General features: G+C 55.0%; 13 protein-coding genes and 1 long non-coding RNA gene across 35 annotated transcripts in view; 7 read left to right on the top strand and 7 right to left on the bottom strand.

The window, feature by feature from the left end:
* The window catches only part of TMEM221 (transmembrane protein 221), a 6,646-nt gene extending 6,023 nt beyond the window's left edge, over positions 1-623 (top strand). The window contains exon 3 of the mRNA XM_059160449.1: positions 1-623. This exon is cut by the window's left edge and continues 791 nt beyond it. The gene's annotated coding sequence lies outside the window, so the exon portion shown is untranslated.
* An 8,283-nt stretch (positions 624-8,906) lies between these two features.
* MVB12A (multivesicular body subunit 12A) lies at positions 8,907-12,570 on the bottom strand. 2 transcript variants are annotated; one of them, XM_059160447.1, is made up of 9 exons: positions 12,392-12,569; positions 12,203-12,301; positions 11,976-12,072; positions 10,796-10,922; positions 10,343-10,462; positions 10,161-10,267; positions 9,871-9,932; positions 9,480-9,536; positions 8,907-9,280 (listed from the first exon to the last, which is right to left on the bottom strand). In XM_059160447.1, exons 1-9 carry the CDS (start codon positions 12,479-12,481, stop codon positions 9,218-9,220), a joined length of 822 nt encoding a protein of 273 aa, XP_059016430.1. In that variant the 5' UTR covers positions 12,482-12,569; the 3' UTR covers positions 8,907-9,217. The 2 variants fall into 2 exon arrangements, with proteins under 2 accessions (XP_059016430.1, XP_059016431.1); XM_059160448.1 differs by lacking the exon at positions 9,871-9,932 and having other exon boundaries at positions 12,392-12,570.
* A 10,890-nt stretch (positions 12,571-23,460) lies between these two features.
* On the top strand, positions 23,461-32,638 carry BST2 (bone marrow stromal cell antigen 2). Of its 4 annotated transcripts, none has more exons than XM_059160444.1 (5): positions 23,472-23,883; positions 24,670-24,745; positions 25,074-25,134; positions 25,407-25,536; positions 31,441-31,588. In XM_059160444.1, the coding sequence occupies exons 1-4, from the start codon at positions 23,584-23,586 to the stop codon at positions 25,525-25,527; spliced, it is 558 nt and encodes a 185-aa protein (XP_059016427.1). In that variant the 5' UTR covers positions 23,472-23,583; the 3' UTR covers positions 25,528-25,536; positions 31,441-31,588. The 4 variants fall into 4 exon arrangements, with proteins under 4 accessions (XP_059016426.1, XP_059016427.1, XP_059016429.1 ...); XM_059160446.1 differs by lacking the exon at positions 31,441-31,588 and adding an exon at positions 28,400-30,296; XM_059160445.1 differs by having other exon boundaries at positions 23,478-23,883; positions 31,481-31,588.
* Positions 32,639-33,089: 451 nt separating this feature from the next.
* On the bottom strand, positions 33,090-35,358 carry LOC131823729 (uncharacterized). The gene is made up of 3 exons (XR_009350651.1): positions 34,991-35,358; positions 34,545-34,661; positions 33,090-33,785 (listed from the first exon to the last, which is right to left on the bottom strand). It is a non-coding gene; the product is annotated as an uncharacterized LOC131823729 (long non-coding RNA).
* A 182-nt stretch (positions 35,359-35,540) lies between these two features.
* CCDC194 (coiled-coil domain containing 194) lies at positions 35,541-42,474 on the top strand. Of its 3 annotated transcripts, none has more exons than XM_059160441.1 (4): positions 35,541-36,390; positions 37,462-37,558; positions 37,966-38,098; positions 38,673-42,474. In XM_059160441.1, the coding sequence occupies exons 1-4, from the start codon at positions 36,067-36,069 to the stop codon at positions 38,746-38,748; spliced, it is 630 nt and encodes a 209-aa protein (XP_059016424.1). In that variant the 5' UTR covers positions 35,541-36,066; the 3' UTR covers positions 38,749-42,474. The 3 variants fall into 3 exon arrangements, with proteins under 3 accessions (XP_059016424.1, XP_059016422.1, XP_059016423.1); XM_059160439.1 differs by having other exon boundaries at positions 38,574-42,474; XM_059160440.1 differs by having other exon boundaries at positions 35,552-36,390; positions 38,569-42,471.
* Positions 42,475-48,516: 6,042 nt separating this feature from the next.
* Positions 48,517-64,313, top strand: PLVAP (plasmalemma vesicle associated protein). Of its 3 annotated transcripts, none has more exons than XM_059160438.1 (6): positions 48,517-48,983; positions 55,488-55,584; positions 55,704-56,389; positions 57,980-58,037; positions 58,188-58,266; positions 63,532-64,313. In XM_059160438.1, exons 1-6 carry the CDS (start codon positions 48,615-48,617, stop codon positions 63,536-63,538), a joined length of 1,296 nt encoding a protein of 431 aa, XP_059016421.1. In that variant the 5' UTR covers positions 48,517-48,614; the 3' UTR covers positions 63,539-64,313. The 3 variants fall into 3 exon arrangements, with proteins under 3 accessions (XP_059016421.1, XP_059016419.1, XP_059016420.1); XM_059160436.1 differs by having other exon boundaries at positions 55,653-56,389; XM_059160437.1 differs by having other exon boundaries at positions 48,518-48,983; positions 55,677-56,389.
* Positions 64,314-68,939: 4,626 nt separating this feature from the next.
* GTPBP3 (GTP binding protein 3, mitochondrial) lies at positions 68,940-73,314 on the bottom strand. 4 transcript variants are annotated; one of them, XM_059160427.1, is made up of 9 exons: positions 72,515-73,314; positions 71,747-72,000; positions 71,544-71,630; positions 71,252-71,450; positions 70,997-71,069; positions 70,796-70,912; positions 70,456-70,621; positions 69,854-70,132; positions 68,940-69,649 (listed from the first exon to the last, which is right to left on the bottom strand). In XM_059160427.1, the coding sequence occupies exons 1-9, from the start codon at positions 72,731-72,733 to the stop codon at positions 69,424-69,426; spliced, it is 1,620 nt and encodes a 539-aa protein (XP_059016410.1). In that variant the 5' UTR covers positions 72,734-73,314; the 3' UTR covers positions 68,940-69,423. The 4 variants fall into 4 exon arrangements, with proteins under 4 accessions (XP_059016410.1, XP_059016408.1, XP_059016409.1 ...); XM_059160425.1 differs by having other exon boundaries at positions 70,769-70,912; positions 72,515-73,311; XM_059160426.1 differs by having other exon boundaries at positions 70,769-70,912; positions 71,252-71,454; positions 71,569-71,630; positions 72,515-73,311.
* Positions 73,315-74,149: 835 nt separating this feature from the next.
* Positions 74,150-84,409, top strand: ANO8 (anoctamin 8). 2 transcript variants are annotated; one of them, XM_059160413.1, is made up of 18 exons: positions 74,150-74,559; positions 75,340-75,450; positions 75,579-75,711; positions 75,891-76,029; positions 76,133-76,229; positions 77,105-77,221; positions 77,304-77,431; positions 77,526-77,687; positions 78,008-78,160; positions 78,264-78,390; positions 78,510-78,565; positions 78,673-78,747; positions 79,558-80,361; positions 80,614-80,805; positions 80,949-81,080; positions 81,162-81,272; positions 82,208-82,886; positions 83,735-84,409. In XM_059160413.1, exons 1-18 carry the CDS (start codon positions 74,454-74,456, stop codon positions 84,097-84,099), a joined length of 3,687 nt encoding a protein of 1,228 aa, XP_059016396.1. In that variant the 5' UTR covers positions 74,150-74,453; the 3' UTR covers positions 84,100-84,409. The 2 variants fall into 2 exon arrangements, with proteins under 2 accessions (XP_059016396.1, XP_059016397.1); XM_059160414.1 differs by lacking the exon at positions 74,150-74,559 and adding an exon at positions 74,947-74,970.
* A 2,044-nt stretch (positions 84,410-86,453) lies between these two features.
* DDA1 (DET1 and DDB1 associated 1) lies at positions 86,454-93,917 on the bottom strand. The gene is made up of 5 exons (XM_059160434.1): positions 93,769-93,917; positions 89,427-89,507; positions 89,162-89,213; positions 88,319-88,380; positions 86,454-87,123 (listed from the first exon to the last, which is right to left on the bottom strand). Exons 1-5 carry the CDS (start codon positions 93,769-93,771, stop codon positions 87,013-87,015), a joined length of 309 nt encoding a protein of 102 aa, XP_059016417.1. The 5' UTR covers positions 93,772-93,917; the 3' UTR covers positions 86,454-87,012.
* A 977-nt stretch (positions 93,918-94,894) lies between these two features.
* MRPL34 (mitochondrial ribosomal protein L34) lies at positions 94,895-96,231 on the bottom strand. Its single transcript, XM_059160435.1, has 2 exons — positions 95,816-96,231; positions 94,895-95,577 (listed from the first exon to the last, which is right to left on the bottom strand). Exons 1-2 carry the CDS (start codon positions 95,860-95,862, stop codon positions 95,364-95,366), a joined length of 261 nt encoding a protein of 86 aa, XP_059016418.1. The 5' UTR covers positions 95,863-96,231; the 3' UTR covers positions 94,895-95,363.
* A 1,621-nt stretch (positions 96,232-97,852) lies between these two features.
* ABHD8 (abhydrolase domain containing 8) lies at positions 97,853-103,910 on the top strand. 2 transcript variants are annotated; one of them, XM_059160431.1, is made up of 5 exons: positions 97,853-98,066; positions 99,206-99,953; positions 101,752-101,922; positions 102,067-102,233; positions 103,247-103,427. In XM_059160431.1, exons 2-5 carry the CDS (start codon positions 99,214-99,216, stop codon positions 103,279-103,281), a joined length of 1,113 nt encoding a protein of 370 aa, XP_059016414.1. In that variant the 5' UTR covers positions 97,853-98,066; positions 99,206-99,213; the 3' UTR covers positions 103,282-103,427. The 2 variants fall into 2 exon arrangements, with proteins under 2 accessions (XP_059016414.1, XP_059016413.1); XM_059160430.1 differs by having other exon boundaries at positions 97,854-98,066; positions 102,067-102,283; positions 103,247-103,910.
* Positions 103,911-105,969: 2,059 nt separating this feature from the next.
* ANKLE1 (ankyrin repeat and LEM domain containing 1) lies at positions 105,970-111,021 on the bottom strand. Of its 3 annotated transcripts, none has more exons than XM_059160417.1 (9): positions 110,084-111,021; positions 109,659-109,811; positions 109,220-109,325; positions 108,964-109,108; positions 107,963-108,739; positions 107,631-107,802; positions 107,182-107,545; positions 106,945-107,074; positions 105,970-106,686 (listed from the first exon to the last, which is right to left on the bottom strand). In XM_059160417.1, the coding sequence occupies exons 1-9, from the start codon at positions 110,104-110,106 to the stop codon at positions 106,514-106,516; spliced, it is 2,043 nt and encodes a 680-aa protein (XP_059016400.1). In that variant the 5' UTR covers positions 110,107-111,021; the 3' UTR covers positions 105,970-106,513. The 3 variants fall into 3 exon arrangements, with proteins under 3 accessions (XP_059016400.1, XP_059016399.1, XP_059016401.1); XM_059160416.1 differs by lacking the exon at positions 110,084-111,021 and adding an exon at positions 109,883-110,083; XM_059160418.1 differs by lacking the exon at positions 110,084-111,021 and adding an exon at positions 109,883-110,081 and having other exon boundaries at positions 107,182-107,341.
* A 115-nt stretch (positions 111,022-111,136) lies between these two features.
* On the bottom strand, positions 111,137-119,507 carry BABAM1 (BRISC and BRCA1 A complex member 1). Its single transcript, XM_059160433.1, has 10 exons — positions 119,363-119,507; positions 118,385-118,430; positions 117,652-118,008; positions 116,119-116,177; positions 115,276-115,396; positions 115,115-115,193; positions 114,314-114,338; positions 112,509-112,638; positions 112,226-112,312; positions 111,137-111,574 (listed from the first exon to the last, which is right to left on the bottom strand). The coding sequence occupies exons 3-10, from the start codon at positions 117,955-117,957 to the stop codon at positions 111,371-111,373; spliced, it is 1,011 nt and encodes a 336-aa protein (XP_059016416.1). The 5' UTR covers positions 117,958-118,008; positions 118,385-118,430; positions 119,363-119,507; the 3' UTR covers positions 111,137-111,370.
* Positions 119,508-119,645: 138 nt separating this feature from the next.
* On the top strand, positions 119,646-129,654 carry USHBP1 (USH1 protein network component harmonin binding protein 1). Of its 7 annotated transcripts, none has more exons than XM_059160421.1 (13): positions 119,646-119,775; positions 121,631-121,718; positions 121,809-121,942; positions 122,158-122,596; positions 125,043-125,168; positions 125,341-125,477; positions 125,613-125,753; positions 126,249-126,422; positions 126,945-127,194; positions 127,751-127,972; positions 128,728-128,834; positions 129,021-129,143; positions 129,388-129,654. In XM_059160421.1, exons 2-13 carry the CDS (start codon positions 121,665-121,667, stop codon positions 129,575-129,577), a joined length of 2,097 nt encoding a protein of 698 aa, XP_059016404.1. In that variant the 5' UTR covers positions 119,646-119,775; positions 121,631-121,664; the 3' UTR covers positions 129,578-129,654. The 7 variants fall into 7 exon arrangements, 6 of the variants coding, with proteins under 6 accessions (XP_059016404.1, XP_059016405.1, XP_059016407.1 ...); XM_059160420.1 differs by lacking the exon at positions 119,646-119,775 and adding an exon at positions 119,843-121,257; XM_059160419.1 differs by lacking the exon at positions 119,646-119,775 and adding an exon at positions 119,843-121,400.
* The last annotated feature ends 2,359 nt before the right edge of the window (positions 129,655-132,013 follow it).

Below are 132,013 nucleotides of genomic sequence, written 5' to 3'. Positions count from 1 at the left end.
TCCAGATGTTAGATGCAGGAGGGGAGGGTTGGGCTTAAACAGTGGTTCTCTAAATGTCTCCATCCATTTTACAGATGAAACCGAGGTCCAAAGAAGGGCAGTGACTCACCAGGAGTCCCATGGCCAGTACTGAGCTTCAGAGTCAGGATTCGAACCGGGTTTCTGTAACTCCCATGCTGCTGACAGTGCAAGTCTCAGACTCTGCGACTTCTTCCAGGCTGTGAGCATTTGAAATCTGTGTGTGCTGAGCTCAGAGCACCCTAGGGCCCCAGGTGCACATGGACGGCTGGACCCAGCCTTCTGGCTGTGGGTTTCGCTGCTCTGTGTCTCAGTTTCCTTGTTTATAAAATGTGGCCAGAAGCAGTTCCCCCTCCTAGGGCTCCTGTGAGACTTGGTGTAAGCCAGTCCAGGTGCCTGTGCACAGTAGATCCTCAGTGCATGTCAACCTGTGTCGTCATCAGTCGGGTGCCCTGGTGGCAGGAGAAGGTGGGTTGATGGCCACTTTCTTGGGCTCACAAAACTGCCAAGGCTTAGAGTGGATGACTCAGAGCCCCAGGGATCTCCAGAGGCCCTGGCCCCATTCCCATCTCATGCAGCCCTCAAATAAACTCTGACCCTCGCTATCGCCTTTGTCACTCGAGTCACATCCAAACATGTGCGGTCCAGCCCAGGCCTGGGGTAATGGGTGGGATGACAGGAGTAGGGTGGGGAGGCAGAAGTGGGGGGCAAGGGTCTATTCCTTGTAGACCCTAGTTGGGGAGCCATGTCCCACAAATCTTCATGCACATAAATTGCACTGGGAGTGGGGATGCCTGGCCTCCACTCACCCCAAACGGACAGATGTCCCCAGAATTCTCCTACTGCATCCCTTCCTGAGCCACACAGGCACTCTGAGTCCCAGGGAGAAAGGAGACGGCTCAGCCACAAAGTGATTTCAAGTTCCCCTAGGACCCTTTCCAACAGACAGACAGGTGACAGCACTCGGGGGCGGGGGGGAGCTGGTCCCTCAAGCCTGACCCTAGCAGGAATCCTGCTGATCTGATACACCCAGACCTGAGTGGCCCACCAACTCCAGCTCCAGCTGCCTCCTCCCAGAGTGGCTGGTAAGATGCATAGACGACCTTGCTGGTGGAATGGAGCGAGGACAGAGCACACATGAATGTCCCACGTGGCGCCTGACACGTGGGAGCACCCAGTAAGCATGGGTTCTCGGGGACCACAATAAATATCAATGAAAAAGTTCAAATAAGAATAAATGTCAGGGGACCTGGCTGGCTCAGTCAGTAGAGCGTGTGACTCTTGACCTCAGGGCCATGAGTTCAAGCCCCATGTTGGGTGTAGAACTTACTTTTAGAAATAAATAAGTAAATAAGTGTTACATCATTATAACATGCCTGGTTCTGCAGATGCATGCCAGGCACTTTCCTGGCTTCGATTTATCTTTGGGACAGCCCCATGTACAGATGGGGAAACTGAGACCCAGGAAATAAGGCCATATGGTGGCCATGGCTGGAACCTCATTACCCCATCACAGAGGGTTCCAGAACACAGCAGGTGCCTGAGAAACACTGGGAATTGTTGTTTCTGAGACTCCCCTGGACTGGGGCAGTCCCCTGGGACTCTGGGGTGTGGAACAAGAGAACGAGGAGGAAGGACCATGGCTGTCTGCCAGCGAGCAGCACCTCATCTCCTGGACTGGGCAGGGGAACCAGAAGCTGGACCCCTCAGCCTCATCTCCAGGGCCAGGCCTAGGGTGCAGGTGCAAAACTGGAGACCTAGAAGAATTGAAAACAGGTCTTCAAACAAATTCTTCTACAAGCATATTCGTAGCAGCACTAGTCACACCTGCCAAAAGGTGGAAACAGCCCAAATGGCCATCAACAGGTAAGCGGGTAAAAAATGTGATGAATCCATCCAGCGGGAATATTAACTCAGCCATGAGAAGGAACAAAGCACTGACCTATGCTACATATGGATGAAGCTCAGAAACATCGTGCCAAGTGAAAGAAGTCACACGCAAATGGCCACATAGTGTGTGATCCCACATATATGAAACATCCAGAACAGGTCGATCCATAGAGATGAGGCAGATCAGTGGCTTTCAGGGGGTGGGGGTGGGGGGGCATGGGGAGTGACTGCTCATGAGGACAGGCTTTCCTTTCTGGGTGATAGAAATGTTCTGGAATTAGACAGGAGTAATGTTTGCACCACATTGTCAGTGCACTAAATGCTAACTGAATTGTGCACTTTATAGATTTTATTTATTTATTTGACAGACAGAGATCACAAGTAGGCAGAGAGGCAGGCAGAGAGAGAGGAGGAAGCAGGCTCCCTGCTGAGCAGAGAGCCCCGAGAATTGTGCACTTTCAAGTGGTGAATCCTGTGTTATGTGAATTTCACCTAAATCAAGACAAATTTAAGGAGGCACTTGTTCTCAGGCTCCTGCAGGTACAGATGGGGTCCTGAACTAGAATGAGCTCCTTAAATGTTGTACCTCTTGAGCTCACTAGCCTCACTCTCGTCTGACCCTTGCACATCCTCACGGGACCCAGGACAGGAGCCCTGAAAACTATGCAAGGTTTCAGCTTGGAAGGCCGGCTGGGAGTGCTGCCCATAGCCCAGTGAAACCTGCCCCACCTTGCCAGCTGTTCCCTGGAAGGGACTCCGAGCATCCTCATATCTCGGCCAGAATCAGGTGAGAGGGGATAAGGCTGATTCTGGGGCTGGAGCCAAAGGCTCAGGTCGCTCTGTGTCCTCCAGGAGCTGGGACAGACCTGGCTCTGGAAACAGTCATGCGACCTGCCACTTTAGTTTCCCTTACAAAATAAGGTAACCTCCTCCACTCTACCAAACACAGCTATGAGGACCAAATCAGAAAGGATATTGATGTCTCCATTAATTCCACGGGCCATGCAAAACCAGCAGCTATCAGCATCCTGTGTGATTAGAAAGTGGACAACATCTCTCAAAGATGTTGCCTTGGATTGGGATCATCAGAACTAGACCTTGAGGGGCGCCTGGGTGGCTCAGTGGGTTCGGCTTCTGCTTTGGCTCTGGTCATGATCTCAGGGTCCTGGGATCAAGCCCCACCTCTGGCTCTCTGCTTGGGTGGGGAGCCTGCTCCCCCCCCCTCCCTCTGTCTGCCTCTTGTGATCTTTCTCGCTGTCAAAGAAATAAATAAAATCTTAAAAAATAATAAAAATAAAAGAGAGAACTAGACCTTGAGAGGATTTGAGGGATGTGGTTTGTCTATATGGGAGATTACCCCAGGAATCCCCAGAGGCCTTCGGGGACGCCAGTGAGCAGATAGTACTGTGGGCAACTGAGGCGCCATGCTGTTGGGGACCCCTGGGAAACAGTATAGAGCACACACAGCAGAGTGGTCCCCACACAGGGGCTTGGGCCTGGGGTGTTTATCCACTGAACCCCATCAGGTATTGGCTGAGAGCTGCTTCTAGAGAGATTAACCCCTCACACTTCTGGTCTTCCCTGTGCACAAGCTGGACACACTCTTGTGGCCAAAGGAGGGCCCAAGAAAGGTTGGAGGTATTTTCTGTGAATGACATTCATCAGGAAGAGATAAACATGAAGAGGGTGAAAGGGAGGTGGGGGCAGAGAGTGTCTGTTCCAGCTTTGTTGCATTTTTGCAACAGCAGGCATACTGGGGGATACTGAAAACACTTAACCACACTATTCCTGGTTGAGAAGAACTATTGAGTTTTGGCTGCCCACCATGGCTTGGATACCCTGAGTAATTCACACAAGCATCACCGTTGTTGTCCCCTGGATCCAACTGGTCTCTCTTTAGTTCTGCACATGCAATCTACTGAAAGTGGCAGGACAGAGCTGGGGTCCTCTGTGCTTGTGATATTTAGAATGGAAAGCCAGATGCCACCTTGAAGGAAATTGCTCTGCATGACAAGGGGCATATTCCCCCCCACACACGCACTCTCCAGAGAACACTTTATGAACACACTTTAAAACATATTTTGGGTGAAATAAGAGTTTTGGAAAAGGCCTCATGAACCCTCCATTTCAGGACTGTTCTAGGTACAGTGCAAATTGGACCTTAGGCTCAGAAGTGTTCAGAAGGCTCAGAAGACCACCCAAGATGCAAAACTGAGCAATAATCACAAAATGGAGCAATAATCACAAAAATACTATCTGAAAATCCAGCACTCTTGCTTTCCAACTTCAATATCCTTTGAGTTTGTATCTGTTAGCTCTTGCTGCAAATCATCCTCCCAAGTTAGCCGCTCAGAAGGACACGCATTTAGGGGCGCCTGGGTGGCTCAGTGGGTTAAAGCCTCTGCCTTTGGCTCGGGTCATGATCCTGGGGTCCTGGGATTGAGCCCTGCATCAGGCTCTCTGCTCAGCGGGGAGCCTGCTTCCTCCTCTCTCTCTGCCTACTTGTGATCTCTGTCTGCCCAATGAATAAATAAAATCTTAAAAAAAAAAAAAAAAAACGACACGCATTTATTATCTGACAGTTTCTGGAGATTAGGAATCTGGGGTATGGCTCAACTGAGACCTCCCCTTCAGACTGCAATCTGGGTTCAACAGGGGTGGGATCTGCTTCCAAGCTCACTTTGGGGTTGTTGGCAGGGGTCCATCCATTCCCTCCAAGCTGCGGAACTAAGGGTCTTGGTTCCTTTCTGGCTGTTGATAAGAGGCTGCCCTCAGTCCCATCATACATCTTTATATCTTTATAAGCCAGTCTGCTTTAGCAAACCCAGCAAGAGAGTCTCCAACCAGATGGAAGCCACTGGCTTAGAACCTAATCATGGAAGTGACACCCATCCACCTTGCTATGTTCGGTTGGTTAGAAGTGAGTTGCTAGGTCCAGCCCTACCCAAGGGAGGGGATTATAAGGGTCTGAACACCGGGACACCATGGTCTTTGGGAACCATCTCAGAAACTACCTAATGTCTCGTAAATTCTCGTCAGGCTCTGCCCGAAGACAATTAAAAATGGCAGGGGTCTGAGCAAGATGAGAAAGGGGTGTTTTCCATACAGCACAAATCAGCTGTTTTCAGTTAGGATCTCTAAGCCGCCAAGACTGCAGAACAGCTAAGGAACTCAAACTCTGGCGAGACCAACGGCCAAAATTAACGCAATTGCGATGCCAAGTGTTGGTGAAGACACAGAGTCGCTGAAACTCATTCACTGGGGGCAGGAGCGTAAACTGATACAACAGCCTTGGGAGTCTGCGTGGCTACAACTCTGAGAGCAGAACACAGGCCTCGCCTACCACCCATGATCGCCACTCGGGGCATTTACACAACAGGAGCGGGTGCGCGTTCCTCAAAAGACATGGGCAACAGTACCCAGGGTGGTTTTGTTCAGTGGTCGCAGATGGAAGACAATCCAGGTGTTTATCAGCAGGGGAGCAGGGGAACAGAATGGCACATCCATGCAATGGACTCAGCAATGAAGAAAAAGGAATGACTCATACAGGCGACACCCTAGATAAATGTCAGAGAGGGAATACTGAACAGAATTAGCCAGACTCAGAAGAGAACTCAGGAGGGCATTACACTTCTATCAAGTTCAAGAGCCGGTAGGATGACTGATGAGGTAGAACCCTGTAGCTTTAGGGGGCTTGAAGGCGGGTGGCAAAGGGATGTTTGAATCTGTCCCAGGTGGGTGCTCTGATGGGGTGGAGAGAGCAGTAGGGGCCACAGCTGGGCTCAGCAACATTTGAATACAGGAAGCACGGGTTTTGCACTAGCAGAGGCCGCTGGGGTTGCATCCCTCCTGCACCTGCTTGGACTTTGCACTCCAGAAACCATTCAGCTGGGCAGAACTTTTGGAGCTGGGAAGTGTTTCTGCATGTCAGTAGAGCCGTGGAGGGATGAGTGCATTCTCCCTCAGAGCTGCACTGAGGTAAGGCCCATTGAGATTCCCATTATAAAGATGAAGAAACTGAGGTATGGAGAGGCTAAGCCACAGCTCAGCGTCACCAGCAAGTGAGCAGGGGAGGTGGGACCTCATCTCGCCCTATGTCACCTGTCTCAGGTGGGAGCAAGCCAAAGGCAGGAGGGATAAAGCTTTGGCCCCCTCCTCTGTAGCCCAAGCTGGTGTAAACTCAGCCACAGGAGTCAGGGTTGATGTGGCCCAAGATAGAAGTGCACGAGTAGGCTCCAAGGTGACCCTCACGCACTTCCCAATGCTGTCCTCGGGCCCCAGGGGGCTCAGAGGGTTGGGATTTTGCTGGGTCATCGGCCTAGCAATACCAGCAAGTCCAGTCAGATCCAGGGCCAGGACGGCTCATCTGGGGGCCCCTGGTCACCCACGGATGCCCTGGAAAGTGATCCAGAGCTGGTTTCAGGGTGGCCAAGAGGGTGACCAGGGAGAACAAACAGTCTTTGCTTCTCGGCCAGATCAGATTCCAGGGCCGGCGCCAGAGCTGCCTGGGCGGGACCAACAGGCGCCCAGAGAGCGGAGAGGTGGGGAGATGTCTCAGCACCGAAGGCCTAGTTTTCCCGAGGCAGCTGAGCTATACGGGGGAGGGAGCATATTTTCAGTTTCCCCTTGCCCCCCTGTCCAGGACAGCTTGCTGTCTCTCCCCTCAGATGTCCAGGACAGAACCATTCTGCTTCCCTCCGACTCCAGACCAGGACAGGACACAAGTGGCTGAGTGGATGGTACACCCCTGCGGGGGACCAAGTGGGGCGAGTTCTGGCCGGTGATCTGTGACCAGAGCTCTGACGAGGCACTTCTAATCCAGGGTATCTCACTGACAGGGCAAGAGCTTCCTGAGTCTGGCCATGCTGTCACAGCAGAGAAGGGGCAGCCCCTTTGGGCGGGTCTCAGAGCCTGTGACCAGCAGTCTGTTGCTGCCTCACCATCGGCACACAGTACAAAAGAGAAAGAAGCCTTAGCCTTTCTAAGCCACAGAGATACGGGGATGTTCCTGACATCAGCAGAACCTGGGCCATTCTGATGCTGCGGGGACCTAGGGCGGACAGAGCGGGAAAGGAAGAAATGCGGGGGTGCGGGAGAAAAGTGGTGTGAGCCCTGGATCATTCATTCACACATTGGCCCACCCCATTATGCGTAGATCCCGGTGTTTGTTGGGTTCCGCGGGCCGAGACTGATTTGCCACCTTCAAGCCAAAGCTTGTAGCCCTTCGTGGTCACTCAGGGACACACTACAGAGCAGGGTTCCGGAAATGTGAATCACCGAGGGACACGGCCCCCGTTGAAGTGTGACGCCATCTCACATCAGCTTGGACTGTGCACAAGCGACCTTTCTATGGTCCATCTAGTGGCATTTTCCACATTTTTGCATGGCAGTTTTGCTATTTAAAAAGGGTTCCGGGGGCACCTAGGTGGCTCAATGGGTTAAGCCTCTGCCTTCCGCTCAGGTCATAATCTCGGGGTCCTGGGATCGAGCCCCGCATCGGGTTCTCTGCTCAGCAGGGAGCCTGCTTCCCCCCCTCTCTCTGCCTGCCTCTCTGCCTACTTGTGACCTCTGTCAAATAAATAAAATCTTTTTTTTAAAAAAAGGTCTCCAGGGGTACCTGGGTGGCTCAGTCAATTGAGCAGCTGCCTTTGGCCTGGGTCATGGTCTCAGGGTCCTGGAATAGAGCACCAAGCTGGGCTCTCCACTCAGCAGGGAGTCTGCTTCTCCATCTCCCTCTGCCCCCCTCCCCCACTGGTACTCTCTCTCTCTCTCTCAAGTAAATAAAATCTAAAAAAAAAAGAAAAGAAGAAAAAAGTCTCCAAGCACAGTGCTTAGTGCTGTCTAGTGTCCCCAAATGCAAGAAGGCGGGAATGTGCCTCCTGGAGAAAATGTGTGTTTGCAGAGCTTTGTTCAGGCTTGAGTTTAGAGCACGGCCGGCTGGAAGTTCAATATTAACCAGTCAGCCGTATGTATTAAATAAGGTGTCTTGAAACACACCAAAGTCACGTACTGATTGTTCAACAAAAAGGTGACTAAAGGCTTGTAGGAACCTACCTCTGTATTCGCTGTGGAATCCAGTATGCCCTAAGTCAGCGTTCACTGCAATGTTTCAGAACGGAACCACCGCGAATAAGAACTGACTGAATGGATCCACCGCAGAGCAGAGCAAAAAGATACACAGAGGAGCCTGAAGACGTAGGCTCTGGGTTCAAATCTCAACTGCCGGGGCGCCTGAGTGACTTGGTTGGTGAAGCGTATGCCTTCGGCTCAGGTCAGGATCTCAGGGTCCTGGGCTGGAGCCCTGCGTCCGGCTCTCTGCTCAGTGGGGAGCCTGCTTGCCCCTTTGCCCCTGCTCCTGCTTGCTCTCTCGCGCTCTCTCTCTTGAATAAAATAGTTTTTTTTTTTTTTTTAAAGATTTTATTTATTTATTTGTCAGAGAGAGATCACAAGTAGGCCAACAGGCAGGCAGAGGGAGCAGGTTCCCTGCTGAGCAAGGAGCCCGATGTGGGACTCGATCCCAGGACACTGGGATCATGACCACAGCTGAAGGCAGCCACTTAACCAACTGAGCCACCCAGGCGCCCCTCGAATAAAATCTTTTAAAAAAAAGAACATCTTAGCTGTGACTTCAGCTGCTCTGGCCTCAGTTTCCCTATCTGTAAGATGCCAAAACTAGGGCTTCCTATCGGGGTGTGGGAACACCAAATGAGACACTGCACATCAGGTGTTGGGGATCTGACCCCCTCCCCATGATCCAAACGCTCCTGCTACGTGCAGTGTCGGAGGGGCAGACCAAGGCTTCTCTGATCTACAGGCCCACTCAGTCGCTTGCTAAGCCTGTTCCCTGCCTCTGCGGAATATTCTGGCCGTGGCAGTGGAGCTGCTGCCTCTCCTCGATTTTGCTTACTGGGTGGGCACCTGCCCTGTCTTGTGCTGGGTGCGCATGGCAAAGACGGTGAGCCACAGAGGACCAGCAGCCAGAATCAGGACTCCAGACGGTGGGCACAGGGTAGTGTTTATTGCCAGGAGGACGCCCGCGTGGCCTCCAGGCACCAGAGAGTTTTGACACAAACGACTTGAAGGCACTGGTTTCCGTCCAGCCCCCACACCTGCCCTGCAGGGCCCAGGGGGCGAGAGACCCCATCACCAAGCAGACCGGTCTTGCTCCTTCTCCAGGGCTGTGGCTCCCCTGGGTGGCTGAGGTCTAGAACGCCTTGCCCTGCCAAGGTTCCCAAGATGCTGTGGGGCAGGATGGCGGCCGGTCCCAGGGTGGCGGGTGAGTGGGCTCTGTCCCGGGGCTGACCGAGAGCTACGAGACGCTGGGGGGCAGGCGTGCGGCTGCAGTCTTCTCTACCACGAAGCCATAGTTATACTGGGGGGCAGCAGAGCAGGGGGAAAGGGAAAACAGAGTGAGTGAGGGGGGCATAGTGGTGCCTGAGGAATGGTGAGGGGGTGAAGACAATTAGGGCTTAGCGAGCTCCAGCTCTCAGGAGATGGGGTGTGGCTGGGGCAAACTGGGGTACCAGGAAGGCAGGGGTCCCCTAGCACCCCATCCTGGGCCCCACACCCACCTCCTCTTCAATATCCGCCAGCGACTTGATTGTCAGATCAGCAAAGGCAGAGAAGGCCTGGTGGGCAGACATGGGTCAGTCTTGCGGGAGGGACCCTAACCTCCTGGAAACCCAATCCCTCATCCTCAAGGAGGGCCGCCCCCCAGTATTTGCCTGAACATCCCCTCATCCTTCCTGCCACAGCCTCCTGCCGCCAGCATCCAGCTGTCCCGCCTGATTCCCCATTCTGGGACTACGACCCTCTGGCTTCCAGCCTCCTCCAACCCAGGAACACGGGCCTCTGTGCTGGGCCACTGGGTACACAGATGACACTCTTTCCCTCCCTGCATCCTGAACCCTTAGGAAGGCAACTGGCAGGCGCAGACCCAGGATCCCCCCAGCAGAGACTCACCAGGGGGCCACAGCTCTTGCCCTCAAACCGGGGGTGCAGGGTGAAGGGAACACCATCCATGGCTGAGGAAGGCAGGTAAGGGTAGGGCTGAGACACAAGGTGGGTGTGGCCTGCCTGCGGTCCACCCCCAGCCAGAGAGGCCCTTTCCTAAGCCCCAGGCTCTCTGCAGTCTGCAAAAAACTGGGGAGGCCCAAGCCGGCTTCCAACCCTGACCCCACCCCCTCCTGGCCAGCCCACCTCGAGCCAGTCTTACCCCGCCCCAGGGCCTCGGTTTCTTGCATGGCGCTCACCTGAGATGCCATAGAGGTTGGAGGCCTCGTAGATGGAGTCGCTCCGCCGCAGTGTAGATGCCCGAGAGCCTAACCTGGACAGGGTCCGCTCTGGAAAGCCATCCTTACTGACGGGGGCAGGACAGCACAGGTCAGCCATAATTCCCCCCATGGCCACCCCATCCCCAAGCCTGAGGACTCACCTGGGTTGGGCAGGTGGGTCCAGGGAGAGGCCCCGCATGTCCTGGCTGAGAGCTCGGGGCTTGGGCACTGGCCTTGGGGCCTTGGCCTTCCTGCACCAAATGGCAAAGCCCCCCATGTCCCTAGAAGGAGAGAGAAGTAGGGAGAGGTCCTGGCCCAAGAGGATGACCCCAGACCTTTGGGGGATTTGCCTTCTGTCTTAGCCCACACCCTGAGCAACATTCCAAATTAATATTGCTGCGTCTGAGCATGTACTGTGAGCTTCAGACTCATCAACGCACCCCTCACAAGAACCCTACAAGACTGATACAAATTAGCCCAGATTTAACCTGTGGAAACTGAGGCACAGGGAAGTGACGGAAGGCACAGGAAGCCTCAGGAGAGTCCCTGAGGGTCAGCAGGGCAGATACGGGAGCTGGAGAGCAAAGGAGGCCAGAGGCTGGGGGTGGCCGTACCCTACTCGCAGGTATCCAGGCACCGTCTTGGTCTTCCCGCTCAGCCGGACATCGAACACAGCCATGTCTGCAGCCCCCAGGGGCACGAGCTTCACACACATGCGTTTCTTCTTGGACACAGAGGCCTCTGGGAGTGGGGGGCGGGTGGCAAGGGTGTGAGAAGAGGGAAGAAGCAGTGAAGGGGGTCCAAAGATGGCTCCAGGATGACGCTTGCCAGGGCACTGTTTAAAGCAGCTCCCTGGAGAGCTTTAGGTCAACGGTTCAATCATGAATGGTATAGCCAAAGGAGGGGTAGCTGGTGACATGGAGAAGCATTCATGGGATGACCATGGGCACCTACAGCAAGGGTGGACAGCTATGAACTCAGACAGAACTGAATGCCTATCCTGGCCTGCAAACCTCACTTTTCCTTCGTCCTCTAATCCAGGGGTCTGCAAACTCCAGCCTATGAGCCAAAAGACGTCCAAAATTTGTTTTCACAGGGCTTATGAGCTAAGAATGGTTTTCATGTTTTTAAAGGATTGTGGGGGGTGGGGGGAGCAGGGAGGCAACAGCACTACCTGGCCTGCAAAGCCTAAAACATCTACTATCTCCATCTGAACAGAAAAACTTTGCCAACTCCAATATCCATAGAAACATCCTGAGAGTTAAATACACGTGACAAGTCACAGCGAGAGGCAGGGGGAGCCAGGTGGTTGGAAAGCAGCAGAGGGTCAGGCCTGGGAGGACAGCTCCGGCTATAGGAGCCAGAGGAGAGGGGTGGGGAGAGGTAACCAAAGACCTGGGGGAGAACCAAGTATTAGCTAGCGGGAAGAGTCCCGGAAGAGCTCCAGGCAGAGGAAACCGTGTGCAAAAGCCTGGAAAGGAAAAGGCTTGGCAATGACCCGTGGTGCGGCTTGGCTACGGTGTAAGATGCAGCAGAAACAGTAATGAAACGGGTCACAACTCTTGGTCTAGGTCAGAGGCTGTGCCAACCACACATTTTTACGCAGGGCAGGGCATGTGGCCCCGCCCCAGAACAGGGCTCAACTCCACAGCCAGCCCTGTCATCACCCAGTGCGCGGTCGTGGCTCGGAAAACAAGCACCTGTCCAGTCGTCCCTCCACCCTTCCCTGGTCCTACCCACGGGGACCCGAACGCGGCCCCCCATCCCACCCCCAGCCTCGGACGCGGGCCTCACTGGAGTCCAGGGGGTCGCAGACCGGGGAAAAGCCCGGTGGGAGGGGGCTCTTGTCCACCAGGACCTGGATATCGGCCACCACATTCTCCTGCGGATTCTGAGGGGGAGGAAGGGGAGGACACAGCGACAGTCACTCTGCAGCGGGGACAGCGCGCCTGGCGTAGGGCCCCGCAAGAGGACGGGGGAGTGGGCGTACCCGGGGGATGCCGAAGGACGGCGCCCCTTACCTCTAGGCTGCCCAAAGAACTGAGGCACAGAAAATAGCCAGATTTCTGCGCGAAGCTCTTGCCGAAGCTGGCGGGCGTCCCTTCTACGGTGCAGGAGATCTACGTCGGGGATCGGAGTCAGCATCAGGCTCCTACCCCGACGCGGCCGCCTCTGCCCCCACTAATCCCCGGGCCCCCGACGTAGCTCACCGCACTGAATCCCCGCGGGGGAGGCGCCGAGGCGGTCGACCAGGCCAGGCCAGTCAGCGGCGCCGTGTCGGTCCCGGGTCCTGAATCCATCCTCTCAGACAAGAGCCGAAGGCCGGGACGGCTTCGCAACTCCGAGCGGCAGAACCGCCGCGGAGTTCGGGTAAGAGTCTAAACTACAAATCCCAGACTACCGTAAGGAAGGCGGGGTCAAAAGAGCCGATTGCGCGTGCCCGGAAGACAGCTGGCCAATCGCATGGGAAAGTGCTGCCACGTCCCCGTGCGTCGCACAGGAGTGCCCGTGAGCGACGTTTACGGAAAATTGCGTTGCTTCCTTCTCTCTCCTAGCGACTTCCGCCAGAAGTATCCCCGCTCTGCGCCAGAAGTCTTGGTTTACCCTAAACCAGAACTACGCTCCCCAGAAACCCTTGCGGCATCACCCTCTCCCGACGCACGCACGGGCTTTTAGCGGAGAAATGTAAAAAAAAAGCAATTCTAGTTCTAGAAAGTCTTCCTAAAGTAAACTTTCATGGGTTATGCAGCGATTAGTTTAAATAACAAAAAATACGGACCACCATGAGCCAATAAATCTTGTGTAACTTGCAGACTTGTTCATGTTACCGGGGGAGGGGGGGGGCGCGTTGTGTGAATGGAGGTCTCGGTTCTTGAATTTCCCACGAAAGATTTATCCGAGGATCTGCGCTGGAGTGAAGACAGCCAAGAGCAAGGTAGCAAGCACAAAGCAGTTTGTTGAGAACCGCACACTCGACGTGGGAGAGCGGGCAGGTTCAGGGATCGCAGCTGACCTGAGGCTAGGGGTGTCTTTTTTCCTTTTATGTTTAGGAGCACAGTTACGGTGGTCTGCCATTGAGGTTTCCAACTAAGGGATTCCTCCTACCGGTTCGGAAGGGGAGTTTTTGACTCTACAGGGTCTTGCCGGAAGTGTCGTGGCCATCTTCCCCCACAGTGGGGTAGGAGGTGGGGGTCAAAGCCACAATGTAAATATATTGTAATGAGCCCAGGCAGTCACCCTGAAGCACAGATTGGATCGGAGACCACAGGTTCTGCACCCGTGGTTCTTGGTCGATTAGCCTGCGCCCACAAAGCCACAAAGACAGCCCCCAGGCTGCTAGTGTGTGACCTATTTGTCGCCACCCTTGCCCCCAGCTCAAGTCTAATAGCTGCCAGTGGTTGAAGGGGGCAGGGAATCAAAAGGGTTCTTAGTGACATGTGAAAAGTATAGGACATTCAAATATCAATGGCTATAAGATGCCCCAGGACACCTGAGTGACTCAGTGGTTAAGTGTCTGCCTTCAGCTCAGGTCCTGATCCCAGGGTCCTGGGATCCAGCGGGTGGGGCTCCCTGCTCCGCAGAGAGCCTGCTTCTCCCTCTGCCTCCTGCGCGCCCTGCTTGTGCTCTCCCTCTCTCTCTCTCTCTCTCTCTCTCTCTCTGACAAATAAATAAAATCTTTAAAAAAGGGGGGGGGGGAGGAAAGAAAGAAAAGAAAAAGAAACAAACATCCTGGAAAAGATGAACCAAAAAGAGAAGGGGGTTTCAGTTAGCATGGAGGTAGCCTGCTTGGTGGCTGTCCGGCTACAATGGAGGCAGATGCCACAGCAGCATTCTAAGCACATGCAAGACAAAACACAAATTGAGGGGTGCCTGGGTGGCTAGGTGGGTTAAGCCTCTGCCTTTGGCTCAGGTCGTGATCCCAGGATCCTGGGATCGAGCCCCACTTCGGACTCTATGCTCAGCAAGGAGCCTGCTTTCTCCTCTCTCTCTGCCTTTCTCTCTGCCCACTTGGGATCTGTCTGTCAAATAAATAAAATCTTAAACACACACACACACACACACACACACACACACACACACAAATTGAAATAATGACTTCCAAAATAAGTAACCGTTTTTTTCCACCAGAACTCCCATGATCCAAACTGCTTATTTATTAAGTCCCTTAGGCCGTGGGTGGGATCTCTCAGGACATTCACTGTGTCCTCCTGTGCTTTAATTAAGATGATACATTAGCAGACTCATCAGGTATGAACTTGGATAATGGGACAGGCGCTTCCATGCAAGGCGGTCATAAATCCGAGTCCATTCTAATTTGGCAGACAGCTTTTCTCATTACAGATATTTCAGGGTTTAGTAGGACAGGTTTTGTTAGTTATCATTTAAGGCTTTACAGAGTGAATTTAGTAAGGGCGTCTCTGCGCACTATAACTTCCTCCAGGCCAATGGAGGGAACAAACATGGTGGCTCAGCGATCATACCAGTGGAAAACGTGCCCATCTGACCTCGAGGAGAGGGAGACGGTCAACTTTTGTTACTACAGAGCAGATTGCTGGGAGAACCCAGAGTTAACTGGCCCAACGACCCAGGTGGAAGCCAAGCCAAAGATTTGAGCCACACCATCATTAGGACCCATTTGGATTTACATTACAGTAACATCCATCCCATATCCCTGGTGTACCTGGGTTGGTTCCATTTAGAGTGTTTTGTTTTGTTTTGTTTTGTTTTCTGTTCCCCACATTGAGGTACATGCGTCCTCTACTATCTGTAATCCAGGGAAAGCCACATGAACCCATCCCAAACCAGAGTGAAGCCACCTATGGCTCTGATAGTGGTATTTTAGGATCCTTTGGATGGGCTGCCTGTTTTATTCAATCAAAAGAAAAAGAATACCCAGTGCCCAATGTTTTGTTTTGTTTTTTAAGATTTTATTTATTTATTTGACAGAGAGAGACATGGCGAGAGAGGGACCACAAGCAGGAGGGAGTGTGAGAGGGAGAAGCAGGCGTCCCACTGAGCAGGGAGCCTGATGTGAGGCTCAATCCTAGGACCCTAGGATCATGACCTGAGCTGAAAGCAGACACCCAACGACTGAGCCATCTGGGTGCCTCCCCCCATGCCCAATGTTATTGAGAGATGTGCCACAGGCCAGATTTCTGGATCAGTATTGGTAACATCCGCTGAATTAGGAGCACCTGTCCTAGCTTATGCTTCCTTAATGTACTGCTTGTGTGCCTTCTGCTCTGCTCCCTGGAGGAGTGGTACCCACAGCAATCCTGACAAGCTAAAGAGGGACAGCTGCCCGAATCCCCACAGGTGTGGACTGACTCCTTTGCCAGGCACACAAGTGGGTCCTCAGTAGAAAGGTAGTTCCCTTGGGTGCCCATCCCATGACTGGACACCCTCTGGGGCAGCTGAAGTCTAAGGCCAAAAAGATAGCTATGTAGTAGAAACTTGTACGGGGAAGTCTTGTTAATGTGGCTGCCACTTTAGGAACCTGGCTGGGCTGTACATACCAGGACTGACCTGTTGGCCGGGGGAGAGGTGAAGAGACAGGACGAGGGGCAGGACAGGCTCAGGATCTGTGTGTTCTCCCCTCTTTCTGGGGTGTGGGGTCCATTCCAGGTTTAGTGGGATTCCACAGATCGGGCTTAATAGCAGGACAACAGGATCCCAGTGGAGACTGAAGATTGAAGTAACTCACGCAGCGCAGGGGGACATCCCATTGTCAGTTCCAGTAGATAACGCCTCTCCCCGGCGGGATGGGGCTTAGTGTCCTCAACAGCACAGCACGCTGGTTGCAGCGAGAATCAGGGCCATCGCTGTCTCCGGAGACTCCCAACAGCTTTGCGGGATTGGGAGCCTTGCCAGGGGACCCCAGGCTGGCAGATGGGGTGGTGGGTTGATCATTCCAATGCCTTAAGCCTGCAACAGTCCCTTTGTCCATCCTGCCAAGCTGGCTTTGGCTTTACCTGTTAGCAATTTAACCTGCTGCTTTAATAGTCCATTCTTCCTTTCTCCCAGATGTGCTGCTCATGGCTGAGTGGGGAGATGGAGCCTCCATTCCCTGTTCTTCTGCCCGGTCTTGCACATTATGACCTTAAAACGTGATCCCAATCACTGTCCACTTGATGAGGATTTCCATACATCATACTCAGCGTCTCTAATCCCTTAATAGAGGCAGCCTGCTTTGCACCTCAGTGACAGGGGAAAGCTTGGGTTGGGCCAGATACATGGACCTCACAAACCAAACCATAGTTAGAGCCCTTGCTCAGGGGTGCCTCAGTGGCTCAGTCAGTACAGCGTGTGACTCTGGATCTCAGGGTCGTGAGTTCAAGTCCCACTCTGGGTGTGGAGATGACTTAATAAATGAACTTAAAAAGTCAGTGGGAAAGGGACAACAAAATAAACTTGGCAATGCCTTACTGGTTGGGAACCCCGACAACTCCTTTGGCAGTTACCTGGGGTGTTGTTCTAGAACATAGAGTACATGGTATTCCATTAACCAAGTCACTGGATTTCAAGGGCAATCTTTGGCAATACACCGTCCCGCCCTGGTGCCACAGCGGCTACTCTTCCTATGTACCCAGTCTGTGGTATCTGCTGAAAGAATGGTGGCCAGGCCTCCTCCCTGGGCTGGGGCATCAGCTCTCTGAATTTTGGGAGCCCGGTGTGGGGGTTTAGCACGTGGAAGATAATGAGGATGCCTCTGTCTCCTGCAGGTGAACGCAGATGTTCTCCCACATACCCCGACCCCACAAAGGCTTGTTCATGATCGCCCACCTCTCAGCTTTCCTTGTCTAAGCCCTGGGGTTCATCCTTTTAAAACAGCCCAACTATCAGTGCAAAGGGTTAACCCGGCTTCTGAGTGATAAGCCAAACCAGCTCTGAGCTGAACCCACTGGAGGCTGTGGTTTGTTCCTTTTTCCGTCCAGATGGTGTCAGTGTGAAACTGCCTAACGATGGTAGCTCACGTGGGTAGGCTACCCCGACTAGAACATTCTGCGCGCCAGGCATCAGCGGAAAAGTGCCCCTCGCTCCCTGTGGGCCACGGAGGCTCCCCACAGGAATAGGGGCAGGGATCTTTGGAGGCTCTAGCTCCTCCGTGGGGCCTACCAGCACCTCCTTTCTAGATGCTGTGGGCTGGTAGGTAGGGTACCCCATTGCTAGAAGTCAGCATGCCTTAGTCAAAGTGGGAGTTCAAACCAGGGCAGAGGTGAGTCAATGGGACAGGCTCTCAACGCACCCCTTGCCCCGGCAGAGAAGTTCTTACCAGGATATGCCCTCCCTTCGTGAGCGGCTCAACCTGCATGGCGGTGCCTGGGTCTTGAGTTTGCCACAGGTTCACCGCACATCCTCTCACCTACAGATGTCCCAGCGAAGTCTGCAGAGCGTCCCTGAACAGAGACCGGTCTTTACGTGTCGGCATCATGTCATTGGTGTAATGGACCCATTTTACGGATGTGGGGAGGGAGGATGGGGGCCAGCCTTGGGCTACCATCCATCCCGTGACATACATTGAGGCTGGCGAGTAGCCTTGGGAAGCAGTTGAGAGGTCCACTGGGGTCCCTCCCACATGAAGGCAAATTGAGCTTGCGTCTAGTGGCCAGGGGTGTATTGGAAAAGGCATTTGCCAAGTCCTGCTCAGCATGATACACTCCTAGGGCCATGGGCAAGGTATGCGAGATGGTGGCAGTGTTGAGCACAGCCCTGTGGTTGGGGGACCACAATTTGTTCAAGTCTCAGCCATCCGCCAGGAGCCATCTGTTTTCTCTACTGGCCATACTGAGCTGTTGAAAGCACCAGAGGCAAGGTGTCCCATACCAACTTGGTGCGGTGCTTGATTCATCCCTTCTCTTTCTTTAGGCCCCTTGGGCAATTATAACACCAGTACCCCTCTTTCATGTCAATGGCTGGCCTCCAGAATTCACCTTTAGAGGTTTGCAGACTTTGGCCTCATAGGATGTCTGTGCCCAGCATGTTCTCTGGTACTGGAGAAGGAAAACCCTCCAATTCTCCATATTCTTGGAGTACCTGGGCAGCTCAGTTGGTTAAGCATCTGCCTTCAGCTCAGGGTATGTCCCCAGGGTCCCGGGATTCGGCCCCATATCAGGGCCCCCTGCTCAGAGCGGAGCCTGCTGCTCCCTCTCCTCCCTGTTCCTGCTCTCTCTCACTCTCTGTCCCTCTCTCTCCAGTAAATAAAATCTTTACAAAGAAGAATTTGCTGTACCTTTTCTATCGATTTCCAGGGCCGCGTCCTCAGGGGGTCCTCCTCATTGGGCCAAGCCTCCCTGCAGGCTGGAAGAATCCGCTCTATAAGGCAGCGAGTACCTTGAGGCCCCTGCAGGTGCTCTCAGAGGCTGGGGTGTGTGCTGGTGCTGCTCATTTTCTTGGCCTCCTGCCCAGGAAGAGAAACTCCATCGTCTGGATCCCATAGGGGCACTGCACTTGCCTGGATAATTTCCCTGGCCTTTCGCTGGGACTTGGCCCCCATATCGATAAGCTCAGTGGGAACAGATTCTCTTATCTTGTGCATTTCCAGAACGGGGGAGCTGCCCCCGTTCTGGAAGGAAATAAAGGAAGGAAGGGGGCGCCTGGGTGGCTCAGTGGGTTAAGCAGCTGCCTTCAGCTCAGGTCATGATCTCAGGGTCCTGGGATCGAGTCCTGCATGAGGCTCTCTGCTCGGCAGGGAACCTGCTTCCTCTTCTCTCTCTCTCTGCCTGCCTCTCTGCCTACTTGTGATCTCTGTCAAATAAATAAATAAAATCTTTAAAAAAAAAAAAAAAAAAAAAAGGAAGGAAGGAAGGAAGCTGTCTCCAGGTATCTCCTGGGGACAGAACCGCCTCTGAGTAAGAACCCTCTCGCCAGCGCCTTCTTACAAGCCTGGAGATGACCTCTGTCACCCACCCAGGGCCATGCACTACTGAAAACATCTCAAGAGTAAGACATTACACAACAAGGCGTTTGGTCAACACAATGAAATGCGTGTGTAGTTTAACAACAAGAAAGAGATAAAAGACCTGAGTGAAGGGAGCAGGATTGTGGGTGACATTTTGAACTTTAAGAAGTTTCTTTGGCATCCCTACATGATCCTCTCAAGATTAACCACAAAAGGAAAAAGAGCGTGTGCTCTTCCGGTCCTGCTCCAGATGTAGGCTGAGGTGTGGCTGTGCCCTCTGACTTCCTTCCCCCGGGGCACCCCACCGACCAGGGGAGGAGAGTGACTTCCGGTGGAGACACCCGATGGAGCCCATCTCAGCCAGCTGATCCAGGTCAACACCACGGTGAAACGCCACGCTGATGGCATGTGCCCTGGACCCCGTGTGCTGGGCAGGCCGCTTCACCTCTGCGGTCCTCCCCCAAAACCTGTCACCCCCAGTCCAACCTTGAAAAAACACCAGACAAGTCACAGCTGGGCAATTTCCCACAACACACCTGACCAGTTCTCCTCAACACTGCCCAGGTTATCAACAGCAAGAAAGTCCAAGAAACTGTCTCAACCCAGAAGGGCCTAAGGAGATGTGACAACCAAAAGTAACGCCGGGTCCTGTGTCATAAAAAGGACATTAAGAGGGACGCCTGGGTGGCTCAGTTGGTTAAGCAGCTGCCTTCGGCTCAGGTCATGATCCCAGTGTCCTGGGATCAAGTCCCACATCGGGCTCCTTGCTTGGCAGGGAGCCTGCTTCTCCCTCTGCCTCTGCCTGCCACTCTGTCTGCCTGTGCTTGTTCTCGCTTCTCTCTCTATGACAAATAAATAAAATAAAAAATCTTAAAAAAAAAAAAAGGGACATTAAGAAAAACTGATGGGGGCGCCTGGGTGGCTCAGTGGCTTAAAGCCTCTGCCTTCAGCTCGGGTCATGGTCTTGGGGTCCTGGGATTGGGCCCCGCATCAGGCTCTCTGTTTAGCAGGAAGCCTGCTTTCCCCTCTCTCTCTGCCTGTCTCTCTGCCTACTTGTGATGTCTCTCTCTCTCTGTCAAATAAATAAATAAATAAATATAATATTTGGAAAAAAAAAAAAGAAAGAAAGAAAAAGAAAAACTGACGTGGGTGCCTGAGTGGCTCAGTGGGTTAAAGCCTCTGCCGTCGGCTCAGGTCATGATCCCAGGGTTCTGGGATCGAATCCCACATGCGGCTGTCTGCACAGCAGGGAGTCTGCGTCTCCCTTTGCCTCTGCCCCACTCCTTGCTTGTGCTCACTCTTGCTCAAATAAATAAGTAAAATCTTACAGAAAAACTTTTTGTTTGCAGGGCTGGGACTAGAGCGAGGTTGAGTAAGGCACTCTCTGCAGTGGCAGAATTTTGGCGCGCACCGGTTTCATTTTTATCATCCCCATTCTACAGCTCCAGAAACCAAGGCTTAGAGGAAACTTCTCATCCAGGTCCTACAAGAGGGAGGGCTATTCGTACACAGCCTTGGCCTCTGACCTGCAACTGCGGGCCCAAACAGACCCCAAAGTTTGAAGGCCAAAGTTTGAAGGGCAAAGTCAGCTTTGCTGACAGTCTTGTGTTTGCCCCTGGGATCCTGGCTAGGGAGGGAGGGCCCTTCTCTAGGGACACACAGTCTCCCCCACCCCCCGCCTCTTCAGCACGGGCATCCCTCATCCCTTGTACTTTGGGGGCTGAGTGGTTTTTGTGGGGACTTCTAGGCGGAGCATGTCCAACTGGGTGCCTAGAGATGCTTCTCCAGGCCTTCTGGGAGGCCTGGGCCTTGGCTATGGCCCTGCCCACCCGAGGTCCAGCTCACCACAAACCCTAGAAATGGCCGACCCAACGGAACCTAGGTTGGAGTCTGGGCTGTGGGGGCCCTGGAGCTGAAGAAGCCACAGGACACATACATGACAACCTTCCAGCTGTCCCAGGCAGCCGGTGGGAGCCTCTGGTCAGACTAATGTCCAGCAGGAAGCTCTGGCTCCCTTGGCCACTGAAATGCCCAAATTCCGGGACCCCCAAAGACGACCACCAGAGTCCAGAGTCAAAGCCAAACAGCAAGGATCGTTTATTACGAGTTCAAACCCGGACCTCCGCGCACTCTTTACCAGTGACACTAAGAGGTCCCGTGCTCAGGATCACAAAACCTTTTATACACTATTTTTGGGGAGGCAGGGACTTAGCATACATCAAAGTATCTTGTAACAAATCGCCACATACCGCGGGAAAATCATAAAGCAACTCTATAATATGACTGGCGCGCTACAGAGCGGGAAAAGGCTGGGAACAGATTATTGGTTAGGTCAAAGGGCTGTCTTTCTTCAAACTGCTTGGTTGGCACGGCTAGGGTATGTGTCACCAACGACGTCTTAAGAATTCTTTCTTTAGTCGTCGGCTCCGAACCTCCTCACCCCACCGAACCTGACTTAGGTTCTGGGACTTCATCATCAGGATTGGCCGGGGTCTCCCTGCCAAGCCGTGGGGTGCCAGATGGTTATGATCTCTTGCACCCAGAGCCGGGTAGAGGGGTCCGGGAGCAGTCATTCTGTCAGGTTCAATTCTGGGTGGAGGATGTGCGGTTAGAGTGTCTAGAAAGTCTGCTGGTATTTTTCCCTCTCCTCATGGGTTAGCAAGCGAAGGTACAGAAGCAGAAATAGCGGTTAGGTGTATAATGGTCATAATTTTATTCCCTAAGCTTCTCAGCCACATGCAGAGGAGGTCAAGGCAGTCTGAGTCCTCTAAGGCTTCCCTCCAGGGTTCAAACCCCTTCTGAGTCCTCTTGTGGGCACTCCCCAGGCTCTTTGGGTCCAGCATATCCCAAATGGACTGGATTGTCTTTCCTCAAAATGAGTTCCTCGCTCCATGACAGTATTTCTGTGTTTTTTGCCTTTCCTCCGTTCTGCCCTGGCCCGCACATCTGTTGAGTGCCTACTGGATGCCAAAGCCCTTTCCTAGAAACTCCTCACCAGAACCCCTTCCCCCATGAGGCTGTGCCTGCTATTGCCCCCACTTTACAGATGGGAAAACTGAGATTCAGGGCGCCTGGGTAGCTCAGTGGGTTAAAGCCTCTGCCTTCGGCTCAGGTCATGATTCCAGGGTCCTGAGATCAAGCCCGCATTGGGCTCTCTGCTCGGCAGGGAGCCTGCTTCCTCCTCTCTCTCTGCCTGCCTCTCTGCCTGCTTGTGATCTCTGTTAAATAAATAAATAAAATCTTAAAAAAAAAAATTGAGGTTCAGAGGGTTTGCTCGGGGTCCTGGTGATGAGGGAGCAGAAAGCTGGCTGAGGACAAAGCAAAATGCTGATACCTCACCATCTTCCCCTCACCCCAGCAAAAGGCTGACACTTTGCAATCTCCCCCCCCCCCACTCCTGGGTGGGACAAATGTGACATTCTTTAGGAATCACCCAGCTATCTTGATGTTAATGGCTTGCCAAAAGGGAAAAGACAACATTGATCAAGCCTCAAGACCTCCGGTATCCCGGCACCTAGTAGGCCCTCTTTAGCATATGAAAACTCCATTGAAACCTCCCTTTCCCTCACCTTCCCCCTCCCCCTCAACCACAGGGTACTTAACCTGCCATCCCCCACAACCCCGGGCAGCAGCTCTTCCTGCCCACGGGTCCTGTCCCCGTGCTTTAATAAACCACCATTTTGCACCAGAGCTGTCTCAAGAATTCTTTCTTGGTCATCGGCTCCGGACCTCACCCCTCCAAACCTCACCTAGGTTCTAGAACTTCATCATTGGGATGGCAGAGGCAGATTCTAGAAGTAAGAGCCTATTCCCTGCGGGAGCCAGGACAGGATCTAGGAGACCGTATTTTGAGGGCTAGGGCGGCCCTGGTGGCCAAGTGGGAAACTGCAGCCTCCGTCCTGGGGTCCCAACCAGAGCTTCTCCAGCCTTCAGTCCCTCCTCAGACACCCTGTGTGGGTGCAGGGGTACTAAGTGACCACCATGGAGAACCTTAAACACAAAAGGTGGCCTCTGGGGTTCGAGCCAGACCCCGCCCCCAGTCCACCCCCCCCCTCAGCCTCAGTTTCCCCAGCTTGGAGCTGAGCCAATGACAGCCACGATCTCTTCGGGTCCTGGGACCCGCGAACACGAGGCTGGCCTGCATGAGACGTTCAGTAACAGCAGTTGTCACCCTCAGTTACGAGCAGGAGAGGGGCGGGAACTTCAGATGGTCAGACTCCGGCTGCTCCAGCTCCCCTCACCAGCCCCCTGCCAAACCGGAAAAGCTCAAGGTTTCAATTCACCGCAAACAACCCACCTTTTTCCTGGGAAATTGAAACTGAAAGCCCAAACTGTTTTTTGCCTCCGGATGCCCCCATTTCAAGCCTCTAGGTCAGAGGATTGTCTCGGAACATGTCATTGGTCAGGACGGCCCCTATGTTAATAAGGGGGTAGCCCCAGCCAGTAGAAGGTCTGAACGTCCTATCTCCTGCCCTAACTCCCTACATCCAGGGGCAGATCAAGATGGCACCAACTTTTTACCATCATTGGCCTGAGCCCGTGACTGAAAAATCAGCGTCCATGGAGCAAAGTCAGTGGTGGGGGTGGAAGTGGCTGAGCATTGGCCTAACCTTGCTGGCACCGGCTCTGTTTGTGGCCCTGATCGTCTTTGCCGTCAGAGCCAACAGCAAAGCTTGCAAAGAGGGCCTCCTAGCAGAGCAGGAGTGTCGCAATGTCACCCGCCTCCTGGAACTCCAGCTAGCCCAAACCCGGCAACACTTACTGGGGGCGAAGGACCAGGCTGCCACCTGCAACCAGACTGTGGTAAGAGACCAGCAACCCCCGGAGAGGGCCGGGTGGTTGCGCGGCCCCCGCAGGTCTAGATGGGGGTGGAGAAACTTCCTCTGGGCCCCCGCATTGGGAGTTGGGTTTTCCCGCTAGGGTTTGGGGGACCTCTAAACTTTCTCAGCGGTGCTGGTCTAGGGCAGGGCTTTAAACGCCCCCAGAGCACCCAAATCCCCACTAGAATGTGGGAAGAGTCTCCAGCCTGTTTTGGGAGAGCTAGCAGCCGCTCTCTGCACCAGAAATCCCATCTAAGGTTTGGGATGGAGACTTCACCTCGTCCAAAAGAAGGGTGGGGCTCCGAATACACCCACCCCATCCCTGGGAGACTATGAAATGTTCACGTGGGTCCTAATATGGGGGGCCTTGAAACTCCCCAAGATATCTAACTTGGGCTCGGAAATCCCTATGTTCTGGGTTTAGAGAAGGACATCTAAGTCTTGGGCAATAGCCCATGAGGTCTGAGAGTTTCCTCGAGGGCTTGGGCATAGGGAGCCTCCAAATACCCATGTGGGGAGCCTCAAATCCCCTATTTCGGGGATCACATCCTTAGTTGTCCTGGGAGGGTGGGAGGTTGTGGCCCGTTCTTAGAGGTGGGAGACCGGGGTGCAGAGAGGGTTGGAGGGAAACCTGAAAGGGCTTTGGACCCGGGCCCCTCCGACCACCGGGCCTGGGGGAGAGATCCAGGGCCCCCAGCAGCAGCTACCTCCACTCCGCAGGCCAGAAGGCCAGTCTCTGATACCCCCCCCCCGCCCCGCCCCGTTCCAGGTGAACCTTTCCGCTTCCCTGGAAATGGAGAAGGCCCAGGGTCTGGAGCAGCTCAGGGGAAGAGAGGAGCTTCAGCGTAAGAAAGCATAAAACCAGGGTTCTGCAGGGGGGGGTGGATTGGGAGGGGTGGGTCAAGCACTGAACTCCCGGGAGGAGGAGGGGCGGGGGGACAAGGTGGGGGGGGGGAAGTCCCAGGGTCGGGGTCACCAGGGAGTGGTCAGAATCCAGTGAAGGGTGGGAAAGGAGGACCCCAGGTTTCCAAGGTGGGGTGGCGTGAGGTTGGGACTGAAGGCGGCGTTGGATCCCAGGGTAGAGCCAGGCAGAGAATGTGGCCACTTGCCACGCCATGTCTGGGCCACCGTGCCACTGTGCTGACAAGGCCCCCTGATTCTCTCCCACCTTAGGAGAGGTTGAGAAATTGAAGAAGCAGCTGCAGGACGCTTCGGAGGAGGTGGAACGACTCAGGTCTGCACCACAGCCCCTGACTGTACCCCTTTCACGACACCTGTCCCCTCCCAAGACCCAGGAAGCCCTTTGCCTGCAAATTTCCCATTGCTCAGGGCACAGAGTTTGAATGCCAACCTTGTCCCTCCGGTCACACCAAGCCTCGAGAGGAAGCGGCCCACTCTCTTCCCCACTGACTTGGTGGGGGAGGAGGGGAGATTCTGAAGGGCGACAAGGCCAGACCCGGTGCAGGCCCTGGCAGCTGCCTCAGCTGTCCCCACATCTTCCCCCAGAAAAGAGAAGGAAGCCTGGAGCAAGGAAGGGGACCCCAGCTTCAGCAGCTCCTCGAAGTCACTCGGCCCCTGGATGGTCCCCATGTGCCTGTCCCTGGGCCTCACTGCTCTGCTGGCCTGAGGCCTGCTGGTAAGAAGGGTGGCCTGGGCTAGAAGAAAGCTGGGGCTGGGAGGGAGGGAAGGAGGGAGGGAGTCTAGGATAGGCCAGGGTCTGGGGAGGTGACCTGTTACAGGGCAGTTGGCAGGGCACAGAGAGGGAGGAGCCAGTGGGGAGCTGGCCCGGAACAGGGCGGGGCCACCTTCTGTCCTCCTCCAAGGCCACCCTAAGTCCCCCTTAGGATGTCTCCTTAGCTCACAGCCTGGACTTTCCCCTTCAAGGCTTCCCTGGCCAGACCAGATCTGAGGGAGCCCCATGGCTGCCTGGTTAGGGGGAGGTGGGCAAGATAGTGGTGGTGGTCGGGGGGAGAACATGGAGCCACTGCTGGGATGGACCAACAGGGCGCTTGGCCCAGGGCTGCCTCCTCCCCCTACCCCCACCCTTGACTTCGCCTGCCCCCAGAGCAGGGCAGGGCATGGGGTGGGGAGTACCTACTTCTTAGTTTCTTGGTTTCCAGAAGCTCACTGACTTCTAAAGTCTTTGAACTCCAAAAAGTAGACACCCCTTGGTGGGGGGGAGACCATACTCTTAAGTTCCTGGAGTGAATGCACCTGGGGCCACCCCTGCAGTGAGGGCAAACCGGCTGACATCTACACCCAAGCTTCCCTGCTCCAGAATGTTCCCAGAGACCCTTGGGGTTTGGGCAGGAGCCATCCCTCTGCCTCCCTGGCCCTCTTCACTGGGCCATTCCTCCCGAGGGAACCCCTCCTCCCAAGAGTCTCTCTGCTTCTTCAAAATTCAGAGCTGCTATCTCGATAGACACTAAGTCGACTTTCACGACTTGCATGGATCTGCCCAGCCTCCATCAATCCTTCCTCCAAGTCTGCCGTGGTTGGGGGCAGCAGGTTCACATCCTGGGAGAACCTCTGCTCTCCAGGCAGAGCTTCCGGGTTTTCCTCACTTTCCCCAGCTTGTGGGAGGGCTCAGGAGTTGTTCTTGGGGCTGCTTTAGGATGACAGAGTCATTTCACCCCCTAGGAACAGCCCCCGCCCCTTCTCCCAGCCCCTCCTCACCAATAGGGAAACTGAAATCCAGAAAAGTTCCTGGACTTAATCAGGGCTTCTGAGCTGCTCAAGGAATTGAAACTTCTGATTCCCAGAAGCAAACCCTTCTCATGTGACCTCCCTCAGTCCTGCCCTGCCCCCACCACCCTGACCCCCCAACCTGTTCTTGAAGCTGGAAAGGCAGGTATTCCAGAGCTGGGTTCTGACTGGAAAGGAACAAGAGCGCAGTTCAGGAGGCTGGCCACCGGGGGAGAAGGCGGACTCTCTTCCAAGAGCCAGCTCCAACGTTTCTGCCCGGCCCAGAGATTTTTCAAGGGATTTAGGGCAGTTAATCAGTTAAGGGAGGCAGTGGCCTGAGATAATTCTTGATTATGTGCAGTTTAGATGGTGCCCACTATGGGCGTAATTACGGCACTCACAGCTCGTGCCTGGGATTCTGGGTCCTTGGTTCCCCCAGGCAGTGCAGACGTGCTGTTCTTTCCAGTAAAGAACGCAGGATCCATAAATACACAAAGGTTTAAACTAAAACTTAGATCGGCTACTAGAGGTCAGAGGGGCCAAAGAGGCTTCACCTCCCCCACCATCCTCAACCCCCACTACCAGACTGTCCCAAACAGGGCTGCCTCCCCACCCCACCCCACCCCCGCCCCGCCAGCCCGTGCCTAGGCTGTCTTCCCATGGTGATGGGGGACAGGTTTGCACAATATGATGGATTCAAACTGTTTAGCTTCTCCTCCCAAGCCCCCACACGTGGCTCAGTAGAAACTTCTCTCCTTTCTAGAAATGCCCCTGTAGGGGCCAAGGATGGGCCGTTTTGGCATGAAGACTATTGAGTAAAAAAGACAGTCAAGGGGCACCTGGGTGGCTCAGTCTGTAGAGCATGTGACTCTTGGTCTCAGAATCATGAGTTCAAGCCCCATTGAGTAGGGCATAGAGCCTACTTTAAAAAATCAAATATTCTGAGTTAAAAAATAAAATAAGGGCGCCGGGCTGGCTCAGTCGGTTAACCATCTGCCTACCTTTGGCTCAAGTCATAATCCCAAAGTCCTGGGATGAGGGCTGCCTGCTCAGCAGGGTGTCTCCCTGTCCCTCTGCCGGTCCCCTCCACTCAGGCTCTCTCTCTCTTTCACAAATAAATAAATATTTTTAAGATTTAAAATCTTAAGTTTTAAAATTTAAGATATTAAAATTAAAGATTTTAATTAAGATTAAGACTAATCTTAATTAAAAATTAAGATCTAAAATTAAAGATCTTAAAGATCTTAAAATTTAAAATCTTCAGAAGATTTTATTTAGGGGTGCCTGGGTGGCTCAGTGGGTTAAAGCCTCTGCCTTAGGCTCAAGTCATGATCCCAGGGTGCTGGGATTGAGCCCCACATCGGGCTCTCTGCTCCACAGGGAGCCTGCTTCCCCCTCTCTCTCTGCCTGCCTCTCTGCCTACTTGTGATCCCTGTCAAATAAATAAAATCTTGAAAAATTTTTATTTATGTATTTATTACAGAGAGAGATAGCAAGAGAGAGAAGACAACCTTGGGCAGCTGGAGAGAAGCAGGCTCCCTGCTGAGCAGGGAGTCCGATATGGGGCTCAATGCCAGGACCCTGGGATCCTGGGATCATGACCTGAGCAAAAGGCAGATGCTTAACAACTGAGCCACCCAGACGACCCAAATAAATAAAATCTTTAAAAAAATAAAATAAGCAATCAAAAATTAGCCTGTCTAAAGACAGAGGGGACACCTAAGGTGAAAGTGTTTTATTCCAAGCACCTCTTCAGCAAGCTCACAGACAGAACTCACAGGCTTCAGACCTTGCCCTGACTCTCCTTTTTCCAGGTCATGGTGCCCCTTGTTCTCAGAAAACAGACCACCAGGGATGCCTGCGTGGCTCAGTCAGTGAGGCGAAGCGTCTGCCATCAGCTCAGGTCATGATCTCGGGGTCCTGGAATCGAGCCCCACCACCAGGCTCTTGCTCAGCAGGAAGCTCGCTTCTCCCTCTCCCTGCTGCTCCCCCTTCTTGTGCTTTCTCTGATAAATAAGTAAATAAAATCTTTAAAAAAGAAAAAAAAAAAAAAAAAAAAGACCGCCACCACGAAACATGTTCTTTTCTAACGACAAAGCACATTCTTTTCTAGTGGGAAACCCACATCCCGGATGAGCCCCAGAAAGAGCCTGACCCTGTAGAAACTTGTCACCTCCTGTTCTACAGGGCCAAGCAAACATCGACTTCCCCCCTCCCCACTCACCCTGCCCTAGAGGCTCAGCTGCAACCCTCTCACACCCTTAAAAGCCTTTATTTTATTTTATTTTAAGATTTTATTATTTATTTGACAGACAGAGATCACAAGTAGGCAGAGAGGCAGGCTGAGCGAGAGGAAGGGAAGCAGGCTCCCTGCTGAGCAGAGAGCCCGATGCGGGGCTCCATCCCAGGACCCTGGGATCATGACCTGAGCCTAAGGCAGAGGCTTTAACCCACTGAGCCACCCAGGTGCCCCCCCCTTAAAAGCCTTTAAAAGGCCCAGCCTTACAGAATCTCACCCAAGAGATTTCTCTCTTGATGTCTGGCCCCTCTTCTCCCTTGGAGAGTAAGTAAATTCTGTCCTGCTTGGGGTTTTAACCTCTGCGTAATTCTTTGCCGCCCAGCCCACCGGCTACCTTAACATCATTTCAAAGCTTTCTTCCAGCTTGGTCATCCTGGGCTTCCCACTATTTGCCCTATACTCCTCTCCCCAAAGACTCCTCTCCCTCTCCCCGGTTCTCCCCACTCAGACTTCAGCTCCGCTGACCGGCCTCTGCCTTTCCACCGACCCGCAGGTGATCCTCCCTTGGCTCTTCCCCAACCCCATCTCCTTCCCCTCAAGACCCTCTGTCACCCCGTCCCCTTCAGCGCTTGCCTCCAGGTCTGGATCCTTCTTCTCCCAACACATGTTCTTCCCAACCTCCCCCCCCCCATTCCCTCTTGGCAAAGTGGCTGGAGCAGAGGGCATGGTTCGGGTCTACCTTCCCTTCTGCTCACCAGATATTTCTCTTATAAGATGTAAGCTTGGCTTTTTTTCCAAATCATCCTGCCAGGTTCACTAAGGAATCTGAGTAATTCACCCTCTCCTCTGGATGTATCATGGAGGGACCTATACAATTAGGAATGGGATAGGGAGGCCACCCAGAGATCAGATAAAAATCCTGCTCTTGTCCTTTTGTTCTCACTGAGGCTCTTCAAAAACTCACCGACCTTGATCCTAACTCTCATGTAGGAAAACTGAACGTAGCTATGCATTTCATCTCCCAGTCGGACCCACATATTAGAAAAACAAAACTAGATAAAGCCCACAAACCCCTCAATCCAAAGTACTAGACCCAGCCTTCAAAGCTTTTAACAGCAGAGAGGAGGAAATCAAAGAGGAAATGAGAAAGGGACATTAAAAAAAAAAAAAAAAAAAAAAAAAAAAAAAGATCTCAGGTTTATCAGCTCCTGCCTTCTGCCGTTACCAGAGCTATTCTAGAAAGGTCTCACCCTGCTGGCTTGACCCAAACATTCAATAAGTCCCCCTGGGTGGCTCAGTGGGTTAAGCCTCTGCCTTTAGCTCAGGTCATGATCCTAAGGTCCTGGGATTGAGTCCCACATCAGGCTCTCTGCTGGGCAGGGAGCCTGCTTCTTCCTCTCTCTCTGCCTGCCTCTCTGCCTACTTGTGATCTCTGTCTGTCAAATAAATAAATAAAAACTAAAAAAAAAAAAGGGGGTTTTAAAAAAAAGACCCCTCCAGGAGCTTGTTACACTTGCAGTAAGCCTGGCCACTGGTTCAAACCATGTCCCAATTAAAAAAAAAACAAAAAAAACAAAAGCAAAAGCAAAACAGGGCCACCCAAAACCTCTTGCCCTGCCTGAAGAGTGATGGGACCCCATCCTCAAAGTAGAGGGCAGACACCTCCCAAAACCTGTCTTCAGATCCCAAACAAGGGGGGAGGGTCAGCCCCATCCCAGGGGATCTCTTGGGGCTTCTTCAGGATAAGGACTGGCACCCCCCCCCCCCGGATCTCCCTGGATTTTCAGGACCCTCTTCTCCCTCCCCCATCTCTGTTGCTGGGGTTCATGGTGTTTTCTCACCCATCAGCTACCCAGCTCTTGTCATGTTCCCTGGGAGATCAAATCTCCCCCAGCATCCAGGATGAGACGTCATGACCAAACTAGAGACTCGCTTTTCTCGGCACCCCGTACACACCCAATCCCAATCCCTGGGACTCCCTACTGAACCTACACATCACTCCCACTTCATTCTCTCCAGTTACGACTCCAGGTCCCACGTCCATAGGGGACACCTCCCAACCTGTCAAGGCCACTCACCTCACCTCCATCACCATACACCTCAAGGAGCCTACTTTTTTCCCTTCCAAACACCAATATGCTCTCAAACCTCAGGCTTGCAGCCCCTCGTTTCCAAATCCCTTTTCTCAAATGTATTTTTTAAACGATTTTATTTATTTATTTATTTATTTGACAGAGACAGCAAGAGAGGGAACACAAGCAGGGGGGAGTGGGAGAGGGAGAAGCAGGCTCCCCGCTGAGCAGGGAACCCAACCCTCAGGGCTCAGATCCCAGGACTCTGGGACCATGACCAGAGCCGAAGGCAGAGATGCCTAAGGACTGAGCCACCCAGTCGCCCGTCTTTCCTCAAATGTACTAAAGCCTACTAACAATCTTTACAATATTCCAATCCCTTCTGACAAAAAACCAGTGCTAGAGACGAGTTCAGGATCTCAGAACGATCATTGAGGCAGTCCTCCCCAAGCCAGAGCCCCCTTCCCCACCATGCCACCCTCCTTTATGTACTTCACTGTCTTAGATCTTAAAGATGTCTTAAATCTTATGTCTTTTGTCTTAGATCTGAAAGACGTGTTTTTCAGTATTTCCCTCTCCCATAGGACCCGGAAACCTTTCCGCCTCAACACGAAACAGTTAACCTGGACGCTTCTCCCACGGGGTCTTCGGGCTAGCCCCCACTTCCGCAGACCAGCTCCGGCATCAGATCTCTGCAACCTCTCCATCCCGATTAGCAGCCTTCTCCCACCTGTGGATGGCCTCCTCTTCAGTCCTGCTGGGCCCACTTCTATCTCTGACACCATCACTGCGCTCGCCTTCCTCAACAACAAAGGTTAAGGAGTCTCCCTTTCCAAAGCCCATTTAATCAACCGTCTGTCCCACACCTAGGATTTTTGCTCACACGGGTACAACCCACCGTATCACCCTGCACAGAGCCTAACTCTCAAACCTACTTACTCTTTGGCAAAGCCCCCACTTGGAAGGGGCACCGCACCATCGTGTACCTAATTCCTGACCAACACCTTCCCAACTCACCAGCCCTCCCACCCCTAACACAGGTGCTCAAGTAGAAACCCAGGCTTGGGGCGCCTGGGTGGCTCAGTGGGTTCAAGCCTCTGCCTTCGGCTCGGGTCATGATCCTGATGAGGCTCGGGCCATGATCCTGATGAGGGAGCAGGAGGCTGGCTGAAGACAAAAGCAAAAGCTGGTGCCTGGCACCCCCCTCTCCATCCGCTCCCCCTCAGTCATATGTGTAGCATCCCTCAGGCAGCCCTGACTGCCATGAACAATAAGCAAATAGTTAACTTGCGGAGATCACAATCCTGCGAGACAGGAATCTCCCTTGCTCTACAAGTGTCCTGGAGATCTACAAACAGGGAATTTACCTTATCAATAGCACAAATTTCCAAAGGCAAATAACTCTCAGTTCCTCAAGCCCTAATGTCTCCCTCCCCACCAGAACTGGAGGGGGCTGAGGTAGAAGGGAATGTAAATGATAGCAGGATCCTAACACCCCACCAAGAATCTCCCAACTATCTTGATGTTACCGGCTGGCCTAAAGACCACATTGATCAAGCCACAAGGGCAAGGCCGCCTCCCGGCACCTTGTAGGCCCTCTTTAGCATATGAAAGCTCCCTTCCCCTCCCCTTCCCCCGACCGCAAGGTACACAACCTGCCATCTCTCACGACCCGGGGCAGCAGCTCTTCCTGCCCCCGGGTCCTGTTCCCGTGCTTTAATAAACCACCATTTTGCACCGAAGATGTCTCAAAAATTCTTTCTTGGTCATCGGCTCCGGACCTCAGCCTACCGAACCTCACCTAGGTTCTAGAACTTCATCAATCCCAGGGTCCTTGGATCGAGCCCCGCATCAGGCTCTCTGCTCAGGGAGCCTGCTTCCTCCCCTCTCTCTGCCTGCCTCTCTGCCTACTTGTGATCTCTGTCGAATAAAATCTTTAAGAAACCCAGGCTTTCTGTGTCCCACCCGCACAGAACTGAGCCAACCTCTACCCTCATCATCCTTGGCATCCTTCCGGGAACTGGGTTAGGCACAGGGAGGAATAACTCATCCTATCCTTACATGGGGACCTTCTCTTCCCTTGAGTCAACAAGTAGCCAATTTCGCTTCCACACTCCCAGCAACACAGAAGCCGACTGATTCCCTGGTGCCGCTTCCAGTCGGCAAACGGGAGAAGAATGAGGCACAAACAAGTCAGCTGCAAGAGATTGGGGAGCAGGGGACAACAGTCGAAAAGACTGCTGCCACGAGCAACTCCACAGTCTCACTTTTATTAGATAGAAACAAGAGCCAACAGAAGGACCGATGATGGTCAAACATCAGTCACGTGTCTTGTGGACAAGCAAGAAGTAGGATAAAGTTTATAGTTCAGCAAGCACATTCAAAGGACTCATCTAACAATGGGCGCTTCTGGGAAGAGAAAGGAGCGATAATGGGAAAGGGAAGCAGGCGGTGTTCCGTTCCACCCTGAGCTGACCGGCGTTCCGGGCTGCCCGCTGCCAGGCTTCTGTGAAGGGGCGGCGTTCCGCCCTGAACCAGCCGAGCATCCCCAGCTGCCCAGCTTCACGGTCATGTATCGTCTTTCTCCCCAAAGACCTGCTGCCAATCTATGTTTTTCTTAAGGCCGTCTCTAAATGTGCTTGGTAACTAGTAAAATCCTCCAGGGGTTATAGTTTAAGTAACAAATAGTTCCGAAGGGCAGGAGCAGAGAAGGTCTTCAAAATCCTCACTTCAGGGTGCCTGGGTGACTCAGGTGGTTCTGCAACTGCCTTCCTTCAGCTCAGGTCATGATCCCGGGGCCCTGGGATCCAGCCCTGCATGAGCTCCCAGCTCAGTGGGGGGCCTGTTCCTCCCTCTCCCTCTGCACCTCTTCCTGCATATACTCTCTCTCTGTGTCAAATAAATAAAAATATATATAAATAAATAAAAATAAAACAAAGTCCTCTGACTTTAGACCAACAGACTGCTTATCAGGGGCATACCGGTGCCTTACTGTGGAAGAATGCTGCTTCTATGTAAACAAGTTGGGTCTGGTCTCAGACAGCCCTGATAAAATTATCAACTCAGCTAGGGACAATGAGGAACAATAGAAAAACTGGGGGCGGGGAGGGGAACTAATTCTCCTGGAAACTAGACATCTGGTCTTGGTTCTCATGGCTCATTCCATTCCCAGGACCTTCGGCGGTTATATGACTGGCCCTTATTTTGGGGATCATGCATTTTAAAATATCAAATCTCTATCCAGGATGGAATCTCAACCCTTCGTAGCTGAGGCCTCAGAAGCTCACACTCAGGCCCCGTGCTCAGAGAGCAAGACCCTACTGATGTCTCTCTTACTCTGGTCCCTCTTGCCTCTGGGTAGGGACAGCTCTGTGCCCCTGCTCAGTGGAAGTAGCTGCAGAAGAATGACCTTCTGGGGGCGCCTAGGTGGCTCAGTGGGTTAAAGCCTCTGCCTTCGACTCAGGTCATGATCCCAGAGTCCTGGAATCAAGCCCCACATCAGGCTCTTTGCTCAGCAGAGAGCCTGCTTCCTCCTCTCTCTCTCTCTCTGCCTGCCTCTCTGCCTACTTGCCTACTACTGTCTGTCAAATAAATAAATAAAATCTTAAAAAAATAATAATAACTTTCTGGGATGCCTGGGTGGCTCACTTGGTTGAATCAGGTCATGATTCCGGGGTCCTGGGATCAAGTCCCATGTTGGGCTTCCCCTGCTTTGCAGGGAGCCTGCTTCTTGTCTCTCTCTGCCTCTCCCCTTGCTTGTGCTCTCTGTCAAATAAACAAATAAAATCATAAAATCTTTAAAAATAAAAGAAGAAGAATGACCTTCCATTTTCCCAAATCAAGAATAATTTCAAATAAAGAGAGGAGGGAATCAAAGTCTTACTCAAAGCCCCCTCCCCAGCCAAGCTTACAGATACAACTCACAGGTGTCTGTAACTGGCCCTGTCTTTCCAGGGGGCCCCTCATTCCCGGAAAACAAACCACCACTACATCACCCAAACACATTCTCCTCTAGCAAGACCAAACCCACATCCCAGACAAGCCTGCCCAGAGCCCGGCCCCCTCCACACACACAGCCCCCAGAAACTTGTCACCTTCTGCTCTATGGGTCCAAGCGTCGACACCCTCCTCACACACCCCCAAGGGCACAGCTGCAACCCTCTCACGTCCTCAAAAGCCCCTAAAAGGCCCAGTTTGACAGAAATTTGGGAGGACATCTCTCTTAATGTCGGGCTCCTCTCCCACCTTGGAGCATGAATGAACTCTGTCCTGCTTGTTGCTCTACTCTTTGTGCAATTCTTTGCGGCCAGCAAGGAGTCACCCTAACGCAAGGGAAAGAGGAAGAGGAAGGGGAAGTAGGGGGAGAGGGGACAGAAGGGAAGGAAAAGAAGAGGGAAGAAGTAGGAAGAAGGAAGAGGGGAAGAAGGGGAGAAGGAAATGGAGGAGGGCCCGGAGAAGACGAAAAGAGGAGGATGAGGAAGGGAAGGGGGAAAGGAAGGGGGAGGGGAAGGGAGAGGAAGGGGAGGGTGGGAGGAGGAAGCGCAGGAGGAGGAGGAGGGGGGAGGGGGAGATTCATTTCCGAGCTGCGGGAAATCGCGCGCTGGAGACTGACCTGGATCTGATTCGCGATGTAAGCTCGCCCCCTGGCGGCCTAGTGGAGAACGGGCAGGGAGACGGGACCGATTCCCTCCCGCGTCTGCCCCCCTGACCCTCACAGCCAGTCACAGGAAGCGGTGACAGCCATAGCCAGGTCGACCTCAGTCGGTCGGTAGCCTCCTGTCTTGTAGCCTCAGTTTTTCCATGAACACAATGGGGAGCCTTGGCGAGTACCCCCAAGGCAGATGGGTGCTTTGCGAAGGTGTGCTCACATGGTTCCCACTCGGCCGACTGGGGCAGGAAATCCGACCAACCCCACTTCACAGTCGGGGAGACCCTGAGGCTAGGAGGACAGCACATGGGGTGCAGAGGCAGGAGTGGAACCAAGGACCTCCCTCCCCCCAAATCCTGTCCTGGCCTCATGTAGCCTAGGCTGGCCTCTGGCGGGGGTCCAGCCCCTCCCAACAGACTCGGGAAGCCACGGTGGGCGGGGCGGAGCCGTGGGTGTCCCTGGCGCCCCAAGGTGCCAATTAAATACTCGTGGCTGTCTGGAGCCAGAGCTGTGGACGGCGGCATGGCCGAGCTGGGGCCAGAGCCGGGACGCGCGTGGAGGGTGCTAGCCCTATGTGGGGCTGCGGTGTTCCTGGCGGCGGCAGCAGCTGGGGCGGCCCTGCTGGCCTGGAACCTGGCCTCCTCGACCTCCCGGGGACCTCGCTGCCCAGAGCCAGGGGCCAATGCCACGGCGCCCTCCGAGGACCTGGCGCCTGAGCTCGAAGAACTGCGGCGACGGCTGGCAGAGGCTACCCAGCACAAGGAGGCTCTGGCCAGACAGCTGGACCAGGCCAACGGAGTCGGACGGGAGCTGGAGGAGGCACTAAGGGCCTGTCAGGGCCGTCAGGTTGGTGGGCAGGATGGTGGGCTGGGGAATCCAGAATTGGGAGAGGGCATGCACTCACATCCCCAGGGCTGCCCAACCCCACCAGTGCATTGGTTTCCCTAATTCTTCAACTGAGGGGGGCAAATGACAATAGCACCATAGTCCCTTCCAAATCCACAATACCAATTCCCCCTGGAGTCTACCTTCTGACCAAGAAGGTCCCCACGGTTCTCTTTGCGTAATAGCTGGTGATTCTTAGGGAAGCCCCAGACCCCTGAACTCACCTGGGGAGGCCCCGTGCTAACCCTCTCCTTAGGGTGCCCACTCAACCTCCCCCAGCCAGTGTCCAGGGGCCCTATTTTGAGAGAGGGACATTCACGTCACCTGTAATTAGGAGGCTAAAGTTGGCCTCTTGGGGGAGGTACTGGCCAGGTCCTCCCTTTTCCTCTGGCCACTCCTTCAAACTCTTTCTTAACCCTTCCCAGCCCTGGGCCTTGCAAAAGAACCATCCTGAAAGTCCCAATCTTTCCTTTAATGACTGTTCTCTATTTCTGTGTACCAGGCCCAGCAGGGACTGAGCGGTGTGAATTCTAGAGCCAAAACAGACCTCTACCCTTTACCTGCCTGCCTAAGAGAAGGGCCTGAGGCCACTGAGGTTAAGAGTAGCCTGCTCTGGGTTCAAATTCTGACTCTGCCCTTCCGTGGGAGATATTCTGAGGCCAGGCCCATTGTTTTGAACCATGTCTCCCATAGCGGAGGGAGCATACTCCAGAAACCCAACCATTGCCAACCACCAAACTGGCCTGTATTGGTCTGAAACCCTAGTCAGTGAGTATAGACGTAGCTGGAATTGGAACCGCAGTCTGACCGCAGAGCTAAACCGTTTCCACATCCGGTGGCTTGGAGTAGGGGGCAGTGGACCTGGACAGAGCAGCAGTCACCGCTGGGTATGGCAGGCCACTTGTGTGTTTTCCAGCCACAGGACTCCCAAAGGACATTTCCAAATAAAGTTAAGGGAAAGAGGGGAGACTTCACTTCTTCTCTCCCCGCCGCTTCCCACCTCTCTACACTCCTCACTTCTCCGCTCCTCAGAGCCGGCTTCAAACCCAACTGATGACCCTGAAGACTGAGATTGAAGAGGCCAAGGCACAGGGGACCCAGATGGGGGCTGAGAACGGGGCACTCACAGGTGCGTTGGGGCATAAGACGGTACCAGACCTGGGGTGGGAGGAGCCTAAAAGGTTCCTGGTTACGCAAATGACACGCATGGGTGCAAAAGTAATGTAAAGGACATGCCAATAAACGCGAAAAGTTATGTAACATACGCACATAACACTCAAAAGACCACGCAAGTGTCACACAAACAACGCAAATACAACAAAATAGGCAAACACCATGAATGACTCCAGAAAGCGATACAAACCTACGAAAATCTCTGCCAATGACACGTAAAGGTCTTGCAAACAGCACACAATTTTAATTCAAATAAGGCAAAGCTGCAAATAGTATGCAGTCTGTAAACTCGAGCGACTGCGTTAGCTGGGCAGGGGCGAGGTCTCGAGGTCTCGGAGCTGACCCCGCTCCCCGCTCCCGCAGAAGCCCTCGCACGCTGGGAGGCGGCAGCCATGGAGTCTGCGCGGAGGCTAGACGAGGCACAGCAACGCGCACGCGCGGCCGAGGCCGAAGCCGAAGCTTGCGCAGCCCGGGAAGCGACGCTGCGCGAACGCGCGTGAGTGAAGGGCGGGGACCGGGGCGGGGCCTGGGGATGGAGAAGGGGTGGGGCAGTGTGGGCGGGGCCTTGGGGAGTTGAGCGATGAGACCGTCAAAGAGGCGATCCTAGAGTTGGAACCTAGGGGTGGAGAAGGATGTAGGTTCTCTGGGGGCGAGGATCTCCTTGTGGGGGCCGGCACTCTGGAGACATTTGTCCCTGGGGTCGGACTTACATGGAGGGCCTTGGGGAAGGGCAAAGAGCGGGAAAGGATGTAAGGAAAAGGTATTGAGAGAGAGGACGGGATCTGGAGGTGGAGCTCCTGGAAAGGCGCTGGGAGTCGCTGGGGAGGGGTCCCAGGAATGGCTGGGGGTAAGAAAGGACAGGGGATCCTGGGGAGTGGGGTTCTCAGGAAAGATGGAAGAGTACTGAGGGGGAGGGGAGAGGGGGATGGAGGAGGGGACTGAGGGGCTTCTCCCCACGTTTGTCAGGAAAGCCCTGGAAGCCGAGTTGGGCCCCCAGCGCAAAGTGCCGCAACCCCGATCCCGCTCCGTGTCACGACCCCGACCCAGCCCCCGTTCGCGCTCTCGCCCAGGACCCTCTGGGGGCTGCCGGAGGCCAGCGCGGCGCGCACGAGGGTGAGTCGGCCCCCAGCAGGAGGAGGGCTCTGAGGCCAGGAGGGTGCACACTGTGGCTGGAACATGTAGAGAGGTGCCCCCGCTGGATAAGATGCTCCGTCGACACCCATCAACGCTCAGCTTTAGATTCAGGAACCACTCTGAACGGAAACTACAGAAAGGAGACTCCACCCTCTCTCTCCAACCATCTAGTGTTTATTTTACAGGCGGGGAACTGAGGCCCATTTGCTAACACAATGAGATAAGTGTTTTGGGACTTAAGCCCCTTCTAACGACAGCATTGATTCATCCCACAGACATGAAGACTTAGGGTCCAGCCCTGGCTCAAGAGTGACCTGGAAGGGTCACGTCTCCCTTGTGGGCCTCAGTTTACCTTGTCTGTAAATTGAGTGTTTGGAATCATGTGTAGCAAGCCAGCCTATCTTTGACAACAAAAACTGACCAAGATGGCATGACGGGAAAACTACAGAGTCCTCTTCCTTTGAGGAGGGTATGAAATTCCCAAATGAAATTTTAGCAAAAAGAATTAAGCAACACATTTTAAAAATACATCACAACAAAGGGGACTTAGGTCTGAGATGCAGGGATTGCTCAAAATTCACAAGTCTGCTAATAAAATTCACCACACTAATGGATCAATAAGAAAAGTTCTGAAAATGGCCCTCTCAAAATGAGGGCCAAGGTACGGATGACCACTGTCAAGTATTTAATATTGTTCTGGAGGTACTAGCCTATGCACTTAGACAAGGAAAGAAAAGAAAGAAGAGGTATGAATATTAGGAAAGCAGTAGGGAATTTATAGTTTGGATCATATGTAAGCATTGTTTATGTAGGTCAAAAATAATAGAAATCCCAACAATTTCATATGGCTCAATTTCACATTGATTTTATCTTTTAACTTATATTTGACATAACTTCAGATTTACAGAAAAGTTGGAAGATTAGTACAAAGAATTCCTGGACACTCTTCCCCCAGAGTCCACAAATGTTACCTCCTTTGCTTTATTCTTTCTCTCTCTCTTTCTCTGAACCTTTTATGAAAAACTTGCTGAAATGATGTCTTGTTACGCATAGCACGTGAGTATGCATTTCCTAAAAACAAGGGCATTCTCCTACATAATCACAGTATAATCATGAACATTGGAAAGTGGACATTGATTGATAAAACACTATTATCTCATCTACAGACTTTATTTTTTTTTAAAGATTTTATTTATTTATTTGACAGAGAGAAATCACAAGTAGATGGAGAGGCAGGCAGAGAGAGAGAGGGAAGCAGGCTCCCTGCTGAGCAGAGAGCCCGATGCGGAACTCGATCCCAGGACCCTGAGATCATGACCTGAGCCGAAGGCAGCGGCTTAACCACTGAGCCACCCAGGCGCCCTCATCTATAGACTTTAATCAGACTTTGCCAACTGTTCTCATGACATCTTTTATAACAAAAGAATATCCCGGCTCACACATTGTATTTGTCAAGTCTTTCATCTTTTTTAATCTGGAACATTTCTCAGGCGGTCTTTGCCTTTCATAACACTGGCATTTTTTAGAGGCCTGGACAGTCATTTTTTGGAATCCAAGTCTGGGTTTGTGTGTTATTCTATAAGATTAGTTTTAAGTTGGCATTTTGTGCAGGAAAGCCTCATAAACAATTCAGCCTAATGTTATGATCTTCTGGTAGTATGATTTTATATACAGAAAACCCAAAAGAATTAACCGAAACTTTCCTAGATTTATTTCATATAGATATTTATACCCAGGAATAAATTAATTTCCTTATTACTAAGGAGTTCTTATAAATTAATTTTTCAAAAATATTAAGGCGAAAAAAATTTTTTGAAAAAAATTTCAAAAAAATTATTACTCAGGCGCGAGGGGCGCCTGAGTGGCTCAGCAGGTTAAGCCTCTGCCTTTGGCTCAGGTCATGATCCCAGGTCCTAGGATCAAGCCCCAAATTGGGCTCTCTGCTTGGCAGGGAGCCTGCTTCCCCTTCTCTCTCTGCCTGCCTCTCTACCTACTTGTGATCTCTCTCTCTCTGTCAAATAAATAAATAAAATCTTTAAAAACAAAAACAGTTTGGTAGAAAAAAATGGGCAATGAATATAGACAGTCAATTCATAGAAATATAAGAAAAAAAATTGCCCAACCTCACTCCTCAAAAAGAAATGCAAATTGAAGCAATGTGGTACTACTTTGTACCCATGAGTCTGGCCAAGATAAAAACAAAGACAAATCACAATGTATGCTGTGCTGGCAATACCGTGGGGAAACAAGTAATCCCACAGGGTGCTGGTGAGACTGCTCCTTGGTACGACCACTTGGAAGGCCAATTTTCTAGAAAATTGAAAGTGCATATATCCTTTGCTTCATCAATTCCCCTTCTAGAATTTTCCTACAACCATATTTACATGTGTACAAAATGATGGACCAGGGATGCCTGGCTGGCTCAGTCCATAGAGCATGCCGCTCTTGATCTCAAGGTGGCAATTTCAAGATCCACTTGCGGGGGGGTGGGGTGAAGCCTACATAAAACTAAATAATTAGAAGTTGGTGGGTGGCTCATTAAGCACCCAACTCTTGATTTCAATTCAGGTCATGATCTCGGGGTCCTGAGATTGAGCCCCACTCAGCACAGTCTGCTTGTCCCTCTCCCTCTGCTCCTCCCCCTGCTCTCTCTCTGAAATAAATAAATAAAATTGTGGGGGGGGGGAAGAGGGGCACCTGGATGGCTCAGTTGGTTAAGCGGCCGCCTTCAGCTGGAATCCAGCTCGCATCCAGGCTCCCTGCTCTGTGGGGAGCTTGCTTCTCTCTCTCCCTCTGCCTGCTTTTGCTCTCTCTTGCACGCTCTCTCTCTCAAATACATTAAAAAAAAAAAAAAAAAAAAAGATGGGGCTCCTGAGTGGCTCAGTTGGTTAAACATCTGCTTTCAGCTCAGGTCATGATCTGAGGGTCCTGGGATGGAGCCTCGCATTGGGCTCCCTGCTCTGCGGGGAGCCTGCTTCTCCCTCTCCCTCTGCTGCTCCCCCTGCTTGTGCTTTCTCTTGCTCTCTGTCAAATAAATAAATAACATATTTTTTAAAAAGAAAGAAAGAAAACAAAAGAAAATAATGGACCAAATGCAATGCAGAACCCTGGGTTGGATCCTGGAACGGAGAACCGCTTAGTAAGAAGATCACGTGCAGTCCAGAGTATAATTAATTTAAGGTACTGCAATTAGTTTCTTAGTTTTGACGAATGAGCCACAGTGGAAAAGAGCTTAACCATGGAAGAAGGCGGATGAGGGCTATTCAGGGCCCCTGTGCTATTTCTGCAACTTTTCTGTAAATCTACAATTGTTCCAAAATAAAAAGTTTACTTCTAAAAAAGAGGCAAAGGGTAAGGGGAGCGGAAAGGATGAGATATATTTTCACATCGCGTTAAGTACAAAAAACTGGAAACCACCTCAGTGTCCTCCACTTGGGGACTGTTTCCGTGAGTGTCCATCTGTCCCCACAGTATCTGTCCCCACGGTGGAAATTCCCATATGACTGTCAAAGGAGCCAAAGCAAACTTCTCTGAGAACATTAATGTAAAAAGCAGAAAAGTGATCATTTGTGCGCATTTTTCAAAATGCAGGGACGGAAGAGACTTTTACCCAAATGTCTCTGAAGGAAACACTGGTCACTGTGGCTTCCGGGGCAGGAACTGGGGGGGGTGGGGTGGAGGTGCTGTCTCATGTTTGTATACCTTTTTGTAAAGTCTGCATTTTAAGTCATGCTTATGTATTACCTTTAAAATAATTAAAATTTGTTTCTAAAAATTCCTAAGAAGCTGGTGTTTGAGGGCGGTGGAAGCCTCCTTGGACCTCTTTCCCCCACCTCATCCAGTCCTGTTCAACATCCCCGCTACCACTACCCGCCCCCCTACACCCCCCCCACCCCCCCACCCCCCACCCCCCGCCTTGGAGGTACCAGATCTGGGCCTTTACCTGGGAGGGACCCACCTGGAGGGGGAACTGGAGGGCCAACTCCCAAGGACTAAGTGAGGCCCAGGGGAGGAATGTCTAACTGCTTAGTTCTCCTGACAGCCACCAGGGGTCGCCCCAACTTGCCCACCCGGTTGCCGCTGGTTAAGGTCTCGCTCAGAGCTGGAAAGGTTAAGGGTTTGTGTGAAACCTCCCCCCACCCCTACCCCCCAACTCTGGCGTCAATCCAGAAGTGAGCAGGAAGTGGCTTCTCCTTGGAGTCGGCCCCAGCTGGAGACCAAAAGACTGACCCTGCTTTGTCTGACTTAAGATCTCTTGGAGGGCGCCTGGGTGGCGCTGTCTTAAGTGTCTGCCTTGGGCTGGATCAATCCCTGCATCAGGCTCTCTGCTCAGTGATGAGTCCGCTTCTCCCTCTCTCACTCCCCCTCTGTGTTCCCTCTCTTCCTGTCTTTCTCTCTGTCAAATAAATAAAATAAAATCTTAAAAACAAAACAAAACAAAAAGACCTCTTGGGGTCCAAGGGTAAAAGGGCTGGGCTCAGGGTTGTAAATGGGATGTCAAACATGTAAAATCCATTTACTCTGGTAGCTTCATCTTGGCCATACCACCGTACCCCTGAAAATCAGTTTTGGGGTTGGAGGGAAATAGGAAGCCAAGGCAGGTGTGTGAGCAGGAAGGGCACCGTTAGATCTGGTGTCAGAAAGAATTAGGACGAGAGGGCTCAGACCGAGGGCTTTGATCCCCCAGGGACACCATAGGACAGGTAGTAAGTAGGTGGGGACAGAGAACAAGCCCAGGCGCCGCCACATCACCCCCCCCTCCCCTCCCCCCTTTGCTCTGAGGCTCCCTGAGCTGCTCATGGAAGTAAATAGCACTCCTTGGTGGGACCACCTCCTGGACTGCCTGCTCCCGCCTCACAGGGCCAGCCGTTGCCCTGTTCTGCCTCCCACTCTCTATTACTCAAAGTCTCTGTCTCTCTCTTAGTCTCCGTCTCTCTTTATCTGTCTCCACCCCAACCCCCGCATACCCTCCTAGGTCCCTGCCCTGGTTTCCCCTACCCTTGTCACCCTGTCGCCCCCACCCCATGGCTGCAGTAACAATAGGAGGGACAGAAATGGGAAGCGTGTGGGGCACCTGGGTGGCTCAGTGGGTTGAGCCTCTGCCTTCATCTTGGGTCATGATCTCAGGGTCCTGGGATCGAGCCCCGCATCAGACTCTCTGCTGGGCAGAGAACCTGCTTCTCCCTCTCGCTCTGCCTGCCTCTCTGCCTACTTGTGATCTCTCTCTCTCTCTGTGAAATGGATGAATAAAATCTTAAAAAAAAGGGGGGGGGGAGGAAGGATGGGAGGGAGGAAGGAAGAAAGAAAGAGAGAGAAAGAAAGAAACAGAGGAAAAAAAGGGGAAGCGTGACGCGGCTGTAGGCAGAGAGCACCTAGGACAGCGGCAGCCTGAGCCCTCCAGCACCCCCAATCCCAAGTAAGGAAAAGGTTTGCCAGGCAGGCACTTGGGTGGCTCAGTCCTTAAGTGTCTGCCTTCAGCTAGGCTGGGGTCCTGATCCCAAGCTTGGCTTTGGGCTACCTGCTGAGCAGGGATCTTCTTCTCCCCCTCCCCCTCCCTCCCTGCCCTGATTGTGCATTCTTTCTCTTTCTCTCGCTCACTCAAATGAATAAATAAAATCTTTTTCTTTTAAGATTTTATTTATTTATTTGACAGAGAGAGAGCACAAGTAGGCAGAGAGGCAGGCAGAGGGGGGGGGGGGAAGCAGGCTCCCTGCTGAGCAGAGAGCCCAATGCGGGACTCGATCCCAAGGACCCTGAGATCATGACCTGAGCCAAAGGCAGTGGCTTAACCCACTGAGCCACCCAGGTGCCCTAAATAAAATCTTTAAAAATAAATAAAATGTTTAAATATTTTATTCACTTATTTTAGATAGAGAGCCAGGGTCAATCCCTGGACCCTGAGATCATGACCTGAGCCAAAGGCAAACACTTAACCGCACTGAGACAGCCAGGCGCCCCTCTGTGAGAGCTTTTAAAAATCTCGTGTCTTCTTGAGAATTTCAGTGTCAGTTTTAGGGAGTGACACAACGTTGACTTCCTCATAATACTTTTCCCTTCTCTGCACAAACAAACAAATAAAACCAAACTGATGGTTTTTAATTTAGAGAACATACCAACAGAAACTGATGGTTTTTAATTTAGAGAACATACCACGAGACGAAAGTTTAAAATCAAAGCCTGATTTGGGGATGACCCTCCAAGGGAATTCAGAGGGGCTCATGTGCAGAATTTCCTGTGACCGTGACAAACTGTTTTCAGGAAAAACCCAAGTGCTCACATCAGGACCAATGCATTTGACCTCATGCGAATCCAAAGACCTGTCATTGGCTTCCTCCCGTGGGGATTTTTGTGGCCAGGGACACAGGCAAAATGTGTTCGGAAAGTCTGTTTTTAGAGATTTTAGACACCGCTGGCAGGAGTGTTGAAGGAAACCACCTCTAGAGGACACAGTGGTGACCAGCTGTCAAAAATCTAAGATAAAAATGCTTTGGAACCCAGCAGTTTCATTTGTGGGGATTTCATATCAACTCTGATTTTGTTGAGCGAAACAAAACATTTAAAAACTGTCTAAATGCCCATTGATAATTATTACGGTAATGTCTGTGGCGAAAACCTCAGCATCAGGCAAAAGGAATCAACAAATCTTAAAAACAGCATGTTAAGCAAAAAGAACAAGTTTCATCGTTACTTTTTCCATTTAAAAAAATATAGCTAATATAACAAAGTATTCAAAAAAGAAACAATGCTAATCGAAGATATGAGATCAAATTACCAAAAAGAGATAGAATGTTGCTTTTGAGCTTGATAGGAACGATGTTAGGGTGTACATTCAAACCCCTGCTTCTAGGGCACCTGTGTGGCTCAGTCCTTTAAATGTCTGACTCTTGATTTCAGCTCAGGTCATGATCTCAGGGTCATGAGATTTAGCCCCACACGTGGAGCCCGTGATTCTCTCTCTGCCCCATCCACCCCTGACCCCCCCACCACTCAGGCAAATAAACTCTCTCTAATTAAGTCATTCATTAAAAAATAAGGAGCACCTGGGTGGCTCAGTCTGTTAAGCTTCTGCCTTTGGCTCAGGTCATGATCTCAGGGTCCTGGAATAGAGCCCCCGCATTGGGCTCCTGGCTCAGCAGGGAGCCTGCTTCCACTGCTCTCTCTGCCTGCCTCTCTGCCTACTTGTGATCTCTACCTGTCAAATGAATAAAATCTTTAAAAAAAAAAAAAAGAAAGAAAGAAAGAAAGAAAGCATATACTTTAATTAAATAAATAAATAAAATAAGACCACACAGGTGGCTCAGTCAGTTGACCATCTGCCTGCGGCTCAGGGCATGATCTCAGGGTGACACACCTCCCATTAGGCTCCCTGCTCAACAGGGAGACTGCTTCTTCCAATCTCTCCGTGTGTGCATGCACTCTCTCTCAAATAAATCTTTTATCAAATAAATAAATCTTTTAAAAATAAGTAATAAATAATAAAATGGTTTCTTACACTGTGACACTCAAAATTTTACTATTGGATCTAGGGTGGCTTTTTAATTTTCTGGGGATTTATGGTTGCCTTTCTTTTTCCTTGACAGCAGATGTCATGCTCATACACACATATATGCAACACCTTCAATATATCGTGAAGAATAGACAGGATCTTAAGTGCAAACCAAGACTGTCACACCTACTGGTGCTGGCCCAGGCACTGGCCCCGGTGTCTGTGGATCTCCACTGGACTCATGTTATCTAGGCTGTAAACCCAACATGCTGTTTTCCTCCCAGTGTTCCCACCGGCCCGAAGCACACTACTTGGAAGGAGCGTCCCTCCCCCATATATCGATTTCTCATCCTGGCATCAGAGGCTACACATGACCCAGCCTCTCTCACCCTAAAAAATTATCCTCCTTTACTAAGGCCGAGTGTGTGCCAGACACCGTGACAAGCGTTTCTTTTTTCTAAAGATTTTAGAAAGAGAGAGATCACAAGTAGGCAGAGAGGCAGGCCGAGAGAGAGAGGAGGAAGCAGGCTCCCCGCTGAGCAGAGAGCCCGATGCGGGACTCGATCCCAGGACCCTGAGATCATGACCCGAGCCGAAGGCAGCGTCTTAACCCACTGAGCCACCCAGGCGCCCCACCGTGACAAGTGTTTCTTAAGTGGCTACGTCGCCTCCACTTTGGACAAAAGAAAACTGTGGCTTGATTAAGGAAGGAAAATCATTTGTCTGAGATCGCACAGGGGTCGGTAACACAGCTCGGAGCTTAAATCCAGAGCCTGCGCTGAAACTATGTATTCACTCTGCCTACATGGTCCCCCGTTAACAAAGATGCAAGATGTCCTCCTCCTACCCTGCTCTGGGGACTCTGGGTGGGCCTGGCCAACCCAGAGAAATAGCTGGTTGGGCACCACTTGCAGCCCCCAACCCTCCTCCCTGCAACAAGCCTCTGGGAAGGGTCCGGAATCAGGAATCAGGCTGGGTAGCTGCAAAGGCCAAAGGTCAGACGGGGGTTTCCTGCCTACCCCTGGGAACTTCCTCCTTCCCAACTCCTGCCCCCGTGATGAACACCATCCTAGAGGACCCCTCCCCGCTGTCAACCCCCCCCCCACTCCATTACCCTGGTTGATGGGGTGGGTAAGTCCCCAAGCAGCACCGTTCACCCTGCTGTGGCCCCCACAAGCAGTGTACAGTAAGGCTGTTCCTGTCCAGCATCCCTTCCATCTGCTGGGCCCTTTCCCCTTAGCCCCCATTCCTCCCAGCCTTGACCTCATGGAGCTAGGGGCTGTGTCCCACTCTGCCTCCCTAAGGCTAAGGGTCCCTTATGGGCAGGTCTGAGGCTGACACCTCATCCAGCATGGGGAGTTTTTCTGGACCTCCTGGTTCTTGGGGGATAGGCAGAAGAGGGCGCACCCAAATTCCTTTGCTCCTTGGTCCCCAAAACCCCTTCACACCCACCTGGGGGTGACCCAATGTGCAGTTCAACCCCACCTATCTAGCACCCATTCACCATCTCACAGAGTCCCGAAATAACACTTCCAGCAGGATATTATAGTAATAACAAAACCACAAACCCTCTCTTATGGGCCCCCTCCCTGGCCCTATCTCAGAACAGCACAGGGAAACCAATCTCACGGAAGGGGAAACTGAGAACAGACAGGAGAAACCCCTCCCTCGAGCTCAGCTGGGTCAAGCCGGCTCGGCCAGCTCCAAGTTCACTGCCGCCTACACTGCTCCCTGAGTACTTATGCAGCACTTGTGTGAGCAGGGCCGCGAGTGACACCTCAGGGAGCCTGGGCCATGGCCATCCACGGGTCAGCCCTCTGGGAAGCCCTGATGAGCTCCTTCTGTTTGCCCAGCTCTGGGCCAAGCACTCCACCTGATTTAGCTCATGAGGCGGATGCATATCCGTAGCCAGTCCTCCGAGAGGGGAGCCCAGCTCTGTGAACTCACAGTGCGAGACCCAGGGACGGTCCCTTTGCTTCCCTGTGCCTCAGTTTCCTCCTCCACTCCACAGGGGTCGATGACAGGAGACAGTATGCAGCCAGTGCTGAGAATAGTGAGGATAGTGCTTGGCACGGAGCAAGGGCAGGTGGGGAAACTGAGGCTCCGAGGAGCCAAAGAAGTCCCCCCACCCCCGTCACCCAGCTGGTGCCCCACCCAGGGACTATCAGAAACCCAGCAGCGCCGCGGCCCCTCCCTTCACAGCCAGGGTGGGAGTGTTGTGATAACCCACAGCCCCCATTTCCTCCTGGTCAGGAAGGAGCCAGGCAGAGGAAGTATTAAGAGGAGTAATATAAACACTCCCCCCGCTCCATGGCAGGGTGAGCACAAGGGGCAGCGGCCGCCACCCAACGCAGGCCAACCAGCAGAACAGCACCGCGGGCCCCAGGCAGAGATGGGCTTGGCAATGGAGCACGGAGGACCCTACTCTCGGGCAGGGGGCAGTCCGAGGGACTGCTGGTACTACCTGCGCTACTTCTTCCTCTTTGTTTCACTCATTCAGTTTCTGATCATCCTGGGCCTCGTCCTCTTCATGGTCTATGGCAACGTGCACGTGAGCACGGAATCTAACCTGCAGGCCACCGAGCGCAGGGCCGAGAGCCTATACAACCAGGTCGTGGAGCTCACGGCCTCCCAGGCCAACCTGTCCAAGGATCTCAACCTCACCTCCCGCGCCAAGGAGACCACCTTGCAGATGCTGCTGGGCGCCCGCCGTGACCTGGACAGGATCAACGCCAGCTTCCGCCAGTGTCAGGCTGACCTGGTAAGGCCACGGGCCAGACGCCTTCCCTGGGCGCTCTGGGTAGGTCCCCCTCCCCAATCTGAGCTCCCATGCCTTTGTCCAGGAGCCAGAGGCAGTCATAGACCCTCTGTGTCATGTGAGGAGCCCATGTGGATAAGCCATGTGTAGTTCGTTAGTACAAGTATGTCCCATACGATATTGGGGATACACTTATCCTAAAAGAATGTAGTTACTGGGGTGCCTGGGTGGCTCAGTGGGTTAAGCCGCTGCCTTCGGCTCAGGTCGTGGTCCCGGGGTCCTGGGATCGAGCCCCGCATCGGGCTCTCTGCTCAGCTGGGAGCCTGCTTCCTCCTCTCTCTCTGCCTGCCTCTCTGCCTGCTTGTGATCTCTCTCTGTCAAATAAATAAATAAAACCTTAAAAAAAAAAAAAGAATGTAGTTACTATCTTGTTTTCTTTTAATGATTTTATTTATTTATTTGATATATATAGAGAGAGAGCACAAGCAGTAGGGAGAGAGAGAAGCAGACTTCCCTCTGAACAGGGAGCCAGATGTGGGGCTTGATCTCAGGATCCTGAGATCATGACCTGAGCTGAAGGCAGACGTTTAACCAGCTGAGCCACCCAGGCACCCCTGTATTCACTATCTAGCTGCACTTTTTTTAAAAAAGATTTTATTTATTTATTTGACAGACAGAGATCACAAGTAGGCAGAGAGGCAGGCAGAGAGAGAGGGAGAAGCAGGCTCCCCGCTGAGCAGAGAGCCCAATGCAGGGCTCAATCCCAGGACCCTGAGTCCATGACCTGAGCTGAAGGCAGAGGTTTAACCCACTGAGCCTCCCAGGCGTCCCTCTATCTGGAACTTAAGTTTCACTGAGCATCCTGGCTGTGGATTGGCAGCAGCCCTGGGCCCATGACCTCCTACACATTCAGAATGTGCCCGCACATACCAGCAAGAGAGAACTAGCTAAACAAAAACCCAGCACTTTCGGTGCTTACTGAGGAAGAAGTATGAACAGTTTCCATTTGCCTTGTGCTGGGGGTCCACTTTAGAAGTATCTCATCATTGAGTCCCTTGAGGTAAGGAGAAGTTCCAAACCCTTTTGAGGAGGGGGAAGTGAAAGCCTGAGTTGGGGAAGGCAGCTTGGGGGCTGGGGGCAGGGCAGAGGCGGGCGGCCCCAGGGAAGGGTCCTGGTGGCACTCCCGAGCATCTAGAGGAGACTGCCACCTTCTTGCTCCCTCAGCTCATGTCCTATGCCCCTGGCAAGACAATCTCCCGCTTTCTCACACATGTGCTTTCTCTGGGAGACCTTGAGGCTGGGGCTGCATTCCTTGGGTCTCAGCAGAATGGGGTGAGCGATGCGAGGGCCAGAGGGGAAGGCTGGATGGAGGCAGCCTCAGTTTCCCCCCACATGCTGGCTGAGGTGGGGGGTAGGGGGAGAATGGAAGGAAGAAAAGGCCTCTGCTGGGGCCTCAGACCACCCAGCCCTCCCTACCGTCCAGGAAAGACGTGCTCGGCCCCCCTCACACCTGCCCTGAGAAGGTCAATGTCTCCCTGTCTCAGATCCCAGAGCAAGGTGGGTCCCCCTCAGGTCCCCAGAATAAGTCAGGTCCCCCCTTGGATCCCAGAACAGGGCTGTGTTTCCCTTTGAACCAGCTTCCAGGCCAGGACGTGCCCCCTCAGACTTCCCAGTTCCCCAGGAATTGGCCCATTTCCATCTTCCAGGAGACACACAGTGGTCTGGTCCAGGGGCTATCAGGAATTCTAAGATCATAAAGTTTTAGATACTCACACACATCCCAGGACCCTAAACTCCTCCCATCGTAGAATTTTAGAAACCCAAGAATCTGCATCTTTACAAATACAGCATTTGAAAATCACAGTTTGTTTGTTTTTTGGTTTTTTGGGTTTTTTTTTCTCCCTCGTGTTGACAAATTTCTCTGGGCTGGAACCTCTTGGGATTTTCTCCAAGGCCACTGGAGGTTCTCTAGTTTCAGGGTGCATGCTCCCCACCCTACCCATGCCACGGCAGCCCCAAGTGTCCAAAGGTAGCCGGTGAATCTTGGTATTCCCTAGTCCTGGCCATGCTAAGAAAAGTGATTTTTCTTTAATTCTCTGCTGGGGCAACTATACTTCTCGCCCTGAGATCCTGGAAGTGAAAAGAGAATTTAACTCAGTGATTTTTTAAAAAAAGATTTTATTTATTTATTTGACAGAGATACAGTGAGAGAGGGAACACAAGCAGAGGGAGTGGGAGAGGGAGAAGCAGGCTCCCCGCTGAGCAGGCAGCCCCATGTGGGGCTTGATCCCAGGACCCTAGGATCATGACCCAATTCAAAGGCAGATGCTTAATGACGGAGCCACCCAGGTGACTCTAACTCAGTGCTATTTTTAGGGTCTGCTCCACCCTGCCTGGGTCAAGCTGCTGGGACCCTCACTTGGCACTTGGGGTCCAGAAGGAGCACCCAGAGACCTCCTCTTTTCGCTTCCTCCACCAGGAAGAAAGCCTCTTTCTCATTTCATTTTTGGATCCGGCGCATGTTATCGAAACCTCCAGATCTTCTTCTTCGGTGGCTTTTTTAAAGCAAAAGTCACTAGAACGTCCAGAGCAATTCCTGCCTTCCCCCTGAGCCCAGGGCATTAGCACACAACCCGCTTCCAAAGGAATAAGGACAAGGAATGACAGGAAGACAAACCCTCCACATTCTGCACTGCTTTACCTGTTATATTTCTGCAGAAGGTTTCTGCTTTTGTTTTTAAGATATTAATTAATGGGGGCTCCTGGGTGGCTCAGTGGGTTAAAGCCTCTGCCTTTGGCTTAGGTAATGATCCCGGGATCATGGGATCGAGCCCTTCCTCGGCTCTCTGCTCAGCAGGAAGCCTGCTTCCTCCTCTCTCTCTGCCTGCCTCTCTGCCTAGTTGTGATCTCTGTCTGTCAAATAAGTAAAATCTTTTTTAAAAAAGATATTAATTAATGAATTAATTAATTTGACAGAGAGAGAGAAAGAAAGAGAGAGCGCACAACCAAGGGGAGCAGCAGACAGAGGGAAAAGCAGGCTCCCAGCTGAACAAGAATCCTGATGTGGGACGCGCGCGATCCCAGGACCCTGGGATCATAACACCTGATTGAGCCACCCAGGTGCCCACTGCAGAGGGTTCTGTTCCAAAGCTTGGAAAGCACACCTTGCAACATTGTAAGAACTTCCTTAAAAAACAGCTTTATTGGGGCACCTGGGTGGCTCAGTGGGTTAAGCCTCTGCCTTCGGCTCAGGTCATGATCTCAGGGTCCTGGGATCGACCCCCACATCGGGCTCTCTGCTCAGCAGGGAGCCTGCTTCCCCCCCCCCCTCTCTCTGCCTCTCTGCCTACTTGTCTCTGTCTGTCAAATGGATAAATAAAATCTTAAAAAAAAACAACAGCTTTATTGAGGGACACCTGAGTGGCTCAGTCAGTCAAGCCCAGGGAAGACACAAGGGTACCTGGGTGGCTCACCAGGTTAAGCGTCTGCCTTTGGCTCGGCTCATGATCCCAGGATCCTGGGGTCGAGCCCCAAGTCGGGTTCCTGCTCAGTGGAGAGTCTGCATCTCCCTCTACCTCTGTTCCTCCCCCAACTCATATTCTCTATCTCACTCACTCTCTCTGTCAAATAGATAAATAAAATCTTTAAAGGAAAAACAGCTTTATGGAAATATAATTCATATGCTCTACAGCTCACCTAATTAAAAGTGTATAGTTCAACAATTTTGAGCACCTTCACAGAATGATTCACAATTGATTTTAGAACATTCCATCACTCTGGAAAAGAAACCCCATCCCCATGAGCAGTCACTCCCCAGCCTCCCCCTCCCCCAGCTCCTGGCAACCACTGCTTTCTGTCTTTATGAATTTGCCTGTTCTGGACGTTTCATATAAATGGGATCCTATAACAGGAGTCATACTAAATGATGTTTTTTGTTTGGTTTGGTTTGGTTTGGTTTGGTTTTTAATTTTTTATTTTTTATTTATGTTAACATATAATGTATTATTAGCTCCAGGGGTACAGGTCTGTAAACTGACAGGCTTACATACTTCACAGCACTCACCATAGCACATACCTTCCCCAATGTCCATCACCCCACCACCCTCTTCCTACGGCCTCCCTCTAGCAACCCTCAGTTTGTTTTGTGAGATTAAGAGTCTCTTACGGTTTGTCCCCCTCCTGATCCCATCTTGTTTCTAAATGACGTTTTGAAGGTTCGCCCACATTGTAGCATGTTTCACGGTTTTGTTCCTTTTTATGGCTGAGTAATATTCCATTCTGTGGATGGACCTCATTTTGTTCATTCACCCATTGATGGACCCTTGGATTGTTCCCATCCCTCAGTGATTGCTATAAACATGTATGTGAAAGTTTGTGTGTTTTTTTAAAGATTTTATTTATTTATTTGTCAGAGAGAGTGAGCACAGGCAGACAGAGTGGCAGGCAGAGGCAGAGGGAGAAGCAGGCTCCCTGCTGAGCAGGGAGCCCCGATGTGGGACTCGATCCCAGGATGCTGGGATCATGACCTGAGCTGAAGGCAGCCACTTAACCAACTGAGCCACCCAGGCGCCCCAAGTTATCTCTCTATATTGATCCATAAGAATTTACTTTTATATATTCCGGATACTAGTCCTATCATCAAATACATTCTTTGCAAATATTTTCTCCCATCTTTGGGTTGTCTTCTCCCTGTAGAGTTGACACATAATGTTATGTCAGTTTCAGCTATATGATATAGTGATTCCATAGTCTTTTCCCTTGATAGAATCCTTTAAAGCCCAGAAATCTTTAATTTTGATGAAGTCCAATTTATCTGTTTTTCTCCTTGTTTGTGCTTCTGGTGTCACATCTAAGAAACCATTGCCGGGGGAGGGGGGAGCAATTGCTCAGCAGGGAGTCTCCTTCTCCCTCTCCCTCTCCCTCTGCCCCTTCCCACTGCTCTGTGCTCTCTCTCTACCAAATAAATGAATAAAATCTTAAAGAGAGAAAGAAAGGTACCATTGCCAAATCCAAAGTCATGCAGAGTTAACACCTCTGTTTTCTTCTAAAGAGTTCTATAGGGGCGCCTGGGTGGCTCAGTGGGTTAAAGCCTCTGCCTTCAGCTCAGGTCATGATTTCAAGGTCCTGGGATCGGGCCCCACATGATCTCAGGGTCCTGGGATTGAGCCTCTCGTCGGACTCTCTGCTCAGCAAGGAGCCTTCTTCCTCTCTCTCTCTGCCTGCCTCTCTGCCTACTTGTGATCTTTCTCTGTGTGTCAAATAAATAAATAAAATCTTTTTAAAAAAAGAGTTCTACAGTTTTAGTTCTTATATTGGGGTCATTGAGCTACTTTGAGTAAATTTTTTGTATATGGTGTGAGGTAGGGGTTCAAATTCATTCCTTAACATGTGGCGATCTAGCTATGCCAGCACTATTTGTTGAAAAGACTCTTTATTTTCCCCATGGAATGATTTTGCAACCTCTGTTAATTTTCTAGGGCTGCCTTACTAACAAAGTACCACAAATTGGGTGGCTTAAACAATGGAAATTTATTTTCGCACATAAACGAGGTCAAGATGTGAATTTCTTTGGAGGGTTAGGAGGGAAGAATTGATTACAGGAGCAGGGCCCACTCCTTGCCTTACAGATGGCCACCTTCTCACTGTGTCTTTATGTCATCTTCCCTCTGTGGATTTCTGGGTGTCCAAATGTCCTCCTATAAGGACACCGGTCATATTGGATAAGGGCCCACCTTAATGACTTTATGTTAACTTAATCACACCGTTAAATATGCTATCTCCAAATACAGTCATATTCTGAGGTACCAGGGGTTAGGACTTCCATTTATGAATGGGGAGATACAATTCAATTCCTAACAGCATCCTTGTCAAAAAGAAGTTGACCAGGGGCACCTGGGTAGCTCAGTTGGTTACACATCTGCCTTCAGTTCAGGTCATGATCCCAGGGTCTTGGGATTGACCCCCGCATCTGTTTCCCTGCTCAACAGAGAGCTGCTTCTCCCTCTCCCTCTGTCCTTCCCCCTGCTTGGGCTCTCTCTCTCTGTCAAATAAATAAATAAATAAATAAAATCTTTAAAAATTAAAAAAAATAAATAAGAAGTATTATTAGCATATAGTATTAACTGTAACAACTTTTAAAGATCCAACCAGCAGGGTGGGTTAGGCCTCTGTCTTCAGCTCAGGTCATGATCTCAGGGTCCTGGGATCGAGTCCCACATCAGGCTCTCTGCTCGGCAGGAAGCCTGCTTTTTCCTCTCTCTCTCTGCTTGCCTCTCTGCCTACTTGTGATCTCTCTGTGTCAAATAAATAAATAAAATCTTTAAAAGAAAAAAAAAAAGATCCAACCAGCATCCCCTATATAGGAGTCATGCCCTTGTAAACTGGACCAACCCAGGCCAACCGTGTGTGGGATCTGGGGCCCCAGCCCAGAGGGTCTGGGCAAACCAGGAGCAAGGGGGACCCACGGGTGCTGGACGGTGAGCTCTGTCTTATGTCCCCTCCCATTAGATGACCTACGTGAGCAACCAACCATACATGGCGGCCATCATCTTGAGTGAGAAGCAATGCCAAGAGCAACTTAAGGAGACCAACAAGAGCTGCAATGGTGAGTGATCTGGTCTGGGTAGTAGGGCGCCAGTGTGCTAAGTCTCCTGGCAACCCCCACCCTTTCAGAGATGTCTTGTCATGTCTCTATAGCTTTGTTCCTCATGCTGAACCATAAAGCCAAGACGCTGGAGGTAGAGTTGGCCAAGGAGAAGGAAGTATGCACCAAAGACAAGCAGGGTCTGATGATGAGCAAGGGAGTGGTGGAGGAGAAGCTGGCTGAGTGTGGCAAGATCCAGAAGCAGCAGCAGCAGGAGCGACAGCTGGCTGAGGACCGCCTGCAGAAGGTGCAGGCCCTCTGCCTCCCACTGGACAAGGACAAGTTTGAGATGGAGCTGCGTAACCTCTGGAGGGACTCCATTATCCCCCGTACCCTGGACTCGATGGGCTATAACCTGTACCATCCCCTTGGCTCAGAAATAGCCTCCGCCCGGAGAAGCTGTGACCAAATGCCCGCCCTCATGAGCACCAAGGTGGAGGAGCTGGCCCGGAGCCTGCGGGCTGGCATAGAGCGTGTGGCCCGCGAGAACTTGGACATCCAGCGCCAGAAGTTGGAGGTCGAGGAGGCCCTGCGGGCCAGTCAGGAGGCCAAGGAGAAGGTGCAGAAGGAGGCCCAGGCCCGGGAGGCCAAGCTCCAGGCCGAATGTGCCCGGCAGACACAGCTCGCCCTGGAGGAGAAGGTGGCACTACGGAAGGAGCGGGACAACATGGCCAAGTTGCTGGAGGAGAAGAGGCAGGAGGCAGAGCAGCTCAAAATGCAGCTGGCCGTCAGCAGCTCCACCCTGGACACCTGCATCAAGGCCAAGGTGGGCTAGAGGGCACCGGACTCAGGTTGCACTGGGGTCAGGTCTGGGGGTTGTGTTGGTGGTGATGTCTTAGGGCGTTGAGGTGAGCTTTGCAGTCTAGGTCTGGTTACTTACCGCACTTGAGAGTGTCAATGACACAGGATTGGGGTTGAGTTTGGAAGAACATGGAGAAAGGATTAAGGGTTGGGATTGAGTTTAGGGTGCCTGGTGGGCCTCCAGATTGGTTCAGGGTAAGGACGGGGGATTCATGGAGGGTTGGTGTCGGGGTGGGGAAGTGTCTGAGTTGACAGATCAGGAGCCATGAAGTGGGGGTTGGCAGTGAGACTGAAAAGTAAGGCTGGTCTAGAGGAAGGCGTGATGCGAAGAAGGGCTTGTGTTTAGGTGAAGGTGAGTTCTTAGTGACCACCGTGTTTAGGGTTGGTTTGAATGAAAGTTAGGGTTTCATTGAAGATCACGTGAGTCTTAGAGTTTGGATTGTGGGGAAAGGTTGAAAGTCAGGCCAGGGGTCACGTGCAGGGCGACCAGTGAGTTTAACATTGGGTGCAGGATCTCAATGGCTTCTGTTCGGTTGAGTGGAGCCCCCAAAGTTGGAGTTGAAGCTCAGCTGAGCAAAGGTGACTGGTGGGGCTAGAGATGATTAGAGGTTTGGGACCAAGGGTGGATTTAGGATTTCGTGGGCATTAGGATTGGGATTGGTGCTGACCATGGGTTAGGAGTTGAAATTGATTGGGGTTTGGGGTTGCTGACTGAGGGTTGAATTGGGCTGGCCTCGGAATATATTTGAAATGAAAGACTGGGTGACCCTGAGTTAGGGTAAGGGGACCTGGGGAGGGGTGAGGGTCAGGGCTGGGTATAGAGTAGAAACTGCACAGGGGCTCATTTTGGAGTGGGGCTGGGTTGAGGTTCCATTTGAGGTAAAGTCTAGGGTCTAAGGTTGAGTTGGAGTGAGTGTGGTATTGGGAAAGTGTTTCTGGGTGGCTGTGGTGGCGTCCAGGGCTGGGCTGGGGGAAGGAGGCTCGGAGTGTTTTTTTCATGGCAGCCAGGTCTAAGGAACGGGTTGGGGTCCGAGTTGGATGTCAAGTTATGACCTTTGATCAGGTTTGTCATGGGGATTGGGTTTAGGTCAGGGTTTGAGTCTAAAGAAAGTGCTGTTTTCATGTTGGATTTGGATTTTAGGTGATTGAGTTTAAAGCTGGCTTTGGATTTCAGGTTCAGGGTCATTGGAGAGAAGGCAGCGAGTTTACAGAGTGAGTCAGCTTCAGCCTAGAGTGGGGCTGGGTCCCGTGTTGGGTGGATGCACTCAGTTGGGGTCATGAATTGGGGTCGGGTTGGAACTAAGATTGTAGGGGAGACCGAGGTAAGCTCCAGCAAGCTCTCAGGAAACCCGGCTTCCAGAGTTCCCAGTCCCTTAAGGGCAGGTGGGTGCACGTACACCCGTTAATACGGGTATCTGTCTCCCGGGTCTGTTTCCCCGCCCTGGAAGGAACTCTGACCCAAGCATCCAAGGGCATAAAGGAGCAGGAGGCTCCATGGGATTCTGGTTCAGGGGTCCCGACTTCTGCCAACCTCCCACCATCTTTCTTCCTACAGTCACAGCCGATGCCTATGCCCAGACCTGTGGCCCCTGTCCCCAACCGCCAGCCCATCGGTGAGTGACAGAAAGCAGGGCCAGGAAGGCATTCGGGGATGGTCCTTTCTGCTTCTTCTCCCATCTCAGCCCTGCTATTGGGGCTGCTGCGCCACCCCTCGCCCAGGGTTGGGGCGGTTGGTTGAACCTGACCCCTCCCTCTCGCCACAGACCCAGCTGTCCTGGAGGAGTTCAAGAGAAGGATCCTGGAATCCCAGAGGCCTGTAGGCAATGCTGTAGCCCCACCCAGGTAAGGCACTGTGCAGACTGAGATAGTTCAGTCTCAGGGCTTCCGGGGAGGCTGGGAAGAGAACTAGGGGTGGAAGGGAGGCTCATCTCGCACTAGGTGCTTCCTTAATTGAGTGCTGGCTGTCTACCAGGCCCTATGCTGGGTCCTGGGAACATAGTCATGACTAAGACCCATGCAGACCCATTCATGGAACTCCCTCATTAAGGGGTGAAAGAAACAGCGAAGGAGCCATGAAAAGAGAGCCCAAGAGCCTACAGTTACGGGCGGCTTACTGTGAGTTCAGCACAGTCGGAAGCACTTCGCCAGCTTAACTCCCTGAACCCTCACAACCCTAATCAGTGGGCAAGCCACTGTCATCACCTCCCACTTTCCAGATGAGGAAAATGAGGCACAGAGAAGGTGTGCGCCGTGGCCCAGGTAACACAGCCGGGGAGTGGCAGAGCTGGGGACTCGAACCCAGGCTCTTGGACTCCAGGCCGGCAAGAGAGGGCTTCGGTGAGGAGGAGGCCTTTGAGCTGGAGGATGGGCCCAAGCTGGTCTGGGTAAGGGCAGAAGATACAGCGCTCTGGATGATGAGAAGAGCCAGGGTAAAGGCTCAGAGGCCAGGCTGGGGGATGGGGGTTGGCTGGAGCTAAGGAAGGGAGGAGGGGGAGCAGCAGCAGCGCAGAGACCCCTCTGAGCCTCTCTTTCTAACCACTACAAAAACAGAGGTCTCTGAAATCAAGGGCATGGAAACTCTTCGCTAACTGTGAAGTGCTGTCCACAGGCATGTAAAGCCAGGGGCTGGGTATTGCAGCAAGGCGCATCGAGGCACATGTGCACAGACTCAGGTCAGGACTCTGTGTCTGTACCCTGCCCCCCCATGCCCCCTCCCAGAGTACAGCCTGTGCATCACAGGGAAGGTGACTCAGGCCACCGCCTCGAGAACATCCTGTTCTTCCCTCCCAGATGGTGGCTACGGTCCCCGCGCAGTACCATATCGCTGGGCAAGGAGTCTGGGAAGGGCACTGCCATTCACAGTTTAGGACCCTGGGCTCCGGGCGACACCGGGGATTTTAAGTCAAATTCTGCCAACCCCAAGCCTGTGCCTCTCCCATAGCTCTGCCAGCAAGGCTGTGGTCAGCCTGGTCTATCTCAGCCTGGGGACAAATTGACTTCCAGAGGGTTGTCTTCAAATCCCGGGGTGGGGGTAGTCCTCCACATCCAGCTCCATTTCCTCTATGGCTCCTCTTACATACGCCCTCTGACGGGGAGCTCACCTCCTCACAACACTTTCCCTTCCGTTCTGGATGGCTCCGTCTGGGAGAAATCCTTCAGCCTCAGGCAGTCCACGGGGAGGGAAGCAGGAGGATGGAGAGAAGACCCTGCTCCAAGCAAACAGTTTTCCTCTCTCCATCTTGGCCCAAAGCCAACATGGCAAGGAAGGAGGTTCTATTCTTATCCCCACTTTTCAGAGGAGGGAACTGTGGCCCCAGGGAAGTGACCAGCCTGGGGTCATGCGTCAGTGAGTCAGGGCCAGAGCCAGGCTCCCAGCCCAGACCAGTCCCAGGTGGAGAAAGGGGAAGCTCTTGACATTGTTTACCCCCAAAGACGTCCCTCCACAGAGAAAACAATAAGTACTTAAAGCAGGGCCCCTCCTGCTTCTCTCTGCCAGGTCTCAGGAAGGGACGTTGGCCCTCTGTGCTCCAGTCTTGATTCACCTTCCCCCTGAGAAAGCGGCCATCGGCTCTGGCTTGGCGTCCCAGTGAGGCCAGCTCCTGGGTGGGCTAGCGTAGGCAAACCACAGGCTGTAGAATCACATCATCGGAATTTTACATGCCTCCGGTCAGGGGCCAGGGCTGAGGTCCAGCACCAATCACTCAGCTCCCCCCACACCCTCTGATCAGGAGAGGGCCTTCCTTTTCCACTCTTACTCCTTCTGACCTTGATGCAGTCAGTCTCTGAGCTGCTAACATGCTCCCACTTACAGCTGTCGCCACGATCCCAAAGCCAGGGCCAACCCAGGACCCTCCCATCAGCTGGACCAGAACACAAAGTCTTGGTTTTCCCGTGGACCCTTTTAAGTCATTCTTTCTTTCTTTTCTTTTTTTTTTTTTAAGATTTTATTTATTTATTTGACAGACAGAGATCACAAGTAGGCAGAGAGGCAGGCAGAGAGAGAGGAGGAAGCAGGCTCCCTGCTGAGCAGAGAGCCCGATGCGGGACTCAATCCCAGGACCCTGAGATCATGACCTGAGCTGAAGGCAGCAGCTTAACCCACTGAGCCACCCAGGCGCCCCTAAGTCATTCTTTCTTGATGGCAAGTGCACTAGATTTCCTTTTTCCCTGACAAGACTGTGTCCTGTGGATATCCATTTATTTAAGTTAAACACACACAAGCAACGTAAAGACAAATAAGTAAATACTGGTTTCGGGGCCCGGGGGCTGGATAAGGCAAGAGTTGTGAGGAGGTTTTAGAATATAGGTGAGGTAGGGGCGCCTGGGTGGCTCAGTGGGTTAAAGCTTCTGCCTCCGGCTCAGGTTGTGATCCCAGGGTCCTGGGATCGAGCCCCGCATCGGGCTCTCTGCTCAGCAGGGAGCCTGCTTCCTCCTCCTCTCTCTCTCTGCCCGCCTCTCTGCCTACTTGTGATCTCTCTCTGTCAAATAAATAAATAAAATCTTAAAAAAAAAAAAAAGAATATAGGTGAGGTTCTTCAGTGGGGTGAGGTCCGGAGCCACCAACCAAGAAATAATTCTTTTTTTTTTTTTTTTTAAGATTTATTTATTTGACAGAAGAGATCACAAGTAGGTAGAGAGGCAGGATGAGGGAGAGGGAAAGCAGGCTCCCCACCAGGCAGAGAACCTGATGCAGGGCTCCATCCCAGGACCCTGGGACCATGACCTGAGCCGAAAGGCAGAGGCTTTAACCCACTGATCCATCCAGGTGCCCCAAAGAAAGAATTCTTGAGATGTCTTTGGTGCAAAATGGTGGTTTTATTAAAACAGGGGGACAGGGGCGCCTGGCTCAGTGGGTTAAAGCCTCTGCCTTCAGCCCGGGTCATGATCCCAGCATCCTGGAATTGAGTCCTGCATCGGGCTGTCCCGCATTGGGCTCTCTGCTCAGCAGGGAGCCTGCTTCCCCCTCTCTCTCTGTCTGCCCCTCTGCCTACTCATAATCTCTGTCTATCAAATAAATTTTAAAAATAAATAGAGACATAATTAAAAAAATTTTTTTAATTAAAACAAAACAAAAACCAGGGGGACAGGAGCCCTGAGCAGAAAGAGCCGCTGTACCAGGATGGGGAGGGGTGGCTGGTTATATACTTGGGAGCTGGGTGAGGTCAGGAAAAGGGAGGTTTCAGGAGGATTTTCGTATGCTAGAGAAGACCCTCAGGATCCCGGAGGCCTGGCCGTTATCAAGCCAAGGTTGGCTTTCCCTCTGGCAAAGCATTCACATTTAGAGAGCTGGGCAGCTTTCTGGAAGAAGGTCCCACAGGCCCCACCCAGGGGCAGGGGCAGTGGCAGGGTGTCCCACTGGTGCTCTGTCCTCGCCTAGCCTTCTCTCCTTCAACAACTGTACTGTGGAAGTTTGCAGATGGGGAGTCCGGCCCTGACTCTGAGCTGGCCACACAGCGAGTGTCACTCAAGTTCATTGCCACCACAATTGTGATTTGGTTCCTTTATTCAGCCCATTTGTGTCTGGAGCAGCTGCTGGGTGCTGAGGACACCAGGAGGAATAGGCAGGGGTCTAGTGGGGCTCCCGGTCCAGCGGGGCAGACGGAGGGTAGACCAGATGCCTGAGCTCTTGTTGTAGGGCCCCTTGCTGGTGGGTGAGGCAGAATTGGGATGAGGCAGTGTGAGGATAGAATTTTCCACAGGAGGCCAGGCAGGCTTCTCTGTCCTGCATGCGGGGTATGCGGGTCGGGTCGGGGCAGAGAACTAGAGGGAGGGGTCATGGGGGATGGGGTGTCCCTGGAAGGGCATACCAGGTGGAGAGCACAGCCCAAGCCAAGGCCCTGAGACAGGGCTGGGCCTGGTGAGGAGGTGGTGTGGCTTGGGCAGAGCAATCGAGGGGGTGAGTAGGAAGTGGGGGGGGTTGCGGGGGGGGGCGGTGTGGGTCACACAGGGCCTGTGGCTGCGGTGACAACTTTGGGAGCTTTGGGACAGCAGTGAGCAGGGAAGGACGTGACTGGACTCAGGGGTCCATAGGCACCCTCTAGTCGCTGTTGGGGGGGGTGAAGGCCACAGCCAAAGACCAGGCCAAGAGCAACTGTGCTGGTCCAGGCAGATGATGATGGGGCCTTAGGAGCCTGGTCTCTGAGAAATGGCCAGGGACCACTCTCTCCCTCGCCGTCTGGCAGGCAAGAGTGGGTGAAGGATGGATATACGACAGGGCAGGAGCCGGGTGAGTCCTGGTCAGGCTGGAGCCAGCAAGGGGGGACCAGAGCCAGCCAAGGAACGTGAGGCCATTTGGCCCCAGGGAAGAGCCGGGGAAGGAAGGGAGGGGGCCAAAGGAAGCAGCGCTTGGCTGAGGCCCCCTCCTCCCCACCAGGAAACAGCGTCTGAGCCAACCCCTGACCCCTCGCGGGAACCTTTGCGAGGCCAAGGAGGGGGAAGGGCATTCCAGACCGCCTGCTGGCTCCTGCGGGGGGGGGGGGGGGTGGCAAGCGAGGCCTCCTGAAGTCTTGGAGGACTCTGGCAGGACTTGAGTTTCGGATGAGGAGGACTGGTAGGGACAGAGTGGGCGGAGCCTTGCATGCCCTGTAGAATGGATCTGGCTTGTCTGCAGGGCACTGGGGAGCCAGGGAGAGTGTGTGAGGAGAGAGAGGCAGGCTCCTTGGAAAAACCCTCCTGGGAATGAGTAAGGGGCTAGCCCTGGGGGGGTGGGGGGTGGGGAGCTAGTTCTGTGGAGACAAAGGAGAGAAACTGAGGCCCTGTCTGGGGGTGGGGTGGGGGGTATGGACAGGGGCTTTGGGGCAAGCTCCCAGGATCTCTGGGGCTTGGGGAAGCAAAGATACAAGTCGGACAGGCTGCAGCCAAGGTCTGGAGCCCAGCAGGTGGCTGCTCTGACCACTGTCGCTTCACCTGTGTACCGAGGAGGCCCACATCTCAGGCCCACCCTCGCAGGGAGGTTTAACAAGGAGGAGTCTGAGGGGAAGGAGGCCCCCAAAAGAGCCAAAGAGTCCTCGGCGGTAACACGGGGCCTGGGGTGGGAGGAAGCAGGCCCGGGCAAGGTTTGTCCTTCTGTCTGTCTCACTGACCTTTACCATCTCCTTCCTGTCCTAGTGGCTGAGGAAGCTCCAGGCCCTGGGCACCGAGGTGTGGCCCTGACCGGCCAGTCTGCGGACACGGCGTGGACGAGACGCCCATGGCGTGGACCAGCAGCCAGGGCCACGGCCACGGCCGGCTGAACTCCCCGCACACTTGCCAAAGTGGGTGCCCTTGGCCTACACCCCACACTCATCCTTCCCCGCACCCCACCACCCCCTCGGATGCTCTCTCACAGGCCCACACCGGCACCACGCAATCCCTCGTCCGCAGACACTGCAGTGGTGTCCCCTGTGGATGCAGTGACGTCACATAGACATAGCCATAATGTCACACACTGATGAGGCGATGGCAGGGAACACGTCGCCCACAGATACAGAGCACTGACATCACGCACACACACGGTCACACCTTCTGCCCAGCCCTCGCCCGAAGTCACAGTCCTCCTGCACCCAGGGGCCCAGGCGCTCACAACAGCCCACCCATCCCCCAACCCATGCCCCTGCCACAGCCGCCCTCCAATCTTCTGGTCTTCTGACTCCTCATCTCCATCTGGGGCCTAGGGAAGTGGAAATGGGAAGACATTAGCCTCCATCCCCCATTCCCCCCCTCCCCCGCCCACAGGAGAGTCTCCAGGCTCCCCTGCCAGACCACACCCAAACCCAGGGCAAATGTCACCCACTGACCCCAGCGTAGCCGGTGAGGGCGGCAGCCCCGTCCCGCTCCCCGCACTACCCAGCCCTGCCTGTGGCCTGTATTAATGTTAGTGGCACTAAATAAATACTGAATCCTTTCAAAGACTCGGGAGTGGTGATTTCTGCTTTGAAAAGACAGGTCCTAGCAGTGCGGGAGAGAAGACCTTGCAAGCTAAAACTCTACCCCCTGCCCCCAGCATGCCCCCGGGGCCAGAAGAGCCTGCAGCCTGGACAGAGCCCTCAGAGACACCAGCTTCCCTCAAAGCTCTGAAACCACTTTTTATATAACTGCTATTTGGGGCACCTGGATGGCTCCTTCAGTTAAAAGGTTACCTTCGGCCCAGGTAGTGATCCCAGGGTCCTGGGATCGAGTCCCGCATCGGGCTTTTTATTCAATGGGGAGCCTGCTTCTCCCTCTGATCCCTCTGTGCTCCCCCTGCTTGTGCTCTCTCTCTCTCAGACAAATAAATAACATCTTAAAAAAAAAAAAAAAAAAAGGCAGTTTCTTAGAAAACAGGTTGTCCATCTGTGGCTTTCATCTTCCTAAGGTTTGCGACGATTTCCCCCAACTGTTGCTGAGGCAAATGAGCCTGTCATGGACTAGAGGAACACCTCCTCTCCAGAACGGCTCCAGGAACAGTGTCACTAAAGGCTCAGGGCATTTGTTTTGTCTTCTTTTGTTTTGTGGTGAGACGAGATGTCAGAAAGGGCACCAGGGTCCAGCTGGGAACTGCTTCAACATACTGATCACTAAATTTGTGGGGGAAAACAGGAAAAAGTGCATTAGAGGAATACAGGAAAATCCCACTGAACCCATTAGACCAGGAAAAAGAAAAAAAAATTTAAAAAGCCATAATACCTACTGCTAGTGAAGATGTAGAGAAAGGGCATTTTCCTACAGGACTGGTAGAAACACAAATCTCATCGTAACCCTTCTGGAAATTAGTTTGGTGATATTTCATTAAAGTAAAAGTGCACAAATCCTTCAACTCAGCAACCCCATTTCTGGGATTTTATTCCTGAGAAGTAAGAACTCCAAGAAATAAAGCAAATACCCATCAGTAGAAAAGCGGCCTAAAAATTATTATCTAGAATCTCAGCTTGTCATTTGCTGTCTCCACCCCAACCCCCCCACCTTCCCCACAGCCCCAGCCTTGATTCCCTCCCAGCCCATCCCCCGGGACCCTAGACAGGGAGGGGATGACTCACAAGGAGCCAGGGCTGGCAACGCCACGCTTAAAGCAGCCTAGTCAGGAGGGACAAAGGAGCGATATTTCCTGGATACGGAAACTCGGGTGAGAGACGCCTGCTGCAGGAAACACTCGGCTGGGGCCCCGCCAAGCCAGGGCAAGGGGGTCAGCCAGGCCAGGCCGCCCAGACAGGCCAGTCTGCAGGCCCCAAGGAAGCAAGGACATCCCTGACCCTCAGCCTACTGGCTGGGCAACTGGAGATTTGGAAAGCAGGATGACACCGGCCAGTCCCAGCAACCACAGGATGTCTGAGTTTTGGGTTCAGGAGACAGACCTCTCTGAATCCAAATCTTGACTCAGTTGGTTTCAGTCTCCATTTTCTCATCCAAGAAATAATCATTCTGAACTTTCTGGACTCGTGGGCACAGGTCTGACTTTTGGTTGGTCTCTTCCTTTCAGAGTGTCCTAGGATATCATCCCTCCAGCTAGCTCCCATGACCAACCCTGCTGGTCCAGAGAGACCTTTCCATCATGGGATCTGACCATGTCCCTCTCTGGTTCACATACCCGCTGTGGCTCCCCATTACCCTGGAAACAAAGTCCAGTTCCTCAGCTCTCTTGTGTCCCCCCGCTGCCACCCCCCACCCTGCTGCCCTCACCTCCAGTGTAGCTCTTGTGTCCAGCTGTCTTGGACCTTTAAATCTCCGGCTAAAAACTCTCCTTAATGTGTGCTTTCAGACTAGAATGGCTTTTTCTTTTTCCTCCAAGGCCCGCCACCAGAGATCCCTCCTCCAGGCAGCCCTCTTGATTGCCCCAGGTACTGTCCTTGCTCCTGCAGGGGGCATCCCCATCTCCATCCCTGACCATGTATCTCTGCCTCCCCCAGGTTGGTGGCTCCCCTGGGGACAAGCAGGGATCTGTCAGGGAGCAATTTACAGACCACCTCCCTGACCTTGTGGCCCAGCCACCGGGTGAGGTTCTGGCTCTTTAGGGATTTCCTGTGACCTCTATAAATAATCCCCATGGCTGCTTCCCACAAACCACCTCACCCTTCTTGGAAAAAAGGGAACGTAGCCAAGGACCTCAGTCCAGCTGTGGGCCAGGGCCTGGGGGAGGCGGTTGGGGCCCAGGCATCCTACCCCAAGAGCGTCTCTCTCCCCACCCAGACGCTGCTCACCCCTCCCCAAAGCCCTCTGGATCCTCCTGATGTGGAGAACAACTGGACAGCCAGCCCTACTAAACCTATGGAATTGTGTCTCTCCTCTGGGCCTGTTTGTATTCCTGAAAAATAGATATAATAACAATGTTCATGGGCTCAGCTCACCGAGTGACCCTTTCCCTCCAGGAGCCCTCCGTGCTGCATCAGCCCCAGCTGCTGAACAAGCAAACAGATCGGTAGTGATTTATTGCAATGAGGTCCTTGAAGACGCAGGCTCAGGAGCCCCCCCACCCTTTGGTTGGAGGGGTGGTATTCTAGATGCCTCCTGAACATTCTCTTCATACCTTTTGTTGGCCCTCGATACCTCCCAGCCTCTGCTCACAGGTGCCCTAAAACCCGAGAGCTTGTATCTTTGATCATTAGAGAGGTAGGACTCTTTTTCTGATTCTGGAAGGGATTCTGACTCTATTTAAGATTGTTTCTGGGGGTGCCTGGGTGGCTCAGTCCGTTAAACATCTGCCTTTGGCTTGGGTCATGATCTTGCCGTCTTGGGATCAAGACCCTCAGAGGCAGGCTCCCTTCTTGGCAGAGGGCCTGCTTCTCTCTCTCTCTACCTCTGTTGCTCCCCCTGCCTGTGCTCTCTCTCTCGGTCAAATAAGTAAAATCTTAAAAAAAAAAAAAAAAAAAAAAAAAGACTGTTTTGCCTGTAGCAAGGGACGTTAACCATTCACCAGCTGCCGGGTGGGTGTGGAAGCCTGGATCCCAGGGTCCACAGGGGGCGGAGCTTTGATGGAAGCTGCCGGGACCTTCGTTCGTTAGAGGAGGGCGCCCTCTGCTGGTTGGTCACCAGCATATCAGGCGCCCGTGAGTCAGAATCCAAGGCTTCAACACTAATTCAAAGAGACACATGCACTCCTGCGTTCACAGCAGTATGCTATACAATAGCCAAATCATGGAAGCAGCCCAAGTGTCCGCCAACAGATGAACGAAGAAGATGTGGCGTATATATACGCAATGGAATATTATTCGACCGTGAAAAAGAATGAAACCTTGCCATTTGCAACGACATGGATGGAGCTAGAGTGTATAAGGCTAAGTGAAATAAGTCAGAGAAAGACCAATACCGCATGATTTCAGTCATATGTGGAATTTAAGAAACAAAACAAATGAGCAAAGGAAAAAAGAAAGAGAGAAATCAAGAAACAGGCTTTTTTTTTTTTTTTTTTTTTTTTTAGATTTTGTCAGAGAGAGAGCGAGCAAGCAAGGGGAGCAGAAGACAGAGAGAGAAGCAGACCCCCTGCTGAGCTAGAAGCCCAATGCAGGATTCGATCCCAGGACCCCGGGATCATGACCTGAGCGGAAGGTAGCTGCTTAACCAACTGAGGCACCCAGGCGTCCCCAAGAAACAGACTTAACTACAGAAAACAAAGGGCTGGTTACTGGAGGGGAGGTGGGTAGGGGGAGGGGTGAAATATGTGATGGGGATTAAAGGGTGCACTTGTCATGATGAGCGCTGAGTAATGTATGGAAATGTTGAAGCACTATATTATACGCCTGAAACTAACATAACATTGTATGTTAACTATACTGGAATTGACATAAAAAAAACTGAATAAAAGAAAGCATCCAAAAAAAAAAAAAAAAAGAATCAAAGTCCTATTAATCAAGATCTTCCCTCTCTTCCTCCACCCATCTCCCTCTTCTCTTCCCTGCACTCACTGCTTCACCCCTACAGGCCACGGGCCACCTCGATATTCCTTGAATACATCATGATGTTCCCACCTCAGGACCTTTGCACATGCAGTGCCCTCTGCCTGGGATATTTTCACCAACCTCCTCCATTTGGCTTCCTTCTCACCATTCGGCTCTCAGTACCAATGTCACCTCTGCAAGGCACCCTGCCCTCACATCCCTGAGCAGGCAGGTCTCCTCTTCATCATAAGCTCACACAACAGCCATTAGACCTCACCATCAGGAACTAGGTCTCTAACACGGGCAGGGGCAGCACTTGTGACGACTGGTCCCCTCTGAGTCCCCAGCATCCTGCACTCGGCCTGTTGCATAGAAGGCCTACGGCAAACTCAGAATGGAAGTCTGAACAAACCTATGTGCAAATCCCAAAGCTGGGGTTGTCCGGCAACTAAATAATTCTCTGAGCCTTAGTTTCCTCATCTGTAAAACTGTAACAAGATACTTACTGAATTGTGCTGTTATGAAAACTCAATAAAATGATGTGTGCGATTCTAGCACATAGCAGGTGCTTGGTAGGTACTGAAAGGACTGCGTAAGCTTGGAGGCCACAGGCGCCCAGGATCTTGCAAGTCTCTTTTCAAACATAAGAGGCAAAGCTTCCAGATGAATACCAAAAAAGGGAACGACAACTTGCAGAGCAATAAACACACACTTTATGGACAAAATACAAGACAAAACATATTTCACAGGTGTATCCACAAATAAACAAAAGAGCAGAGAGAATTCTGAACCAACACAAACTGTGACCCCCAGGGATGGGGGGAGGGGAATTTCCATGTTTAAGCATTTCTGAATCACCTGAATTTTTTTTATATTCCTTTAATATTTGCAAAGTAAATTAAAAAACGCAAAACAAAGATCCCTGAGGCCCTCCCATTCCATCCCAACCGTCCACTCCTACTCCCCCAGCACAGGAAGCCAAAGGGACCTCTGCTGAGCTCCACTCCAGGGCTGGAACCCCCTAGCACGGCTGGCCGTAGCTTAGTCACTGACAGCAACAAGGAGCTCACCACCTCTCAAGGCAGCACTTTGGTTCATGGTTCTGGGGTCAAGTTTTCTCCTGGAGATGAGATTCTCCCTTAGCCTAAGCTATTCCCACATGCCTCAGGGCTTCTCACTTGCCCACGCAGAAGTCCCGAAAGATGATGTCCAAGACCTCCTCGGTGCTGCCTCCGCCGGTGATGCGGCCCAGGTGACCCCGGGCAAGTCGCAGTGCCTCAGCAGCCAGGGCTAGGTCTTTTGTCTGCCTGTAGTGGCCGAGGGCATCCAGGCAGCCCTGGAGATGATGTTGGTGCCTTGCACGCGTCAGAAGCGGTGGGCCTGTGGACGGGTCCCCACACCTGGAAGGGAAAAAGGATGCGGTCTTTCTCAACTTTCTCAACTACCATTGAAGGGGGATCATCACTTGCATTTTGTAGATCCAGAAAACGAGCCTTGGGGGGCGGGTAGGCAGCCCAAGCCAGTGGCTCAGCCCTGACTTGAACTTGGGTTGAGGCAGGCTGAGGGATAGGGACGGGCAGAGGCGGGGCGGGGGAGCCGCTCACACTTCAGCCAGCTCCTTCCTCAGTGCCTCCAGGAGATCATCCAAGCCCTCTCCGGTCAAGCAAGACAGCAGCAGGTGCGGGGGCAGGTTGGGACTGGGGCCTGGGCCCCCTGGAGGCAGTAAGTCCGACTTGTTCAGCACCAACAGGAGGCGCTGGCTGCTCTCATTGGGGCTCCCAGCGCCTGCGGGGGCGACAACGGTATCCAGGAAGTTGCGGCTGGATGGAGAGGCGAGTTCAGAAGCATCCAGCACCGCCAGAATGAGGTCAGCCTGCTCCAGCCTGGGGGAACAGAGAGAACCAACCAAGTGACCCCAGAGTCGAGCAAAGGCATGGGGGTTGGGGGTGACCAGAGGGGCGGGGCGAGGCACGTGGGAGGGGTGGGGAAAGATGGGTGGGGCTTGGCACATGGAGGCGGGGCAAACCAAGAGGGGAGGGGCAGGAACAGGGGCTGAATTTAAACCTCGGCCCTCCCCCCACATCAGAGCCCCCACTCAAGCGGCCTCAGCAGGCTTTCCTGATTCAGGAGGGACACAAAATAATTGCAGCAAGGCGACATGGAAGTGGAAGGGCCGTTTCCCCATCCCACCACCCTATCAGCCTACCTCTCCCTGGCGCGCCGCACGCCCTCCTGCTCCACCGGCCCCACGCCCTCACGCAACCCCGCGGTGTCGCTCAGCAGCGCAGGGAATCCGGCCAGGTCCACGGGGATCTCCAGCACGTCGCGGGTGGTCCCCGGCTCCGGGGATACTATGGACACAGGCTTCCGGCCTGGGACGGGATTGGGGGTGGATATCATCACGAAGAGAGCGGGGTGGAAACCATGGAGCCTCCCAGTTGAGCTAAGTTTTCATCCTCCTCACTCCTCCCGGCCCCGCCCCCGACACTAGGCCCCGCCTCCGCCCGCCTCCCACGCACTGAGTAGGTTCACCAGGCTGCTCTTGCCAGCATTGGGGGGTCCTGCGACCACTACGTGCGCTCCTGAGCGAAGCCTTTGCCCGCGCCTGGCATCTCGAAGATGTGCGCTCAGTGCCAGCTCCAGCTCCCGTACTTGGCTGTCAGCTGTGGATGGAAGAAAGGGAGGGGAAGGAGTGGGGCCTCCGAGGGCTATGATGCCAGGTGTCCCCAACCCCTAGGAGGACCCACCTCGCTCCAGGACGCCCTCCTCCAGATTGTCATCCTCACCAAAGTCGATATAGGCCTCCACATGAGCCAGAGCCTGGGGGGTGGGGGAAGGCGGGTGGAGGTGGTGATGGGGTAACCCAGGAACCCACCCCCCCTGGGCCCAGGTCGAACCTGACCCAAGGGACCAGACTGGAGGCGCATGCATAGGAAGCTCCTATGCACCGAACGGGTAGGTAAGGTCTCTGAGGCAGGGAATGGGCGAAGAGGGGGGCTTGCCTTAGTGAGAGTCTTGGCCCAGCCATGGCAGAGGTGGCCCAGTTCCCCATCCAGCTGCCTCAGTGCCTGCCGCCGCTGCGCCTCGGTTTCTGCGTGAATTAGATCTGCCAGCCCCTCCACCTCGGTCAGGCTCAGCTTCCCGTGAGCGAATGCCCGCCTGGTGAACTCACCAGCCTCAGCCGGCCGCAGCCCTGGCACACTGCCTGCGGGAAGGTACTGGGTCCTGAGCTCCCTGGCCCCCATCCAGGTCCACTGACAGAGCCAGACTTCGAACCCAAGGCTACAGACTCACCCAGGGCCTGCAGGACGCCACTCACCACCGCTGGGCCTCCATGCACGTGGAATTCCGCGCAGTCCTCCCCCGTGAAACTTTGGGGACCTAGTGTGGTGAGATGGGAGTCGAGGAGAGTACGGCTAGGCAAAACGCCTGGGGGGTGGGGGAGAGGAAACTGGGTCATGAGAGCTACAGTAGGTTCGGGATCTGGAACCCCTCACCTGGGAACCAGAGCACCAGCGCGCGGTCCAACGGCTCCCCGGAACGGGGGTGGCTGAGCAGGCGCAGGCAAGCGTTGCGAGCTGGGGGCAAGTCCCGGGGCGCCGTGAGGCTCCGGAGGGCGTGGCCGCTGGCGGGACCGCTGGTCCGGATCACCGCGATGCCGCAGCGGCCTTGGCCGGAGCTCAGCGCGAAGATAGTGGCCCCGGAACCAGGGGCCGGGGCGCCGCTGCCCTGGCGCGTGCACGATCTGGGACTGGAGAGGGGAAGAATCAGTGCCTGTGGGAGGCTCTGTTGCCGAGGGGCACGTGGATAGGGCGCTCGATGTTCGGAAGATGGCCCCGGTGGAGGTTCTTAGCTGGGGGATGGGCAGATTGGAGCGTCTGAAGCCAGACGGTGACCCGATTGAGATCTCCGGGAACAGAAGTTGACCCAGATGTGGGTCTGCGACAGGGGGGTGGATATGTTGTGAGGGTGAGGGCGCTGATGTCGAAGTGTGATCCGAATGGGTACTCTGAGGCCAACAGATGACCCAGATGTGGGCTCTGCGGCAGAGGAATGAACGGATTGGGGCTTGGGAAAATGCGAAAGGTGGCTCTGCCCCAGGGAACTGGGACCCGGATCCCAGGGAGAGGATCTGAAGCCCAAGCAGCACCCCACGCTGTCACACCCGTTTCCCGTATCGCCCCACCTGCGAGGCCCACGTGCGGCCCAGGCTACTAGGGTCCACAACCCCCGCCACATGGATTCACAACCAGCGACCCGCCTACCCGCTCTGCCTGGGTGGCTTCTAGTCCTGACAGGAGGCTCCACCCACTCCGCGGCGAGACTGGTAGAATGCTTAACGACTCTCGATGATCATTGGGCTCCTTAGGAGGCGTACGGCCCACCCTCTGAAGATCTTCGTTTCTATTGGCCAGTGGCAGGGAAAGAGGCGGGGAAAGGGCTGGACGCGGGGGTGCAGCGAAATGGCGTTCCCCCGGCAACATTAGACCGAATTTTTAGGATCCTAGAACCGCGGGTATCCCAGACACCGGAAATGAGGGGTGGGAGGAAGAACCGGGCTTGGTCCAGGGCCGTGGGAATTACACCGAGTTGAGGGTTCCAGCCCGGTATTTTCCATCTGGCCACTTCGTAGCTTTAGGCGAAGCAAGAGCATCTCAGGAGCGAAGGATGAGTTCCGGGACACCCACGCCCTGGCCCTAGTAAAATCTTGTTCAAATTTCTGGGAAGATTCCTACCTGTGTTCCCAGAACTCTCCCTGTTTCTCGGCCCTCCCCCAGCTTTCCCTCCCGCCGCCCCCCCCCCCCCGGATACTCTTCTTCATTTGACAAACTCATCCTCAGGACCTAGCTCCAAGGTCCCCTCCGACAGGACACCTTTCTGGAATCCCCAGCACAGCCCTCTCTGCCCTCTGGCCTTTCCTGGCCCCGGCCTGCTCCTGCAGAGCTGAGTGTCCGGTCTCTCTCTGGCTCCCCGAAAGCCAGAAAGGGGAGTCTCAGGGATTTCTTTCAGGTTAACCCAGGACAGCGCAGAATAGCGGAATAAAGCGCTGATGGTGGAATTCCAGACACTGGCTGGGCGGGGTCTCCGCGGGCGCTTTCGCACGGACAATTCTCTGGTTCTTGGACAGAGCGGGCGGGCGACGCACTTGCGCTTGGGGAAGAATCTGTCGGACCCGCTGGAGTTCTAATCCCTGCCTCGACCCGCTCAACTTTTTCATTTGTCAGAGAGTGACAGACGCGGAAACTCGCCTTCTCCGAATTGTTCCATCTGTCATAAGTATACATCAGGTGCCTACTGTGTGCGCTAAGAACCAGAAGGGGCCCCTGGCCTCTCTGGGCTCTCAGTCTAACAGAAAAGGCTACTCGGGACGGTCAGGGGTCTGGGTGCAGATAAAATACAGAACGCCCAGTTAAATGTGAATTTCGGATACACAGTAAATAAGGTTTTGGTGTAACTATGCCCCATGTAATACTTGGGACATCCTAAAAGTGTATTCGTTTGTCTGAAATTCATTCATACAGTGGGAGGGCTGTACTTTTATTTGCTAAACTTGGAAGCCCTATGGGGTCCTCTCTGAGGAGGTTACATCCTGAGGGGAGCAGCGGTTAACTGGACGGAGAGGGCGTGAGGAGTGCACATGCTAAGGCCCTGAGGCAGGACGTGCTTTATTTATTAATTTGTATTCTAGCTGTGAAGTTATTGCTACCTGGAATCTCCCCCAACCAGGCCCGCCCCCTCCCACGTCCTGCCCTAGTCAAATCACGCCCAACGCAAGATTCCAAGCCGCGCCTTTGTAGATGGAGAAAACTAAGGCTGGAAGGCGGAGAATCCAGTCCCAGGATGGGCGGGGACGAGACCCAGAATTGAACGCGGGCGGGGACACATCCTTGGTGACTGCATCTTCGATGCGGGCGGAGACGAGCAGCAGAAAGCGAAGTGGGCGGGCGAGAACGGAATCTAGAAAACAACACGGGCGGAGTCGAGAACCCAAGAGCGACGTGCGCGGGGACGAGAAGGAGAATCGAGGTTCCGCGCGGGCGGAGACGAGAAGCAGCGCTCGGGCACGCGGGGACGGCGGCCGGCGCGGGCGGGCGCGGCCTTTGTCTCCACCTCCAGCTGGCTCCGCGGCTGCACCGGCCGGATGAGCCCGCGGCCCCCAGGCGCTCGGGCCGCCCGTAGCCCCTGACCTGGCCTGCGCTCGCCATGGCCGAAGCCACCTCCAGCGCCGGGGGCACGTCCCTGGAGGGCGAGCGTGGCAAGAGGCCCCCGCCTGAGGGCGAGCCTGCAGCCCCGGCGTCTGGAGTTCTGGGTATGTGTGCGGCGGCTGGATCTGACAGGGTTGCAGGTGCCTGTGGTGCGCGCGGCGGCTGGACGCGGAGTGGGATTGGGCTCAGCCGTCCCGGGCCCGGAGTCCAGTTGAGGGGCCGGCTTCTCCCGGCACTGCGGCTGCGGCGGGGCCAGCGAGGCTGGGACGGTACAGGGGGCGGGGGTCCCAGCGCAGAGACTTGGACACGCCCCTCGGAGAGCCCCGGCTCGGGGCTGAGCTCAGTCACCCCTTTGGGTTACCGGATCGCAGCCCGGCAGGGATGCGCGTGAGAGAGCCTCTCCGCAGAGGATACGGAATCATACGGTCCCGGGTTCGAATCCCAGCTCGCCTGTGTGACCTTGGGTGCGTGACTTAAACGCCCTGGTTCTCAGTTTCCTCACCTGTGAAATGGGGGTAAGAACCGCGCCCAGCTATGAGGACGCGCTGACATGATGTGGTGAAGCGCTGGCTCGGGGCTGCTAGTGAGCGCCCCATCGATTGTGGGTTTGGAGGCGGAGCTGGGGCCTCAAGAATGAGTAAGATTTGTAAGGGAGGACCTGGGGGAAGGGCATTCCTGGAGGAGGGCCTGGCTGGTGCAAGGACGTGGAGGGAAGGAAACAAGCTGAGGCCAAACCTTGCAGGTCCCTAGATACCAGACTCAGTGCAGAGGAAACGTGGCGAGTGTGCGTGCGAGCAGGGGTTAGGACTGGAGGGACTACACTAGAGGCTGGGGTCTTGGTCTGGGAGCAGCCTGACCTGGGCCCTGCCCTGCCTGCCCCCTAGATAAGCTTTTTGGGAAGCGGCTCCTGCAGGCTGGTCGCTACCTGGTATCTCACAAGGCGTGGATGAAGACAGTGCCTACGGAGAACTGCGACGTGCTGATGACCTTTCCAGGTACCTGTGCCCGCCGCCTGCCCAGTGCCCAGATGGGCTCCCTTGAGCTGGGCTCCCCTGAGTAGGAGTCTGTAAGAGGCCTCGGACCTCTTGTGGCAAGGGCCATCAGTCCCTGTGCCCCTTGGCAGACACGACTGATGACCACACGCTGCTATGGCTGCTGAACCACATCCGCGTGGGCATCCCTGAGCTCATCGTGCAAGTCCGCCACCACCGCCACACGCGTGCCTATGCCTTCTTCGTCACCGCCACGTATGAGAGGCGAGTCTCTGTCCCTGGACTCTCGCTGACCCTGCTACCCAGCTCCCTGCCTTTCCAAGCGTCAACTGTGAGGTGTAGCGCCCTGCATTTGTCCCAGGTGGCCGCCGAGTACACCATCCCTAGCTCCAGGATGGTGAGCCAGGGTCTCCCCATGACCCACCTCCGTGTCTTCCTGGCAGCCTACTTCGAGGAGCCGACGAGCTGGGTTTGCGCAAAGCGGTGAAGGCCGAGTTTGGCGGGGGCACCCGAGGCTTCTCTTGCGAGGAGGACTTCATCTACGAGAATGTGGAGAGTGAGCTGCGCTTCTTCACCTCCCAGGTGCGGCCAGTTCTGGCTCCCAGTCCGCACCCCTAGCGCTTGGGCTGCTGTTCCCTGGGCTCAAGTCCTGCCCTGTCCCCAAGCCCTGCTCTGTCCCCCGCAGGAACGCCAGAGCATCATCCGCTTTTGGCTGCAGAACCTACGCGCGAAGCAGGGTGAGGCACTGCACAATGTGCGCTTCCTGGAGGACCAGCCAATCAGTAAGCAGGCGGGACCAATCTCCAATCACACGTGGGGAGTTGGGTGGGGCTCTTAGAATACAGCCTATCAGTGCGAGAGGGTGGAGCCTAGAGACAACCGACGAAAAAAGCTAGTGAAGAATTGGGTGGGGCCTGGAGACATCAATCAATGTGGTGAGGGGTGTGTGGCCTTAGCCTAGGGGTGAGGCTTACTCCCCGGAAGCCCTTCCGAGAGAAACCATTGTCTGGGTCTGGGATTAGGTAGGGGCAGGACCATGGACAGCACTCCATGCCCTGTGTGGCGAGGCCCTGGGCCTCAGTTTCTTCTCCAAGAGACCAGCTGCTTCAAGTTCACCTTTTGATGCCAGCTTTGCACCATCCCTCAGAGCTTCAGAGCAGTGAACTGAGGCCAAATGGCTTTATTTAAAAATGAGGTTCCTGGGGTGCCTGGGAGGCTTAGTGGATTAAGCCTCTGCCTTCTGCTCAGGTCATGATCTCAGGGTCCTGGGATCCAGCCCCGCATCCGGCTCTCTGCTCAGCAGAGGCCTGCTTCCCCCTCTCTCTCTCTGCCTGCCTCTCTGCCTACTTGTGATCTCTCTCTGTCAAATAAATAAATAAAATCTTAAAAAAAAAAAAAAAAGGTTCCACACTGGGACCCCACCCTCCCAGGTGGATTCCTGCACCCCCTCCTGCCTGCCTCTGCACCTCTGAAGTTCTGAAGAAGAACCAGATATCCTGCCCAATTAGAATTCCTCCCTGGGAAGAGCCTCTGAAGATTGAAAAGCAGGGAAAAACTGTGACTTGGGTTTCGGCTGGAGCGGGGGCTGAGTGTGGGGAACTGGCCAGGCCAGGCCCAGGCAGAAGGGTGGGGCTCAACTGCTCTTGTCCCCCAACAGTCCCTGAGCTGGCGGCCCGTGGGATCATCCAGCAGGTGTTCCCGGTCCATGAGCAGCGTATCCTGAACCGCCTCATGAAGTCATGGGTGCAAGCTGTGTGTGAAAACCAGCCTCTAGGTGCGGCCCCAGGTCGGGGGGTGTGTGGGAGTCTCAGGAAGTGGGCAGGGCTAACCGGGACCCCGCCCTGTGCTCCTGGCAGATGAGATCTGTGACTACTTTGGAGTGAAGATTGCCATGTACTTTGCCTGGCTGGGCTTCTACACATCAGCGATGGTATACCCAGCCGTCTTTGGCTCCGTCCTGTACACATTTACGGAGGCTGACCAGGTGCTGGGGGTGGGCTGGGCTGGGGCCGGAGTGCCTAAGACACCCTCTTCCCTGGGCCAACCCGGCCAACAGCTCAGCCTTCCACCATCCCCAGACAAGCCGGGATGTATCGTGTGTGGTTTTTGCCCTCTTCAACGTGGTCTGGTCAACCCTGTTCTTGGAGGAATGGAAACGGAGGGGGGCAGAGCTGGCCTACAAGTGGGGGACGCTGGACTCACCTGGGGAAGCTGTGGAGGAACCACGACCTCAGTTCAGGGTCAGTTGGGGTGTGTGAGTCCAAGGACTCCAAGAATGAGAGGGGGAGGCAGGGGGTGGGGGGCATTGCAGGGGCAAAGACAAGGTGTAAAATAGGGCTGCAGCATCAGAGAGGGTATGCCGGGTGGGGGGCTCTGCATGCCCCAGAGAAGAGGTGTGGGAAACTGCATTTGAGGGACTGGGGAAGGTGGACTGTGGGGGGCACCCCAAAAGCAGAGGCATGGTGGAGGAAAACAGAACTCAGGGGCCTTGGGAAGGCTGTGTGGGGACAGGGGCAGCCCCTCTGTCCTCACACTGTGCCCCACCCCCACCCTCTGCCAGGGTGTCCGGCGCATTAGCCCCGTGACAAGGGCTGAGGAGTTCTACTACCCGCCCTGGAAGCGGCTGCTCTTCCAGCTGCTCGTGAGCCTCCCCTTGTGCCTCACCTGCCTGGCCTGCGTGTTCCTGCTCATGCTCGGCTGCTTCCAGCTGCAGGTGACCTCCAGTCCCCTTGGCCCTGATCTGGCCGCCGCTGGCCCAGGACCACTCCGGGCTGCGCCCAGATGCTAGGGTGACCGGTGAAACCCTGTTCCTACAGGAGCTGGTGCTGAGCGTGAAAGGGCTGCCCCGTCTTGCCCGCTTCCTGCCCAAGGTTGTGCTGGCCCTGCTGGTCAGCGCCAGTGCTGAAGGCTATAAGAAGCTTGCCATCTGGCTCAACGACATGGGTACGCCCTGCAAGGGGAGGGCCTGCCACTCTGGGGAGGAAGGTCCCTACTGCCCTTCAGGGCCCCCGCTGCCTTCAGGGGGCCTGGGCTGCCTCCTCACTCACCCCCTCGGCCCCCAGAGAATTACCGGCTGGAGAGCGCCTATGAGAAGCACCTCATTATCAAAGTCGTCCTGGTGAGTGGCAGCCAGCAGGCAGGCAGCGAGGGCTCTGCGTGGGGTATAGGAGGGGCTCCTGGGTTTGGGGGTGGCAGAGGGACTGCCCTCCTGCTTCCTTCCCACAGTTCCAATTTGTCAACTCCTACCTGAGCCTCTTCTACATCGGCTTCTACCTCAAGGACATGGAGCGCTTGAAAGAGGTGAGACCCCAGCCCAAGGCAGTGCCCCCCACCACAGTGGCGGCCAAGGGGGGCCGGACTTGTCCACCCAAGGGGTCCACGGGCTCTCCAGCCCCTCCCCCCCCTCCTCCATCCTTCTCTCTCTGTCCGTTCGTCCATGTGTCCTCTCTCTGCCTGTCGTCCCCCATCTGTCTGTCCACCTGTCCGTCGGTCCCTCCACAGCTCCTGCTCGTCCTGTCCCTGTCCCAGAGCCTCGAGCGGCAGCTTCGGGCGGTGCTGGTCCCGCTCGCGGCCCTGCGGTTCCGCCTGCTCCTCCTCTCCCTCCGGGGCCTCCTGCTCGTGGCCCGGGCCAAAGTATGGGCAGATGGCGAGCCCATGGGGCCTCGCCAGGGCGGGCAGTGTGGCTGTGGTTGGGGCCTTGCGCTGCCTGAGCCAAGGGTGCATGTTCCAAGGGGCGGGCTCTGCTGATGGGGTGCGGATGGCAGGGGTCCCTCGAGGCCCTGGGCCCCAGCTGAGCTCCTGGGCAGTGCTCCAAGCAGGGGGACCCTGATCCCCAGCAGGGTGGAAACGTGCATTGCAACCCCAGGAGCTTGGCTTGGAGCACTGCGGCCTGCCAGGCTCCAGTTGGTGGGAGAGGCTGCAGAGGTTGCTGCTGGGGCCACCATGTCCAGGGACCCCATTAAATGGGGTGGAGGCAGCAGTTGGGTTCGGGGCATGTGTCTGGCAACTTGCTCCTGGAGGGCGGCTCCCTAGTCCCCGCAGCCTGCCCCCGGTACCCCGGGCCCTGCCTGCACCCCACGTGGCCTCTCTCCTCCCCCTTCCTGCCCCCAGATGCTGGCCACTCTGCTGATCACCCGCCAGTTCCTCCAGAACGTGCGCGAGGTCCTGCAGCCGCACCTGTACCGGCGGCTGGGCCGCGGCGAGCTTGGCCTGCAGGCAGCCTGGGAGCTGGCCCGTGCCCTGCTCGGCCTGCTGAGCCTCCAGCGCCCCGCACCCCGTCGCCTTGAACCCCAGGCTGAAGAGGGGGGTGGCGGTGGCGGCGGCGGGGGCCGTAGGTGTCTCAGTGGGGGCTGCGGGGCCCCCGAGGAGGAGGAGGAGGCACCAGTGGAGCGGAGGCCCGCAGGGGAAGGGGGGGAGGTGGGGGATGGGTCTCGGGGAGGCAAGGAGGACCAGGACGAGGAGGAGGAGGAAGAGGAGGAGGAGGAAGATGACGAGGAGGAGGGCGAGGAGAGCAGCCTCCTGGACTGCGGGCTCCGGCTGAAGAAGGTCAGCTTTGCTGAACGAGGGGCCGGGCGGCGGCGGCCTGGCCCCGAGGCCATCCTGGAGGAGGGGAGCCCCACCATGGTGGAGAAGGGGCTGGAGCCGGGAGTATTCACGCTGGCCGAAGAAGACGATGAGGCTGAAGGGGCTCCCAGCAGTCCTGAGCGGGAGCCCCCGGCCGTCCTGCTCCGCCGGGCTGGGGGTGAGGGCCGTGACCAGGGGCCAGATGGGGGCCCAGACCCAGAGACTGGCTCGGGTGACTCAGGCAGGAGGCAGCGGCGGCAGAATCGGTCGTCTTGGATTGACCCACCTGAGGAGGAGCACTCACCCCAGCTCACCCAGGCCGAGCTTGAGAGCTGTATGAAGAAGTACGAGGTGAGGAGGGTGCATGGGAGGCCCAAGGTCAGGCCTGTGGCGGGGCAGGGCACGTGGTCTGAGGGGTGACCTAGAGGGCGTGATAAAATGGGCCCTCGATGTGGTTGGGAACTTGCCGGATGGGGAGCTCTGGGTCCCTTCAGGAGAATTGGAGGGCGGGAGGCAGGCTTGAGAGAAGAAGGTAGTGGGAGGTAGGGGGCATCTGGGTCTGAGGGAGGGGGACCAAGGCCACACCCAGGCACCCGCCTGCAGGACACCTTCCAGGACTACCAGGAGATGTTCGTGCAGTTCGGCTACGTTGTCCTCTTCTCATCGGCCTTCCCCCTGGCTGCTCTGTGCGCCCTGGTCAACAACCTCATCGAGATCCGGAGCGACGCCCTCAAGCTGTGCACGGGGCTGCAGCGGCCCTTCGGGCAGCGGGTGGAGAGCATCGGCCAGTGGCAGGTGTGCGGAGTGCCAGAGCCCAGGCCCCGAGGGAGTCCAGGGGTGGGGGGGGCGCTGGGGAGAAGCGGGAGGCCCAGGCAGGGTGGCAGGACCCCACCTGAGCCCCGCCCCCTGCCCCGCCCCACTCCTCTGTGCCCCTGCAGAAGGTGATGGAGGCCATGGGCGTCCTGGCCATCGTGGTCAACTGCTACCTGATTGGCCAGTGTGGGCAGCTGCAGCGCCTCTTCCCCTGGCTCAGCCCGGAGGCGGCCATTGTGTCCGTGGTGGTGCTCGAGGTGGGGCTGGTGGCTGGGTGGAGGAGCTGGGGGGGCAGCAGGGCGTCCCCGAGCCTGCAGCCTCTCCCTTTGTCGCCTCAGCACTTTGCCCTGCTCCTCAAGTATCTCATCCACGTGGCCATCCCCGACATCCCAGGCTGGGTGGCCGAGGAGATGGCCAAGCTTGAGTACCAGCGCCGGGAGGCCTTCAAGGTACACGGGTGTGGGACAGGGCTGGGTTGCTGCCGGCTTGCAGCGGGGCTTCTCAGCCTTGCCGGGCTGGCCTTGCCAGGCTGGCCACCAGCCGCCAGCCACTGAGCTGAAGGGGAAAAGGGGTGGAGCCCCAGGGAATAATGAGCGTGCTGCCGGGGCCGCTCCGTCCCCGGGATCCCTGGTGGCATCCAGCACCGGGCTGGCACTTGTGAACCCTTAGTCATCGCCAGCTCGCCGTCAGTGCCCTGTTTGGGGCCAGGGACAAGGCTGATGCTTCCTAGAAGCCCAGCTTCTGCCACATTCCCCAGAAAGCTGCAGAGTGGGCCAAGGAGCTCACCAGCGCCAGGCGGCGCTCTCCGTGGTCATGGAAACGTTCTGTGTCTGCGCTGTGGCTCCTTGCTCCGGGTGGGCGTTGGCCACTTGAGGTGGGGCTGGTACAACCGAGAGACGGAAGTCTTATTTTATTTCATTTTAATTACTTAAATTGGCATTGACAAAGCCACGTGTGGCTCCTGGACTGGCCAGGGCGGACTCTGGTATGCGTCAGTCATGACTCAATCTGTCACTGGTTCTCCAGAAAGTGGAGAACTGTTGAGGCCCACGATGTGTTTACATTCTCCCAGTTCTTAAAACTGTGCCCTCACACACAGCTGGGGACAGAGTTGGTGGCCGGTAATGTCCCCATTCTCTTCTCGGTTCTCAGAAACCACTGACATGGATCCAGGAATGCAGTTGGTGCCTAATAAGTGGTTAGATGTCTCCATAATTTCTCGGAGAGCCCCCGGGTGGGCCCAGGGGTGCAGCTGGTGCCCAATATGTGTTTGGACCTCTCCCCACTCCTGCAGAGAGCACCCGCGGGGGCCTGGAACCTCAGCTGGCTCCGGCTCACACACCCTCTCTGCCCAATCCCCATAATGGCTCTACTCTGCCCGCAGAGACACGAACGCCAGGCCCAGCACCGCTACCAGCAGCAGCAGCGGCGGAGGAGGGAGGAGGAGGAGCGCCAGCGCCATGCAGAGCACCACGCCCGGCGAGAGCGCGATGCCGGCGGCCGGGAGGAGGCCCGGCCCGAAGGCTCTGGGCTGGACCCCGCTGCCCCTGAGAAGGCCTCCACCAAGGCCAAGGGCAGCGGGGCGGGTGGCCACGGGCAAGAGCGGCCCAAGCGCCCGGGGTCCTTGTTGGCACCCAACAACGTCATGAAGCTGAAGCAGATCATCCCGCTGCAGGGCAAGTTCCTGTCGTCTGGGGCGACATCCTCACTGGCCAGTGCAGGGGCCGGCCCTGCCGCCCGGCCACCCCCTGCCCAGTCACCCACGGGGAGTGACACCCGCCTGCCAGCCTTCCTCAGCTTCAAGTTCCTCAAGTCGCCTGAGACCCGGCGGGACCCAGAACGCAGCCACTCACCGCCCAAGGCCTTCCACGCTGGCAAGCTCTTCCCTTTCGGCGGGGCCCGGGCTGACACCGGGTCCAACGGGGCAGGTGGGCAGGCCCGGCTGGACGGGACCCCCGGCGGCAGCGGTGGCGGCGGCGGAGGCCGAGCCCAGCGGAGTGGGCCGGCAGACGAGGCTGCGGCTGAGGAGCCGGACGCCCCCCGGCCTGAAGAGGAAGGCTCAGGTCACAAGCTTTAACTCGGGGGTGGGGACTCTGGGCCGGGCTTTTCGGGAAGGGATGGGGTGGCCAGGCCTGGGGAGAGGGGCTGAAGGGGACAGAGGAGGCCCGGTCTCTGGTACCGGTTGGGAGCCTGGGTATGTGGTATGTGGAGCCTCTCAAGTCAAAGCTTGCTCAGTGTCTCCAGGTCCCTGACAGCCAAAGCCCCCTGGCCCCATGCCCCTCCCAGGGCACCCTGCCCACCGAGCTCTGGGGCCAGGAGAGGAGATGAAAGGGGCTTCTTCACCACCTGGCCCAGCCTCCTCTCCTGCCCCTATGAGACCCCCATACCCAGCTCACTCTGGGGGGGGACTGGACCCCCCCCCCAGGCCTCTATGCAAGTTCTCACCCTGCAGCCCAGCTGTTCAAGGAGGCCTTTCTTGGAGGTGGGGGCTGGAGCTGCCCCTTTGGGGAGCTCGGGGTGCTCGGCCACAGGCTGCACCCATATCCGTGCTGAGCAGAGGTGCCAGCCTCACGCCCCCCATCCCCACCTTGCGGGGCCCCACCCCAGCCCCACCCAGCCCCAGGCTCCAGCAGCTCATCCCCCAGGGAGCCCAAGAGGTGGCAGCTGCAGTACCAGGGACGCAGGTCAGAAATCAGAGGGACTTCCTCAGACTGTCCTCTCCCCATGATGGGGAGGGGCCCAGTGCCCAGAGGCAGGGGATGCACCCGAAGACGCCCACCCCTTGTCACTGATCAGAAGCAATAAGGCCCTCGATGTGCCTGGAAGCCCGGGAGGGAGCGCGGGTAGGGTCTGAGCGGGGTCCGGCGGCGGGGGCGGCACCCCCCCGGAACGGCCCCTCTCGCCTCCGCAGGGACAGCGCTGGCCCCCGTGGGCGCCCCTGCCCTCCGCACCCGCCGCAGCCGGAGCCCCGCGCCACCGCCAACGCCGCTGCCTCGGCCCCCGACGCCGCCCGCAGGCTGCTGGCAGTGGGACGGGCCATGGGGCTGCGGGGGCGAGGGCGCCGCCCCCCGTCAGGCCCCCGCCCCCGTCGCAGCCGAATGTCCGCCCTGCGCCCTCGCCGGCCCCCCGCCTGCCCCGCAGCCCCTGCCGGGGGACGTCAGCTTCTACAGCCTCCCGCCCCCGCCGCCCACCTCTGAGCCCTCCGAGCCCCCCGCGCCCTCGCCCAGCCCCAGCCCCAGTCCCCAGGCCGTGTGCTGGCCCAGCGGCTGGCATTAGCTCCACCCGCCCGCCCTGCCTTCCTGTTCTCATATGCAATATCAGTCCGTGGACCGGGGCGGCGGCCGCCACCCAGAAAACGCGCTTCGGCCCGACGGCCCCCAGTATTGGCTGCTCTCCTGGGGCAGGGCTGGGGGCCGGGCCCCCCCATCTGCCGTTTTCCTTTCGACCCGGATGGGGAAAACGAAAGGAAACCCCAAAAAACCAACAGAAAACACACAGAATAGGCGATTATTTATTTGTTTTTAATTTATTTTGTCATATTTTTGTAAAACGGCAGAAATGCAATAAAAAGTATATTTCAACAGTGCCCGAGGACAGAGCAGTGGAAGGGGGATCAAGGGGGCCCAGTGACTTGTAGTTGGTGCTGGCTTTTGGGGGACCTAGCAGGCCTAGGGTGGGGGCCCCTCCCATCCTCTGACCCTTAGGGGCCTCCTCCTAAGAACTGGGTCTTGAGGCCACAGATGGAAAACTCCAGAACGCACCAACTCTGAGTCGGCCCAGATTTGGGGGCCAACTACAGGCCTGGGGCCCCTGGGAGGAGCCACAGAGCCTCAGGCCCTGGTGTCAGCCTCCTAGACAAAGGAAGAAATCTCCAAGTGTTTAAAAGATGCAGCAGTTTGGGTGCGGGGCCTGGGTCCTGAATTGGCCTTGGCCCTGCAGGGTGATTGAGGTGACCGTCTTCAATCGGCCTTTCTGGCACAACTGTCCCCCCCCACCCCGCCCAGGCTGCCATCTGAAGAGTCACACGCGGTGGAAAAAACTTGGGGTATGAAAATCAGAAGGCACCTGGCACTGGAGTCTGGATGTTGAGGGGATGGCACTTTCAGGGGTGACACTGGGGAGTGGCTGGGATGCCCCACCGTGGGACCGCTATCAGACCCGAGTTGCTGGGATTCCGCTGGGACTCCTTGTTGTGTGGTCAGGAGTGGGACGCAACCCCCCCCCCCCAAGCACCCACAGCCAAAGGTTCAGAGGCTGATAGGCCCAGCCCCGTGGATGCAGGAGCCCAGGGGAGCCAGTGCAAGGAAGGGGCACTTCAGAGGGCTATGAAAGAGAAACCAGGGTTCACTGGAGGCAGGAGAGCAGCCTGTGCAAAGGCACAGAGGTGTGGGAAGGCTGAGTTTGGTGTCTGAAGGAGCAGAGGAATAAGGGGGCAGGCCTAAAGGCAGGAGAGGTGGGCAGAGGCTGGCTCTCAGGAGACCTCAGTGGGCCCTGGCCATGGGACCCCTGCCTGAGCCATGGATGTCCCTGACAGATAAACTCAGTCCCTCAAGGGGAGACCAGGGCCAGAGAGAAGAGGGCAGGGGTGCCACCTGCTCCCTGCTCCCACTATCCTGCGGCCTTTGAAGCTGACTGTACTGACTAATCATCAGCAACATCACATGCCTGCCGAGGGGCAGACCAGCCTCTGGGACTGAGGATTCCAAGGCATCTGAGAGCCTCTGGGGACTCGGCCCACCACAGCACCATGAGATCAGCTTGTATTTCGTGAGCATCTGCCTTGTGACCACAGGGACTCAAGACAGATGTAAATGCCACCCACAGCTGGGAGGAAAAGCCCCTTGGCCCCACAGCACAGTTAAGTGGTGAATGACAGAACTTTCCACCCTGGGCGGTGCTGGGTGGCCCAGGCCAGTGCAGTCTTGCTCAGGCAGGGAGCTCCACAGTGATAATCTGGGGTTGGCGCCCTTTAAGGCCTGGTGTTCCTTCCAGCTCTATGGCCCAACTTCCCTAGATCCCCCAAAGCCACAGCACTCGGCTCCCAAACCATGGCCCCCACTTGGGGCTGGCACGGGGGTGGGGAGCAGTGTTCCCCCTGACCCCAGGCCCAGTTTCTGAAGGCGCAAACCTTCTGCCTGGAGCCTGAATGCCCCCTACGTCTCCAAACTCGGGCCCAAACCCAGCCTAACTGACAGCCCACAAGTGGCTGTGTAACTCGCTGACCAACAGCCCCTGGGCTGGGTGTTCCTTGCAGCTCCACGTGCCTGTCTCTGAACCAGGGGCACTTGAGGCCGGGCCACCTGGGCTGTCTCCACGGGGGCTGGGGGGCATGCCACCCTGACCCAAGGCATCCAGGGCGTGGGGTTGACCACAGCTATGTCCTTGGCGACATGGACCATCTCTCAGGGGTGTCCTGGTCCTCTGGGACACTTTGACAGGTGAGGCATGGGGGTGGGTCCGGGCAGGTCTTGGCTCTGAGTGAGGTGGCCACAGCAAGCCCAGGAGAGAATCCAGTGGGTCGCAGGGCCCTGGCACGTGGGGGGCCCTTCTTGGCTCCTCTTGGTGATGACAAGACGACTCTCAGTAGCTCCGTCCTCTGGGGCTGAGGCACACGGAGCAAAGACTCGAGGTCGAGTAGGAAAGATCCTTTTATTGGGGTGACACGGAGCGCGCACTAGTCCATGATAAAATGACTTAAGAGAAAGATCCGGAAATGCCGACTTCTCCCCCTGGCACACATTTCAGAGCAAAGCCTGGGCATGGAATAAGTCCCAGCCGAGTCTTCAAGGCCCGGACTGGACAGTAGGAGCGGGGAGAAGGGCTCCCACCCATGCTGCCAGGCTACAGCAGGGCCCCGGCTCTGGTTTTTCCGGAGGAAAATTGGGGTGGAGGGGGTTGGGGGCAGAAAGGGGAATCTGGCGGGGGGTGGGGTTGTGAATAACAATGTTTTTTAAAAAGCATCTACCAACATCACACTACTGGGTCTGACGTCCCCTTTTCCCATCGCTCGGTACATTTTACAGCATAAATAAAAACTCGAGGAAAATAAATACATCGGCTCCTGTGAGGCTGGAAGTGGTGTGGATGGTAGGGTGTCGGTGGGCGGTGGGGGCAGGGTCGGGGCGCTTACACAAGGCGGGCGGGCGAGGAGCAGACAAGACAGGAGGCGCCTGTGGGGGAGTGAGAGTCTTAAGTGTCCTCGTGCATGTCCGGGCTGTCGGTCCGTGCGACCTTGCGGGGGGGCGCCGAGCTCTCACCCTCAAGGTCCACTTGCTCCTGGTCTCTCTTCTTGGCGGCGTTCTGTGAGGAAGGAGAAGGAGAGGGGGTGTCAGTCTTCACTTGGGTGAGCCCCTGAAATCCTGTTGCTGGGCCTGGAGTGGGGCAGTCAACCCGGGGCCCCCCTGCTAGCCACACCTCCTGGGCTCAGCCACAGTCTTTGGGGCCGCCGGTCTGGGACTGCCAGGCATTTCCTGGGCACCATGAGGAGTCCCCACTGCTGGCAACGACCCACACACCATCCAAAATGCCTGGAGAAGAAAGCTGCCCTGCTGGGGCTGGGGGCGGGTGGTAAAAAGCACTCAGGAGCCACCCAGGGGGAACGTGCATTGCCAAAGAAGAGCCTGTGTTGGAAAATGCCCCCCTCCCCCCACCGGTGGGAGGCAAGGTCTGTGGGGGTGGGGCAGGAGGACAAGGAAGGCTCAGCCGTCACTTCATCATGAAGGCCCCCTCCAGCCTGGCCCAAAGCAGGTCACCATCTGACGTTCAATGTTAGGCAAAAAACCCCCAAACTGACTATGATGCGGAACATACGCACATCTCCATTCAAGAAAAAGAAAAAATGGGGGCCCCTGGGTGGCTCAGTCGGTTAAGCATCTGCCTTCGGCTCAGGTCATGATCTCAGGGTCCTGGGATCGAGCCCAGCACCCAACTCTCTGCTCAGCAGGGAGCCTGCTTCTCCTTCTTCCTCTGCCCCTGCCCTGCTCATGCTGTCTCTCACATTCCCTCTCTCTCACATAAATACGTAAAATCTTTAAAAAAGAAAAAATAAACACAATGAAAAAATGTCCTGTGTCAGAAAGGCAGCCTCAGAGAGGGGATGGGGGTACGGCTTCTCACTGCCTCTACCCCCATCTGTATCCCCTAAAACTGTCACCATGTGGACGTTCCAGCACTGAACAAAGACTCTAGGTAACAATGCGCAGGTCCACCCGCCACCAAGGCCGCATGGCAGGCTGTGGGCAGCCAAGCGTCAGTGCTCTCCAGGCCCCAGTGCCGCCGGACAAGCCCTGGTCTGTCCCTGAGCCCCAGAACCCCACAGCCTCTGCTCAGCCACGCACTCCTCTGAAACACTCTTCCCTCCCCTGGGGCCTGGCCAAGTCCAATGCTGCCATCAAACACCTGGTCTTCCAGTCACCTGTGTCCTTCCCCCACTCAGCGCCCCCCTGCTGGTCACCACAGTCCCCACAAGTTCTAGCACCTGACCCCACATGCTTACCTTTTTGTCCCATTGCTGATGTAAATAGCGCAAAAGGATGTTTGTCTTTTCTGTCACAATGACTGAGGAGAAAAGGCAGAGGAAGTTGCAGGCAGAGGCCTCAGGTGACCCAGCCCCCACCCCGGCCTGCACTGCCCCTCTCAGGACAGGTTCTCATCCCTCCCTGGTTTCCTGCCCAACTCTGCCCTGCGTGCCCTGGCTGCGGCTCCAAGTCTGCACCCCAGCACAGAGGATTTGGGAAGCCTAGTGTTTCTGCTCCCAAGTACACAGCTACTACCAGGGGCCCAAGCCAGCTGCTCCACCTGGGCCCCTGCTTTCTTGGGAGAGACAAAGCTTCAGCCCCAGTGGGTGAATGAGCCCCAGCACACGGTCCAGGCAGACCAGGAACACAGATCTCTACAGCTGTGCCCCAGTGACCACTGAACCCGCCATGCAGGGTCCACGTAGCTTCTCCGTCACCATTCAAATAAAAAACCAAAGCTACATAATGCTGGGGTCCTCCTGCTCGGCAGGCTCTGCACCTTTCTTGGCAGACCCCCCCCCCCCCGGATGCACCAACCTCCCTGAGCTGAGCTGCATACCCGAGGCTGGGCAGGATCCCCTCCCACAGTACAGTCGTCTCGGGGTCTGTGACACAGTGCTGGCAGGGGACACCCAAACTTAATGGGAGACAAAGGGGAGAGGGCTGGTGAGCAGCAGCTGAGGGCTACTGCGGACCCCCCTGGGGCTGGATGTGGATGCCAGCATGTGGGCTTCCCACTACCCCACGGCTCACCACCTGCACTGCCCTGCGGTCCTTCCCCTCAGCAGCCAGGTTGAGACAGACTGACAGAGGCCACTTACTCTGTTCAGATGGGTACTCCCGCGTGGGCAGGTAGACTGAGGGACGTCGGTTCTGCAAGAGAGTTGGGAAGACATGGGTGAGGAGAGCCAGTAGGCTAACGGGGGCCCCCCTCACCCCTCACCTGGGCACACACCCTGCAAGGAAGGCAGAACAGCATGCGAAGACCAGCCTCTGTTCCTGGTGAGACCCCAATGGGGCGTACACATCACCCCCTTCCCCCTGGCAGCTCCCCGACCACGTCCAGTACCCGGGGCACATACTCACCGAAGCTTTGCACACAGAGTCCGCGTGAAATCGACTAAAATTGCTTTTGTTGTAGACAGGCAGTCCTTTCAAAAAATCTGCCTAGAAGACAGGGAAGATGGTAAGTGAGACCTGGCAGTAGGCTGGGTCGGCCCTGGAGTTCCTGGGAGACTGGGCCTCCCTGTGACGTCCAGTTTCCATCTTTGTGTTCTTCTGTTTAAGTTTTCCAGAATGTACCTGTAAGCTGGCTACCTGATGTGCACACTGGGATGACCAGGAAAGAGTCACTAGCCCTGGGAGAAGTGAGTGTTCTCAAATGAGGCTCAGTGAGGACAGGCCATTTGGTTAAAGTCAGGAGCAAGCAGCAGGGAGGGAAGTCAGACCCGGGCCCAGACCCGCCCTCTATGCTTGCTGAGTATTAAACTCCTGGCCTCGCTTCCATTTATCCACCCTGAGAGAGACCTGGCATGGGGAAGACTCATCTACCCCAAAAAACCCTGTGAGCTAGAGTGACAAGAAACAGGGGTGAGGGAGCAGGGGCCTGGGTGAAGGGGAGAGGGTGGTCAGGACACAGGCTGCAACTCTATAGAAACCAGAGGCCAGGGGCAACTGCGCTCCCAAGTTCGAAGAAAACTCAGAAATCCAAGTCTTTACACGCCATTGCGAGGTGTTTCAAGTTGGCTGGAATTTTTAGAAAATGCTGTGTGGACCAAAGCAAACAGGTCTGTGAACAGAGGTCCGCTCAGGGGCTGCTCCTGGGGCTCCCTGACGCAGAGGCTGCTCTGCGAAGGAAGAACTTTGCCTGGTGCGGAGCCGGGCCTCTCACGGGGAGGGCCCAATTTTCAGGCCCATGAGGCTGCGGGGAGCCAGCAACAGACCCCTCACAGCCCTAACTCGTCGGAAGTCCTTTTTCCCCTGACAGTCTGGTATGAGCTGGGCAAGAAAGGGAGAGGTTTCTGGAGGGGAAAGGCTCCGACTATGGGGCATCTGAGGTAACTCTCAGCCATAAGATGGGGGCAAGAGAGGCCAATGAGAGCCATGTCCACCTTAGGAAACTGAGGCAGGAGAGCCAGAGAAATGCTCAGGGAGGGATGAGGGCTGCGAACTTGGGGTAAGAAGTGACTCCTCACCAGAAGAAGAGGGCAATGCTGTCATCAGGTCTGGAGTGGGGCAGCTGGGCAGGGGTTCCCCACATGGCCCGCCAGGGGCTGGAATCACCTCATACTAAAGATGAGGAAGTTGAGGCAGAAGGGTCACATGGTACTTGTCTGAGATCACCCAGCCCCAACAAGAAAACAAGGAAGCAGACTGAACCCAAGTTCACCCAACCTCAGAGGCCAAGCTCTTTATGCTACATGCCATGCCAGTGCCTAAGCTTCCCTGCCTGAAAACCAAGGGCTCAGAGCCCCTGCAGGCTAGAGTAACCCTGCTTTGGGAGACCCATACCTGAGCCCAAGCTAAGCAACCTCAGGGAAGCAGCCCTTCAGGTGCTGCCCTACCACTCTCTAGGACAAGTGGGAACAGGTGTCCTCAACACTGCAGGGCCCAGCCCTTCCTCTACCAGGCCCTAGCAAGACCTTGGCCGTATGGACCAGCAAGGGAACCTGGAATGTCCCACTTCCACCCAGGAAGCGGCCGTCACACCTGGGTGCTCTATATCTGCCCTGGAGCCAGCTCAAAGCCCCTCCAACGTGCCTCCTCCAACCCAGGACCCCTACCCCAACTGCACCTGACTATGCGGCCAACTTCACCCACCCAGCTGGCTTTCCTCAGACTCCTACTATGTCATGGGCCCAGCACCAGGGCCCTGGGGTAAGCCACAGTGGAGCGGCTCTTGGCCCCAGGAAGCACCCCGTACACAAAGACACAGGTGTGCATCCAAGAGCTGTGCAGGGAATGCAGAGTGACTCTGAAGACAGGGTGAGACCCAGGACAGCCCTGGGGAAAGACGTGGCTGATTGGGAGGATCAGGAAAAGCTGCCCAGAGGTGGTGATGCAGGCACAGAGACGTGAAGGGTGAGGAGGGGCTCCTGTCCCTCCAAAGGCCCGGCTCGACTTGGCTCATGCTACCCTCCTGCCACAAACCCCGTCCGTCCCAGCTGGTGCTGGACCATCCTCCCAGAATGCCTGTCCTTCTCCTGTGGGAAAAAGCCACCAACCTCTCCATGTAGCTCAAAACCACCCTCGGCCCCTTTCCTCTCTCCACACCTTGAAGACCTCTGCCGGAGCCAAGCTCACACCCCAGCGAGGTCATCTATTTACACGTCCACCTCCCTTGTTGGACTGGCTCCTCTCGGGGTGCAGAGGGCAGGGCAGGGCTGGGTCAATCCTGGACCCCTGGCAGGGCTCACATGGATCCAGGCGGCAGAGCGGTGAAACGTGCGAATGACCCACACCTGCTCTCAATCCTGGCTGGACCCCTCACTGGCTGTGTGACCTGGGGGGGAAGAGACCTCCTAGCCTCGAAGAAGCTTCTCACAGAGCTCCCTGGAAGGCAAGCTATTAGCATCAATGCATTTGTGCTGATAAATGAATGAAGATGGTATGACCAGTACTTCCTGTCAGCTAAGTAGGAAAACAAGGCCTGAGTCACAGGGGAGAAATCCTCCCTCCAGCCAGACAAATCCTAGCCACAGCTGGGCCCAGAAGCTGTCCACTGCCTAAGCAAACAGTCACTGAACAAGTGTATGCCATCCCTGCAGAGACAGCCCACAAGTGATCCATCCAATGGCAGATGAAAAGATAGGGTGTGCCAAGAGAGGAGACACAAAGGCCCTCCTGAAGTCAAGAAGGGCTCTTCTGAGGAGATGATGTTCACAGGAAGAACATTCCAGGCAGAAGGAGCAGCAGGTGCAAAGGCCCTGGGTGGAAGGGACTTAAGAGTGTGAGGGCATGAAAACAAGGCCAGTATGGCTGAAGCTTGCAGAGGGAGGAGTGAAGAGGGTAGAGATGAGGTCACAGAGGTGGACGGGGGCCATGGGGGCTGATGGAGAAGGTGGGGTTTCACTGGGTTACAAAAAGCCCCTAGAGTATCTCATATGCTAGAAAGTGGTCTAATGAGATTTACACTTTAAATTACAAGCTCCCTCTGGTGAATTACAGACTGCCAGCAGGGCAGGAGGGAGGTAAGGAGACCAGGGAGGTGGCTGGGGCAGGCATTCAGGCAGGAGCGAGCAGTGCCTGGACCAAGGTGGGCGAATGCAGATGAATTCACCACGTGTTCTAGAGGCAAAGCCATCAGAACTTCTCATGGACAAGACATGGAAGATGAGAATGCAGCGATGAACCAAAGACAACACCCAGGCTTAGGGACCCACATGCTACGAACCCACTTTCTCATCTCCTTCTTCTTTTGCCTATCCCCCACCACATCTCATGAGCTATGGGCTGTGGTGGGCTGGGACCCTGGGTCCGGCGACAAAGGGGTTTTGACATGCCCTGACAAAAGCTTCCATCAGTTCTGGTTCTTCCATCCTGACCATCAGTTCTGGTCAGGCCAAATAGTGGGGGATGGGGGGGGTGCTGGAGCACAATTCTGATGCCAAGTCACCATCCCACTTTACAGGGTCCGGGAGAGAACCCCAAAGAACCATTATAGTCAAATCCCAGGATGAGCAAATGGCCCAACCAGTTGGCATTATTCCCACTTAAAGCTGAGAAACCAGCTGGGAAAAGATGCCACCAGCCCCAAGTCACCCAGTTCATCTGTTGAGCGTTCACTGTCCTAAGCCCTTCATGACATCAGCTCTCTGAATTGCCACTACCCTATCAGGTCTGGACTGTTGGCACCTTCATTTAACATGGAAGGGGGCCGGGGACAGAAGAGATAAAGTTGCTATGTTCTAGGGCCGGTCGGGGCCAAAATGCTGGGGGTGGGATCAGGGCTCTGGGGGACCGGGGTAGTCTGTGATGTCGCACTTCCTTTGGCGACAAAGCCCCACATGTCACGATGTCAAGCCCCCTCCCCCGCCCCAACGCCCAAGACGCGCTCCCAAACCGTCCTGAACTGGAGAGACCCAGGCCGGACAAACCGAGAACAAGGCCTGAAATGGGGGGTCTCGGGGGACCCCACCCCCGCCCCCGCCCATTTCCGGGGGAGCAGCGACCCGGAAATGAATGAGTTGTCAGGGCCTGGACGCCTAGATAGGGTCAGGGGTCGGAGAGAAAGAGCCGGGGCGGGGTCAGCAGGAAGCTCACAGCAGGGTCCCGAGGTTGAAGGTTATAGGGCAGAGCGAGAGGCGGGGCGGGGCCTGAGGGGGCCGGGCAGGGAGATGAGGGGCTTCAGGGATTACTAGAGGTGGGTGGGCCCGCGGCGCCATTTTGTCGAACGGAGGGGGAGTACGGGCCCGGCAGCCTCTCTCACCATCTTCTGTCTCCTCCGTCGCTGCCTCAGCTACCGCCTCAGCCGCCGCCGCCGCCACCACAGCCGCCTTCTTAGCCGCCGCCGCACAGTAACTTCCAACCACGGCACAGCCCACACTGATGGCGCCGCCGCCCCCTGCTCATTGGCCTGCCCTCTAGCCCCGCCCCTAGAGTAGGGGCCTCTGTGCGCTCCCATTGGCCGGACCTGGCGAAGTCACGCGTCCATTGGCCAACACACCTCCTCCTTTCGTGGTCAAGTTCGGTTGATGAAGCAAAACCCCGCCCGGGAATTGGAAGCAAAGGCAGCAAAATCCGGAAGTGGGCGGAGGCCGTGGCCTCGACGCCTCTTGGGATTTGTAGTCCACAACTCCGGGAGGTTCCGCGGGTCTCTTTTTTTTTCTACTGCTTACTTCACTTTTTAATATGGTGTCTCATGGAGTTTCCACAGCAGCCCCGGAGAGGGACCTGCCGTAACACCCCCAGCATCCTCTCCAGGGTCCTAACCTTAGGTTTCAGCATATCTAAACGGCTCTGCACTTGCTGCTTCCTATCTTTAGATTCTCTTGTTCATATGCCCCCGTCGCTCTCCAGTCCCCTAAGAATCCAGTCCCATCCCTTTGGCCCAGAATTTTGATACCCTCCTGCCTCTCTTATCCACCTTTTATCCTGACCTCTGAGTCTAATCCTTTCTCCCTTTGGGCCCTGCTCCATCTTTCAGTTAGACTCTTCTGACCACATTCTTCCCAAGTCCCAAGCCAGGCGAAACTTCTCCGGGCTCCCACAGCCCTTAGATCCTCCTCTCAGTCCTGACTCTGCTGTCTCCAGACTGCCTGGGTACAAATCAAGTGCCCTTACCCTGCCCACCAGACAAGGACTTGGCACCCAGTACACAGAAATACTCAGTAGTACTAAGGGAAGCTACTGAGTACTATTATTCCAACAATGCAGCAAAGGAGAAATAAGTACCTCATTTCATAGGAGTCAAATGAGCCTCAAAGGGCTAAGGCCTTGCTCAAGGTCACACAGCCCATTCCCACAAACCCATCCTAGGGGTTGAGGATTCAAGCCCTAACTCCCCAGAAACCTTTCCAGACCTGTGAAAAATGATGACATATATAAGACAAATATAAATTTGGACATTTATTAGACAATACTATGGAACTGTTAACCACTTTTTAGGTGTGAAAAGTTCTGTGATTAGGTTTTAAAGAGCCCTTTTCTTGGAGAGATGCATTCTGAAATAAGAAATAACCCAGTGCCCTAGATTTGCTCCCAAATAACACAGGAGGGGTCAGGTGAGTTGTGGGTAATTGGTGGTTAAAGCTGTGTACTGAGTACACAGGTTTCACTGTGGACTATTGTATGTTCGAAATTCTTCCTAGTTCAATAGCGTAGAAAGGGACTGGGCGAGGTCTGACTTCCTACTCCCACTCTCAGTCCAACCGCAGACTTCCCCCCCCCCCTCCGGGGGCCGACTCCACAATTTGAGGAGGGTTTATGTCTGAGTTGTCCCGGCTCCCCATAAAAACAATAGCAGGAGAGGTCCCAGGTCAGAGAAACGCTCTAATGGGGGTCCTGCCGGCAATTTAGCGCTCCTCAATGGCTCAGCGACTTGCGGCCTTTGTGCATGCGGCGAAGGATGACCTGGACGCCGGCCGGTGTGCTCAGGCGCCGGATCCAGCCGTGTTTGTGTTTGCGTTTGATGTTGCTCGGCTGATACTCATTTCCACGCGCCTTTCCTCTGTTCTGCTGTGTGGCGAGAAGTCCCCAGGCATCGGGTAGCCCCAGCCAGGCGCGGGGCTGCAGCCACCTGCGGGAGGGAAAGAGATGGTGAGGAAGGTCAGAGGGGGCGCTCTGTGACTTCGGCGTGACGCTCAACCACTCTGAGCCTCGGCTCCCCTATCCGGGCCGGGCAGCAGCCTAGTTGCAAGAAGCGCTCCATCACAGCGCAAGCCGTTGGCAAGTCGTGTTGTCACCAAAGAGCTGACACCAGCCCCCGACACCGCCCTTATTTCCAGATTTGGGTAAGGGTCCCCGTGAGGACTTACCTGACGCGACCCAACTGGCGACCTACGGATCCGACCAAGAAAGCCATGTCCAGCGGCCGGTCGCGACGTCCCCACGCCGGCTATTCCAAAGCGAATAAGCTCTGCAGCCGCGGTACGAAAACTTCTGGGAAATGTAGTTTCTCCTACCGCGGAGGCCGCGTGGCCTCGGGGTTGTCCTGGAGTAGTATTTCTGCGCCTGCGTCTCCTCCGCGAGAGCGTCCTTACGGGCAAGGGAGTGTAGTTCCTCATAGGGACCAGCAGGTGGCAGGCGAACGGCGCCTCTTTGGCATGCGCCTGCGTACAAGACGTTGTGTCCCCGGGTCCGCTGGGAGCTGTGGTTCCTTCTCTTGTCAAACGGCAGAGGGTGCCCGGTGGTTGCCGTGGCGCAGCTGGTGGCAGCCTCAGGAAACGGCTGGTCCATCATCCTTCCCCCAGCAGGAGGCGGGCAGATGGCACACAGCTGGCTGGCAGCTTTTCTCTGGGCCCAGCCAAGTCTCTCTTCTTTGGCGGGGAGCCCAGGAGACCTAAGTTGGAGTTGCCTGGATGTCCTTGGGGTGGTCCCTGCTCCTCTCGGGGATTCAGTTTCTCAATCTGAAACTCATGTGTTTTAAGCTTGTCCGTGGTGGTACCTCCATTCTGATCCAAGAAAAAATTTTCTATACTTAGATATGACCCTCTTCCCTTCTCTCACAGTCTCTATGGTGCTCGTTGCCCCAGGGAAAATATTCAGCTCCTCTGGCAAGCAAATGAAGCCCTCCAAACACACACACACACACACCCTCTAAATTTCAGCCACACCCACCTATGCCTGATGTTCTATTCATCTCCAACCCCCCCCCCATTAACTCTGAACATTTTCGGATATTTTCCTCTTCCCCAGCCCCATCCCTCCCTTTGGCCCAACCACGTCCCCATATGATTCTCCCCAGACTCTCCCCAAAGCCCAACGGTTCCTCAAGGGCCAGGCTGCTGGCTGAGTCCCTGTGGGCACCCCAGAATCTCCCAGCTTGGAGGCGGGGGGGCGGGGGGGGGGGTCCAGGGTCAGGGAAGGGAACTGTTTACTGCATGAATCGACTGTAGTCTCCCAGGAGCACCCTGAGTGGGCAAGAGTGGGAGGAAGGACCTAATCCAGCTCTGGCAGCAAATTCCAGGAGATGGGAGTGGGCAAGAAATGGTTAACCCCTTGTCCTCTGAAGCCCATCCTACCTGCACCAACACTTAGCAAACCTGTACAGTATTATACTACTAAACCAGTACAATAATAATGTCAATAACGTATTGAACACTTACCGTTCTGGGTGTTTTTACCTGCAGAGCAAACTCATGAGAGGATTAATTTCATAGAAAAATGAGTGGAGTCTCAGAGAAGTGGCTTGCCCAAGGTCACATATCAACAAAGGGCAGAGGCTGGATTTGAACCCTGGGATCTTCGACTCCAGTTGGGACCATGGAGTCACCAGTTAGACTGACCAATGGTTAAACTGGCCTGTCTGTGAAACTCCAATCCCGCAATAACTCATAGCTTTAAGCCGTCTGTTTAAAGGTTTAATGAATAACAATTTCCAGGACTTGAAATCACACAGCCGTGGTTTTAAATACCACCTCTGCCGCGAAGCCCCCATCTTGCTTTGTGACTTTGTGCCATTTATGAGCCTCAGTTTCCCCACCCTGAACTGGAAAGATCTGAGAGTCTCTAGAACGGAAAGGTCAGTACAGAGAGGAGCATGGGGGCCCCATTTGGAGGTTACAAAGCTGTTCGGAGGCAGGGGCTAGACGAGGGGATCCTATTCACAGTTAGAGGCTCCGGAGGCTACCTCCCCAGAATTCCGCAGACACCAGTTCGGGACCCCTTCTGGGCCCTGGGCCAGGCCCAATCCCTCCCTCCCTCCCTCCCTCCTTCCTCGGTAAACTCCTTAAGGGGGTGGGGCTGCTGTTTTCTGAGACCGCCTTCATCCCTAAGATACCGCCTATGATTGGCAGTCTAACTAGGCCAGGTCATTTCCTAGCTCTGATTGGTCTAGACGCCCGTCCGTCGGCATACGGCCCCTCCCTCTGGGGAGAGACTTAAAGGGCCGGCTTTCTCGGCGGCCGCGGGATGCCCCCGCGCTGACCGCCATGGGCCCGAGCCCGCCCGCGTAGACGCGCCTGGGACGACCCCGTGCCACCATGTAAAACGGCGCCGCAGGCGGACGCTGGCTTCTCCGCCTGGGATCCCCTCCGCCCTGCCCCGGGCTGCAGGGCCCTAGATGAGGTGAGCGGGGAGTGGGCTCTGGGAGGGGGACATCGAGGTCCCTGGGGCTTCGACATCGGAAGAGGGTGTGCACAAAGCCAGTACTCGGGCTCTTAGGAAGACTTCGACCCCGCCGTAGTGGCTTCGACCCCGCCGTAGGGCTTACTAGCACCTGAGAGGCAGGGATCTGGCTCTGGGGAGGGGACCTGGCGTGGCGCAACTGCATCCCTCTCCGCAATCCGGGGTTAGGATTCCACTGGAGTGGGGTGGCGCGACCCGCTTCCCCTCTATCAGCAAGTATGGGCCTTCGGAGGCCGTGCCTTCAGCGCGTCTTATCCCCGCGGCGCCCAGGATGGAGACGGGGGAGGGGTTGGTCCCAGCTCTAGGCCCTAGACAATGGGGGTGCGCTGCACGGGTATCCCCCTTGAGTTATGTAACTGACTGTAGTTGCCATGGACACGGAGGGGGTGGCCCAGGGAGCAGCACAGAGGACCGGAGGCCCCCACAGAGGGCTTTACCTTGTCCATCCTCCTCTCCACCTTTGGGGATTGTGTGTCAGACCTCCGGAAGCTAGGGTACTGATGGGGGTACAGACTGTCTGGGCTTCAGCTTGTCCGTCTGCAATACAGACCCAGTCTGGGGCTTGCAGAGCTGGCCAGGGCCTTCTGGAGCTCAGTCCCTAACCCCCTCCCCCAGGGCCTCACCTTTCAGGAGCCAGGTTCAGAGGCCTGGATGGGCGCTCATTGGCATCTGCACCTTTTTAGATGCCTTCAGAGACAGGCAGAATGTGCCCATTTGGTAAAAGTTAGTTAATGAGAATGTGTGCCTGAATGGATGGGTGGATGGATGGATGAATGAATGAATGAATGGGTTATGGAAGCCATAGCTGCTGTGAGCGGGGGTGGAGGGGTGGGGGGGATGGTCCTCATTTGCCACAATGTCCCCCCCCTCCAAGAAGCAGCCCTGGATTATACCACCTTCCCTATGGACACCTCTTGGGGTCAGCCGTAGCCATTTCCTTCTCTCTAGGACAGCCTAGGCTAGCCCAGGAGGGTGGCCAACCCCCAGGCAGGCACTGACTAGACAGACAAAACATCTTGGTGCTTGGCTGGCTCTGGCCATTTAGACAGCCCCTGAGATGACTGTGCCCCCACTTGCAGGACACACCATGCTGACTGGGGTGACGGACGGGATCTTCTGCTGCCTGCTAGGCGCACCGCCCAACGCCGTGGGGCCGCTGGAGAGCGTCGAGTCCAGTGATGGCTACACCTTTGTGGAGGTCAAGCCTGGCCGTGTGCTGCGTGTGAAGCACGCGGGGCCTGCTCCAGTCCCCAACCCGCCTCCACTGCCGCCAGATGCTGCCCAGGGAGACCGATCTGGCTTGGTCCGCTGCCAGCGCCGAATTACCGTTTACCGCAACGGGCGGTTACTGGTGGAGAACCTGGGCCGGGCACCTCAAGCTGACCTCCTGCATGGGCAGAATGGCTCGGGGGAGCCGCCGGCCGCCCTAGAGGTGGAGCTGGCCGACCCAGCAGGCAGTGATGGCCGCTCAGGCTCAGGCAGTGCCGGGAGTGGCAGTGGTGGGCGACGGCGGCGAGCCCGGCGCCCCAAGCGCACCATCCACATTGACTGTGAAAAGCGCATCACGAGCTGCAAAGGTGCTCAGGCCGACGTGGTGCTCTTCTTCATCCACGGTGTGGGCGGCTCCCTGGCCATCTGGAAGGAGCAGCTGGACTTCTTTGTGCGCCTGGGCTATGAGGTGGTGGCACCCGATCTGGCCGGTCATGGGGCCAGCTCGGCACCCCAGGTGGCCGCAGCCTACACCTTCTATGCGCTGGCAGAGGACATGCGTGCCATCTTCAAGCGTTATGCCAAGAAGCGAAACGTGCTCATTGGGCATTCATACGGGTGAGCCAGTGCTGTGGTGGGGCTAGCGGGGAGCAGTGGGGGAGGGTCACAGGGACTGGACACACATTTGCCCAACACTGACTTCTCTCCTTGAAGACTCTCATTTATGACTATAACAAGATAGCAATGCCCGCCTCCACTGCTGTTGTTTCCTATCCTTTTAAAGTGGTGTTTCACAGTCCCAGCACCAGTGACATTTGGATCAGGTCATTCCTCTCTTCGAGGGGCTTTCATGTGCACTGTAGGATGTTTAACAGGCTTCCTTAGCCTCTGCCTGCTGGTTGCCACAGGTACAGTGGCCCAGTGATGGTCATGACCATCAAGTGTCTTCAAAAAAAAAAGGGGGTGTCTTCAAATAATAGGTTCCCTAGCAGTCAGAATCATCCCTGGCTGAGAACCATTGTCTTTAAGTTAAAAAATCAGTTGCTCTGGGGCACCTGGGTGGCTCAGTGGATCAAAAATCAGTTGTTCTGGAGATCCCTTCCAAGGAAGGGGTAATTAGAATCCTATACAGTCTTTTTACAAGGGCACAGGTTCCTGTAATTCACTCCCACTAAAGGAGTGATGCATGATACCATCCAGCATCAAGGTGAGTGTCCACTTATCAAAGACTGGGCCTGGGTGGCCTGAACACTGCCAGGTGGTACCACTCATCTTTACCCAGGAGGAAAGGCAGGATCTGATCTGCTGGCTAGTTTGAGAACCACTGTTTTAGCGGTGTGGCCCATGCAATGAGACAAGACGAAGAAACGTTCCATATATTTCTGAATGAAAGGAAGCCAGGCTGGAAAGTAACATAGCTCCTGTTTGTTTATATGAGAACACCCCCAAAAGTGGATGTTTACACTGTTTCCTTTGATTAAATGAGTACCCATCTGCGGTAGTTCCTGTGACCTCATAACAATGCTACGAGGACAGCCCAGTTACTATTTTGCAGATGTGGAGACGGAAGTTCAGAGAGGTTAGGTAATCTCCCCAAGGGCACACAGGGAGTCACTGGTACAGTGAAGGCCAACTGACTCTTGCTTGTATCCTGTTCCCCTTTACAGCTAGGGTCTGCAAACTTTTTCTTAATGGGCCAGATAGTAAATATCTTAGGACATATGGTCATCTCTTTTGGAGCCTCTTGCAACTCTACTGTCAAAGCAAAGCAGCAGCCATCATGGTAAACAAATGGGCATGGCTGTGTTCCAATAAAACTTTATTTACTAAATAACTTACAAATTTACAAAATGGTAAACAGTTTACCAAAATAAATGGCTAGCCCACAGGCCATCATTGGCCCAATGAACCCGACTTTTGAGGGAGTGAGGAGCTGGACTGTAAGGGCTCTTTGGGCTGTACCTTCCCAGCCTGTATAAGGCAGGCCGATGTGCCGTGTCCAGAGACTGGGGACTGAGGATCCTCACAGGAGAAGGACAAGAAACAGGGACCTTCTCTGGGAAACCAAACAGTAGCAGCGTAATCAGAATGCTTTCTTAATACTTGGCAATAAGTCATTCTTACCACTTTGGGGGGCATGGCTGCTTTAAGGATCTGATGAAAGTTCTGGTTTTGAAGGGGAAAAAATTCACTCTCAACAGACACATAGTCTTATAGGTTAGAGGCACTCAAGATGCCTCCCTCCCCCCATCCCTCCCTCCCATCCAGTGCCAGTGGGCCCCAGGGGAAGAATGTTAGCCTTCAAGGACCTATCTCTGGGTGAAGGGAGGGCATTACCTCCCTCACTACCTGTATCCTGCTGACCAACTCCCTCCAACCCTCCCCATCACCCATCTACCCACCTATGCACCCCCAGTGTCTCCTTCTGCACGTTCCTGGCTCATGAATACCCAGACCTGGTGCACAAGGTCATCATGATCAACGGCGGGGGCCCCACAGCCTTGGAACCCAGCTTCTGTTCCATCTTCAACATGCCCACGTGCGTCCTGCACTGTCTATCACCCTGCCTGGCTTGGAGCTTTCTCAAGTGAGTCAACCTGGCCCCAGCGAACCCTGGCATCTCCCTGAGTTGGGGGGAGGGGAGGCTGTATTGCTGCCGGGACGGGCATCGGAGGTGCCCCTGGCGGCCAAGCTGGCACAAGGCCTCCAGGAGTGCATCCTCACCTCCCAGGGCTGGCTTTGCACGCCAAGGAGCCAAAGAGAAGCAGCTGCTGAAGGAAGGCAATGCGTTCAACGTGTCATCCTTCGTCCTGCGAGCCATGATGAGTGGCCAGTACTGGCCTGAAGGTGACGAGGTCTACCATGCTGAGCTCACTGTGCCCGTCCTGCTCGTTCACGGTATGCACGACAAGTTTGTGCCAGTGGAGGAAGACCAGCGCATGGCCGAGGTAGGGCCTTGGCACCAGAGCCATCACACGCACCCCAGGGGGATTCTGCCTTGTGCTCCAGCCCCAGGGAAGGGAGAGGTTAGATTGAGAGTGCGATCCAGAACATGGGGCTGCCGTGGTGCCCTGCCCAGTTGGGATTTGTATAAGTGCCCAGGGATGCCATATGGAATTCTGGGAGAGGTCAGGCGGGGGATCTTTAGATCAGAGCCTACTGAGAAAGTGTCTTGGGATCCTCAGCACTGGGACTAGGTCTGCACCAGCAGTTCTTAGCCAGCAGGGATTCTGAGCCCCGGGGAGACATTGGAAATGTCTACAGACTTTTTTGGGTTGTCATGAGTGGGGAGGAGGGGCTTCTGATGTCTGGTGGGGGGAGGCCAGGGATGTTGCTCAGTGCCCTGTAGCGAACAGAATGGCTCCACAGCAAAGAATGTTCCCACCCCAAGTGTCAGTAATGCTAAAGTTGAGAAGCCCGGCACGAGAGACCTTGACTTGGCTTGAGAGACCTGGTCTTTCTATCTCGGTGATTCTCACTCAGCAGTGAATTTGCTCCCCAGGGATACTTGGCAATGTCTGGAGACATTGTAAGCTGTCCCCCTGTGGGGTGGGGGAGTGGGACACTGCTACTGGCATCTGGTGGGTCCCGGCCAGGAATGCTGCCCAACAGCCTACAGTACACGGGACACCCCGCACCACAGAGAATCGTCCCAGCGTATGTGTCAGTAGTGCTGGGATTGAGAAAATCTTCTCTGGATGTACTGTAGCCACGTCATAAATGTTGAATGAATACTGAGGTCAGCAGGCTATCCTCCACCTCCGCCTTTGAGTGGAAGTAGAGGGATGAAGGGTAGGCCACAGGAGAGACTTCCTAAGACTGCAGGCCTGGTGTGGATGGGCTTGGGTGTACCAGGGCAGCCTGCCTTTGCCATCCTGAACCTGTGCCCCCACCCCTGCCCCCGCCCGCAGATCCTGTTGCTGGCCTTCCTGAAGCTCATCGATGAAGGCAGCCACATGGTGATGCTGGAGTGTCCAGAGACGGTCAACACGCTGCTCCACGAATTCCTGCTCTGGGAGCCCGAGCCCTCGCCCAAGGCCCTGCCCGAGCCCCTGCCTGCGCCCCCAGAAGAGAAGAAGTAGCCGCTGGGCCGGCCGGGCATCGCTTGGTAAGCCAAGGAGCAGCAGGAGGAAGCCAGGGGCCGCCCCCACGTCCGCAGCGCGGACCACCTGGGCGGGCTGTTCGCTCCGGTGGGCGGAGTCAGGTCAGGGAGACGCCCCCAGGCCCCCAGGCCGGCTGGGTAGGGCATGGCGTTCTCGGGAGCCAAGTGGGTACACCGCTCTCCACTTCCATCCTGCCGGACCCATCGGTGTTTTGGGGTCGGAGCCGGAACCCCCGTGGAGGATGACCTTGTACAGAAGCCCCTGTCCCTCAACGCCGCTCTGTCTTCCGTGTCAGCCGTGCTTGATCCTGGGACCCTCAGGGCCCCGCCTCATTGCCCGAGACCCTCCCCACCCCCCATTTCTTGGCGCTGGGAGCTCTTGTTGCCCAAGTGGGGGGGAGGGAGAGGGGGGCTGGCACCACCAAACCTGCACATCTCAACTTGTAACTCAATAAAAAGAAGTGACAATCTGAGTCTCTGGAGGACCTGTGCTGGGTGATGGCAGGGCAGAGTCGTCCTGAGCCTCAGTTTCCCCGTCTGCAGACTGGGCTGATGCAGGCGCCACCCCCTCACGGCTGACTTGCAGAGAAGTGAGGGCGTTGGCTGTCCAGGCTTCCTTCCCGAGTTCTCCCTCCCTCCTCAGAATGCAGGGGCTGCTTGGGCAGTATTCCCAGAACAGAGGCAGATGGTGAGCTCCGGGTCCCTGGAAGGCGGGAGGCCGTCCAGCTGAGGTTCATACAGGGGTTAAGGTGAGCATCAGCAGACGTTGCATGGGCTGGAGCAGCCATAATGGAGGGCCACCTGTATACAAAGCCCTGTGCCAAGTGCCTGACGCCATCGTTTCATTGAATCCCTTTTATGCCGCGCCACTCAGCAAGTCGGTACCTCTTACTATCCCATTGTATCTTTCAACCTGGTTTAGGGTCGCTTTTGCCATGAAGATAGTTTTTGTTCTGTTTTTGTTGTTGTTGTTGTTGTTGTCGTTTTGGGTTTTTTTTTTAAGCCAACGAGTCTGCCTTTCTTGCCTGGCAGGATTTCCTGCCCTACAGCCATGCTCTTACTCCTCTATATTTTCTAATGTCTGTATCTCAAGGGTATAACTCTGGCTTGTGTGAACGGTGCAGGGAGAGCATCATCCCTTTAAATTACTACCTCTTTGGTCCTCTCCGCACTGGTTTGTAAGTCCACCTTTAGTTTAGACCGGAGTTTTCCTGGTGGCACTGTTTTCCACGAGCAAATTCTTTTGTAAAAAAAATACTGTGTTTGTTTATTTGAGAGTGCGGCACATGCGGGGGTGGGGTGGGGGGGTGGGCAGAGGGAGAAGCAGTTCTCCCTGCTGAACAGGGAGCCCGATGGGGGACTCCATCCCTGGTCCCTCAGATTAAGACCTGGATGGAAGTCAGACACTTAACTGACTGAGCCACCCAGGCGCCCTTCACTAGCAAATTCTGGAGACATTTTTAATTGTGGCAACTGGGGGTGGGAGGAAGTGGGCGGAGCCCACTGGCATCTAGTGGGTGGAACCCAGGGATGCTGCCCAGACACCGAACAACGCACAGGACGGCCCCTACCTCAAAGAATAATTTGGTCTCAAACGTCAGTAGGGTCCACACTGGGAAATTCTGTTGGACAAATCTCATCTCTCTTTCTTTGTGGGGGGTGGGGGTGTCTGGATTCTTTCCCAGTGACTTCTCTGTGAATTCCTGGGCACATGGCACACTTTTAATTGCTATCACTTTATCAAGAGACTTGGTGTCTGCGGGCCTCCCAGTCTTATACATGAGGACAGGGAAGTTCAGAGAACTGTCCTCAGTTTGGTCAAAATGGTAGAACCCAGAGGCACATGGGTGGATCTGTCGGTTAAGGGTCAGACTCTTCATTTCAGCTCAAGTCATGATCTCAGGGTCCTGGGCTCAGACCCCATAGGGGGCTCCTGTTCAACACAGAGTCAGCTTGAAATGCTCTCTCTCCTTCTGTCCCTCCCACAGCTAGCGCGCGTTCTCTCTCTTTAACTAAACAACTAAAATCTTTTAAAAATAAATAAATAAAATGGTAGAGCCCAGGCCCCTAATTACCATACCAGCCATTCCCCAAAAGTAGCCAGGAGCTCTGCCTCCAGGAACTGAAGCAGGTGGAAGGAGCAACGGTTACACCCGCCCCCTGCAGGACCTGGTTGGCTGAGCCAGGATGATGGGCAGATGGTCAACCCAATGAGACGGCGGATCCTCCCAGATCTCTAAATACACTAAATGCTTTTAAGAAGCAACTTCCAGAAAATAAAACGATCCCGTCAGCACCTCACCAGGATGGCAGCTTGGCATTTACTAAAACTCTTAACATATGGGGAGTCTGAAATCGCATAGCATCCCCAGGAAATCAGTTATTTATTGCCTCTTAGAGCGGGAAGAAACAGTCTCAGAGAAGCAAGGGAGACCCGAGTAGCACAGCTACCCCGAAGAATGCTGCTCGCTCACGCATACCCCAGTCGCCCTCCCGGGCTCTGCCCACAGCTCACCACACACAGTCGGCCCCTCCCTTCCGGGAGATTTCCCACCTGCAGGGTTCTGTGCCCCACACTGTATGTCCTGCCTCTGTTTATTCACGTCTCCACCATGACCCCCTGAGGTAGGACTTGTCATTGTCCCCACTGTACAGCTAAGGAAACGGGAGTCTCAGAGAGACACATTATTGGTCCGAGGTCCCATAGTTGGGAAGCAGAGAAATCTCTCTTGATCTTGGCCAATTTCCCCAGCCCATCCCACAGATGAGTCCCTGTGTCTGGGAGATAAAAGTGGATCACAAAGACAGGACAAAACTGCCAAAGCACTAGCACCTTCTGAAGCCCTGGAATGTTCCAGAGATCCTTGGGTTCCCTACTTGTTCTCCCATGACGGGAAGCTCCAGAAGTTCCATCTGTAACAAAGTCCTCCCTCAGCTGGAGGGGAAGATACAGGTCGCTGCCCGCCCACCCCTTACCCACTGGCAGCCTTCTGGAGATGGGTGGTTGCCGTCACCATGGGGCAGACATTCAAACACCCTGATCTCTACCTAGGCTAGGGGCTAGCTCCCCCAGGACTCAGCCACGCGCCTGGATGTCCTGCGGCCGCAGCTCTCGCTCACCCTCAGCCAAGAAGACAAGGAGGGCGCGGTGCAGCAGGTGTACCCCCAAGCGCCGGCGCCGGGTGGCTGGCCAGCCCGCCACGACTCCGTAGCAGTGTCCTTGTTTCTGGTTCGTCAGTGTCTGGATCCCTGGAGAGAGGAGGGGTCAGGGGCATCCCTGGAAACTGCTGGCAAATGTGACAGCGACCCCCACTGTGTATTGCTCTTAAGCAGGGACAAACCAACAGAGCAAACAAAATATGTATGAGTGCAGGTACAGAGTTGGTGCTCAATAATTGTTCATTGGATGAATGAATGAGCAGCTCTGAGAGGAGAGGGATGAGGTAATCAGTAGATCAAAGGTCCCTCTCGTGACTCCTCCCCCTGCCCCATGGGCCAGGCACCTACCTAGAGCAGCCACGAGACAAGCCTCTCGAGTATAAGCCTCCACAGCAACCACGTGTTGGAAGCAATGCAGGGAGACCACACCACGGCCACTGGCCCAAATGTCCAAGATCTGGCGCACTTTGGGGCAGGCCTGGGGGACCAGGGTGGGGTCAGGGGGTCTGCCCTCCCATCCCCTCCTCCCTTCACTTCCCCGTGGCCCAGCTGTCCCTGCTGTGCCCCTGATCTCTAGCCCCACACCTGCTTTCCTGGCTGCCGACGGAGCCTGAGGGCCTCCCAGAGGTGGACATCTGGCCGGGCCCGCGTCCCTTTCCCCACATAGAAGATGGCACGGACAAAGGTCCGAAGGCGTTCAGCTGGGGTCAGCGAGAAGGCGCGAGCTGGCAGGTCTTGAGTCTCCCTGGATGAGGGAAGTTGCTCAGAGAGGACAGTTGCCCCAGAGACAGTTTCTAAGTTCACAGAGCAACCGGAATCCATGTCCAGTGAGCCCCATTTTCTAAGGCAGAGAGTGGCGGATGCTCCCCGGGGATACTCAGCAGCTTGAACTGGGTCTAACCAACCTTTTCTATATACAGAAGGTTGTATCCAGACAGGGCCAGTCCCCCTTTTAAAGATACAAAGCAAATAAGAACCAATCCCCGAATTTTTCAGCTCCCACCTCATCATGGAGTCATCCCTGCTCCAAGTACCTGGGGTCCAATAGCAGATACGTGAAACTGGACTTCGCGAGCCCCTCCCGCCACCTGCTCTTGGGATCTGGCCGCTCAAACTGCTGGGCCAGTTCGTCCTCATCTGCCTGGGCATCTGGGATACAGCCTGTCCGCAGGGCTTCGGCCAGCTCTGGGCTGCGCCCTGCAAAGTCTGAGCCCCAGATTGGGGAGGCGGGAGGACTGAGTCAAGGCAGGGAGAAGAAGGGGCTGTTTCCCCAGAGACAAAGAGTAAAAGAAGCAGGACTGAGAGACAGGGTTCTCTGGGAACTCCCAGAGGCTCCTTGCACTCTGGATGCCCCGATCAGACTAACCGGGAGCAGCAGCACGGGTTTCTTCCAGCCGCCGGAGGTAGTACGGCCGAGTGAAGGGTGTGATGGGGCCGGGGCTCTCGCCAAGCGCTCGGAGCCTTCGCAGCAAATCCAGGTCAGACACCACAGGGACCAGAGGGCACCAGCAAGAGGGGATGGGGTCCCTGTCACCTGTGGAGCTCCCCTCGTCCTCCGTCAGCCAGAGGGCAGCCACATCACTGTCGAGGGACACCTCTCCATCTTTTAGGAAGCGGGAATCGGGGAGTCCTGGCGGTGATTCCCGAGGGGGGCTTGAGGCAGAGCTCCCATCTGGGAGGGATATGGGGGAGGGGGAGGCATCTGGAGAGGTCAGAGTCAGGGCCTGCAGACGGGTATTTAGTTCTGCCTCCCTGTCTGCTCTGGCAGTTCGATGCACCAGTGGAGGGGTACCTGGAGAGCTGGGCATTCTCTGGGAAGGTCGAATACCAGGCAGGAATCCCTGCTTGGTCTGGGGTAGTGACCTAGCCCAGGAGGAGGTGTGTGGGGCTGGGTCTTCAGTTCCAGAAGCTTCAATCGCAGTGACGAAGGAGCTATCTGAGCTGTAGTCCCATTGTCCTGGGGGTTGCTCCAAGCCGCTATCCTGGTCAGCAATCTCAGGTTGGGCAAGGAGGTTGGGGAGTCTGGGGCTGGCTTCCAGGCCCATGTCCCTGCCAACACTTCCGCCCAGTGCTGTGGAGGCCTGCGTCACACTGGGAGGTCCAGAGGGCCTGGTGTCCAACCCCTTTCCCCAGGGGTCTGGGCCTAAAGTAAGGGATGAGACTGAGTCAGAGGGAGTGAAGAGAGCCAGAGAAAGAGATGGGGGTTGGACCAGACAGAAGGAGGCAGCTGGAGTCGCAGGAGGGAGAGTCGGAGGCAGACAGCTTACCAGAGACAATGCACCTGAGACAGAGCCAGAGTGGACATCAGCGGGACACTCAAATCTGGATCAGAGGTTAAGCCCCCCAGTAAGCGCAGGCCCCACGTACCGTCAAGCTCGGGCTCAAGCTCAGGCTCCTGGCTCTCTGTCCCGGTCGGGGTCGAGATCTGGGTCGGAGTCTGGAACTCCCGAAGGAGTCGCATGCAATCATGGTGCCCCTGCTGTTCTGCCAGGTCCAGCGGCCGCAATCCGTCCTGTAGCGGCGCGGTCAGCAGGGGGCACCCGAGGCCCTCTTCCCACCCTTCCTCCCTCCCTCCCTTGCTCCCTCCAGGTTCGCCCTGCTACTGCAGGAGCGGGACTCCCACCTGGTCTCGCAGCGCGGGGTCCGCTCCGTGGCCCAGCAGTAGCTCCAGGCCACGGCGACAGCCCCAGGCGGCAGCCACGTGCAGCGGCGTCAGTGCCTCGACCGAACTGGGACAGGAGCAGAGGAGGGGTCAGGGGAAGAGGGAATGTGATCGCCGCCTCCGCACCCCGGAACCTTGGCTCTCGGGCTCCTATTGCCACTCTCCAGCCAGAGACACCATCCCCGGATCCTAGACACTGCGTCCTCGGCCAAATTCAAACCTCACAACCCCAGCCCCTCGACCTAGGATCCTCAGGAACCGCCCCCCATCCCCAAGCCCCACCCTTGGACACCGAGTCTCCGCCCCGGACTGTGGGATGCCCTCTCCCAGTGGGCGGCCGAGGCCCTCGGACTCGGGAGACCCCTCCCCTCACCCCGCCCTGGGCCTGGCCCCATCTCACCGAGCGTTGGCGTCCCCGCCCCGGCTCAGCAGGGCTTCTAGACACCTCAGACCGCGCGGGTGGCGGGCTCTGGCCGCCAAGTGCACGGCTGCCGCGCCATCCGCTAGCAGCAGGTTTGGGTCGGCGCCGCGGCTCAGCAGCTCCTCCACGGCCCTACGGAGTGGGAGGTCAGAGTGGACCGCGACCCTCGCCCCGTCTCCGGCCCGGCCCCTCACCCTCCTCACCGCGGCTCCATCTCCCGCAACGCTGCCCGAAGCCGCTGGGCCAGGCGGGCCGCCGCGTCCATGCTGGGTCTGTCCCGGAGCCCCACGGCCTTGCCCGCCGAGTTCCAATTTCCCGCCGCGGCCTTGTGCGCACGCGCCGCCCCGCCCCCCGCCTCGGGTGTCCGTGGGACGGCGCCGCGCAGTGTCCCCAGCCAAGCCGACCTGCGCCGCACCGGCGTCCACATCGGGGTTCTCGAGCTCTAGTGCCTACGGGGACCATGACACCGAGTGGCACTCAAGCAGGGCCTGGGGCCGTCGATAAGGCCGGGGCGGGTGGAGGCCACCAAGTGTGTCATTATCTCCTGTCAAAAGCAGGGAAATGCGAACTCTCCCTGAAGGAGGGTGTGGCGCTGCCTCCCAGGGTCTGGAGATGCCCACAGGGTATTAGGTCTCCCAAAACGTTTTGCCCAAGGGGGCTTCCGTGGACGAGCACAGCCTGGACACTCTGTAAAGCTTCAGTTAACAGCTAACGCCTCTATCTCTGTGTGGCCCGTTTCCACTCCCAGGGAAACGGGAGTCCACTACTTTGAAGCGCTGGGCGGCTGAGGGCCTTAATATTCCCATCTGCGAAATGGGAGAATCATCTCTTCCAGGCTGTTGTGAAATGGAACGAGTTTCACCACAAGGACCTGGCCCAATAAATAATAAGTGCCCAATAAATGCTCATAGGGAGGAAAATAAAGCTGTTTCTGTTTTATAAATAGAATCTAGTTGCCAAACTTTTTGCACAATCGCTCATCATCCAGGAAGATAGCTGATGTACACCTGTTGTATCTGTCTCTGGTCTCCCTTCCTCTGGGGAAAACCCATACTATTTCCTGAAAGAGCTGTAATCCCTTCGTGGATTAGAGGCTTGATAAATCCTGGTGGATCAGACCATCCCACAACTCTAGCCCATGACTGGCCCAATGACCAGGCAAGGCCTGTTCCATGTAGGGGCCATCCCTTCCCTGGGCTGTAGTCTGAGGAGTGATCACAGCTCTCCCATGGTTTGGGAGAAAAGCAGGGCACACTGAACACCAATCACACAAGATACTTCAGCCCACCCCAATGGCATTATTGTCTGAGTAACTGAATACAGCCAAGCCTGAAGCTGCCCTTCGCTTTTCATCCACGAGAACCAAACCATTGCCCTTTCTCTTCGGCCAGTAGGTTTTCTGTCACTTGCAACCAAAAAGATCCTAATTAACACAACGTAACTGTTGTTGACCTGGGTCAGGGATTCTCAGATTTTTATTCTGAGGACAAGAAGCACACAGAGAAGAACAAAACTTACAGTAAACAAACCAGCAGTGGGAGGCGGGCCGGAAAACTTAGGGAATGGGTGCCCAGGGTCCCAGGAGCCTCCCGGAACCCTCTCCCACCAGGGTGCCATTAAGCCCAGTTTGAGAACCATTCTCTAAGCCAAGGGCTTCACTGCACGAGAAGGCGGGGATGTACAGGGATGGTTCAGACGGTGGCTTCGACCTCGGTGGCTTCGTCGTCCTCCTCCAGCAGGCTGTAGGAGGCATGACTCTGGCAGGGCCGCTGCAGTGGATGAGCCAGCAGCTTGGCCATACAGTTGTGCAGCTCAAGGGCCGGCCCAGCCAGTGCCACCTCATACTTGTAGCTGGTGCCCTTGGTATCCAGGCTGCCCATGAAGGCAAACATGTCCTGTGGGGCCGAGGAGGGGCTGTTCAGCCAGAGGATCCCCTGATGGACCCTCTCCACCCCTGGAAGGCTTCCCGGAGGAGAGGGCACCAAGGATGGGTTCTGAAGGATGAAGAGGATTTTTCCAGAAAGAAACAGTCCCATGTTCAGCAAATATTCCCTGCCACCCACCCAGGGGTAGGGACCCCAAGAAATCTCAGTCCTGGAGCCCCTAGTTTGGAGACACAGTCAGATGCAGACGACCTCCGGCCCCCACGCTAATCATCCCTGAGGATAATCTGGGGGTAGATGGTTTGGGTGCTGAGGTAGGAGGAGGAGCCAATCGCAACTCCCCCTGTTCACAGTTGGGTAAACTGAGGCTCAGAGGTAAGTGGCCTAATTAATGTTCTTTAGCTAAGTCTGGGCTGGGATATGAAGGACCAGCAGCCTAGGGAGGCAAGGCAGGAAGGGCACTCCACGCAGAGAGCATGGTGAAAGCAAAGGCAGACCGGAGAAGCCCCCACTAACTCACAGCAGACATGTAGAGATGGTTGTTGAATGAGCTCAGATCCGTGATTCAGCAGGGCGAGGGCTCCAGGGGTGCAAAACGGAGGTGGCTTCTGAGACACCCCACCTACACCCTCCCTGCCACCCAGACGCACAGCAGCCTCTCACCTTCCAGCTCATCTCCTCTTCCTTCTCATCAGCGCCATTGTGGATGTAAACAACATCAAAGAAAAAGTATGGGCACTGGAACATTTTCTGCAGGGAAAGAATGCCAGCCTTCGGGGCGTGAGTCACCTCCTGTCCCCATGACCGTAATTCCCCAGATTCTGCCTTGGACCCTGGGAACCTGCCCATAGGCACCCCAGCTCTTGTGATCAGGAAGTCCCTCCTGGTGTCTAAGCAGCCATTCTGCTGGCTGCAGCTGTCCCTCCCTTTCCCCAGCCTCACTCACCTTCATGGGCTCCGTCAGGGAGAACTGGGGCTGGCAGGGCGGACGGCTATAGACTAGGATGGTGCGGACCACGTACGGGGGTGGAATTGTCCGCACGTTCTCGGTAACGGGAAGCTCAGTCTTCTGCTGGCTGCGTAGTGGAGGGTGGGGAACAGGTCAGAGCACGCTCCGGGGATCCCCCGCTCTTGTCACCCTCGGAGAGCCTGGGCCTTCACTGGGCACGCAAAGCCCACATGACTGCTCCCTCCGAGCCTCCCCCTATGCTGTTCCCTCTGCCCAGACTGCCTCCCCACCCTCACCCTTCTGCCTGACCTCTCCTACTCTATCAGGGGGACTCTGCAGACCCCAAAGGTGGAGCCCACTCTGACCACCCTCACCATCCTGAATATCCCCCATCATTGACCTGACTTGGACATGTACCCCAGGCCAGAAGAGTCTAAGGCTGGGACCTGATCTTATTTCATAAGTAAGCACCCATGTCCCCAGCTGGCCACGGCTGGATCTCACATTGGCAGAGAGCACTGGGCAGACAGAGAGCAAAGGTCTTTAATATGTGAAAAGCAAATCTGATCATCAATAAGAAAAAAGCCACTATCTCCCTATAAACACAGGCAAAGGGGACAAATGGACAAATCACAGCAGGAATACTGAATGGTTTACAAATGAATAAATAAGGCTTCGGGCGCCTGGGTGGCTCAGTGGGTTGGGCCGCTGCCTTCGGCTCCGGCTCCGGTCATGATCTCGGGGACCTGGGATGGAGTCCCACATCGGGCTCTCTGCTCAGCAGGGAGCCTGCTTCCCTTCCTCTCTCTCTGCCTGCCTCTCTGCCTACTTGTGATCTCTCTCTGTCAAATAAATAAATAAATAAAATCTTTAAAAATAAATAAATAAATAAAATTTAAAAAAATAAATAAAAAAGGCTTCAAGAAAAGCACAGTGAAAGTAACAGGTGGCCGCTAGCCTCTATCAGACAGCCAGAACCTTCGGCAGCATGAAGAACCCTGGTGTCTGGAGAGGTATGCAGGGTTGGTTTCTGGCAAAGTCTAGCAGGTTAAAAATACACACCCCTTTGGCCCAGCATGTCTTCCACTGGGAATTTACAGGATGGATTCACTTGCAAAATTTGCCAGAACCACTGTACCAGGTTAATCATGATGGAAAAGGCAAAACAGGATCTGTGTCCACCATTAGGGGGCAGGTAAAAGCAGAGGCTGGACTACTAGGGCCCCGAAGCTAAGAATGGCTTTTACATTTTTTTTAAATGGTTGGGGGAAGAAAAATCAAAAGAACATTTTGTGACACGTGGAAAGGATATGAAATTCAAGTTTCCGTGTTCATCAAGAATGTTTTGTTGGGGGGGCGCCTGGGTGGCTCAGTGGGTTAAGCCGCTGCCTTCGGCTCAGGTCATGATCTCAGAGTCCTGGGATCAAGTCCCGCATCGGGCTCTCTGCTCAGCAGGGAGCCTGCTTCCTCCTCTCTCTGCCTGCCTCTCTGCCTACTTGTGATCTCTGTCTGTCAAATAAATAAATAAAATCTTTAAAAAAAAAAAAAAAAAAAAAAAAAAAGAATGTTTTGTTGGGGACACAGCCCCGTGCACAGGGATGGTTTGTAACTGCCTTCAAGTGACTCAGGCAGAATCCAGTCATCAAGACAAGGCCATATGGTCTGCAAAGCTGAAAATATTTACTGCCCAGCTCTTTATAGAAAAAGTGTGCTGCCCTGTGGGTTAAAACAACGGAGTGGGGGACCTCAGGGCCATCACATGAGTGACACAGAAGGAGAGTTGCAGCAAAGGTGGTACTTACATGAGGCTGAAGAGACCTTCCAGATCTGGCAGAGATGCTAAGGAGAAGGCTGGTGGCAGAGCACGGGTAGGAAGCGGCAGGAGGCTTCCCTCATCCTGATGCCGGGAGAGCCCAGGCACCTTCATGCCTGGTGCAGGAGATGCGCTGTGTGACCCTGGCCCAGTTGCTTGCCCTGTCTGAGCCTGTTTTCCCTCAGTATAGATCACAAAACAGGAGGCTGACACCGGATGCCCTGAAAACACTTGGTGGCTCAAAGCTCCTCTTTCCCTCACAGCCAGGGCAGCAGTCTTCACAATGCAAGAGCCACAGGTGTCCCAGTCCCCTAGCCCCCGACACTCAGAAGTGTTTTGTAACATCATTTTCCATCTAAGTTTGGGGCTGCACGTGAGCCGTTTGTGTTCAAATTAGCATAAAATGTGCTGTGCCCAGGCTACAGGGGCTGTAGCAGTGATTGTAACTCCTCAATCCCATATTGCTATTTATTGAGCACCAACTGTATACTTGGCCCTTCATAGAATGTTCCCCATGTGAGTGGTTTTGACATCTAGAGTCCAAATCAGCTGGTTTTGTTTCTGTACCAGGACTTGATCTTAACAGCAACCCCCCTGGGGAAGGAGGTTTCGTGCCTCCCTTTTCACAGATGAAGAAACAGGTTCAAAGAGGGGACTTGCCCAAGTCTGTCATAGCAGAACACGGATCTGGACCTGAGCCAGTCTCAGCCAGCCCACTCCACGGCTCAGGCTTCTGGGGTGCCAGGACAGCCAAAGCCCCTCCACATGGCATCCCTGCCTGGAAGGATACTGAAGGTGGAGCAGGAAGCCGTCTCCAGGTCATAGAGGCAGCTGCAGAGTTCGCGGGGATCAGAGGTCAGGCCGGACAGCTACGGGGAAGCACAAACCTCAGCGAGGCGCCTCCCCACCCCAACAGAACCCCTAGGCACCCGAGCCCTGCCCCAGGCTCACCCAGGCGATGTCATCATTCACCACCACCAGTGCAAACTCATGGCTCTTGTCGATCTTATGTTTTGTCCGCACAAACATTTCGATCATCTTCTGGGAGACATTGAGGGCGTTGGTTTTGGAGCTGGGGAGGGAGAGAGAGTAAGGGGGGTGGTTAAGGTAAGGCCTCTGGCCTGGAGGGTGTCTCTTCACCTGCCAATCCTGGGCAGCCCTCTGCTAGCCTCAGGATTAGGCACTACAGGCCCAGGTCAGGTCATGCGGTGGGGAGATGGCAAAGCCCAGCGCCCACACCGCCCCGGCTTTTGCCCTCACCAAATGGGGTTCCTCTGGCCAGCCTGGGTCTCACAACTGATCCCCAGGAGGTCTCCCCCAGGCCTTCATTCAGCCACAGATGCCTAGAGGTGGCAGCAAGGGGAAGGCGGGCTTGTCCTCAGCATCCCCCAGAGCTCCCTGGACTCTACCCAGGCCCGGTCACCAACTCCACAGAGACTCAGCTGTTCAGGGCAGCGGCTTCGGGATCACCTAGGCCTGGGTCTGAATTCTCGCTCTGCCTATCCACTGAGGCCTTGGGCAAGTCACTTCACCTCTCAAGAGTTTCTGAGTCACTGCTGTGCTGTGAGAGCTACATGGCAGCTCTCACAGGCTTGGATAGGAGCCTTGGTGGAGCTTCTTCAGAATCAGTTGCCATTGCTACTATTACAGGGCCAGGCCCCAGTCCCCAGGCCAGGCCAAGCACTGGGAGTCTCAGAGAGAGAGAGAGAGCCCTGAGTTTTTGGAGCTGTCTACCCCCCCAACCCCACCCCAAACCACGGCTGCATAATTTAAGCCCCCAAATGTTCCTCTCACCCATTGAATGACTCCAGCTTTGACAGGGACATTTCCTCTGACAGGTCCAGGCAGATGATCTGCAAGAAGTTCCGAGGGAGGTGAGGGCACTGTGGCTGGCAGTGCCTAGCAAGTGGACACTAACACTGGCCCCCACTGCACTCTGGTGGCCCTTTCCAAGCAGCTCTGTCTGAAAAGGTGCTTATTGGGGTGACCCCCGAGTCCCAGCCAAGAAACCTACTTTGGAAGACAGCGGATCAGGGAAAAGAGCACTAGATCAGGAGTCCAGGATTGCAAGTGAATAAAGGAGCCAGAGAATGCCTGACACAGAAACAGGGAAACAAAGGTAGAGTGGGCTGAATTGTGTCCCTGCTTCCACACAGACAGGCCCACCGGGAACATCAGAACGTGACTTTTTTTGGAATTAGGGAATTTGTTGATGGAATTAAGAGAAAGATCTTGAGATAAAATAAAGATCCTGATCTGAGGTGCCTGGGTGGCTCACTCGACAGGTGAATCCAACTCTTTTTTGTTTGTTCAAAGATTTTATTTTATTTTATTTTTTAAATTTTATTTATTTATTTGAAAGACAGAGATCCCAAGTGGGCAGAGAGGCAGGCAGAGGGAAAGGAAGAGAAGCAGGCTCCCTGCTGAGCAGAGAACCCGATGCAGGACTCGATCCCAGGACCCTGGGATCATGACCTGAGCCGAAGGCAGAGGCTTTAACCCACTGAGCCACCCAGGCGCCCCTCAAAGATTTTATTTACGTATTTGTGAGAGAGAGAGAGCGTGCATGCGCAAGCAGGGGGAGTGGCAGGCAGAGAGAGAAGAAGCAGGCTCCCCGCATGCAGGGAGCCCAATGCGTAACTCAATCCCCGGACCCCTGAGCCAAAGGCAGACGGTTACCCCCACTGAGCCACCCAGGCACCCCCTAGCATCCAACTCGTGATTTCAGTTCGTGCCATGGTCTCAGGGAAGATCACAAGATCCAGCCCTCCATCAGGCTTCCTGCTCAGCAGGGAGTCTGCCTGGTATTCTCCCTCTCCCTCTGCACCTCCCAAGACCCTCTCCCTAGCACCCCCAGCCAGTTCATGCTCTCTCTCAAATAAATAAATAAACCTTAAAAACAAACAAAAAAACAAAAAACCCTGATCCAATGACAAGTGTCCTTATAAGAGAAAGAAGGTTCAGAGACACAGACAGGAAGGCCATGTGAAGACAGAGGCAGAGGCCCGGGAGATGGGGCTACACGCCAAGGATATGTGCTACCCCCCTCATGCCAGAAGATGCAAGGAAGGATCTTTCTGTACAACCTCCAGAGGGACCATGGCCCTGCCCATACTTTGATTTCAGACTTCTGGCCTCCAGAAGAGTGAGACAATGAATTTCTGTTGTTTTAAGCCAGCTGTCCAGCCTGACCTCTGATCCCCTAATTTGTTGTGGTAGCCCTAAAAAACTCCTACAAAGTCACTGCAGAGTGAATCCCAAAAAGCAAGAACATTAAACATAAGGTTTCCCAGCACCTCATGGCCACAGGCCAAGCCCCTCACTTACCACCTTCTCTGGACAGTTGACCCTTGGTGTCCGCACCTGGACTTCAGGAGCTGTTGGGGGCACCTGCCAGGGCTTGGGGCCAGCTCCTGGAGGATTGGGGGTCCCATCGTCAGCACTGGCCGCCTCGCCCTCACCCTCACTGCGGCTGCCCACACTGGCCTGGGCTCCCAGTGCCCGGTCCTCTGCTCCTTCAGGGTTGGAGCGGGTTCGGGGCCTGGGCTCAGCTGACTGCTCCTCTTCCTCTTCTTCCTCCTCCTCCTCCTCCTCTTCTTCCTCAGTGGGGCTGCTGGGTTCTGCCACTTCCATGGCCCCTAAGTGGCTGGATGGAGCAGGGCTGGGGGAAGCCAGGATCCTCCCCTTATGGGTTTTAAAAACATGTGGTTACTGGACAGGACAGAGCATGAACCACCTAATGACTGTAAAAATCACTTCTTTCCCGGCCTGTTTCCTTATCTTCAGAATGAGTGCCTGGCATCCCTTTTTTTTTTCTGTAGCGCTTAACCCACGCCCCCCTTTCCCTTGGCGAATGAACAAATCTGGCCACTAGGAACGCCTGAGAGATGTGGCATAACCCAATACAGGTCAGTGAGAGGCGGTTCTGGGGCTTCAGATAGTGCCACTAGGGAAGAGGGTCTCCTCAGATTTGCAGAGCTGGGAGGAGAGAAGTCAAGAGCTGTCAGGAGCCTCTATGCCTCCAAGAGGGGAAAGAAACCCTGCTTGAAGTGATGCTCACCTAGAAAACAGCAGCTAGACCTCTGTGCACCTGGATCCAGCTATGCCTGAAACCAATAAAGGAAACCTCATTTAAAATAGAATCAGGAGAGGGGTGCCTGGGTGACTCAGTGGGTTAAAATGGAATCAGGAGGCCAAAAGGGGAACTCTCACCCTCTACCACAATGGCAGACCCTAACAGGAAAACAGATATTGCAGTCCCAAAAGAAAAAAGACTATACTAACCCAGCAAGGAAATTAAACATTTTCTCCTTCCCTGGCAACAGCCCAACCAATGACAGACTCACAATTCAGCCAGTGAAAAGCCACTAAACTTCAATTCCCAATTTACTCCAATAGACTTTAGGTTTATAGCAGCCCGTCCCAACTCCCCTTCCTCTATAAAAGAGCACTCCTCTCCTTTGTTCTGGACTTGTCTAAGGTTTTGTTATACAGCTTGTGCATCCTGAATTGTAATTCTCTGCTATTCCCAAACAAAGCTCTTCTCTGCTGGTAAAAATGACAGTTTTCGTTTTAAGGTTAACAGAATGGGGTGCCTGGCTGCCTCAGTCGTAGAGCATGCGACGCTTGTTCTTGGGGTTATGAGTTCGAACCCCACCTTGGGTGTACGGATTGCTTAAAAATAAGAAAGGAAAAAAAAAAAAAGACTAGCTCTGGGATTCTCCCCAGCGGGGCAGTAGGCTGCCTAGAAGGTGTCTGTGCAAAGGAGGGGGCACGAATCTACGTGTTAAAGGTCCCTTGGAAAAAAGACAGGACGCCAACAGTTTGCCAATCTGGGTTGGGGTGTGGGCTTCGGGGGATGGTCTTTGAACGGCTTGTAACCCCCTCAATCTCTAAGGAAAACAATGATTTGGCTTCAGCAAGAGGGATGAAGACTAGCCTGCAGGAGAAACCAGAGTTTTCCAGAAACGGAATCCCCAAGGAAGGCTAGGGGCTGGACCTCTAGGGACGGGAACGCAACCACCCAACCTCTTCTCACCGTAGCCTGTGCCTCACTCCAACTCAGTCGAGAACGCACTAGGAAGCCGCCATCTTTCGCAACCCGGAAGTACTGCGGCAAGGCCGCGACGCCTGCTGGGAAATGTAGTTCAGCAAGCCGTAAGGCAAGCCGACGGCCGAACAGGGGACGGCTGGAGAGCCTTGAAAGCGGATAGGCTGGGACTGCGCTGGGGAGGGGGGGTTGGAATGTGATTGGTTAAAGCAAGAATAGCCGGAGCTTTGATGTTTCTGGCCGAATCGGGCGACAGTGGTCAGTGCTTCAACCCTGACAGGCTGGGACGAGGCCTAGTGGAGTGGACCTGTCTATGGAATAGGCTTAAAGGGGTGGAGAAGGCCTCACTTGCAGTGCGATAAACTGAATGCGAGCGACTTGGGCGGGACTTAGAAGAAGAGGTAGGGCTGATTGGTGATTGGTGGAGCTGACCCGGCCCTCAGCGAGGGGCTAGTTTTTGCGGACTGAGGTGGGCGTGGCCCACGCCCCAGGCCCCGCCCAGTTACTTAATTCCGTTCCTTATTTTACACATATTTGCAAAATCCAAAAAGACTAAGCCAAAACTATTTCAGACCACGTTTTCTATTTCATGCACACTTCTCTTCTCACCCACTAACCATTTAAAACCCACGCTAACCACCCTCAGTTTCTTTATTTGTAAGAGGATCAGTTAAATCCAGCCCTCATGAGCCAGGCTCTGGTCATTGACAGCCAGGAGGAACTATGTAAGCTGCGTCTTCAAAGATGGAGGACTAGACAGAAAAACAAGAATGAAAGGCATTCCAGAAAGAAGGAACGACCTTGGCAAAGGTCTGGAGGCTTGCAAGAGCCTTGGAGTGGTGGAGACCTTAACAGGTTAATATGGCTGGAGCAGAAGCTAAGAGTGCAGATTTCATTGTACCCGGGTGCCTACAGGTCAGAGAATTGCAACTTCTTTCCTTACGGCCTTTGGGGACACAGAAACAAGAAGATGCAGCCTCCTAGTGTCTGACAGTGGAATGAGGAAGATTTGGGTGACTCCAGATTCTGCACAGTTTAAACCAAGCACAGAAACAAGGAAAGGATGTTCCAGGCAACACGAAGGGGATCATCGTGGCTAAAGCAAGGAGTATACATGGGTGCAGGCAGCAGGCATAATTTTTAAGGCCCTTGAATGCTGGGTGGAAGAGCTTGAAATGTTTCCCAAGGGCAATGGGGAGTCATGGAGGGTCCGTGAGCAGAGGAGGTGAACAATGAGGTCTCTCTCTCAGGGGCCTGGGTGGAGAAAAGAGTAAAGGGGTGCCTGTAGGTCCAGGGAGAGAGCTGGTCTGGCATCCAGGTGGGAGGGGAGAGGCTTAGGCTGTTATGGATGGAGCTGAGGAAGCCCTTTGGAGATGGATGGAGGAAAAATGAGCAGGATGTAGGGACGATCTGGGTTATGAGGAATCCCACATTTACACAGGAGAAATAGCAGCTGGTAGAAAAAGCAGAGATGGGAGGGTCAGAGAGGTAGGGAATAAGAAGGGCCTGTTATAATTCTCTTCCTGGATGGATTTTTTAAAATTCCTTGTTGAAATTCCCATGACACTGTAGAAAAATGTTATAATTACCCCTCCCCCCATTTTACAGATAAGGAAACTGAGGCTCAGAGATGGAAGAGACATGAGATCAGAGGCTGAGGTGCGGAAGGACTGACATCTCAGGAGCTGGACACGTGTCCTCCTCTGGGACTGGAGGAAGCTGATGTCCTTGAGGAGGAAATAGCACAATAACAAGTCACATGACCGGGGGGGGTGCTTCCTGTTTCCTGACCCCTCCCAAGCCAGCCTTGGCCAGCCCAGGGCTAAGCAGGCAGTGGCCAGAGCTACCCCAAGAGTGTCCAGGGATTTGGGCCGCTGACCAAGGTACTCCTAGAGGCACAGAAGTAGAGAAGACTGGGGGTACCCAACCCCAAGACTGGGGCCTCTGACTGAAGACCCTGGGGAAGAGAAGTGGCTCCTGAAGTCCTCAAGCCAGGCCCAGATTGGGGACAGAGGGAAGCACAGAGGTAGTGAAAGATAAAGGAGGCAGAGGAGAAGGGGAGATCAGAACAATTCTTAGAGATAGTGAGCTGCCTGTCAAGAGGGGCATTGAAATGTACCAAATCCACACTGATAGTTCAAGATCCCTTCCAGAGGGAGGGGATCAATGCCCATTTCACAGAAGAAGATATTAAGGCCGTCAACAGGGACAACGAAGACAAGAGAGACAAGAGCTGAGATCAGGCTGTGGTTTTAGGAGGAAGATTCAGAAGACTGATTTCTGCACAGCAATGAGTGCTCGGGCCACACGCCCCCGAAGCCGGCGAGGGAGGCACGCTCCGCCTGTAAGTGCCCCCCTGCCTGCCGCACCCAGCTCTTTGGGGCCACTCACAGCCCTGCCAGGCTCAGAGCTTGGCCCTGTGGGTCATTTTCAGGGGGAGCTCGATCCTGTGGCAGAGAGTTCCGAGGAGGTTGAGGCAGCCAGCGGGAGTTCTGAGCTGGGCCCTGGGCCATCTCAGGAGAGCCCGGGGCCAGAGGCAGAGGCCAGTGGGCAGGGCCTGGGGAAGAGGTAAGGCCGGCTTGGTCTGTGCTCCCCACTCTAGCCCTGGTGTATCTTTCCTACCCATAGATGGACCTGTGTTCCTCCCTTGTTCACACATGCCCTGGAGCTTCCCACTGCCTTCCTCAGCCCAACTTTTCAAACCCAGGTTAATGAAGCCCCCGTGAGCCAGAGACCACGGATGACCCCATTTCCAGAACCTTCCATCTCTTACCTCACCATAGGACCAATAAAGAGGCTGAAGGGGACTCTAGCAGAGGACCCGCCCCATCTCCCGAGGAACCCTGCAAGCCTGCCGAGGAAGGCCAGCAGGCCGAAGATGTAGCCCCACTGGACGGGAAGACTGTCCCCCCCAGGCCTGAAGCCTCTGACGTGTTTCAGACTCTCCAGCATGCTCTGAGCTCACTGGAGGCAGCGGCTGCTGCCTGGCGCCACCGGCCCCCAAGCTGTCCGGGGCCTGTGGAGGCAGGAGACAGAAGCGGGGTGGGACCCAGGCCCTGCTTGGAGCAGGAGGGGGCAGGGGGTTGCCAGAGGGAGGCTGCCCGCCTAGCCGAAAGGAATGACTGGCTGCGATTGGCCTTGGGCAGCCGAGAGGAGGAGCTGATTCGCGTGCGGACCTCCCTGCAGGCCATCCAGGCTGAGAAGGAGATGCTGCAGAGAGAGGTGAGTGGAGCAGCTGTCTAAGGGCGAGGCCGGCCTGGCATAGATTCAATCATTCGTTCAAAAGAAAAACTTTTATGGAGCTTTGACTGCTGAGTCCTGAACAGGCAAAGGTCCGTTGTCTTCTAAGTTAAGGTGGCCAGAGGTGGTGACGCTTGAATGAGGAGGTAAGGAAGGAGCCATGCAAGGATCTGGGGGAAGAGCACGCCAGGCAGAGAAGGAACTGCTCTCTGCGAGGTGGGAGTGTGATTCAGGGAACGGAGAGGGGGCCAGTGTGGGGGCGAAGCGAGGGCAGGTTGGTGATGGGGGCACATTTACAGGGTATTGTGGGCTGTTGGGAGTTGGGCTTTTGCCCTGAGCCTGGTGGGATCCTGGAGGGTTTCCCCGGAGCAGAAAGGGGCGGGTCCGTGATGCTGAGTTCACGGGCGCCCTCTGGCGACCATGGGAGGAACAGCCTGTGTGTGTGGAGGGCTCGGGATCCTGCGGACCAGGAGGCATCGGTCCAGACACCAGATGGTGGGAACTGTGGAGGTGGCACGAAATGGGCAGATTCTGGGTGGTGTCAAAGGTGGAGCTGGCAGGTTTGGGTGTAAAAGCCAAAGAAGGGTTGAAGACAAGTCCTGGTTTGGGGTCTGCGGGACTGGAAGGGAGAAATGCGGAGGCTCCACGAGGAGCCGGTGTGATGGGAAGGAGACCAGAAGCTGGTCGGGCCCTAATGAGCTCACGATACCCACCAGACACCCGTGTGGGACCATCAGAGAGACAGCTCTGTGTCTGAGTCCTGAGCTCAGGGGTGGTGTCAGGATTGGAGAAACACATTCGGACCTCTTTAGCATGTGGACGGAATCTAAAGCCATGTGGCTAAAGGAGATGGTGGGGCACAGGTCCTCATCTTGGGCAGGACAAGGAGGCTGCCAGAGCCCAGCCTGAGGGGTGGGGCCCACTTCCTGGCTGGGAAAGGAAATCTCCCCTCCACATTCCTCTCCTCACCCCCACCACCTCTGGCAACCACCACTCAGTTCTCTCCATCTATGAGCTCAATTTTTTGTTTTGTTTTAGATTCCAAATATAAGAGAGAGCACAATGTATTTTCTTTCCCTGACTTATTTCACTTAGCATAATGCCCTCAATGTCCGTCCATGTTGGGGCGCCTGAGTGGCTCAGTCGGTTAGGCTCAGGTCATGATCCCAGGGTCCTGGGATCGAGTCCTGCATCGGGCTCCCTGCTCAGTGGGGAGTCAGCTTCTCCCTCTCTGCCTGGTGCTCTCCCTGCTTGTGGACGCTCTCTCTGTCAAATAAATAAATAAAATATTGGCGGGGAAAAAAAGGTCCATCCGTGATGTGGCAAATGGCAGGATTTCCTTCCTTTTTTTTCCTTCCTTTTTTTAAGGACAAATGATATCCTTTGTTTATCCCGAGATCTTCTTTAGCCATTCATCCACAGGGGATCACTTCTGATCATCAAGATAGGTTGCTTCTATGTCCCGGTTATGGCCAAGTAATGCTATAATGAACATAGGGGTGGGATATCCTTTCGAGTAACTTTTTTCCTTTCCTTTGCATAAATACCCAGAAATGGAATGGCTGAATCGTGTGATAGTTCTAGTATTAATTTTTGGAGGGAGCAATATATGTTTTGGTGTAAACGGCTGCACCAATTGCAATCCTGCCAATGGTGCACGAGGGTTCCCTCTTCACATCCTCCCCAGCACTTGCTATCTCATGTCTTTTTTTTTTAATTAATTAATTTGTGGGAGAGAGAAAGCGAATGTGGTCCTTTAAGTGGGGGGAGGGGCAGAAGGAGAGAATCTTCAAGCTGAATCCCTGCTGAGCACAGGGCTGGATCCCACAACCTATGAGATCATGACCTGAGCCAAAACCAAGAGTCAGACACTTAACCAACTGGGCCACCTAGGCGCCCCAGTGTCTTTTTGATTTCTTTTTTAAAGATTTTATTTGTTTATTTGACAGAGATTACAGATAGGCAGAGAGGCGGACAAGGGGCGGGGGAAGCAGACTCCCCGCTGAGCAGAGAGCCCGGCATGGGGCTTGATCCCAGCACCCTGGGATCATGACCTGAGCCAAAGGCAGAGACTTTAACCCACTGAGACACCCAGGCACCCCTCTTTTTTATCTTTTTGATAGTAGCTTTTCTAATAGCAATAGGGTGATATCTAATTGTGGTTTTGATTTGCATTTCCCTGATGATTAGTAATTTTGAGTACCTTTGCATGTACCACTTGGCCAGGTATATGCTTAAAGAAAGAAGATTCTTGAGTGGCTAAGTGAGTTGCCCAAGGCTCAGTAGTGGTGAGTTTGGTGGTGTGAGTAGCTAGGTTCCTGCTTCCCAGCTGGGAACTGTCCCAGGAACAGGTCTGCAGGAGGGTCGGTGGGTGATTGGAGCTCCCAGGCCTGACCTACTCCGTCTTCCTTCCCCACCCCCACCCCAGGTCCAGGAGCTGCAGGATTCCCTGCTGAGGCTGGAACCTTTCCCGCCTCCCTCCCAGGGCCAAGCAGGGGCCTCAGGCAGTGGCTCCAGCAGTTCCGGGGTAGATGAGGAGCCCTGGGGGACTCAGGTGAGCATGGGAAGCGTAAAAACCATGATCTTCAGATCTTTAGGATTCTGGGCCATGAGACTGAAATCCTGGTCCTGTGATCCAGGAGCTTCTGGGGTGGGAAAAGTCTTAACCCCATGATACTGAGCCCTCAATGACAGTCTGGATGAATCAAGTCCCCTCTTTCGGACAGGACCCCTTCCCCTTGGCTCACCCCCTGCTCCGGCGTGTCCGGAGCGATTCCAGTACTCAGATGCTTGGACCTCTCCCCACTCGACCTCTTACCCCCGAGATCCACATCATGGATGTGCGGATGGAGCAGCTCCGGGGGTAAGGATTACAGATGCTGAGCTCGTAAGGGCACCAGAGCGCAGGCGAGAAGTGGGGAAGAGGGTGGAAATCAGCTGGGTCCTGACCACCCTGGGGACGCCTCTCATTTTCCCTCTTCCCTAATGGCGGAGGCAGGAACATTGAGAAGCTCAAATGTTTCAACCGTCTGCTGTCAGCTGTGCTGCAGGGCTACAAGGGCCGGTGTGAAGGCCTGAGCATGCAGCTGGGCCAGAGGGAGGCAGAAGCCACAGCCCTGCGTATGGCCTTGCAGTACAGGTCAGTGCCTCCCACCCACAATCTGACTAGTGTGGAAGGGAATGGGTGTGCTCAGAGGATGATCCATAGGGAGAGTCTGGGCCCTTGCAGGAAAGCACTTTACCATCCGGAATTACTTTTTTTTTTTTTTTTTTCCCAAAGATTTTATTTATTTATTTGACAGAGAGAGCAATCACAAGTAGGCAGAGAGGCAGGCAGAGAGGCGGGGGGGGGGGGGGAGCAGGCTCCCCGCTAAGCAGAGAACCCGATGTGGGGCTCAATCCCAGGACCCTGAGCGAAAGGCAGAGGCTCAACCCACTGAGCCACCCAGGCGCCCCCCCCCATCCGAAATTATTTTAAGGCAATTTTAGCCCAGGGGTGCTGAAGGAGTTCACATGCTGCTCCCAGCAGTGGGAGTGGGGGATGGAGTGAAGGGTCCAAGGACAAGTGGGTACGCCACCCACACGACAAGATGGGGCCAGGAGTCCTGGAGCACTCAAAATCAGTGTCTCACAGCGAGCACTGCGAGGAGGTGTACGGAGTCCTACTTACTCTCCGGGAGGCTGACTCGGGAGCAAGAGAGGGAATTCCTAAGGGGGACCTGGAGGTGGCAGAGAAGGAAGCCCAGAGGCTGCTGGCACAAGAGGACACTGCCATGGATGGAGAGACACCACAGGATCCACAGCCAAGGTACCCCTGGGAACCTTGGGAGCTGGGAGGGCCAGTGAGTGGGGTGCTTGGGTTGACAGCCACTGGGAGTGCTATAGGGCCCGCCAGGGTTGGCGTGAAGTTGGATGATGGTGCCCACTGATTAGAACTGGCGTGATGCTTTTGAATGGAGTTAGCCTGGAGTTGCCATGCACGGGGTTGGCAGGCTCAGCGGTCGTGACCATTGTGTTGGTGCTATGGTATCCACCGTGTTGGCCTAAGGGACAGCACCTGCTGAGTTGGTGTGATGGCTTCTTCTGGGATGGCATGAGCAATAGTAATCGTTGACATGATAGTGTTCACTATGTCTTGATGAATGGTGGTGCCCATTGGGGTTGAGGTCATGGTGTCCACCATGTTGGCATGACCATACGCACCACCGACAAGATAGAATCCATCATGGCCAGTACGATGGAAGATGATAGAGCCCACCAGAGTTGGCATGAAGTTAGCACAACTGTGGTCACCAGTGTTGACATTACACACCTCTTCTGTTTCCTACAGCCCCGAAGGCAGTAGTGTGGATCGGCCCACACCGCAGGAGGTGGCTACCCAGCTCTGGGGCTATGTCCAGCGTCTCCAGGCACGCCGTGCTCTGGTGAAGATTCCCCCAGAGCCTGGCCCGACTTTGGCACCCATGCCCACTGTGCCCCACGCAGAAGCCATGGTGCAGGCCATTCTGGGGACCCAGCCTGGCCCAGCCCTACCCCGCTTGGAGAAGATGCAGATCCAGCAGGACTTGGCAGCTACACGGGTACACATGGGCAGTGGTCACTGTGTTGGTCTTTTTTCCTGGGACAAAACCTTTTGCCCAGGCCAAGAGGGATGTGGCTGGGGGACTGGATAACAAAGGAGAGTTCTGCATGGCTGGGGGCAGACTTCCTGGAGGGAGAAGCATTGGACCTGGGATTTTGAGGGATGCATAGGAGTTTGTCTTCTGGAATTCAATTTCTCCTAAGATTCTGAATCTGGCTTTCCAAAATTTCCTTCCTATGGAGAGGAGGAGGAGGCAGGGGATGTAATCTGTTTTTCTCCCTGGCATGAAAGATCTGAGGTTCTAGAGTTGGAGAAACCCCAGACACTTCCACTGAGATGCTACTGGCCCTTGTCTGGGATATGGGTACCCTCTGAACTGCCTTTCCTATAGTGGTCACCTTTAGGAGTTGGTTATTTCCCATCATACAAAATCACGGTGTAGGTTCAAGTTCTTGCCCGACCTGTCCTCACTGGGGGGTGGAGGGTCCTCCTGGGGCCTCAGTTTCCCCAGATCCTAGAGGCCCCCACCATCTGCCCACTCCTTGGTCCCTCAGGAGAGTCTGGCAGACCTGATGCTGCGGCTTCAGTTGGTGCGGCGGGAGAAGCGGGGTCTGGAGCTGCGGGAGGCTGCCCTCCGAGCCCAGGGCCCAGCCCACGTGCTCCTGCTGGAGCAGCTGCGCTGGGAGCAGGCCCAGCTCGGGGCTGGTGGGGCCAGCAGTAGTGGCGGCGACAGCAGTGGAGGCGGGAGCAGTGGGGACGAAGAGGAGGTGTCCCAGGTGAGTGGCGCTTCCCAGACCTGGTGGAGACAGGAGTATACTACGGGCCCTGGGGCCCTGGGGCCCTGGTGGATCACAGTCCCCCTCTGAACCTCAGCTGGCGTTTCTGCACAAAGAGATGAGCTGAATGTCAGAGGACTGAATGTCAAAGTTCATACCTGTACTATGGGATTTTTTTTTTTCTTTGAGGGTATTGAGTCCACTAAGCCCTAAGGAGTTGGCTCTTCCACTCAAACCTGTGTCTCCTTCCCACTTGCAGGCTTATCTTCTCCAGCATCTCCCCTCCAGTAGCCCCAGCCCATGCATCATCTCTTCCTTAAATTTTGGCTGGAACTTGCTCCCTAAAGCCTTCCCTTTTACCCCTTCCCATCTAATCAGGTCTGTCCTCTGCTTAAAGCCTTCAGCAGCTTCTGGAACCCTCCTTTGAATCGTCTCTCTTACCTCTGAGCCTTCGTAGGTGCTGTGCCCCTGCCAAGAACATTCGTCCCTTACCTCTTTGTCTGATTAAGCCCATGATCTCTCGCAAGTCTGAGTTCAGACCTCTCCTGCCTGCAGATGAGATCCCCTGTTATTTATTTCTCTAGGTAGGGAGGAATTTTACCCTCATTGGGGTATCCCACCAGACTGGGGGCTCTGTGAAGGTGGGGGCTGTGGCTGCCCACAGTTTGGGTGGCTTCAACGTCCAGCTTGGCCTGAGTACGCCCTCCACCTAGGCCAATGTCACTTATCACTTCCCTCCTTTCTGCCTCCCACAGGGCCCTCCTGCTATCCTTGGTGGCAGCAGGGGCATTGATGGAAGTCAGGTGGGCAAAGCCCAGGGCCCGGAGACTCTGGCCCAGGAACTGGCAGCGTCACTTAACCGGTGTGTGTCCGGGTCCTGGGCTGGGCGGGTATGTGCAAGGTTCCATGCAGGCACCGTGTGCAGCAGAGGGTTGGGTGTGCGTCTGTGTGCGGGTGTGTGCACAGGGAAACACCATGGACAGGTATGGTGGGAGGAGGGAAGGAGCTCCTTCAGCGAGGATCTCCTTTCTCCCCACCCCTGCACCAGGGCCCTGGGCCTGCGGGAGCACCTGCACTCTCTGCGGGAGGAACTGGAACAGGTGGCTCAGAAGGGGCGAGCCAGACGTGCTCAGAGTGCTGAGCTGAACAGTGATTTATGCAAGGCTCACAGGTGGGTCTCCTTTCCCTGGGTCTCCCTGGGGGACCTCAGAAGTGACCCTGGCTTTCTCTGGGCCTCGGATTTCCCCCATAAAGTAGATGGCAAGTTCAAGCCACTCCATACCTCCCCTTTCTGAGTGGAACCCTAGGAAGATTCAATCTCAAAGAGCTCCTGTTTGGGGTTGGAAATACATAGCTCCTGACTTGGTGGGAGGGGGGCCGTTTCCTGGCTCAGCATCCCTTCCCACCCCCTCCAGTGCCCTTGTCCTGGCCTTCCGAGGTGCCCACCGGAAGCAGGAAGAGCAGCGGAGGAAGCTGGAGCAGCAGATGGCCCTCATGGAGGCTCGACAGGCAGAGGAGCTGGAGGTGTTAGAAGCCACAGCAAGAGCACTGAGCAGGCCCAGACCACCCTCCCGGCCACCCCGGCTGGGAGAGACCTTTCTATAGGTCCATTGTGGTGGTGTCTGGACATGCCAGACTGTCACGGAGGGCGCCACCATAAACTGTCCTGGAGTGATGTTTTATCATGTGTGACCTTGAATGTTGGGATCTGTTGGGTGGGATGGGGGCCGATGCACCTGTGGGGTCTGGGACCTGATGGAAGGAGGGGTGGCTGGGCATTTGAGAAAGGCTCCCTGGCTTTGACCTGGCGCCCCGTGGCATGTGAATGTGATGCCAGCCAGATCGTGCCAGGGGTCAGGCCAGGAGTCAGGCCAAATCTAGGATATGGGGTGAAGGATTCGGGGTCAGCGAGGTCACATGACCAGAACTGACATTCCAGCACTCATGTCTCTTTAGGAGGGGTCCAAAAGGACGGGCACACCTTCCCTTGTCCATACCCTTCCCAGGAAGATGTTGGGTTTGGCCTGGTAGATGCTCCCAAGAGGAAAATGCCTGTATCCCAGAAGGAAAACTGAGGGCCTAACGATTCGGGGTGTGGAAAGTTAGCCAGAAGACCAATCGCTCCCAAGGTGGAGGTCGGGGAGAGGAGACCTCAGAGGGCTTTGGAACTCTCCTTCAAAGGGAAGGTATGGAGCTAAGGTAAAGAGCTTCTGGGTGGGGGGCGGACCAAAGGTAAGAAATCTGCAAGTTGTTTACTCCAGGGCAAGGATATTCTGGCCTGAGAGTCTGGATGGTCCCTGGCCAGGTTAAGCTCCAGCTTTCACCTGCAGGGCCTGGGAGCCTTTAGGGTCAGGTCAATAGCAGACAGCTAATTAGCATGTCATTTGCATAAACCACACACCCTGGCCAGGATTATTGCTGGGCTCTCCCCCTTCCTCTCCGGGATGGCTGAAAATCCAAGACAGGGATTAGAAAGGTTTTCGTCCCCAGCCTAGTGGTGGTGCTAGTGCTGGGTGCTTTCCAGCCCACACCTGTGCAGGTGTGTACAGTGGCTGCCTGCCACCACGGGGGCCTGGGGTCAGGCAGTCCCGCGCCTGCAGTCAACCTGATCCTCCTGACGCTCAGCTCCTGAGAGATCGCTGGGGTGGGTGAACTTCGATCGGTGCAATCTCTCTGGACAAAAGCCAGTTTTGAAGAAAGCAGGGAAACTGAGGAGGGCATGAGGGGGTCGGAGGGACCCAAACGGCAATACTGCTTCCAGCACCCCAGCCCCACCAGTTTGCCTGCGGTGGGGGGGTGGGGCAGAAGGAGACAAGGTCACCTTTTGGAGGGTGGGGAAGGAGCTCAGGCTGTTGAAGGGGGAAGGGGCCGGTTCCCAGGCCGACGGGAGCGGGGTCTGGCGGTTCCCACGGGTGCCCCCTCGGCAGATGGGCCCAGGGCTCTTTGTCCCCGGTCCGCAGCCGCCACAAGGTCAAATGTCACCGCGGGGCCGCGGGCAGGGGTCAAGGGGGCGGGGCCAGACCTCGACACCCCCCCAGGAGGGCCTCAGGGGTTCCCCCCGCCCCCGCGGTGCTACGGGGAGGAGTCGGGGCAGCCCAGGAGGGGTTGGACCTACCGGAGGTTCTAGGCTGTGCCTCCTCTGTTTCCCTAGTCTCCAAGCCCACCCCAGACTGCCACTTCTGAGTCTCCCCTCCCTGAACTTGTGTCCCTCAAGCCCCAGGTCCCTGCCCCCTCCCCTTTTCAGTCCCCCTCTGACTCCCTTCCCTGAACTTTGTCTCCCTTCTGAGATGCCTCCTGCCCAGGAATGCTGGAAAGCCCTGTCCGGGGCCCTGGGACCCCTGTCCTCACCCCCAAATAACCAGACAGCACCTCCACATTCCCAGGCAGCCCCAGAACAAAATGGTCTTTTCTAACCATCCAGGCCCCCTTCTTCAGCCGGGCTTACAGGCTAGGGAATGCCACTCTAGTCAGTCCCCCGGCAAGGCCTTGCTCCCATCTAACCCCAGTCCTTCTTGCTTCCTGTGCTTGCTGAAACCTCCCCCAGCTCCCACCCAGCCAGACTCTCCCTGGGAGGCCCAGAGGCCCAGGTCTGGGTGTGTGGTGCCTGGCTTACGAGGAACCCTGTTATACTCTTAAATGTTGCATGATCTACAAGATCTCCCAGCACCATCTCCACGGGGCCCCCAGCCAAGGTGCCTCCTCAGATATAATCTGGAGAAGGGGTTGCCTTTTCCCAAGGCCCTTCCTGCCAGGGGCAGGATCAGTGGGGGCACAGGGCACTGTTTTTCCTTCTGGCTCTGAGAGGCCCAGCCACGTGCCCGGGTGTCCAGCTCTGGGCCCAGGGCCCGGGGCGGGGCACGAGAGAAGGCCTGCAACTGGACCTGGGGGACTCCAAGGTGAAAGGTCACTGTAGGAAGGGCTTTTCCAGCTGGTTAAACGTTAACAGGCCCAGAGCAAGAGGCTCAGGCGCGCCCAGCCCAGGGCTGCCTGGGCAGAAGGTGGGGGTGGGGGTACACAAACAAAGGGTGTTTAATAAATGCT

This window comes from Mustela lutreola, chromosome 2, assembly GCF_030435805.1.
Source record: "Mustela lutreola isolate mMusLut2 chromosome 2, mMusLut2.pri, whole genome shotgun sequence".
Classification (NCBI taxonomy): Eukaryota; Metazoa; Chordata; class Mammalia; order Carnivora; family Mustelidae; genus Mustela; species Mustela lutreola.
The sequence above is the reverse complement of the archived record's forward strand: the minus strand, read 5'-3'. Positions and strand labels throughout refer to the sequence as shown.

Bases quoted from the DNA above. Each gene is read 5' to 3' on its own strand.
- PLVAP (XM_059160436.1), top strand. From the start codon at position 48,615: ATGGGCTTGGCAATGGAGCACGGAGGACCCTACTCTCGGGCAGGGGGC. The intron at 48,984-55,487 runs GTAAGGCCACGG...CCCTCCCATTAG, and splicing joins GCCAGTGTCAGGCTGACCTG to ATGACCTACGTGAGCAACCA. The intron at 58,038-58,187 runs GTGAGTGACAGA...CTCTCGCCACAG, and splicing joins CCCCAACCGCCAGCCCATCG to ACCCAGCTGTCCTGGAGGAG.
- BABAM1 (XM_059160433.1), bottom strand. From the start codon at position 117,957: ATGGAAGTGGCAGAACCCAGCAGCCCCACTGAGGAAGAAGAGGAGGAG. The intron at 116,178-117,651 runs GTAAGTGAGGGG...AACTTCTTGCAG, and splicing joins TCAACTGTCCAGAGAAGGTG to ATCATCTGCCTGGACCTGTC. The intron at 111,575-112,225 runs GTGAGAGGCTGC...TCGGCCCCACAG, and splicing joins AAGAGGAGATGAGCTGGAAG to GACATGTTTGCCTTCATGGG.
- CCDC194 (XM_059160439.1), top strand. From the start codon at position 36,067: ATGGCCGAGCTGGGGCCAGAGCCGGGACGCGCGTGGAGGGTGCTAGCC. The intron at 36,391-37,461 runs GTTGGTGGGCAG...TCCGCTCCTCAG, and splicing joins GGGCCTGTCAGGGCCGTCAG to AGCCGGCTTCAAACCCAACT. The intron at 38,099-38,573 runs GTGAGTGAAGGG...TTGTCAGGAAAG, and splicing joins GCGACGCTGCGCGAACGCGC to CCCTGGAAGCCGAGTTGGGC.
- MRPL34 (XM_059160435.1), bottom strand. From the start codon at position 95,862: ATGGCTTTCTTGGTCGGATCCGTAGGTCGCCAGTTGGGTCGCGTCAG. The intron at 95,578-95,815 runs GTAAGTCCTCAC...TCCCTCCCGCAG, and splicing joins CGCCAGTTGGGTCGCGTCAG to GTGGCTGCAGCCCCGCGCCT.
- BST2 (XM_059160443.1), top strand. From the start codon at position 23,584: ATGGCACCAACTTTTTACCATCATTGGCCTGAGCCCGTGACTGAAAAA. The intron at 23,884-24,669 runs GTAAGAGACCAG...GCCCCGTTCCAG, and splicing joins CCACCTGCAACCAGACTGTG to GTGAACCTTTCCGCTTCCCT. The intron at 25,135-31,480 runs GTCTGCACCACA...CCTCTCCCATAG, and splicing joins GAGGAGGTGGAACGACTCAG to GACCCGGAAACCTTTCCGCC.
- GTPBP3 (XM_059160425.1), bottom strand. From the start codon at position 72,733: ATGTTGCCGGGGGAACGCCATTTCGCTGCACCCCCGCGTCCAGCCCTT. The intron at 72,001-72,514 runs GTAGGCGGGTCG...TCCCCTCTCCAG, and splicing joins AAGCCACCCAGGCAGAGCGG to TCCCAGATCGTGCACGCGCC. The intron at 69,650-69,853 runs GTGAGCGGCTCC...TTTCCCTTCCAG, and splicing joins AGGAAGGAGCTGGCTGAAGT to GTGTGGGGACCCGTCCACAG.
- MVB12A (XM_059160447.1), bottom strand. From the start codon at position 12,481: ATGGATTCAGGACCCGGGACCGACACGGCGCCGCTGACTGGCCTGGCC. The intron at 12,073-12,202 runs GTAAGGGGCGCC...CCTCCCCCTCAG, and splicing joins GTTCTTTGGGCAGCCTAGAG to AATCCGCAGGAGAATGTGGT. The intron at 10,268-10,342 runs GTGAGTCCTCAG...TGCCCCCGTCAG, and splicing joins GACCCACCTGCCCAACCCAG to TAAGGATGGCTTTCCAGAGC.
- ANKLE1 (XM_059160416.1), bottom strand. From the start codon at position 109,944: ATGGACGCGGCGGCCCGCCTGGCCCAGCGGCTTCGGGCAGCGTTGCGG. The intron at 109,109-109,219 runs GTGGGAGTCCCG...GCGCCGCTACAG, and splicing joins ACCCCGCGCTGCGAGACCAG to GACGGATTGCGGCCGCTGGA. The intron at 106,687-106,944 runs GTAGGTGCCTGG...TCCTCTCTCCAG, and splicing joins TTGTCTCGTGGCTGCTCTAG to GGATCCAGACACTGACGAAC.
- DDA1 (XM_059160434.1), bottom strand. The intron at 89,214-89,426 runs GTGAGTATGTGC...ACTCTCTTGCAG, and splicing joins ACTCTGTGTGCAAAGCTTCG to AACCGACGTCCCTCAGTCTA. The intron at 88,381-89,161 runs GTAAGTGGCCTC...TTTTCTCCTCAG, and splicing joins GGAGTACCCATCTGAACAGA to TCATTGTGACAGAAAAGACA.
- ANO8 (XM_059160413.1), top strand. From the start codon at position 74,454: ATGGCCGAAGCCACCTCCAGCGCCGGGGGCACGTCCCTGGAGGGCGAG. The intron at 75,712-75,890 runs GCGAGTCTCTGT...TCTTCCTGGCAG, and splicing joins GTCACCGCCACGTATGAGAG to CCTACTTCGAGGAGCCGACG. The intron at 76,230-77,104 runs GTAAGCAGGCGG...GTCCCCCAACAG, and splicing joins CCTGGAGGACCAGCCAATCA to TCCCTGAGCTGGCGGCCCGT.
- USHBP1 (XM_059160421.1), top strand. From the start codon at position 121,665: ATGAGTGCTCGGGCCACACGCCCCCGAAGCCGGCGAGGGAGGCACGCT. The intron at 122,597-125,042 runs GTGAGTGGAGCA...CCCCCACCCCAG, and splicing joins AGGAGATGCTGCAGAGAGAG to GTCCAGGAGCTGCAGGATTC. The intron at 129,144-129,387 runs GTGGGTCTCCTT...CACCCCCTCCAG, and splicing joins GATTTATGCAAGGCTCACAG to TGCCCTTGTCCTGGCCTTCC.
- ABHD8 (XM_059160430.1), top strand. From the start codon at position 99,214: ATGCTGACTGGGGTGACGGACGGGATCTTCTGCTGCCTGCTAGGCGCA. The intron at 99,954-101,751 runs GTGAGCCAGTGC...ATGCACCCCCAG, and splicing joins CTCATTGGGCATTCATACGG to TGTCTCCTTCTGCACGTTCC. The intron at 102,284-103,246 runs GTAGGGCCTTGG...CCCCGCCCGCAG, and splicing joins AAGACCAGCGCATGGCCGAG to ATCCTGTTGCTGGCCTTCCT.